The sequence below is a fragment of the Phocoena sinus genome, chromosome 15 (assembly GCF_008692025.1).
Source record: "Phocoena sinus isolate mPhoSin1 chromosome 15, mPhoSin1.pri, whole genome shotgun sequence".
NCBI classification, from domain to species: Eukaryota; Metazoa; Chordata; class Mammalia; order Artiodactyla; family Phocoenidae; genus Phocoena; species Phocoena sinus.
The window spans coordinates 81392890-81505135 of NC_045777.1; the positions used below are offsets into that span (position 1 = coordinate 81392890).

At 49.7% G+C, this 112246-nt stretch overlaps 7 protein-coding genes across 12 annotated transcripts; 4 read left to right on the forward strand and 3 right to left on the reverse strand.

The window, feature by feature from the left end:
- Nucleotides 1-2367: 2367 nt before the first annotated feature.
- Nucleotides 2368-10442, reverse strand: NYAP1 (neuronal tyrosine phosphorylated phosphoinositide-3-kinase adaptor 1). The gene is given in 8 exon segments (XM_032607046.1): nucleotides 2368-2937; nucleotides 3421-3530; nucleotides 3979-4197; nucleotides 5049-6273; nucleotides 6275-6570; nucleotides 7035-7390; nucleotides 8886-9037; nucleotides 10292-10442. Coding segments are annotated over 7 exon segments (2538 nt in total). The 5' UTR covers nucleotides 8954-9037; nucleotides 10292-10442; the 3' UTR covers nucleotides 2368-2673.
- Nucleotides 10443-12877: 2435 nt separating this feature from the next.
- TSC22D4 (TSC22 domain family member 4) lies at nucleotides 12878-23624 on the forward strand. Its single transcript, XM_032605054.1, has 5 exons — nucleotides 12878-13533; nucleotides 13958-14999; nucleotides 17283-17449; nucleotides 22459-22507; nucleotides 22945-23624. The coding sequence occupies exons 2-5, from the start codon at nucleotides 14238-14240 to the stop codon at nucleotides 23152-23154; spliced, it is 1188 nt and encodes a 395-aa protein (XP_032460945.1). The 5' UTR covers nucleotides 12878-13533; nucleotides 13958-14237; the 3' UTR covers nucleotides 23155-23624.
- Nucleotides 23625-23856: 232 nt separating this feature from the next.
- C15H7orf61 (chromosome 15 C7orf61 homolog) lies at nucleotides 23857-27665 on the forward strand. The gene is made up of 3 exons (XM_032605055.1): nucleotides 23857-24882; nucleotides 25146-25472; nucleotides 27200-27665. Exons 1-3 carry the CDS (start codon nucleotides 24829-24831, stop codon nucleotides 27431-27433), a joined length of 615 nt encoding a protein of 204 aa, XP_032460946.1. The 5' UTR covers nucleotides 23857-24828; the 3' UTR covers nucleotides 27434-27665.
- A 26166-nt stretch (nucleotides 27666-53831) lies between these two features.
- On the forward strand, nucleotides 53832-55575 carry PPP1R35 (protein phosphatase 1 regulatory subunit 35). 2 transcript variants are annotated; one of them, XM_032607156.1, is made up of 4 exons: nucleotides 53862-54656; nucleotides 54737-54989; nucleotides 55067-55203; nucleotides 55325-55575. In XM_032607156.1, the coding sequence occupies exons 1-4, from the start codon at nucleotides 54225-54227 to the stop codon at nucleotides 55496-55498; spliced, it is 996 nt and encodes a 331-aa protein (XP_032463047.1). In that variant the 5' UTR covers nucleotides 53862-54224; the 3' UTR covers nucleotides 55499-55575. The 2 variants fall into 2 exon arrangements, with proteins under 2 accessions (XP_032463048.1, XP_032463047.1); XM_032607157.1 differs by lacking the exon at nucleotides 55067-55203 and having other exon boundaries at nucleotides 53832-54656; nucleotides 55325-55514.
- Nucleotides 55576-56044: 469 nt separating this feature from the next.
- MEPCE (methylphosphate capping enzyme) lies at nucleotides 56045-61230 on the reverse strand. 2 transcript variants are annotated; one of them, XM_032606719.1, is made up of 4 exons: nucleotides 58937-61230; nucleotides 57065-57283; nucleotides 56763-56889; nucleotides 56045-56644 (listed from the first exon to the last, which is right to left on the reverse strand). In XM_032606719.1, the coding sequence occupies exons 1-4, from the start codon at nucleotides 60614-60616 to the stop codon at nucleotides 56592-56594; spliced, it is 2079 nt and encodes a 692-aa protein (XP_032462610.1). In that variant the 5' UTR covers nucleotides 60617-61230; the 3' UTR covers nucleotides 56045-56591. The 2 variants fall into 2 exon arrangements, with proteins under 2 accessions (XP_032462610.1, XP_032462609.1); XM_032606718.1 differs by having other exon boundaries at nucleotides 56045-56488; nucleotides 58937-61225.
- Nucleotides 61231-62467: 1237 nt separating this feature from the next.
- ZCWPW1 (zinc finger CW-type and PWWP domain containing 1) lies at nucleotides 62468-111770 on the forward strand. Of its 2 annotated transcripts, XR_004345782.1 has the most exons (19): nucleotides 62468-62584; nucleotides 64917-65026; nucleotides 68731-68790; nucleotides 69591-69844; nucleotides 70331-70409; nucleotides 71531-71621; nucleotides 71918-72075; nucleotides 72396-72518; nucleotides 78230-78346; nucleotides 79081-79201; nucleotides 79825-79900; nucleotides 80308-80412; nucleotides 81342-81425; nucleotides 82030-82096; nucleotides 82509-82606; nucleotides 91107-91167; nucleotides 91863-91997; nucleotides 108340-108483; nucleotides 111739-111770. XR_004345782.1 is itself a non-coding variant. In XM_032605177.1 (18 exons), the coding sequence occupies exons 3-18, from the start codon at nucleotides 68763-68765 to the stop codon at nucleotides 92874-92876; spliced, it is 1917 nt and encodes a 638-aa protein (XP_032461068.1). In that variant the 5' UTR covers nucleotides 62468-62584; nucleotides 64917-65026; nucleotides 68731-68762; the 3' UTR covers nucleotides 92877-92910. The 2 variants fall into 2 exon arrangements, 1 of the variants encoding a protein (XP_032461068.1); XM_032605177.1 differs by lacking the exons at nucleotides 108340-108483; nucleotides 111739-111770 and adding an exon at nucleotides 92557-92910.
- On the reverse strand, nucleotides 92929-104941 carry LOC116740047 (paired immunoglobulin-like type 2 receptor alpha). Of its 3 annotated transcripts, none has more exons than XM_032605185.1 (7): nucleotides 104726-104925; nucleotides 104022-104411; nucleotides 97715-97936; nucleotides 95401-95431; nucleotides 94364-94413; nucleotides 94105-94136; nucleotides 92929-93732 (listed from the first exon to the last, which is right to left on the reverse strand). In XM_032605185.1, exons 1-7 carry the CDS (start codon nucleotides 104778-104780, stop codon nucleotides 93499-93501), a joined length of 1014 nt encoding a protein of 337 aa, XP_032461076.1. In that variant the 5' UTR covers nucleotides 104781-104925; the 3' UTR covers nucleotides 92929-93498. The 3 variants fall into 3 exon arrangements, 2 of the variants coding, with proteins under 2 accessions (XP_032461076.1, XP_032461077.1); XM_032605186.1 differs by having other exon boundaries at nucleotides 93592-93932; nucleotides 104726-104941; XR_004345783.1 differs by lacking the exons at nucleotides 92929-93732; nucleotides 94105-94136 and adding an exon at nucleotides 100026-100206 and having other exon boundaries at nucleotides 104726-104941.
- Nucleotides 111771-112246: the final 476 nt, after the last annotated feature.

The window sequence follows — 112246 nt, forward strand, 5'->3', positions numbered from 1 at the left end:
ATAGAGGTCCTATACGTTCCTTGTTAAAGTACTCTTAGATATTTTATGATTCTTGTTGCTCTTATAAATGAGATATTTCCTTCCATTAACTTCCTAACTAATTATTAAAAAGCTATTGGAAATCCTGCCATTTTCGACAACATGGATGGACCTTGAAGGCATGATGCTAAGTGAAATAAGTCAGACAGAGAAAGGCAAATACTGTATGATCTCATTTCTATGTAGAATCTGAAAAAAAAAAAAGAAAGAAAACCAAACTCATAGATACAGAGAGATTGGGTGCCAGAGCTGGGAGGTGGGAGGTGGGGAAAAATGGGAGGTGGTCAAAAGGTACAAACTTCCAGTTATAAGATAAGTAAGTCCTGGAGAGGTCATGTACAGCATGGTAACTATAATTAACAGTACTATATTCTATGTTTGAAAGTTGCTAAGAGGGTACATCTTAAAAGTTCTCATCACAAGAAAAAAAATTGTAAGTATTTGTGGTGATGGATGTCAACTCAACTTATCAGGGTGATCATTTATATACATATATAGTGAAATTTTTAAAAAACATAAATAATTTAAAAGCTATTCCTTGTTCTTAACTCTTATCTCTGTCCACACCCTCTCTATGGGGCTCAGTCTTGGCCTTGAGTACCATCTCTATGTTGATGACTCCTAACATCCACAGTCTTGTCAGCTCTCCCAAACCATCATCGTCTTATCTCTAACTTGGTATTTCCTAAATTTCAAAAATTCTCACACCACTGTCCTAATTTTTCATATTCTGTATTCCACCTGTACTGTTATTTATTTGCTTAGTTTTTCTTTAAACCAATTCATTAAAAATAAATTTTGCCTTATCTTGTGCAATAATTGCTGTGAAATAACAAGTAGTATTCTGATGTGCTGATTAGAATTTCTCTAATTTGCATGAGTATAAATACAAAACTAAAAGGCATCTCTGGTATCATCCATTGCATTTTTGAATCTCTGGTCTAGCTGGTAACAAACCTGAGTATTCACCATTGCTTCACAGTCAGCATTCTTCTCTCAAAGCCCCTCTCAACCCCACTTTCCATGCTATGTAGGCTGATCATTTCCTCAGTCACCTGAGCGCCAAACTCGGGCTTCGTGGATACCCACTTCGGCCCCTTCAGCCCCGTCAGAGGATGTTTTCTTTCAGTTGCATCTTGCAAACTGTCCCTTTGCCTTCCATTCTCCCAGACACTCTTTTTATCCTCCTCCCTGGATTCCTTCTTGAGGACCAGCCTCTTGCTTTGAGGCCCCTCCTTCTCCACCAGCTTCATCAAGGTTGACTCACTGCCCTCAGCATCATTTAAACACAGTTGCTGTGCCCATCCCACCACGGCCGATAATCATGACACGAGCTTGGGACCTTCCCCCTGCTCATCCAAACCTTACCTGTACTTTTAGGCTCACTGTACCTTGTCGGAGGAGTCCAGCTCTCTCCCTCTCCTACTCCTGGAGCACTGCCTGGTGTCGGCTCAGGTATCTCACCTCCCTGAATAGACTACAAGCTGCTTGAGGGCAGGCTTCAGTCGGAACGTTCCTTCCGCATCGGCGCACGGCCACGCACACATCAGATGCTCAGTTAGGGTTTGCTGAGTCACTGCACGGTGGCGTTCCCAAAGACTTTCCTCCAGCTCCACCTCTCCCTCTCACGTGCCATAGTAACCCGCCCTGCACAACCTCTGGCTCCCACCAACCAGGGGCAAGAGTGAAAACGGGACGGGTATATGAAAGGCGGAGCGCACTGAAACATAAGAAGCCAGTTCTAGGATCGTTAGTCTTTTAATATATTATTCTGAAAAGAAAGGAATTAAAAAAAAGTTCCTGACATCTCTTCTGAGTTTTTTGTTTTGCTTTTTAATTTAAATAAATACCCTGCCCGCCCCCCACCCGCGAAAATTTCCCTCCTTCCCCATCATCCCCCCCATCCCAGGTGCCAGACCCTCACCCCGGAGCTAAGTAAGATGCCTGCTTCAGAGCAGGCCAAGCTCACTACCAAATACTGGCGACTTGTAAATACTGTAAATGAGCCCTCTGGCCCCCGGGGTCCCCGGATCCCCTCCCTTCTCCTGCTCCACTCCCCACTCCAGACCTGTCCCTAGCTTCGGCGGGGCGTGGATAGCGGGGCCTTTAGGCGCTGGGGAGAGTGCCAGCTTGGTTCCCTTTACTTGCCTGCGATTCCCCACTCCCTGTTCAGGAGTAGATCAGAAGGGCCAAGAATTGCCCCCCAGCCCAAAATAAATAACAAAATAAACAGCACCTCCCCCACTCCCCACTCTCTAAAAGAGCCCCTCTACCTCTCACTCTCGGGTCCCTGTCCCTCGCTGACCCGCCCCCCCCTTCTTCCTCCCTGACCCTTCCCTCCTTCCCCATGCTGACCTGGGCTTGGCCTTCGCCCTCTCAAGAGGAGAGGTCTGCTTGGCTCAGTGGGAAGAGCGGTGGAGGGCCTCACTCCCAACCTCAAGCCAACCCTCCCCCAAGTTTCTGGGGGTGCTGCTTGGCGCCCCCAACCCGATGGGCCCGGCCGACTCCCCGTCTCGGGGGCTAGGGTGGAGGGCAGAGGTTCTCCCCGGCTCTCTCTCACCTGGTCCTTCAAGCGTCCCTCTTTCGAGGCCGGTCTCCCCCGCCCCGCTCCCCGGTCCCGGCGCCCCGGCCTCCTCAGATAGCGGTGTCCCAGAGGACCGTGTGCTGCCGACGGCAGGGCGGGGTGCCGGACTTGCGGGGCTCAGGTCCGCGCCGCCAGCTGGGGAGGATGGGCATGCTCTCCTGCTTGCAGAGGCCGCGGTCGGGCCGGTGGCGCGCCTTGATCTCCTTGCACACGCAGCGCTTGCGCTCGATCACCTCCAGCAGCTTGCCGTCGCGCTCGCGGGTGGTCTGGGGCGGCAGGGGCAGCGGCAGCGGCAGCGGCAGCGCAGGCTGGGTCTGTGCCCCTTCCTCCCGCCGCCGGCCCCGACGGGGATGGGGGGGGAGGGAGGAATAAGGGGGTCAAGGACCTCAGAGTCACCCGGCCCTGTCCCCACCGCCGAGCGCCGAGGCCAATGCGTGGCCCAGAAACAAGTCCACTCTTGCCCCCAAGGCCTCCGTCCTCTCTCCCTGCGCCCTGGTGCCAGGCGGTGCGTGTCTCACCCCAGGAAGGGACGCCTTTTCAAAGCCGTCTTCCCAGCAGGATGCATTTTTCCACCCAGAGGGGATGTCTCTTTCTAAATGCAACGCACAAAGGCGCACGTCGGCCAGTGGCGGCCCTGGCTGGCTACCCAGGATCTCCCCCAACCCCTCGCTCTCCAGCCGTCCCCTTTAGTCTGTGGCAGGCCCCAGCCTAAAGTCTTGCCTTTCTTCCCTCACCCGGGTCTTCTTGCCTACCTGTTCCTTCACAAATAAAATGCCCAACCCCGTCTCCCTCCTCACCTGGCTCAGGGCATCCCTGGGCTGGCTGCAGGGCCGAGGGGTGTGGAGCGCGGCCTGCCGGACTCCTGAGGTGGAGGCGGAGCGCCCCAGGCGGTAGCCTCCCGTGAAGTCTGAGGCAGAAGACGGAGGGGTGAGAAGGGAAGGGGCCTCCACGTTCCCCTCCCCCAGTTCCCTGAGGACAGCCCCTGCCAGGCCGCCCCCCCACCCCGCGCCTCATTAGAGGAGGAAAGGGGTTGGAGATGTGGTATTAGAATGTAGGGCCCAGGGGCTTCCCGGGTGGCACAGTGGTTGGGAGTCCGCCTGCCAATGCAGGGGACGCGGGTTCCTGCCCCGGTCAGGGAGGATCCCACATGCCGCGGAGCGGCTGGGCCCGTGAGCCATGGCCGCTGGGCCTGTGCGTCCTGAGCCTGTGCTCCGCAACAGGAGAGGCCACAAGCAGTGAGAGGCCCGCGTACAGCAAAAAAAAAAAAAAAAAAAAAGAGCCCAGGATGAGGACCCTGAGAGATTTCCCCCAGCCCGCCCATCTGTGTGCTGGTGTATGAGGGCTGAGTGTGTCACCTCCGTTGCGGTGGCAGGCGGGGAAGGTCTGGCAGGGTATGGGCAGCGCGGGGCGGCTTCCTCCTCGGTCCCCTCCGTGGTGGATCCTGGCCAGCAGGCCCTCTGCCCCCTGGCTCCTCACTGGGATCCCTGATGCCACAGAGCCTCTGTCCTCACGCTCCACCTTGCCTGCACCCTCGGCACTGCCATTCCAGGCCTGGACACTGTCCTCGACCTCTCCTGGGTGACAAGGAGAGCTCTGAGACTGTACAATGAGAAGGGTCTTGCTGTTCCCCCAGCTGTACACACCGCGGCCTGGGTGGACCAGAAGTAACTTGCCCCGTTGCAGGTCACAGCTGGGAAGGGGGGTGGGGGCCCTGCTTCACACAGAACATACACAGAAGGAGGGACGCCAGTCCTGGCACCACCCCTGGGCTGAGAATCATAGATATTTACTGCTGCCAAACCCTCTTCCCTGTTCAGAGGGGTCTCCCCTACCCCAGTTTAACTTCAGAGCCCCTCCAGCCCCAGACAGTGCCAGAATAAACACCGTCTGAAACAGAGACCAGGGGGGCTGTTCCCTAGGAGGGGGAGAATTCCCAAAGCCGGGAAGTGAGAAGGGGGGCATTGGGGGAAGGGCTGCATGTGAACTAAGCTCATCTCCCAGAGTAAGCCTGGCAGAGCATTGCGTTGCCAGGCAACAGCAGGGGCCTCCCTCTCCTCTCCCTCCTGTCTGGATGGGTTGCCATGGTAACGGCCGGGAGGCAGCTGTGTTTAGCTCCCAGTGTGCGCACACTCACAAACACACACCCCTGCAGCCCAGCGAAGGGAGGGGCAGGGAATAGAGCGGGACAGGGCAGGAGGAGGAGACCAGATTCTACCCCATCCCCATCCCAGGTCTTCCTGCCCCTCCAGAGCACACACGGGGACCCCATCCCTTCAGTCTGCTGCACGCCCCCATCCCTCTTGTCTCCCAGAAAAGTTCCCAGTTCAGGACAATGGGCTGTGGCTTCCAAGTATGCCCTTCAACACCTCCCCCAAATCATCACGGACATCCCCTGTCCCCTCCCTGTCACCCCCTCCTCACTCACTGTCCAGCTCTTTCGCCTTCCTCCCGCCATACAGGACCTTCCTCTGCAGAGCCCAGCCTGCCCCAAACGTCGAGGCGCCCATCTCCTCTTCTTCCTCTTCAGGTGTCCCCGCGCTGGCGATGACGTGGGCACAAGAAAGGCTGGCAAAGGCCCCCCCGTCGGTCCCTTGCTCCTGCAGCTGGATCTTGACCACGGGGGACGGAGCCCCCATTCCACAGCCCTTATTCAGCACCCCCCCAGCCTTGAGGCTCTCATAGGCAGGGGGTCTCTTGAGCCCAGCTGCCGCAGCTGGGTAGGTCCAGAGGGGGGTCAGGGGGCCTGCAGTTGGGTCCGGAAGGCTGTGTGGGGAGGCCAGGCAGGCGCGGTGGTGGAGAACCCCAGCTGCTGCGCCCATAGCCCCGCCATGGGGGCTGGACTTCCCAGGCACGGGGGGCCTCGAGCGGGTGCACAGCATCCCGTGGAGGACTGAGATCTCCTTCTCCGTCTTTGGCTCCCCGGCACCCAGGGGCGGACCGGTGGGCAGGACGGAGTGCGTGGTCACCTTGACGGCTGAGTACACCATGGTGTAAGACACGGCCTTGTCCTTGGGGGGCCCGGGGAGCAAGGCAGCCGGGGCAGGAGGGGCTGCCGGCACCCCTGCCGCCTTGGGGCAGATCATGCTGTGGGAGTTGGGGAGCTCCCTCTCCCCCCGGGGCTGGCCAGAGCCCTGGGGCGGCAACGGTGTCGAGTGGCTCCGGGCTCGGCCCGAGGGTCCCAGCAGCAGCGGGTTGGCAGCGGGAGGCGGAGGCGGTGGGGGAGGCGTCTCCCGCTCCCGGGCAGGCACTTGGGGAGCTGGGGTGGAGCCGGCTGGCTCCTTGGAGTGGCAGAGGACCGGTAGCCTCGAGACCCCATCGCCAGGGGCTCGGGAAGCAGGCTTGGCCTGGGGGAAGGCCAAGAGTGGAGGACGGTGCTGGAGGAGGTTGGGGAAGGGCGGCGGGATTTCACAAGGAGTGGTCTTGGTGGGCGTCCCCTCCCTCCTGCTCGGGAGGGCTGAAGCTGGACGGCGCTGGGTGTGGAGCTGAAGGGCGTGAGGCTGGTGCGGTGTGGAGCTTGCGGTCAACGGAGGGGCCTCATTGGCGCGGCCTTCCCCGGCCTCCTCGGGCAGCGGGTACTTCATCTCCTCGTATATGGCCTCGCTCTCTTCTGAGTCCGAGTCAGCGCCAGCCATTGGAGTCGGCCCCCCCCCCACCCCCAAGAGGGGGCCCAGTCAGTCCCCCTCCGCTCCGCCCTCCTCCCCTGAAGACATCCCCCACCATCTCAATGTACACCGGCTCTTCTTCCTGGGCACCCACCTCAGGGTCCCCAGCTACACAGGACCCCCTACTGAGGCGGTGAAGGGGCGGGTTCCCCCCTCGAGGAGAGGCGGCTGGGGGACAGGACTCATCAAAGGAGACAGAGAGCTGGGTGTTGGGACTTCGCCTGGGCTTCTGTGGAGGAACCTTCCGGCTGGACTCGCGGCCCTCCGGGGTTGGCTTCTGTGAGCCTGGGCAGGAGTGGGAAAGAGAACAAGAAACCGGGCTGTAAGTCGAGGAAGGAAATGGGGAGATCCAGCGTGACCTCTTGACTCACCAGCAAGGACATTTCTGCCTCTACATTTTCCCCACGTCCCTCAACTTACAGCCCCAGTGGGTTCTTTTCCTACCGGTCTGCCTCCTGTCTTTCTAATGAACGCCCCAGAATCTGCAGCTCCCACCCTCAATTCTCCCTGACCCTCAAGGCCCTCCAAGGCCACCCCTTTCCCAAGAATGAACTTTTCAAGGATCTTCCCCTGCCCTTGAATGGTTCATCTCAGGCCCTTCCAAAAAGGACCCCCCCACTCCTTCTGAGAATGGAACCTTCCACTTCCTTGGTTCTTCCCTGAATGAACCCTCCCGGCAGGCCTCCCCTGGCCTGGAATGGATCCTCCCAGCTCCCGGCTCCTACTGGGCAGGGGTGCTGGTGTCTCACCTGCTTTCTTGCTGGGGGGCGTCTCTGCCCCCGGCCCTGCCATGCTGAGCTTGGTGCTGGGGTGTCTCCGGGGCTTGGCCGGGGGTCTTCGGGTGCTGCCGTCCTCTGTGAGGCCCCCCCCGCCCCCCCCAGGCCCGCCCCCCACGCTGTCCATGCTGCCCACCGAGTGGCAGGAGAGGGAGCGTGGGGCCATGGCGCTGCGGCAGGGGTGGGGGGTGTGCTCTTGGGAGGCGGGCATCGTCATGAAGCCCATCCTGAGCGAGCGGCGCAGCGAGGCAACGTCCCGCACGCGGACCCCCGGCCCTGGGCCGGCCCCGGGCCCCGAGGAGCCTGCGGGAGCCCCCTCCTTACTGGAGCTGGGGAGAGAAGGCCCAGATGGAGCTCAGGCCTGGGCCCCCCCACTCCCATACCCCAAGAGGGGTTTTGCAACCCTGTGGCCTCCCAGGTAGGAGGAGGGGGGCCGGGGTGGAGATGGGGGGAGCCTGAGGGTCCAAAGCACTAAAGAAGCTTCAGACTGAATTTCTAGGCTTTGAAAAAGGCAAGGATATGGAGGGCAGGGATGAGAGAAGGGGTGAGCCTGTGTGCAAGGGAGCATTCCTGGAGCTGGCCGACCCCAGCCTGGGCATCTCCGGTGCACACACACGTGTGGACAACTTCGTACATAGAGATGCAAACCCAGGCAGCACAGCCCCGCCTGGCACATGCTTCTGCCACCCTGGCTCTGCTCCTTCTCACCCTCACGCTGGCCCACACCTGGCCTCTGGCCTCCCTTCATGTCTGGCTGCTGCGGCCTCCACTCCCACACCGCCTCCTCTCCCAGACCCGGGCTGTGCCGCCGCATCCTCAGGGCAGCCTCCCCCAGCTGATCCTTCTTCCTTCCTGCCTCTCTCTCTTTCCTTCTTTCCCTCTCTCTCCCTCTCCCTCAGCGCTGTCCTCTCTCTGTCACCCTCCCAGGCTCACCCCCCATTCCCTTTCACTGTCTCTGAGCTTCTGTGTAAGTGAAGAGGGGGTGCGGCTGGCAGGGAAGAGGGGAGAGCTGCAGTGGGGTGGGTTCTCATTAAGGCCCTGTCTACTAACCCTTCATTAGGGAGAGATCAGTGCAGTGATAGCTCTGATTAATCTAATTAACAACAAGAATTAAACTCCACAGTTTTGAGGAGGGAGAAGGGAGCAGGGAGGTGGCTCTGACTCAGGCTCCGAGCGGCTGTGCCATCAATGGGAATGAAGAAGAGAAGGGAGCAAGACAGAAGAGGCCAGGTGCCAGGTCCCCGGGAGGGCAAGGAGAGGGGGCGAGCTGTGTGTGTGTGTGTGTGTGTGTGTGTGGTGGGGTATTGGTTCCCAGCCCTGGCTCCTCTGCAGGGCCAGCCTGCCTGTCCCCTACCACACACACACACACACACAGAGCCCCATCACTGGGAGGGGGCCAAATGGATCGTCTCTGGCGCCCCTCAAATGACCCATCCCTGGACTGTGAGGGCAGCAGGGCCTGCCCCTTCCAAGGTCAGGTGACAGGGGAACCAGGAGCCAGGCCCACACTGACAGAGAGGAGGACATCACAGGCCAGAGGTGAGTCAGGAAGGAGTGTCTTGGGCCTCTGGGGATGGGGAAGAGCCAACAGGGTGTCCCTGGGCTGGAAGCCCCCTGAGAGGCCAGGGCAGGGGCTGGAGCCAGGAGCCAGGAGCCGGGCAGGGACAGGGCGTGTGCAATTCCAGCAATTCTGTAGTGAGCACGGGCTCTGAGATCAGACTGATGACCAGGCTGTTGGAGTCACGAAGGGCAGAGGGATGTGGCCCCGCCACGAGGGAAGCAGAGGTGGGACAGGTGAGGGGGCAATCTGGGATGCGGCCTTACCTCCTCTTGGCCTCCTCTTCCTTGTGCTGCCTCCACTCCAGCTTGGTTTTTCGGTAGAGGAGGTTCATGTCGTGGGGCAGGAGGCAGGTGCTGGGGATTCCTGCTCAGCGCCACCAGGCCCGGGGGGCGACCCTCCCTGGGTCCCGGATCCACTTGGTGGGGGGGAATGGAAAGGACAAAAAAGGAAAGATGTGGGGTGGTCGGGGCCAGGAATGAATGAGAAAGAGAGAGAAAGGAGCAGAGATGTGACTCTGGTCCTCAGAGAGAGGAAAACAGATGGAGGCACAGAAAGCCCAACGCCGCCTCCAGGACCCACACACGTACAGACACAGACGGACATGTATCCAGAGTCACACACCCTGAAAAAGGTGTTCAGAGCCACAGATACACACTCTGGAGAGATCAGACTGACACAGAATCCCATCCTGTAAATACATCCTGATCCACCACACAGACAGGCCCCACCAACCTACAGCAACCCTGCGGCCACACAAACACACATTCAGACCCACAAACCACCGGGCCACAGACCCATATCTACCAACAGAGGACCAGACACGCTGATTGGCACAGGTAAACACAACCTAGGAACAGCCAGACACACAGACATAAACACCCCGACACACCCACAGCACACACAGACCTCCAGACACACACAAATCGGCGCACCGAACTGGACGTACCTATAGACAAGGAGTCATGCCGGGGCCTACTTGCCTACACTGCACCCCGCTGGGGAAGGGGGAGACGGTCAGACTCCCCACCCCCTCTTGGGGTCTGAGGCTGGGGGGTGTCAAGAGGGCGGGGCAGGGATGCTGGAGAAAGGGTGGGGGCATTCTGAGTTGGGCAGCTACAAGACCACCCATCCATGTCTCTCCATTCCCTGCCGACCCCCTCACCAGTCCTTCGCCTGGGCCCGGGCTTCCGTCTACCCCTATTCCTGCACCCTGGCCCCTCAGCGAAGGTCTCCGCCTCCCTCGCTGAGGGCCCAAATCACCTTCCTCCTCAGGGATCTGGGAGGCTCCCGGCTTCCCTCTCGCAGTCCCCGCCCCTCCATCCCACCCGGGGGTCTCCAGTCTGGCCTCATAGCTACCTTCTGAGCTGCGGCCTCCATACCTGCCCTGGTTTCCCTTCCCCCAAACACACTCTCCTTTGCGCTTTCTGCCTCACCTCTCCTTCTAGGCGCCCCTCCTCACTGCCGTCCTCTCCCTTCCCTGTTTGTTCCAAACCTGGCCGGCTTCATCCCCCTCTCCATCCAAAGGCCCCAGGTTCCCGGGCACCCCTCCCCTTCCCCTTGTCCTGCTACCCTGGGTTTCTCCGTCTCTCGCCCCGCCAATCCTCCCTACCCCTTGTCCCCCCATCCCACCTCCCCGCACCAAGCCTCCCCAATTTCTACATCACCGTACCTGGCCTGCCGGGCGCCGGCCCCCCCATGCCGGGCTCCGCCCGGAGCAGGAGGAGGGAGGAGGAGAGACAGAGAGAGGCCGGGGGGGAGCCGAACAGGGCCCTGCCGCAGAGACAGCCCCGCCTCCGGGTCCGCCCCCAGACCCGCCCCCGGCCCCAAACCCACCCTTCCACACCCTCCAAGGACGGAGCGGGAGTGGCCGTGCTGCGCTGCGCCGCTAGGCTGGGGTGGGGGGCACCGGGCCAGCGGAGCCGGCGGGGGGACTCGGAGAAACGTCGTGGGGTGCTGGGGACCCGGCGCCAGCCCGCCCCCGCTTTGGGGCGTCCGCTCCTTGTAGCCCCTCGCCCCTGCCCGGCAGGGCCGTGCTGGGTTTGGTGTCCAAGGCCCCGGTGGAGCGAAGCTGGGCGCAGCGCGCAGCGGCGCCCCCCAGCGGCGACCCGGGGCCTGCACCCACGCGCGTACCCCGTGCAGCTGGCGCTCCCCGGGTGCGCACACCACGTCCCGCCCGGGCGAGGTTGCGGCTGCGGGGCCCGGGGTGCAGTGAGGCGGCGAGGCCGGCAGGGGGGGCCGGTTTCCGGGCTGAGGGGCTCTGAGAGTTGGGAGCTGGACCATCCGCGTCTTTGTCCAGCAGGGGGCGAGCTCCCGGGGCCGCGCCCCGTCTTCCAGCCGCCCCCCCAGGTACAGGGAGGGCACTGGAGCTGGCTCTGTTGGTGCTCCTCGCCAATCCCTGCAGGTTCCCAGGGGTCCAGGCCTGTTTCACTGCCAGGGCTCAAAATCTTTTGCCCGTCCGCCCCCGCGGCCCAAGTCATCCTCCCAGTAACCTTTGACTCCGCAAAATAATGAATATAAAGAATAAGTCGTAAATGGCCCCATATATTAAAGGCTATTACAAATGCCCCTGGGAGAGTTAACACATTAAAATACATAACTATCCTTTCACATTTACACCTTAGTGTGAATAAACTCATTTATTCATTCAACAAACATTTCCACAGAGACCAACAATGTCCCTGGGACTGTAGACACGGAGGAGTCCAAGGTGATGTTGATTGTCTGAGCTGGTGGGAAGAGGAGGATGCAAAGATAAGTTTGAATACTTTGTAGCGAGCTATCGCAGAGGGAAGGAGGATCTGAGGGCGGATCTGGGGGCGGAGCAGCGGGGCTGTGTTCTGAATATTGCCAGAGGGGAGAGGGTCTGGGGGTGGGGGTGGGGCCGTTGTGTGGGAGGCTGCTTCCTGCACCTCACCACTTGGGAGGCCTCAGGATCGAGCTACGTTAGTCATTGTTACCATTTGAAGGGAGAGAGACAGGCAGATGCATTTTAACAAGGAGATAAAGATAAACTGGGGGCAAGGGGGTTTGCATTATTTTGTTTTTGTCTAATCCTAAAGGGTGGTTAAAAATTTCCATGAGCTAAAGCTGAGGAAGGAAGGATGTGTCAGACAGCCCAGAGCCAGTCTCAATGCCATCAAATGCTGGCTCTGAGGCCTTGGGCAAGTAACCCGAGCCTCAGTTTCCTTAGCAGAGACACTGGAGCTCAAAACCCACCCCATTTCTGCCCAGGGCTGTTTTGAGAATCCATGAGATAATTATGTAGAGTGGACAAATATGAAGAATTTTAATATGCTTGAAAAGAGTTCCATATGACCCAAATTAATTAGAATCCATTTCCTTCTGAACCTGGGAGTGAAGGCAGATACGGTCGTTAGACGCTGCTTTTGCTAAAATAATTCTTTTCAGAATGTTGTTGGGGGGCGCAAAAAAGAGAAAATGTAAGTTGGAGGTTTATTCGTTCATGCCAAGCACATAGTAGGCCCTTTATGAGCGTGTGTGGATTCTCCACAGTGAGCAGGGGATGGGATGGAGAGGTGGGAAGGGTGAGAGGTGGGTGTGTGGGGAAGGGTCCAGGCTTGTGGCCAGCCAGGTTCCTCCTCCGGCAGGCACATCTGTACGGGTGCCTGTGTGTGACCCGCGGTTGGAGAGAAAATGCAAGTCAGCACCTTCCTGGTTGTGTCTCTGTCATTTCTCTATCCCGATCTAGGGAGCCAGACAAGGACACACCTGAGTGTGAGAAATGTCCCTGCTCTACCACTGATAGCCTTTCTGAACGTCCTGGGTCTCAATTTCCACATCTAACAAGAGGAACAGTACGATGTTTGGGGTTTGATTCAAATACTCCAGCACACTACAACAAAAGATATTGAAACAAGATTGAGTTTCAATTGTGAGTTGACAACTGTTGAAACCCCCTGCTGGGTCCCTAGGGGTTCATTTTACCATTCTCTCTAGTTTGGAGCGTGTTTGAAAATTGTCATAAGGATCCACTTGAAAAAATAGGACCGGGGAGAAAAACAGTATCTTCCTCGTACGGTTGCTGTGAAAACCAGCGACGATAGGACAATAACAGCTGCAGCAGCCCCGGAACAATTTACTGGGCGCTTTCGGAGCAGCAGGCACCCAGCAGGATCCTGGTAAGTTCCTCCCCACTCTTCCGTGCGTCCGTAGGCCAATGGCAGCAAGCGCCTACAAGTAAGGGAATCCCGGGCCTCCCCGCAAACTCCTCCCCTTTCTCTCCGCCCTCCGCGGCCCCTCCCTCCGAGGAAGAGCTGGGCTGGGGCCCAGCAGGTGTGGGGTTAAGGCATCCTGTTCCGGGCCCCTGGAACAGCAGCGGCAACTGCACCAGCAGTGGCCGGGGCAGACCTGGCCCCGGGCCAGCTGGCTGGGAGCCCCAGGAGCGAGAAAGGGCGGAGGAAGGGGAGGAAGAGGGGAAAGAGGAGGAGGAGGAGGAGAGGAGCAGTCAGCAGGCCCGAGGAGGCAGGACTTCCTGGCGTGGGGGTTGTCAACAGCCCCGAAAGAGAAAGACAGAGAGGAGCGGAGGGAGACCCAGCGGTGCCACGCGGAAGGAGACTTGGGAGAGCCACTCGCCGCGACGACCACCGAGGCGGCTCCACCTGCAGGGTCGGGGGCTAAGCCGCCCCCTCCCGCATCGGTCCGCAGACCCTTGGGGCTTCGGAGGCCGCGCCTGGGCTCCGCCAAGGAGGCGGGGGTTCCTTCTTTTCTGGACAGCAAACTTTCCGCGGAGATGCCTTTCGGGGCGAGGTGCGGCCCCTGAAGAGGACCGGCCAGCCTCTAATTGCCGCCTGCGCCCCCGAGCTGCTGGGGCCACGAGGCCCCGGGGAAGGGACAACCCAACATCTTAGGTGGCCGGGACCCCCGGCCCAGCTCGGTGGCCGCGGCCGAGAGGTAGGGCTCTGGGTTGGGCGGGGCGCCGGGGCGGCGGGGCAGGGCCTGCCTCAGGGATGGGGGAGCTGGAGTGCAGGGGGCCTCGGTGGCCCAGCACAGGCCTCCCGGCGGCCTGGCCGGGCTGAGGAGCGGCTTCACTCCTGTTCACCCAGGCCTTGGAGCCCTTGCTCTTGGGACGACTTGGGTCCCGTGAGTTTGAATCCCAGCGAGAAATGCCCAACTTTGGGTCTGGGCCGCCTCTTCCTGCTCTCTGCGCCCGCCCGGATCTGTCCCCTCTGCTCTGGTCTCTGTCATTTCTGTCTCTTTGTCTCTGGCGGTTTCCCCTTCCTCCCCCCATTCCGCTCCCCAGAGAGGAAGCCCCGGAGGTGGCCTGCCCACTGCTTTCTCACACATTCTCTCTCTGTCTCTCTCTCTCTCTCTCCAGTTTGCAAACTCAGCTCTGGAGTTCGGCGGTGGCAGCGACAGCAGCAGGAAAAACCTGCCCCTGCCCCCCCAGCTCCCGCCACCTCCCCTACCCTGTTCTCCCTTCACCAACCAGGCACCCCCAGTTCCCGTAAGGCCCTCCTGCCATGTCGGACCCAGACATCCCCAGGGGCCCTGATGTCCCCACTATGTGGCCCCCCTGTTCCAGGGGTGCCTGAGCCCCTCGAAGAGCCACCACCGCCCCCCTGCCCACCTTGGCCCAGTCCTGAGCCCCAGGGACCATGAGTGGGGGCAAGAAGAAGAGTAGTTTCCAAATCACCAGCGTCACCACGGACTACGAGGGTCCGGGGAGCCCAGGGGGTCCAGATCCCCCTGCCCTGCCGGCTCCCACTGGGCCCCCGCCCCGCGTGCCCAACGAGGAGCCCAACCCCGAGCCAGGGGGCAAGGGCACCCCCCGGAATGGCTCCCCACCGCCTGGGGCCCCCGCCTCCCGTTTCCGGGTGGTGAAGCTGCCCCAAGGCCTGGGAGAGCCTTATCGCCGAGGCCGTTGGACATGTGTGGATGTTTACGAGAGAGATCTGGAGCCCCCTAGCTTTGGCCGGCTTCTGGAAGGGATTCGAGGGGCCTCAGGGGGCAATGGGGGCAGGTCTTTGGATTCCAGGTTGGAGCTGGCCAGCTTAGGCCTGGCCACCCCTACCCCACAGCCAGGCCTGTCTCAGGGCCCCACCTCCTGGCTCCGCCCGCCCCCCACCTCCCCTGGACCTCAGGCCCGCTCCTTCACCGGGGGCCTGGGCCAGCTGGCAGTGCCCGGCAAGGCCAAGTTGGAGACAACCCCCCTGTCAGCCTCTCCGCCCCAGCAGCGCCCCCCAGAGGCCGGGACGGGGGATAGCGTGGGCACTTCCCGGGCTGCCACGCCCCTGCCCTCTCTGAGGGTAGAAGTGGAGGCAGGGGGCTCAACAGCAGGGACCCCTCCACTGTCGCGTGCGAAGGATGGAGCTCTGCGGCTGAGGATGGAGTTGGTTGCTCCAGAGGAGATGGGGCAGGTAAGAGCTGGGTTCAGGGGTGGGGGAGACACCTGAGGGGGGGTGGTGCTTGTCGATTTTGACCTTGGCCTCCACTTCCATACTGACCTCTCCCCGCTCCATTGTCACCTGTCCGTCACATCAGACAGTCCCGTCTTTTTTCTTCCTGCTCTCTCACTTGGAAGTCCATTCCTGCTCCTTACATGGCCCTTGTTTTCTCTCTTAGGCTCCGTCTTCCCCACGTTCTGCACTTTCTTTCTCTTTGGTCTTTCATTTGTTGCCTTTGGCCCGAGTCTCCAGCTCCAGGTAGCCCAGTCCTGTCTCTCCATCATGGAGATGTGACCTCCTCACTTTGGCCTTCACCTTCTGTCTTGGTCTCGCTTCTTCACGCACTGAGGGTGGAGGCCCCAGGCAGTGCTGGGGTAGTTGGGCCTGCTGGGGTTGGGAGGGAAGGGCAAAAAGTAGGCGTTCCACTGTAAATTTCTCCTTTGCAGTTCCATCTCCCGTTGGGTGTGTGGGGGGGGTCTTCTTTCCACTCACCACCCAGCCCCACCTCCAGCTTTGTCCCAAGACAAACTTCTCCAAGACATTGAAGAATTGGGTGGGGGTGAGGGAACCCATTACAAGGACGGGACGTTGGCTGGTTCGTCTTTTCTACTCCCAGTTGTCAGTCTCAGTTCCCTGCGTCTGGGTCTCTCCAGGATCAATCACTGGGGGTGGCCACCATGTGGTGGGAGAGAGGTGGGGAGCAGCCGAGAAAGAGTTAAATCCTTTGCTCATTCTGCTTCCTGCCTCCAAAAGATGAACAAGTCTGGGCTGGGGGGCAGGATGCCTGGGTCCTTGGGGTGGGGGGTGGGCAGCAAGGGATGTTGCATGTGTCTGTCCTGAAGGAGAAAATAACACGTTGGATGCAGGAGGAAAGGCAGGTAGTGTGAGGATGAGAACTTTTCCCCTTCCTGACCTTGGGCACAAACCACAGTATAAAAATAACCTGAGACTGTGTGTCTGGGCCTTGTCAGGACTGGCTCCCCCCACCCGCTCCTGACCTCAAACTCACGTCTCTCATGCCACCCTCCACTTTTCTTGAGTTCTTTCATTCAGTTCCTACCCCAGGGGAGAAGATGCGTTTCCTTTACTGGTCCCTGTCCACACACTCTTCCAAAGCAAGCTCCCTTTGCCCCCAGCCTCAGCTCTCTCTGTCCTTAAGCCCTGCCTGAGCTTCCTTTGGGCCCACAGACCCTGCCCTTCTCCCCTCTGTGCCCCCAGTTCCCTTTCCTTCCCCCACGTCCTGATTCCTTCTTATGCCCCTGCCTCTGTGCTGCTGTTTCCCTGCCCCAAAGTTTGTCTTCCTCCTACACTCCCCCATGCCTCTTCTCCCCAGGTTGCCTCTAACAGGGGCCTGGAGGAGGGCGGGGGGCACCACCTGGGCCCCCTTCCTCTGTTCTGTCCCGCCAACCACCCTGGACTCTCTGTTCTTGGCTTTTTCCGTGAAGCTGGGGCCTCCTGGGGCCTCACAGAGGCGTCTTGTTTCTGTGGCCCCCGCCCTTTTGCAGCCACCCCCAGCGCCTGTTGGGCTGTGTGGGTCCACACCCAGGCTCCGCCTCTCTCCATCTCTGTAACCGCTCCGGTCCCCAACCCCCAAGAGCCAAGCTCAGGAGCAGAACTTCACCTGAGTCCCTAGAAGTTTGAGAGGAGAGGCTAGGATGGGTAGAGGAGTGGGGAGGGGGGCGGAGGGGGAGGACCAGTTTCTGAGGATTCATTCTACAAATGGCTGTTGAACAAACTACAGGCTCTGCCCTCTGGAGCTTACCTTCCAGCAGCAGGCAAAAATACTTCAATTTCAGATAATATTAGGGGCTATAAAAAAAATAGAACAGTTCAGTGGAATTCACGAGTCACAGGATGGAGAAATGCCTCTCTGAGGAAGTGACATTTGAGTCGCCTTAAGAAGTCAGGTAACAGAAGGCACAGTCTCTGACTGGCCTCTGATTAGGGGTCCTAGTTCAGGTGGTGGAAGGGTACTGGAGTGCAGACCAGAGCCCCTCTCTGATACCCCATGAGCCACTTTTAAGAAGCCACTCACCCAGTCCTCAGGATGGGTGCTGTTTCCCTTGTCTCTAGTACCTCCTTCCCCAGAGCTGGGGGTAAGAGGGGCTGCGGGGGCAGGACGCCTGGGTCCCTTGTCTTCAGAAGACGGGAGTGTGTGGGGAGAGCTGGGGAGGGAGGAACACTACTAGGCAAGTTGTAAGGTGGCTGGATCCTTTCTCTCACTCAATGTGACAGTTCCCACCTGTCTGTCTCCAGGTGCCCCCACTCGACTCTCGCCCCAGCTCCCCAGCCCTCTACTTCTTCCCCGATGCCAGTCTGGTTCACAAGTCTCCAGACCCCTTTGGAACAGCGGCTGCCCAGAGCCTCAGCTTCGCCCGCTCCATGCTGGCCATCAGTGGCCACCTGGACAGTGATGACGATAGGTAGGTGGGCTCCGGTTCCCCACCCAGCACCTGGGAAAGCTGAGTGAAACTGCCTGGTAGGTGTCCTTCCCTCTACTTGAACTTGGGGAGGACCCCTTAAACTGAGAAGCCTGGCCTGGGCATAACACACTGGGCAAAGCTGATTTGAGACCTACTCGCTCCCTGTGGAGAGAGCTGGGTGGGACTCCCTGGCTTAGGACTGTCAAATGGTAGACTTTTTTAGAGTTTGAAGGGAGTCATTGTTGTCAAATTCCAGAGCTCTTGCAGATTTAGCGATCATCTGGCCAACCCGAAGAATTTACTGGCAAATGTTCAGGAGACCAGAATAGGGAGTCGGTCTCCTCCCAGTTCTCCCTCTCCCTACCGAGGGGAATGGGACTCCTGCAGAGTCCACGCAGACTACTTTAGGATCCTGGGACCTCTGGTACCAAGAAAGCATGTCCATAAGGTTCGGTTCTCTGTGCTAGGATCACCATGGGGGCTAAGCACTCCCCGGAGGCCAAGGCCAAGCCAAAGCCGTGGAGAGGCTGGCTGTCTGGAGAGGCTGGCTGTCGGTCACAGGGAAGGCACAGGAGAGCAGGATCTCCTGGGGTTCGCCCTTCAGGGGAGAATGTCCTGTTCATGGCACGGTGGGCAGAACTTCCTGTTTTGAGGGCCAGGTTTCAGCGTAGCAGAGTCAGCAAGCTGAAAGGGGAGGAACAAAATCGCGAGTCAGATGGCCTAGCTGCTCCCTTCTGGCTGTGGACTGATACGAACCCAGGAGAGGGGCCAGGGAGTTGCCACTTTTATTTTGGAGGGAGGAGTGGGACTTCCGGTTCGAAGCCTGGGGGAGGGACTTCCTGTTTGGAAGGCACTAGGGGGCGGGGCTTAGTGGGAAGTGGGGGACTTATTTCAGCGGAGTTTCTCCTTCCTGCCTTCCAGTCACGTGGCGACCCCGCCCCCCCACCCCCCCTTCTCCAGTCAGGGACTGAGGCCTTGGGGGGGCGGCCAGAGAGAAAAGAGAAGGGGGGATAGGGGCCGGTGAGATGGAGGGCGAGGAGCCTGGTGGAGGTACTTGGAGAATGAGGGACAGAGCAGGGCTAGGCAGGGCCGCATCTGAGCTCCCTGCTCTAAGGAATGTGTGAGGTGTGAGGTGTGAGGTCGGCCAGGCCCGGGAGAGTCACCTGCCCCCATCGCTGCTATTCTCAGCGCTTCCCACCCGCTCCCCTCCCACTTGGGAGGTTCCCTGGCACGGAGGGCTCCCTGTCCCTCCCCCACCCCTGTTGATTTGAGAGGCCAGGTTCCAGCTTTCTCTTAGAGAGTTCTGCCTCTAGAAGCCTCCTGAACTCTATTCTTTTGGTTTGTCCCCTCCCTCCCCTCCTCCCTCTGTCCCACCCCCTCAAACACCCCAGTCTGACCGGTCTGCCTCCCAGCCTCCACTTTACTCTGCTGAGCTCCAAGCCTCTGGGGCTCAGGCCCAGCCCCTCGTGCTCCACCCTGCTGGGCCAGCGTGTTTGGGCTGGGCCACCTCCTTGGCCCCCTGGAATGGGGCGTGTAGCCCCCACCTCATCTCTCTGGTGTGCCGGGAGCTGGCAGAACAGGGTCTGAGTGGCATGGGACCTCCCTTTTGAGAGGGAAAGTGGGCTGGGGTATTAAGTGCCTGGACCCCAGATGGGGAGTTGGGGATGCCTGATCAATCCTAAATCTGGGGATGGGAGAACAGAGGGTACGTGGTGAACTCGTGCCCCCAGCAGGGCCTGGCAGTTGGGAGGTACTTGAAGAAGTGGATGGATGGATGCATGAGGGGATGGTTGCATAGGTGGGTAGATGGCCAGCATGGGGGATCCAGGCATTACAGGGAATGAATTCCAGGAACTCAGGAAAGAAAAGGTATGTTTATCCAGTGCTTCCTTGGGGTCAGATGCTACCTCTTATCTCACATAATTCTTAAGAGCAACCCCAGGATCCCCACTATCCAGATGAAGAAACAGAGAGGAGGAAGGTTTTTAGAAACTTGCCCACTGTCACCGGCTAGTAAGTGGCAGGACTGCTGTTGGAGCCTGGGTCGGACCCCAAAGCCACTTTCTCTCCCCTCTCCTACTGGAATGCCTGTGTCCCAAGAGAAGAGGAGGAAGCAAACATCTCTGCGATGCCCTTTCTCTCCAGGACAGAGGCAGGCACAGCTCTCCCAATCTGGGCAAAGAGCCATCCCCCGCCTCCCCCCCCACCCCCAATCCAGGAGGGAGTGTAGACGGGGCAGCCAGGCTCCTGGGGGCTCATCAAAACACAGTGAGGGAGCAGGGCTGGCCCTTGTCCCTGGCATCAGAACCTCCCCACCTCTCCCAGATGTCCTGTTTCTTCATCTGATCCTCATTTTGAGGCTGTTTCATTTGACCTTCAAAAAGGAAGACCAGCCTCTACAGCTGTCCTTGCCCCAGGACCTAAGAGTCCTGCAGGGCCAGAGTCCCCAGGTGTGCATGTCGTGCTCTGCTCAACTCCAGGGGGCGCCACTCACATTTGAAGTCACTGCTGACACTTGAAGTCATGACAGTTTTCGAGAAGATGGCAATAAGTCTTGAAAATTTTATTCTGACTCATACAAAGTTGCTTTGGGGGCTTGTGGTGAAGGCTGATCCATCCAGTCAACCCCAAACTTCCCACTCCTGACCCTGCTCAGAGATCCCAGCACAGCGCCAGGCAGACCTTCTCTCAGGGGTTCTCAAAGGGAGGGCTTGGGTTGCCAGAGTCCTGGTCCCTTGAAGTGTTAATGTTAGAATGTGCCAGTGGAAAATGCCGTCAAAAACTCTCCAGTGCTAGTCAAACAGGAGATAATCATCTATCGGCCGACAAATGTTTACTGTTGTATTATTCCTTTATTTCTGGCAAGAAGGAACAACTTACTTGGCATCTTTACTGAGCGTTCGCCAAGCAAGGCCAGTGTTCCTATATCCTGTGAATCTGCCCCTCTTTGGTCTCTGTGTGTCTGTGCACCGGTGGCTGGGGGGAGAGTTCTGCGGTGGCCCAGTCTCCACCCAGGTGTCTCGGTTTGAAATAGCTTGAAAACTGCTTTGACGCTGCCGCTGGCTGGCCTCCCTCTGCTCTCAAACTTGTTTCTTCTCCCTCTGCTCTCAAACTTGTTTCCTCCCCCCAACCCCAGGAGTCCCAGGTCTCCGTCCCCCACCCCATCCTGTCCTGCTCTCTCAGGCCTGGTCACCCTCTTCGTTACTCCACCTGTCAGCGCCTTCTGCACCCAGAGCTTGGATGGGAAATGGAAAATTCCCAGTGCCCTCGTGCTCCCTTCCTGGCTGCAGGGCCTCATCCAAGGGTCACCTTGGATTGAGCGCTAATTCCCCCCACAGGAAAGCAAGTTGGAACTGACAACCAGGAGAGAGGGCTGGACAAGGGAGCACAAGGGTGAGGGAGGCAGCATGTTGGGGCCATCTTCCCTGAGAGGGGCAAAACTGGGGGTTGGAGGTCAGGGCTGGTGATCCTGCGGTACTGGGAGGCATAGGTGGAGGGCTGGCCCTGGGGCCGAGGCAGCTGAGGCAGAAGCTGGACAGGTGTGGGTGGTGAGCCGCAGGGTGAGGCAGGAACCTGGGGCCTGAGTGGTGGGGAGAGGGAGCTTTGGAGGAAAGGACAGGGTGCAAAGGACGGTGCAGGTTCTGGGACCCAAAGCCTGGGCTTGGGGACTCTTGAGCCAGGCCTGAGTCGGCCTCTGGTGGCCACTTAATAAACTGCAGCCAGACCTGCTCTCCCCTCCCTGTCTTCCGTTCCCAGGACTCTTCAGAGCGCCTGCACCTGTTCCCAGTATCCCACCTCCAGCCTCACCTTCTCACCTCTCCTTATGCCCTCACTGCCTCCAGGATCCCAAACACCAGACTCGGGTCCCAGGTCCATAGGCTGTACTCGTGTTTCAGGCTGTGTTTCTGTTGCCATGGTATCTTTCCCATTCCTCCTCACCCTCACTGTGGGAGGAGGGGAACGCTCTGGCTAGGCCCCAGGGGTCATCCCTGCTGTGGGCTTTGTTTCAGGGAGGTGTTCATAATCCAAGGAAGACCACAAGCATATCAGAAACACCCCCCACCGTATCGCCTTCACTCCCTTTCTCACCTTCCGGCTGAGAGCAGCTGAGGCCTTGAGGGAGGCCAGCGTTTGCCCAGAGGGGGCAGGATGGGGTCAGAGGTGGGAAGAGGCCTCCCGGGGCCAGGCTGTCCCTCACCCTTCACACCCTTCCCTGCCCCAGGCCTCTGGCCCCGCAGCCCCTCCCCCAACTCGGCCCCCCAGCTGACTGTCCTCAGCCGGCCCCCCTCCCCTCCACTCTGGGATTTGTGCCAGGGTGAGAAGGGGACACTGGCACTGACCGTGTCTGGGAATTCCCGCCCACCATGGAGCCGGCGGGAGGGGGTCCCCGTGTCCCTGAGGAGCCAATAGCAGCCAGGCTTTGCCCTGGGGAGTGGTATATAGCTTTCAGGCCAGCACCCCCTAGGCGCTGTCTCCTTTCTGCCTGCCTGGCACCAGCCAGACTCTGCTCTGCCCGGGGGGGCTTTGAGCCCCCCAGGCAGTCCTTATGATACAGCTCTCTCCCTCTGGGGAGGCCCAAGGATCCTTTCCCCTTGGGGATGGCCCAGCCAGGGGTCTCAGTCAAGTCCCTGGTGTCCTCGTATGAGACCCGAGTGGTGGGGATGGCTCCGGGGCCTCCCCGGAAGAGGGGCTGTGTCTCCTCTCCTTGTTCCCCTCGGGGAGCATCCCCCATCCGAGGGGCATCTGGACCCCCACCACACCGGGGCCTGGGGGGGCCCGGGCAGCGGCCCTCACCCCGTCGGGGGATGGACAAAACTCTCCTCTCCCTGATTCTCTGCTGTCACAGGTACAGGCAGGGGTGTGGGTGGGAGGCTGCAGCAAATGGGGCTTGTGGAGGAGGCCAGGGGCTGCTCTGAGAAGCACCTGGAAGGCAGCAGGCTGGGGTGTCCAGACACCTGGCTTGGCACCTGTTCCTCCTCCTTACCTCTCGTCTCCCTGTGTCTCTCCAGTGGCTCCGGAAGCCTGGTTGGCATTGACAACAAGATCGAACAAGCCATGGTAAGAGAAGCCATCTTGGTCCCAGCAGGTCCCGGCTCATGTGCTGATGCCCAGGCCCCTGCCTCTGTTGGCCGGCCCAGTACTCCATCCCTGCTGTCCTCATTATTAGGGAATACTGGCTTCCGCTCCTCGGCCTGCTCCCAGCTGGGTTCCCTGGGGTCCTTCGCCCCCTCCTGAACCCTTGACATAACCTTGCTTCCTAGCCTGCTCCTGGCCCCCGTCTCCGTCTTTGAGCCCTGATCTTGCCTCTGTCCAGCATCCGTGCCCATCCCGATACCCCACCCCCTGCGCCTTCCCTGTTTGACTTCTTCCCCAGTGGTCCCCCATCATCTGGGAGCAGGGCGCTCTCCCACACCTGGCTCCTCAAGGCACTGGGCAGGGGATGAGGTTGGGGTGGCCTGGGACCCCTGACGCTTTGCCTGTCCCTGGACCCCCAGGACTTGGTGAAGTCCCACCTCATGTTTGCGGTCCGGGAGGAGGTGGAGGTGCTGAAGGAGCAGATTCGGGACCTGGCCGAGCGGAATGCCGCGCTGGAGCAGGAGAATGGACTGCTGCGTGCCTTGGCCAGCCCCGAGCAGCTGGCCCAGCTGCCTTCCTCGGGGGTCCCGCGGCTGGGGCCCCCAGCGCCCAATGGGCCCTCAGTCTGAGCCTCCCTTCCTTCACAATGTGCCTTTGGGGGCCGCCACAGCTGCTAGGCCTTGAGCCAGCTGCCTGCCCCCTCTTCCTATGCAGCTTTAATGCCCCCTGATCCCCGGGGATGGGAGTTGAAGGCTCAGAAGTGGCCTGTCCCCCGCCCTTCCTTGATCTCCCCATAGTGCCCAGGGACTGGGCTGGGGCATCCCTAGACCTTGATGGAGGAGGGAGGGCATCAGGACAGGGTGTTAGATGGAGCCCCCCTCCTCCCTCCCTAGGGGTCAGTGTTCTGGGACCGCCCTGGCAATAGATGGCTTGGGGGTGTTGGAGGCTGCCTGGCAGACATCCCCACCTTGTTCCCTGGAGTGCCCCCCTCTCCTCTGCCCAGGGGAGGGAGTACGGAAAGTATCTGGAAGTTCTGGGATTCAGGTTGTTACTAAAATAATAATTATAATTAAAAAATCCGAAGAAACTTGAATCTGGAGGTTGGCATCTCGTTGCTTGTGTTCAGATGCGGGACCTGCACCAACGTTTCCACCTGTGGGAGAGCAACTTGAGGCTGTGGGCTCCCCTGGAGATCTTGTCCAGACTGTGGAGGTTTAACGTGGCTCAGAGTGGAGATGCGGAAGGAAAAGGGAGCCAGCGGCCTGGGTCCTGGGAAGGGGCAGGCGAGGCAAGGTGGGAGGCGGGGGGCGGGTGGGGGGCGTCGGCCCACGTGCTGGTGGGGGACAGGAGAACAATGGAGCCTTTGGTGATTGTGCAGGATCCACCCCCAGCTTCCCAGCGTGTCCCCTCTGCGGGCTGGATCTGGGTGGCTGCTTGGGGGTGGGGCGGGGGGCCCTGAATGGGCCCCTTGTCTCAACTCTGGGTGTGGGCCAGGCTCCCCGGGCACACGGTGCCCTCGCCAGGCCTGGCTGGCCTCCGTGGCCTCCACCCCCAGCTGGCTGAGGATGGGGCCCTGTGGGTGAGCAGGCCCCTCCCTGACAGCCTCGGCTCCGGCCCAGGCGGAAGAGGCAGGTAGGGAGACGGACCCCATCTAGTGGGGAAGCGGGGAAAGCAGCAGCCTCCACTTCAGAAGAACCGTGGCCCCACTAGGGGGGACCTGCTGAGAGTGGGATCCTGGAGGCAGACCTGGTTTGTACTCCTTGCCCTGTGGCTCCCTAGGTTTATGACTTGGGCAGCTTCTTTGGTTTTTCTGAATCGCAGCTTCCTCCTGGGTAAAATGGTACTGACAATAATACCTACCTGAAGGGCAACTGGGAGGGTTACATGACATCAGACATAGGAAATGCCCAAGGAGTACCAGGTGCTCAGTAAATGTTAGTTTTCCTTCCTTGGATTCGGGGGAAGGAGGGCCAAGGGCGCAGGGATTGGCTCCGGGGGTCCTGGAAGGGTCTCGGGGGTTGGGGTCAGGGCCAGGCAGGCTCTCACAATGGGCTAGAACTCTCCCTCCCTCTGGGTTCTCATCAACTTTGACTCCTCTCCCTGTCCCAGGGAGGGGAGGAAGGGCCTAGGATGAGTCACTGGGGGGATTTTTCCTCCTGGATTCTCTATTTCTTTCTTCGCTGCTGTGCTAGAGGCTCCCCAGAGACCCCTTAGGTGGCAGCCACTGGCCTGCAGCCTGTCCTCCTCCCCACTGAACTAAATGCCGGTTCTGCCCCCTACTTGGGGCTTGTGTATCGGAAGAAATGTCTGTGGTCCTGAGGTTCTTCCGATGGATTTGGTGCAAGATTAGTCACTTGGTGAGTTTCAGAGATCGCCCCTTCCTCTTGCCCTGCTGGGGTAGGAAGTGCTGGTCAATGACCTCTAGGTCACAGAAACGCGCACTTCCTCACCTGGCTTCCCTCCTCTCCTGGCCACCTGTGGCCAAACAAGATGGAGAGGGAGGTGGTGAGGGAAGGACAGCTGGGGAGGAGGCTCCTTCTCCTCTGGGCCTTCCCTCCTGACTGTTGTCTCTTGCTCTGCCCCTCACTTCTGTCTGTCCTCTCCCCGTCTCGGTTCTTAGGTCTTCTTCTGGAAACACAAAGCTAAGTCAACCATCGTAGAACGCACTGACTCCAAGAAAAATGAGTTGAAGGTGGAGAAGACTTCCAGGGTGTCTGAGACTTTCAAGTTGGTTGAGTCCCCCAAGGAGGCTAAGGTCTCCAAGATGGATGTGTCCTCCAAGGTGGCTGACCCCTGCGTGTTGGCCAAGACCACCACGGACGGGGCTGCGGTGGAGGCGGGCCATGGGCAGAGATCGCTGTTGCAGCTGCCCCGGACTGCCGTCAAATCTGTCTGCACGCTCATGGTCTCCACCCTGCGGTCTGGCTGGCAGATGTGCAGCTGGAAGGTCAGCACGTTGTCCCCCTTGTCCCCAGCAGCACCCCCTTCCTATCCCCCATGACTCATTCACGCTGGTGGGAATGTAAAATGGTGTGGCCACTCTGGAAAAACAGTGTGGTCAGTTCTTCTAAAACTAAACATGCGGTTATCATATGGCCTAGTGATTGTACTCCTGGACATTTATCCCAGATAAATGAAATTTTATGTTCACACAAAAATCTGTACGTGAACATTCATAGCAGCTTTATTCATAAGAGCCCAAACCAACCCAAATGTCCTTCAATGGGTGAGTGGTTAAACTGTGATATATCATGGAATGATACTGCTCAGCCATAAAAAGGAACAAACTATTGATATATGCAACAACTTGGATGGATCTCAAGGGAATTATGCTGCGTGAAAACAACCAATCCCAAAAGATTGTATATCGTATGATTCCATTTATACTATATACCATTCCAGAAATAACCAAATTAGAGAAGTGGGGATTTAGTGGTTGCCAGGGGCTGCGCATGGAGGGAGAGACGGGGGAGATGGGTTGGTTATAAAAGGGCAACATGAGGAATCCTTGCGACGATGGAAATCTCCTGTATCTTGACTATGGTAGTTGAATTCATGAACCTGCACGTATCATGTAAAATTGGGAAGAATTCAACACACACACACACACACACACACGAATACAAGTAAAACTGGAGAAATATGAATAAATTCAGATCAGTGGATTGTATTGATGTCAGTATTCTATGATACTACTAGAGTTTTGAAAGATTTTACTATAGGGGGAAAATAGGTAAAGAGTATAAGTATTATTTCTCACAAGTGCACGTGAACCTACAATTATCTCAGTCAAAATTTTAATTTAAAAATGGAAGTGTCTAGGTTACTACCAAGTCAATTTATTTTGGTTTTGAATTAGGTATTACTGCATTAATAATAATTTTTGAAAGTTCACCTGGGGAATTCCTTGGCGGTTCAGTGGTTAGGACTTGGCGCTCTCACTGCCGAGGCCCAGGTTCACTCCCTGGTCGGGGAACTGAGATCCCACAAGCCGCGCGGTGTGGTCAAAAATAAAATAAAATAAAATATTCTGGGCCGGGAGAGAGGCATCAGGTAGAACAAGTTAATGGATTGGAGTGATATTTAAGAGGTAGAATTGTTGTCCCACGTGGTTGATTGCATGACGGTGAGGAGCGAGGGAGAGACAGACATGAAAACAGGCTGGAGCCATTCACTGGAAGGAGAGCCGACTTAGGGGAGAAAGTAACGACTTTAGGGCGTTGGGACAGGATGTGTTGAAGTGTCAGAGGGACATCTACAGGGAGACGTCTAGGAGGCAGTGGGATATACAGGCCTGGAGGTCAGGCGAGAGCTTTGGTTTGGAGACAGAGTTGGGGGTGTCATTCTGGCCTTCATTTTAATGCACTCTCCATGGAACCCTAGTGGGGACTCAAAGGTGGGTCGGACAGGGTCCCTGTCTTCCAGGAGCTTGCATGGTGGTATTGAAAACAGATGAGTCCGCAGAACAAATAGTGCATAAAATGTGTTATGACAGGGTGAACACCAGAGTAGAGACAGGCCGAGAAGGCTTCCTGGAGGAGGCGTTGCCCAAGCTGAGGCTTGACAGGGCAGGTGGAATTAGACAAGCCTTTGCCGTTTATCTGCAGGTGGTTCCACCAGTGGTTTCCCCCTAGACCAAGCTGTTCATCTGTGCTCATCTTCTCTCTTTCACAGTCATCTGTGAGTTCTACCTCAGTCACCTCCCAAATGAAGACCGGGTCCCCTTTGGAGTCGAGAGGGACTGAGATGCTGCAGGAAGTGTACCTGGTGCTGTGGGCCATTCGGAAACAACTGCAGCAGCTGTCCCGCAGGCAGGAGAGGCGGCGAGGGCGCCACATCCGGGCCCACATCTGTCCCCAACCTGACCCAGTTCAGGGCTTGAGACAGGATTCCCAGAGTCCCCTCTAGGGGGGAACCCCACATCCTCAGAAAGCCCCCACCTCACTCTTAGGTAAGGTTGATAGGAGAGGTTAGGGCAGCAGGCCAGGAGTTGTGGGTGAGGAGAAGTTTTCAAACCGTCACCTCTCATCGGGACCCCAAGGCTTGGCCTGGGGTCCCACGTACTCTCCTTCATTCCTTTTATTCAATTTGTAAAAAATTATCAAAATGTTGGGAAATAAATATCGGAAATTTCTGAGTAGAGGTAGAGTGTGTTTGTGGATGGCCCGAGGCACTGAGGGGAACTTGGGTGGGATAGGGAGGGGCACCTGGGGCGCTGGCCCAAATACGTGTGGGAGTAACGGGGGTGGGGGTGGCGGGCAGCCCCCCACACACTTTTTGGGGCTGAATTGCCTTTGGCAACTGTGCCGGGCCAGTAACGATAGTCTCAGAGGCACCGGTTCATTGAGGACATGCTGGGTACCAGGTGCTGAGCCTGGGCTCTCGCTGGAAATCCTACAAGACAGACTGTTGCTGTTGTTACGGGACTTGTCCAGGGCCCTACGGAGAACGAGACCTCGCTGGAAATTCCGCCTCCTCAGCTGGTCCACTGCCCTGCCTCTCTGGCGCTCTTGGGCCCGGCCATGGCGAGGGTCAGGGTCCCTCACTTGGCGGACGCGCACACGCATCAGGCTCTGTGGGCCCCGCGCCTGCCGAGGGCGGCCGAAAACTACAGCTCCCAGGGTTCCCGGCGGTGAGGCTGGGCCGCCGGGCGCAGAGGGCCCGGGCCGGGGGCCAGCAGTGTCGCGGTCGGAGAGCGCGGGAGGGTGTCTGCCTGGCGCCGCGGGAGCAGAGGTTGGAGACCGTGGCGATCTGGTGCGAGGTTGGGGGGCGGGGGCAACACGAGGGGAGACCGTGGAGCCTCAAGTCCCCTCTCCGCCTTAGCCTGCCCTCTTGACGGGCCACGCGAGGGCGCAGAGGTGGCTCCCCAAGGAAAAGCAGGGATATTTCACGAGACGATAAAATTCGGGGATGTCAGAATTCACAGGGCTTGGAGGTGGGGGAAGGTGCAAGGGCTGGCAGCCGCGCCCGAGCCTAGGGGGCAGCAGAGGCCCTGGGGGCGGGGGAGGGACGGCTGTGCTACTGGGTCTTGCTCACCAAGAAATTAGGTGTGAGCAGGAGGCGTGAGCAAAGCTGGGAGCCGGTGAGCAGCAGGGATGGTTTGCTGGAAGCGCCCAGTTCACTAGAAAAGTCAGCAAACTCTCCTCCTGGCCCCCAACCCCACCCCCCGCAGCTCTGGCAAAGTTGGACACCATTGCTGGGAATTTGAGTGGCCTTTCCCAGAAGTCCGGAGCAGCCCCCGGCTGCCGTGCCCGATGCCCTACAGCTCTGCTACCCTGAGCCTGTTAGCTGTGCACCGCACCCCAACATTTACAGCCCTCGTAATACCACCCACCACTTATTAAACACCTACTGTGACTATTTTTATGTCTTGTTCTAAGTACTGTAATTCTCACAGTGGCTTTATGATGAAGTATTATCACTTCCATGTTTTAGAGAGGAAAACTGAGGGACAGAAAGGTCATATTTAAGGTCGTGCAGCTTTCATTCATCCAACGAATGTCTAGCTCACACAGGACATGTTACATACATGTTACATAGCAGGTGTTCAATACATGAACGTGGTGGCTTCTCCAGGAATCAGTTCTGAGGTTAGCCTGAAGCCAGTCAGGCCCTCAAAACATTCTAATACACAGGGGCTCAATTGTGGGGCTTTCAATCACCAATTATTCACCACATCTCCATTGTGTGCCAGGAACTGTTCTGGGGCCGAACAGGCCATGGTGGGTCTGTCCCAGGAAGCCTGGAGGACTAATGGGTCCCAGGGTTTTGGAGTAGTGCCTCACTGTCTAAGGTCCAGAATCAGCCCCTCCAAATCCTTAGAGATATGCTCCTCTTCCTATTGGGGACCTAATAGGAAATTTCAGTGAGAGGAGGGTAGGGAGGCTGGGCGCCCCTGAGGGTCACTAGTAAATAGCCTTGCAAGTAGCTACAGGCCCAGGAGCCAATGGGCTTGAGGCTGTGGGCTTGTGGGAAGGAATACACCTCCCATTTTTCTCTGGCTTCTTCAGCGTCGTTAGGATGTAAGGGGAGGAAAGGAAGGTGAGTTCAGCCAGCAGCCACGGGAGCTGCTGGCACCTCCCACCGTCTCTCCCTCCCCAGACATGATGGAGTCCTGTCTGGGCTTGGCCAAGCGGGGGCAGGAAACTCATAAACTCATGGGAGAGAAAGGGATGGGACGGAGGGGGAAAGTCCATAGAACTTGCTTTTCCTAGATGTCCCAGTGCACCCAGGCAGCCTCCTTCCTCCCCATCCCAAGTAATCTAGTCCAGAGCCCTGGAGAAGGCCCGTGTTGGGATGTGAGGACGATATTCCCAACGGGGGGTAAAGCATATAGGATCTCCTGGGGTGGAGATTTGTGTGGGGGGTGGGATTCTTACCCACCCAGCCCTTTCCTGGTAGAGAGCAGTGGGGGGACAGTGTGAGCCCTGGGGAAATCCTCCTGATGAGCCTTTTTTTTTCTTTTTGGCCGCGCTGGGCCTTCATTGCTGCATGTGGGCTTTCTCTAGTTGCGGAGAGGGGGGACCACTCTTCGTCGTGGTGCGCGGGCTTCTCATTGTGGTGGCTTTTCTTGTTACGGAGCATGGGCTCTAGGCGCAAGGGTTTCAGTAGTTGTGACATGCGGGCTCAGTAGTTGTGCCACATGGGTTGCTCCACAGCATGTGGGAAATTCCTGGACCAGGGCTCGAACCTGTGTCCTCTGCAGTGGCAGACGGATTCTTAACCACTGCGCCACCAGGGAAGTCCCCTGATGAGAGTTTTGAGCAAAAATCCCACCTTGGCCAAAAAAAAAGAAAAAGACAAAAAAGGAAAAAAAGGGACTTCCCTGGTGGTCCAGTGGTTAAGAATCCGAGTTTCCATTGCTGGGGGTGCAGAACTACTGGTTGGGGAACTAAGATCCCGCATGCCATGTGGCACAGCCAAAAGAAAAAAAAATCTCGCCTTGGAAACTCGGTGCTTTATGTCCACCTAGAGGGGTGGGATAGGGAGGGTGGGAGGGTGATGCAAGAGGGAGGAGATATGGGGATATATGTATATGTATAGCTGATTCACTTTGTTATACAGCAGAAACTAACACACCATTGTAAAGCGATTATACTCCAATAAAGATGTTAATTAAAAAAAAAAAAGCTCGCCTTGGACACCTTGCCCTCCTGTCCCCATCAGACCCCAAGCACTTCCCCTCCCCCAAGGCTGCTGGCCTCCATGAGGCAGAAGTGGTAGGGCTATAGGTGGGCCCAGCTGGGACCAGGGGTCTTGATTTTCAAATCCCACCCATCCTAATGGGGCGGGGGCTCCTGGAAGTGTGGGAAGCAAAGGAGAGTGCTGGTCCCAGCTGCCCCTGCTCTATTCTCAGTCCTGCCTCATCTCCCCTCCACCCCTTCATCATCAGATTTCCTGAAAATGTCAGATCTCTTCTTTTTCCCTGGGATCCCTCTACAATCTATTCATCACACAGCAAAACATGTCACTGCCTTGCTTAAACCTTCCAATGGCTTTCCATCGCCCTTGGAACAAAACCCAAACTGTCCCCTTTGTTTAAAATGCCCTTCTCTCAGATCTTGTCATGGTGGGCTCCTTGCCCCTCGGGCTTCTGTACAGACGTCGCTATGTCTTTGTGGACTCTTGCCCTGACCACCGGACCTACAGATTGGGAGAGAGCCACTGTCAAGGTCATCCTCTATCTCTCACCATGTTTTATTTTTTCATAGTACTTAACAGTATCTGAAATTATCATATTGATTTGTTTACCAGTATACTTGGGTGGCAGCAGTGGAATGCAGTAGTTAAGAGCATGGGAAGTGGTTTAAGCGAACACTTCCTTGATGTGTAATCTTGGGTAAATTGGTTAACCTCTCTGAGCCTCGGTTTCCTCGTTTGTGAAGTGGGGCGTGGTAGTAGTACTGGTGTCATAGGTCTGTCATGAGGGTCAGGGAGATGATGACTGGCACACCGTAAGGGCTCAGTAAATGTTATGTGCTATTATGATGCTAATGGTTATGATCTATGGTTTATGATTATTATCTCCGTGGCCTAAAACAGCGCTGAGTGAACCAGAAAGTAAACCTTCACCTAGTGTGTGGGAAGCACTTTCCAAACAGCTCTCTGGTGGAGGGAACGCCAGTTTTGGAAGTGACAAAGAATGGCATGTGCCGTGAGTAACAGGAAGAGTACTTGAGAGAGAGTCAGGAGATCCTGGTCCTGGTCTCAGTATTGCTGCCACTTTGCTGTGGGACTCTGGTGAATCCCTCTCCTTCTTTGGGCCTCAAGCTCTTCAGATAAAATGATGGGTTGAAACGGCTGGTTGATCTGTCCCCAGCCAGCTTCCAGGGGGTTCCAGTCGGGTCCTGTGCTCCCTTTATCCACTGCATGCTTTTCAGTTGGGGACACATGGTGCCTTTAGCTCCCTCAGCTCTGCTTGCTAACAGTTCAAAGCTGCCACAGAGGGAGTTGACCCAGGGTAAAATATTCTTGGTTTAAGCCTTTGAACCCAGAGACAAAGTCCCAGCCCTGGACACTGGATCATCTTTCTACCCCTGTCCTTCCCTCCCCTTCAGCCTCATCCACATTCGTATTTGAGCCCTGGGGGAGGAGAGCGAGTCCTGAGCCCCGCTGTGGGCTGGGCACAGGCATGAAGGTCTTGGCCTCAGACACGCAGGCAGGGTGTGTGTACAGCTGGAAGTACACACATGGATGTGCCTGTGTGCACTTGTGGGTCTCTGTAATATTTTAACTTGTTCCTGTTTTCCTCTCAGGAGTGGCAGGACTGCGATTAATTAGAGGAAAAGGTTGTAGGATGGCAGGGCTGGCATTCTCTACCCTCTACCTAAGGGAAGATGTCACCTGTCAAATGAGATATTAGTCTCTAGGACTGTTGTAGGGCTAGCTTCCTTTGTCTACCCCCTCCTCCCAAAATAGGCACATGGTCCCCCAGGACTTGAGGGAGGAGGGGGATGAGAGGGGAGCACCTTTGGGTTTCAGAGGGCTGGAGCTCTTCCAAGGGGCCAGGAGGGCTGCAGGCCTGGGAGCAGGTGTTTCTGGTGGTGGCCTCATGCTGAGTCCTTTGTCCCCTGGGTCATTGCTGCCCAATTTGCCAGCGCTGTCTACTCCTTACTGGAGCTGCCTATCTGCTCACTGGGTCAGTCTGCGGGGACAGGGTAGACTGGCTGGTAAGACCTCCAAGGGAGGGGCTCTTTTCTTCCCTTTTCTGTCCTCTTTGTTTCAAAAGCTGAGCCTACCTGCCCCACACCTGTCTCCCAGCTCACCTGGGATGCTGTGTCTGTCTCCCTGCTAAAGCTGAGTCCTGGCCTGCCAGTCTCCCTTTCCCTCAGTTCCTCCTGGAGCAGGTGGCTGCAGAGGGGCAGGTTTTGGAAGGCGGGGATCGGTCTTTTTGTGTTGAAGGAGGAGTCTGTGCCTTGTGTAATGAGGTGTGACGTGGGTTGGGCTTGCCCAAGCTGGGGCAGATGGGGCCCTTAAGAAGGTTGGTTCCCAGGGTGCAGGGAGGTCTGCACCACCCTTCTCTGGATTTCTCTCCTCTCCTGTAAGACCCAGTTGTTTTTCTTTTACCGTTTATATGCTCTGACAATTTTTCTAGTCTTTTCTAGAGACCCACAGAGTTTAAGCGTTTGCATTCTGGAGCCAGACTGCTGGGTTTTGAATCCTGGCGCTACCACTTACTAGCTCTGTGGCCTTGGGCAAGGTGCTTAACCTCTCTGTGCCTTAGTCACCTCACCTATAAAATGGAGATGATATGGGAATGATGTGAGAATTTAATGAATGAATGCATTGAAGAAACTTAGAAGAGTACTTGCTACATATTATGTGCTGTATACATGTTTAGTTTTGTTATTATTTCTTTGTCGAGAAACTCTTTAAATGTGAGCGGCATCGGCCCTTTATGATATGAGTTGCAAGTATTTTAACATCCGGCGCGGCCGGATAGCCGTTACGCATGCACTAAGTATGCCGCTAGGGCGTATGCACCTAATATGCTAATCAGGTTTTGAAGCAGTGGCCTATCCAAAGTCCGGCTTGCGAAATGCGATAAACCATACGGACGAATCAGGGACTTACACGAGTCCTTAAGCCCTTATATAAGCAGACAGGCTCGAGCGTACGGGGTCTTCCTTCCATCCGCCCGAAACCAAGCTGTACTCCAATAAAGTGTGATGCGAGAAGAATCTAGCGTGTGGTGATTCGTCATTCTGCTGGTCAGAAGCGGCTCGCCGCAATAGTCCTCTGTTTTCTTTTTTTTAAACTTTTATTTAGAAATAACGTGGATTCATATGCAATCGTCAGAAATAATAGAGCTCTTGTATACCCTTCATCCGGACGTTACTCAGTGATAGCATCTTGCGTAACTGCAGTACAATATCACCGCCAGGAAATTGACATTAATGCACTCCACTGACCTTATCCAGATTGCACCCATTTTACATGTACTTATTTGTGTATATGTGTGTGTGTGTATTTAGTTCCGTGTAATTTTATGACATGTAGATTCCTGTGACCACCACCACCACAGTCAAGATACAGAACAGTTCCATCAAAGGATATCTTTCCCTCTCCCCTCCGTAACCTTTGGCAACTACTAACCTGTTCTCCCTCTGTATAATTTTGTCATTTCAAGAATATAATATAAATGGAATTCTGTAGTACATAGCCTTTTGGGATTGGCTTTTTTTCATGCAACATAATTCCCTTGAGATTCATCCAAGTTGTGCATGTATCAATAACACGTTCTTTTTTTTTTTTTTTTTTGCGGTACGCGGGCCTCTCACTGTTGTGGCCTCTCCCGTTGCGGAGCACAGGCTCCGGACGCGCAGGCTCAGCTGCCATGGCTCACGGGCCTAGCCGCTCCGGGGCATATGGGATCATCCCGGAGCAGGGCACGAACCCGTGTCCCCTGCATCGACAGGCGGACTCTCAACCACTGCGCCACCAGGGAAGCCCCAACACGTTCTTTTTTATTGCTGACTAGCATTCCATGGTATAGTTGTTCCACAGTTTGTTTAACCAGCCAATGAAAGACATTTGGGTTTTTCCAGTTGGGAGCTCTTCCAAATAAAGCTTCTATGAACATTTGTATGCAGATTTTTGTGTAAGTTTTCACTTCATGCACAAGTGTGCAATTGCTGGGTCACAAGTTAAGTGTGTGTTTCATTTTCTTAGAAACTGCCAGGCACTTCCCTGGTGGTGCAATGGTTAAGAATCTGCCTGCCAATGCAGGGGACACGGGTTCGAGCCCTGGCCAGGGAAGATCCCACATGCCGCGGAGCAACTGAGCATGTGTGCCACAACTGCTGAGCCTGTGCTCTAGAGTCCACGAGCCACAACTGCTGAACCCGCGTGCCACAACTACTGAAGCCCGTGTGCCTAGAGCCCATGCTCCGCAACAAGGGAAGCCATTGCAATGAGAAGCCCGCTCACCGCAACTAGAGAAAGCCTGCGCACAGCAACGAAGACCCAACGCAGCCAAAAATAAATAAATACATTATAAAAAAGAAAAAAAAGAAACTGCCATACTCTTTTCCAGAGTGGCTGTTTCATTTTACATTCCCATCAGCAACGTGTGAGTAATCCAGTTACTCCGCATCCTTACCAGCATTTGCTCTTATCACTATTTTTAATTTTAGCCATTCTGACAGGTGTGTAGTAATATCTCATTCTGGTTTTAATTTTCATTTTCCTAGTGGCTAATGCTGTTGAACATCTTTTCATTTATGTTCAAATAATTACCATCCATTTAGCCTCTTTTTTTTTTTTTTTTTGGCTGTGGCACGCAGCATGCAGGATCTTAGTTCCCCGACCAGGGATTGAACCTGTGCCCCCTGCAGTGGAAGCGTGGAGTCTTAACCACTGGACCACCAGGGAAGTCCCCATATAGCCTCTTTAGTGAAATGTCTGTTCATGTGTTTTGCCCATTTTCTGATTGGATTGTTTGTTTGTTTTTTACAGTGTTGAGAGTTTAAAAAAATATTCTTTATATATATATATATATATATATATATGTACTTTGTTGGAGATGTTATTTGCAAATATATTCTCCCAGTCTGTAGCTGCCATTTCATCCTCTTAGCAGGGTCTTTCACAAAGTAAAAAATTTTAATTTTGATGAGGTCCAATTTATCAAGTTTTCCTTTTATGGACTGTGCCTTTGGTATCAAGTCTAAGAACTCTTCCCCTAGGTCTAGGTTCTGAAGATTTTCATCTATTTTTTTCCCTATATTTTATAGTTTTGTATTGAAGTCTGTGATACATTTTGAGTTAATTTTTGTATAAGGTGTGAGGTTTAGGGCAAAGTTCATTTTTTTGCTTATGGATGTGCAACTGTTCCAGCACCATTTTTTGAAAAGGTCATCCTTTCTCCACTGAATTCCTTTCACCCCTTTGTCAAAAATCAGTTGGGTTGGGTCTTCCCTGGTGGCGCAGTGGTTGAGAATCTGCCTGCCAATGCAGGGGACACGGGTTCGAGCCCTGGTCTGGGAAGATCCCACATGCCGCGGAGCAACTAGGCCCGTGAGCCACAACTACTGAGCCTGCGCGTCTCGAGCTTGCGCTCCGCAACAAGAGAGGCTGCGACAGTGAGAGACCCGCGCACTGCAATGAAGAGTGGCCCCCGCTCACCGCAACCAGAGGAAGCCCTCGCACAGAAACGAAGACCCAACACAGCCATAAATAAATAAATAAATAAATAAAATAAAAATTTAAAAAGTTGGATCATATATTCACTTTTCTCTTTAAAACAAAAAATCAGTTGAATCTAATTCTGAGTTCTCTATTCTGTTCCATAGATCTATATGTCTGTCCCTTGCCAATACCTCACTGCCTTGATTACTGAAGTAAGCCCTAACTTCAGGTAGTGATTCCCCCCACTTTATTCATTTTAGCTGTTATTTTATTTTTCAAATATACAATACAGTATTATTAACTATAGGCACCATGCTGTACATTATATCCCCAGGACTTATTTTATAACTTGAAGTTTGTGCCTTTGGACCCCCTTCACTCAGTTTGCCCACCCCCTACCCCTCTGCCTCTGGCAACCCCAATCTGTTTTCTGTATCTATGAGTTTGGTGTTTTTTAATTTCACATATAGGTGAGATCATACAGTATTTGTCTTTCTCTGTCTGACATTTCGCTTAGCATAATGTCCTCAAGGTCCATCCATGTTGTTGCAAATGTCAGGATTTCCTTCTTTTTTATGACTGAATAATATATACACATTTTCATTATCCATTCATCCATCAATGGACACACTTAGGTTGCTTCCATGTCTTGGCTATTGTAAATAATGCTGCAATTTATTTATTTATTTTTATTTATTTATTTTTGGCTGCATTGGGTCTTCATTGCTGCACACGGGCTTTCTCTAGTTGGGCGAGCGGGGACTACTCTTCTTGCGGTGCACAGGCTCCTCACTGCGGTGGCTTCCCTTGTTGCTGAGCATGGGCTCTAGGCGCGCGGCCTCAGTAATTGTGGCTCGCGGGCTCTAAAGCGCAGGCTCAGTAGTTGTGGCACACGGGCTTAGTTGCTCCACGGCATGGGATCTTCCCGGATCAGGGCTCGAACCCATGGCCCCTGCACTGGCAGGTGGATTACTAACCACTGCGCCACCAGGGAAGCCCAGTGTTTTTATTTCTTTTGGACAAATCTCCAGAAGTGGGATTGTTGGATCATATGGTAGTTTTTTGTTTTTTTTTTAATTTTATTTCTTTGGCCACGCCACGAAGCTTGTGGGATCTTAGTTTCCAGACCAGGGATCGAATCCAGGCCCACGGCAGTGAAAGCACCAAGTCTTAACCACTGGACTGCCAGGGAATTCCCTGGTAGATCTATTTTTAATTTTTTGAGGAACCTCTCTACTCTTTTCTATAATGACTGCATCAATTTACATTCTCATCAGTGCACAAGGGTTCCGTTTTCTCCATGTCCTTGCCAACACTTGTTATTTCTTGTCTTTTTGCTGATAGCCATTCCAACAGGGGTGAGGCTATTTTACATTATTTTATTTTATTTTTTACCACACAGATATATTTTTGAAAATTTTTATGGGGTTAGGTAGAGATTTCAGTGTAACTTGGAGCATGTCATCTCTCCACTTAAGATCTTTTCAGGGCATCCTGTAGCATTTAGGATGAAATCCAAACTCCTTGCCTCAGTGCCTGGCTGTGGCCCCTGCCCACCTGCCTGGCCTCATCTCTCCAGGTGTCCCTTTGCAGTCACTTCTGTGCTTGGCTAGTCTCAGTTCATTTCCTCTTGCAAATGCTGATTGTTCTGTTTTGAAAGTGGTTCCCCCACGTTTTTCACTTGGCTTGCTCTCATTCCTCCTTCGGATTTAGTCTCTAGCTACCTCAGAGAGAGGTGCCTTCCCTGAATTCCCGTCCCCCTGTGCCCTGGGCTTTGTTCAGGGCTGTGTCCCAGAGCTCACCTCAGCACGGTGCCTGGCATGCACAGGGCAATAGGGTTTGGGGTAAGGAAGGATGACTCAGGTAGGTAGTATGTACCCCTGGGTCCTAGTCTGCCCACCCGATGGGGTCAGACTCCTTCCGTTTGGCGTCCTGTCTCTGGCCCCCCAACTGTGCTCCCTTTCCAGGCTGTGCTCCCCTCCCCAAGGGAACCTTTAAGACCCAGGAGCCAGTGAGGAGAGGCAGAAAGCTGGGGGCTGCGAGGAAGAGGCAGAGGAGAATGAGCACAGTCCCGAAGGGCTGCTGACCCCTGTCTCAGGCCCGCTCCACAGAAGGAGGGGTTAGGGGGTGACGAAGGAGAAACCCGGCTCTGAAGTAGACAGGAGTAGGAAGTCACAGGTGGGACTCCTCATCCGTAACAGCCCACCTAGATTTGTTGTCTTCCTCACCACCCTGTCCTTCACCTGAGGGCCCCCTGAGATGTGCTATGCAACTCTCCACCCCGTCAGCAGCTGTGGCTTGACCTGTGTGTCCCTGCCCCCAAGGAAAGGCTTCCCCTGGGGCCTGTCGGGGCAAAACCTCCAGGCAGGAGTGACCAGGTGCCCGGGCACCTGTGTGGCACCCCTTCCCCCCTTTTCCTCTCAGGACCCCATGGTCCTGCCTCCCTCCTGCTCTTCCTGTAACAGCCAAGTGTCCTTCCTTCTCCTAGTCCCCGCGATCTAACCAGGAGACTCTGGAGCCGATCAGAGAGAAGTCAGGGCAACTTTCACTCCAATGTGAGTGGGAGCGAAGGAACGAGGGGTCAGGACCACGTGAGGAATAGGCTTCTCTGTCTTCTCTTCATGAACTCTCTGGGCAGAAAAACTGGTACCCAGCAAAGACAGTTCCCTGAACCTAAGGCAATGCGGGAGGGGGGCTTCAGAGCCCCATCCTGCACTTCTCAGCAGTGCATGGGAGGCTGAGCCAGCCCAGCCTTTGGATTCAGAAAGACCTGGTTCAAATCCTGCCCTTCCTGGCTGTGTGCCCTTGAGCAAGTGAGTTAACTTGTCTGAATCTCACTTTCCTTATCCGAGAAAAACGGTAAATATTTATTTCACATGGCTGTATGAATGTGAAGCGCTTTGCACAGGGCTTGGTACCCAGTGAATTGACAACAGGTGAAAACTCTTCTCCAAAATGTATCATTAAAGAAGTGGTTCTCCCAGTGTGGTCCTGGACCAGCAACATCAGCGTCCCCGGAGACAGGTAGAAATGCAGACTCTCAGACCCCACACCTCCTGAATCAGAAACTCTGAGGATGGGGCCCAACAGCCCATTTTAACAAGCCCACTGAAGTTTGAGAACTGCTGCCGCTTCGAATGAGAATGTGGACGAGATTCTGAGGCTTAGGAGACATCAGAACCACCTGGAAGCTTGTTAAAAATACAGATTCCTGGCCTCAAAGCCAGAGACTGAGGTGGGACCTGGGAATCTATATTTTAACCTGCGGTTAGTTTGATGGGGGACCCTGCACCAGAGGCTGCCCTGGGGGAAGGTCATGGAAGCCGCTTCGAGTCATAGAAGGCTCCAGCCTGGGGAGCTGAGGGCTTCCCGTGGGTGAAGAAGGGGATTTCAAGCTGGAGAAAGAAGGAATTTGGACTTTACCCTAAACTCCCTGTGGAACGGGGAGGAGTAGTGCCCAATGAGGGAAGGGCGTGCCCTCCGTGGACACCTGCCCAACCCCGTGACGTCACCCCACGAGCCGGGACCCCTTGCGCTCCGAAGGGGCGTGGCCTCTGGGAAGGGGGGGGTTTCTCCCGCCTCCGCCCTTGGTCTAGTCGGACCTCCCTTCACTACAGGTGGGTGCGGGTGGGGAGAGGCCTGGCCCGAGGGCACCGAGCGCAGGGTGGGACCTGTGGGGGCGGAGGGGTCAGCGGGGCTGCCGCCGAGCTGGGGCACCTGGAAGACCGGTTGCCTCGCGGTCCTGAGCTCCGGGGGCGCTGCGGTGCGCGGACGCCGTTACTGCCGCGTCGTCTCCATGGCCGTCTCGCCGAGCCTCCCTGGGCCTCGGGTTTGGGAGCTCGCAGCAGCCTTGCGGGGACGGCGGCGGAGCTGCGGGTGGCCTCGTGTTGGTGTCCGCGAACAGGGAGAAGTACCATCGTGAGCCCTTGAGCCCCGATCGAGGGGCCGGCTCCCCCCGCAGCCCCGACGGCGTTAGCCGATGGAGGATTATGGAGGAGCTCCTACCCCGTATCCTTAAACACTCAGGGTCACCCGTGGTGACACGGGCCATTGGAGACACTGGTTTCACGGGACAGCTAATCTCTAGTTAAAACAACTCCTCAACAAGCTAGTGAAACCATGTCCTTTGGCCTGGAACAGCCGGCCTCTCTCTCCCTCTTTCCTTCTCTCTGTGTCCTGCTCTTGTTGCCAAGTCCACCACCAGCGGGGCACTTACTTCATGTCGAGCGAGATTTGCATCAGCTTCTCATTTAATCCTAAGGGCAGGCCGTCCCTTAGGCCCTAAAGGCATCACCCCCATTTTCCAAATCGGTAAATTGTGGTTTAGAGGGGTTCAGTAACTTCGGCAAGTTTCCAGTTAGTGCTATGAGAGTGAAAAAATGTATGCCAGGCCGGTGCCCTTGTCACGGACCACTGCTTTCCCCACCTCTCTGATTGGACCCAGGGGTCCCTCCTTCTCTCTCCCGGAGGCCCCCTCCTCCATCCCTCTGCTTGCCATTGTGCAGGTTGTACACTGCACAACTCCACAGTCGACAGATGTATAGAACCATTAGGGCAATTTTCCATCAGATGGCAGTAAAGAGCTTTGAGGAAGGGGCACACTTTTCTCATGTGCACAAAGTCTCCTTCTAGGCTGCCCTGCTGTCCCTGCAACCATCTCCTCACGTTTCTTTTTCCTCTCCCTGGCACAGAACTTGTTCCTGGTGGGGGATCTGACCTCATCCACCCCTTTAGCTCTCATTGCACCCACTTCATGCTTCTAGGGTTTTCTCTCCTGCCATGGAGCAGCTGATCTTCAGCATCCAGCACCCCCCAAACCTGCCACTTCTGAGCTGTATCAGGAGACCTGCTGCTTCCTGCTCTGTCTGGTAGGCCTGGCTGTTGTGGGCATGCTCTCTCTACGCAGTCATCCTGAGCTGCGGCTGCTGCTGGGAGTGAGGCTGGTGGAGGCTGGATGGGGAGGCTGCTTCGGCCGATGGGGAGTGGGGGATGCTGGAGTCCTGGGGAGAAGTGGAAGTCCTGGATAGGAGAGAGGAAGGGGCTGGCTGCAGGAGATGCCAAGGAGAGGGGACTAGCCCCTGGTAGTGGCAAATGACTGAAATAAGTGTGTGTGTGTGTGTGTGTGTGTGTGTGTGTGTGTGTGTGTGTGCTGTTGGGGAAAGGGATGTATTGTCTGAAACAGAAGGTGCTCAGAGATCAACTAGTATAGCTCCCCTCCCCCCATTTTACAGATGAGAAGACTGAGGCCCAATGAGGAAAAAGATGGTGTTGCTGGGGGTCTGGGGATCCTCTGATTTCTGGTCCTAGGCCCAGTCCTCTGTCTAATGTGAGTCCCTCCTACTCCTCTCCCTGTCCCCCAGGGGCAGACTTTGGACCTGGGACTGTAGATGTGGTCTCAGTGCTGTGGTCACAGCACACTGCTGATTGGTGTCAAAAGGCCTCTTTCTCTACCGATTTCACTTCCTGCTAGACTACCCAGTCCCCGCCTGCAGCCTCCTCTGTCCCTCCAGCCCAGAATCAACCCAGCCTCAACCCTTTTTTGCCCAAGTAGCAGCCTTTCTTCGGCCTGGGATGCCAGCAGGAAATGTACTGGGCATTTGGGGGTTCTCTCAGGTTGAAGGACTGACACCATGTGTGTGGGGAGTAACTTGCAGAAAGGGGGCTGGTTCCTGATTCCTAGGTCTCTGCTAGCAGCCTACGCTTCCTAAAACTTAGTGTCTAAGGCTTCAGTTTCTTGAGTGCCCTTCCTGGTTGCCACGGCAGCCTGACACTTGCTGAGTATGACGGGTGACCAGCTGGGTGGCCACCCCCAGAAGCTTAAGATCTTGGGGGCCCCTGGGTGGGCATGGCTGGATGTAGACCTACCCCCATCAACTTCTCCACACAACAGGCCGCCCCATGGCCACCCCTCCCCCCTGTGCTGTCATGGCTCCCGCTTCCTTCTCCCCACACAGAGGGACTCACAGGGAGGCCAGTCATTCCTCTGTAATCTCCACACCAGGCTCCCCTCTCCAGCGCCCCCAACACTCCACCTGTCTCCCACCACCCACCCTTTCTCCTCCTGCCTTTGCCCTGGTTTCCCTTGGCAACTCTCTGGAGCCTGGAGAAGCCCTCAAAGGAAAGATGGTCCTTGATGGCCAAATCCTTCCCACCACAGGGCCTCCAATCCCAGCCCTCCAAGGATGGGGATGCTGCCAAGGTGAAGGTGTGGGTGAGATCCTGGGGGACATGGTGGCCTGAGCCTGAGGGGCAGCCCAGACCTTCCCTTCAGCTATATTAGTTTTCTGAGGCTGCAGTAACACATCGCCACCAACTTGGTGGCCTAAAACGACAGAAATTCATTCTTTCAGGGTTCTGGGGGCCAGAAGTTGAAAATCAGTTTCACTGAGTTGAAATCAAGCTGTGAGCAGAGCTGTGCTCCCTCCAGAGGTTCTAAAGGAGAATCCATTCCTTGTTTCATCCAGCCTCCGGTGGGTGCTGTCACTCCAATCTCTGCCTTTGTCACATTGTCTCTTTTTCTTCTGTATCAAGTGTCCTGCTGCCTCCCTCTTTTAAGGGTAATTGGGATTGAACCTGACATCTTTGAGAGGTCAGTTATTACACCAGCCTTCCGCCAAATACACACGTAAGTGTTGATCGCTTAGTCCAGCGGTCCCCAACCTTTTTGGCCCCAGAGACCGGTTTCGTGGAAGACGATTTTTCCACCAGCGGGGGGGTGGGACGGTTCAGGAGGTAATCTGAGCGATGGGGAGCGATGGGGGCCACAGATGAAGCTTCGCTCGCTCGCCTGCTGCACACTTCCTGCTGGGCGGCCCTGTTCCATTACCGGTCTGCGGCCCAGGAGTTAGGGAGCCCTGGCTTAGTCTACAAGTTGTGGGAAACAGCCAGGAAAGGATTTGAGAAGTAGGGAAGAGAGGTCCCATGACCAGCTCTAGGCCAGACTCTCAGCAGCTTCCAGGTAGGCTCACCTGGGGGTGGGGATGAGGGGCGTGAAAGACCAGAAGGGCGATTGCGTTTCTCCCCAAGTTGCGCAAACAGAACTTGCCTAAAGGCCTCCTTCATGCCACCTGCCCTGCTCTCAGGTTAGGAAGCACTAGGGATTGTGGGTAAGAGCCTGGGCAGTCACACAGACCTGGGTGTAGACCAACACCTCACCCATTACCAGCTGTGGTTCTTAAAGTGTGGACCAGGGGCCAGCAGCATCAGCATCTCCTGGGAGTTTATTAGAAACACAATTTCTAGGGCCCCACTCCAGACGTACTGAATTAGAGACTCTGTGGTGGAGCCCAGCACTGTGTTCATCAAGATCTCCAGGAGATTCTGATGCGTGCTGGAGTTTGAGAGCCACTGTCTTAGACTCCTCAAAAATGTGCATGAGAGCACCCACAGCAAACGCACAGTGATCGGTAGGGTTAAACAAAGCTGTGTCCACAGAGGACTTAACTGCAGCCCCAGATTTTCAGAGTAGGTGCTCAGTACATATTTGTGGGATGAATGAAAGAGCTTTACGATGAGTAATGGAATACAAGTGGTGTGGTTTTCATTCACTCAGCAAACATTTACTGAGTGCTAGGTCCTCCCTGGGGCAGTTTTGAAGGTGATTCACTCCAGCCCAGTACACAGCTGAGAGAAGGTAAATTGATAGTCTCAATGCCGGGTGAGAAATGCCCCAGCTGAGGGATGGTCAGATGTGCTGAGGGAGCCCAAAGATGGAAGGAAGGAAACCATTGTTGACTTAGGTGCTTTCACACATGCATTATCTTTTTAGATGTACGAAAAGAGCCTTAGAGTGTAGTCCCATTTCCTGTACCTACTTGCTGTGTGACTTTGAGCAAATCACTTGGCCTCTTTGTATGCGGATGTATTTCCCCATCTGCAAAATGGGGATGATAATACCACACAGGGTTTTGTTTCAAGCAGTTAGCATTACCCCTAGCATATAGTGGGTTCTGAAAGATGTTAAATGTCTTCTTGTAATCCTCCCAGCAATCCTGTGATGTAGGTGTTACATTTACTTTTTAAAGTCTCAAAGGAGCTAAATGTGCTAGAAACCTAGGCCAATGTCAGTTACTGCAATCTGGCCCAACTTTAGCATTGAGCTCCCTGGCAGCCACAGAAAAGGAGGAAAAGTGATGGTTACCTGGAGAGCTGCTTAATTTACATAACAAAAGGAGACCACCTGGCTCCTTGGGGGACCCTCAGCAGGGCTACTACCCCCAGGCTGGCTGTCTTACCTGCCCTCCCTCCTGCTCCAGTTCCCAGCTAGTGTGGTGGTTGGCTTGTGGGGAGCAGAGTTGTTTCAGTGAAGGCGCATGTGAGTCAGATTCAAGGGGAGGGAACGTACACTGCGCCTCTCAATGGAAGGAATGTCAAAGAATTTTGGGCCAATTAAAAAAAAAGTCATCATATTAGTCAAATCCTAAATTGTCAGAATCAGGGATAGTGTTTAAAACCTGAAAAGAATACTTTTTTCTCATTTGGCAAATATTTATCTTCTCTCTGTGTGGTGGGCCTGTGCTGGGCTCTGGGGGACATGGCCACCCTCTTGCCTGAGCATAAATGGTGGGTGGGGAGAGGAAGGCTGGGCACCACACAGAGGAGGGTGCCTTGGGCTCAGGCCCTGGCTCTGCACCTACCAGCTGCTGGCCCTGGGTCAGTTTTTTCATAGACTCTAAAATCCCCTCTGCATTGCAGGTCCTGGGAGAGGGCTCAGTCTGGGCCTGGGCACCTCTTGCGGGCAGCTTAGGGGAGGTAGGGAGAGTGTGGAGGCAGAGACACAGGTTGAGATAAAGGGGAAGAGTTTGGGGAGCTGGGTCAGACTTTGACAAGGGAGGGTGGTGGTCTGCGGAGGCTGGGACCCCCCGTCCCAGTAGTTTTTGGGGAGGAGAGTCCTATTGCCCCACCCAAGCTTCCCATAGCCTCAGCAGCGGTGGACACCAGTGGACTCTGGGCCAGGGTTCCTTCTCCGCCATCTTGGAACCTCCTGCAGACTCAGGACCAAGGCAGGACTTCAGAGCTTCAGTTCCCTCTCAGGCCTTCTCCCTTTTACCCCCGGCCCTGGTCCCTCCTCAAGTTTCTGCACAGCTGCCCAAGCTGAGGTTATTGCTGGGGAACGTGGCCCCCGCCTCTTAGTCACTTAATGATGTCCCAGCCCCCAATACCTTGTCTCTGCCCCCCTTGACCCCCCCCCATCTCTCCTCTTCGCCTAGAGCACCTCTCACCCCTACCTGGAAACTTTATGTTTCCCATCCCTCCCAGCATTCCCCCTCCTCTCCTTCCCCCGCCCCCCACCCTGTCTTTTCCTGTTGGGTTGACATTTGGCAGATGGTCCTGGGACCACGGCAGAGAGTGGAGTCAGAGGGACTCTGATCCTTCTCTTCCACCAGCCAGCCTCGGGCTGTGCAAAGACCTCACAGCAGCATCTCCCTGTTTGACCTAGAGGTTTCCGCGGAATCACCCTTCACCCTAGGGATCCCCCAGCATATCCTGTGTGCCCTCCCTCATTGAGTAGCAGACTGCCCCCATCCCATTTTTTTGAGGTGCCGACTCTCAGCCAGGCGGAGATCTGTTAGGACCTGTATCCTAGGTTAAGGCCAGCAGTTTACCATGTGTCCCTCTGCATAGTTAAATTTCCCCTACCCATGGCCCCATCTTCCTGGTTTATGGCCATATGTTTTGTGGCTCTAACCTCACCCACCTTGCTCATGGCCTCTATCCCCTTTCTTGTAGCTCCAGTGGTTTTTGACCAGCCTCTCCCCAGGCTCTTTTAGACCCTAACCAATGGGCATCAACTTCTGTTCCCTATGTTGACATCAAGGACATCCCCTCCCCAGCAAGCCCAGGCTCGCAATCCAGTACTCTCCCCTTTGCCAAGCCCAACTCCACTGAATTCTCCATACCTCCAACCCTGAGAATCTGTTTCTCTCTGTTTTCCTAGTGTCATCCAATTTCCCCTTCTTCATTCTCTACCCGCCCCCCCAGACTGTGGACACCTTCTTCCGAATGAGACCTTATTCCCTACCCTCAACTCTCCATCCCAGAAGCTGGTCTCATCCCATATCCCTGGAGACTCAGACATAAGGGGTGTCATCCTGGCCCTCCTGTTCCTTTCCCTGCTTCTGGAGGGGCCAGGCCGTGGGGCTCAGAGTCAGTGCGTTGGCTGGCAGCCGGACCTCTGCCCTCGCCTCCAGGTGTCGGTCTGTTCCTTCTGGGTTGGGAGAAAGGAGTGGAGGGCTCAGGCCCTCTGCTGGGGGGTGGTTTACCCTGCCAACCCCTGAGATTAGGTAGGATGGGAAAGTACACTGGGGTTGGGAGCCTGGACGTGTGTGTGGCTGAGGGGTGGGTTACAGCTGTTGAAGTGCAAGGTCAGCCACTCCCATCCTCCAGCATCCCCTGTGTGACAGGGACACAGTGAGGAGGTGTCTCTGGGTTGACCCCTCGGCAGCAGCCAGTTTGGGAGTGGGAGACGGGAAGTGAGGGGTCCCTGCACATGGGGTTTGCAGAGGGTGATGGTGGAGGGTTGCTGCCTCATCTCTTTGACGTGTCTGGGCCCTATTGGAGGGCGCTTTCCTGGATGGAACCATGGCTCTTCCCCTGCCTTCTCAGCTGGGGCGGGTCTTCCTAGCTGCCTGCTGCCATGGTCCCAGTCACACCACTGTGCTGGATGCATGCTGGTACTACTCAACAGCATGGTCCCTTGAAGGACCTCTGGCCCTGTCCTGTCTGCTGTCCCACCTTAGCCCACCTATAGTGTCTGGCCCAGCCGAACCTCAGGGATGACCCTGAATGACCCCTTCCAGCACCTAGCCTTGTCTGTCCCAAGCCAGGATCCGTGTCTGGGATTGCCTGTCCTAGATGACTAAAGGGAGCACCACTACCTGGTGAGTGTAACCCATCAAGACAAAACCCAAGAGCCCGAAGCATGACCTCTTCCTGGGGGTCTTCTTGTGCTCCTTTCCCTCTTCCTTCAGCACTGTTTCTTCTCTCCTCTCCCACCCTCCCCAGGATGGGAAGTGATGCAGAGGTGGGACCTCCCCAGCCTGGAGAGTGGAGGGAGGGGCTAGTTGATGAGGGCTCGGGCAGGGCCCCCTCACTTGGCAATCTCAGTTAACGGGGTTCGGGGAAGCTTCTCTGTTTCTCCTCCCCTTTGCTTTGAGTTGGTGGGGTGTGTGTGTCAATTCCTGGACCACATTTACAATCTCTCTCCTCACTCCCTCCTCCTGGGTTCCCCCTTCACACTTTCTACTGCGCCTAGTCAGGGCTTGGTTTTTCTGTGGTGTGTAACTGGAATCCATCTTTGCAGAAGAGGGTCCAGCTCTAGAACATGCCGCCACGAGGGGACTCTGAAGTTCAGGATAGAGAAGGAATCTTCCTTGCTTACCAGTTCCGTCTTAAAGGGGGGACTTTTTTTTTTTAGAGAGGAAGAGCGACATCAAATTGTATTAACGTAAATATGTACATGATAATTAAAAAAAAAAAAAGAGCACAATTCCAGCCAAAAAAATCCTAGGCAGAGTGGAGGTTGGACTGAGACCCCTCATTCCCTCACCTCCACTTACCCATCCTCATATTCATATTGTTTCTTTGAAGTTGTTCGGTGAAATTTACACTTCTTGGAGGCCCATAACATAAGCTAGCAAACAGAATGGCTTGGGGTTTTTTTGGCCCGTGCTGCATAGCTCGCAGGATTTTAGTTCCCCAACTAGGGATCAAACCCAGGACCCCGGCAATGAAAGCGCCAAGTCCTAACCACTGGACCGTCAGGGAATTCCCGGGAATGGCTTGTTTTAATCTCTGTATCTAGGCCTAAGAAGAGGTAGTGGCCAGATTTCTAAAAAATGTTCTATAGTTATTCTTTTTGCTTAAAAATGAATTATTTAATTAATTATTTTTAACGAAATACAGTTGATTTACAATGTTGTGTTAGTTTCAGGTATACAGAAAAGTGATTCGCTTATACGTACATTCATTCTCTTTACATCCTCTTCAATTATAGGTTATTATAAGATACTGAGTATAGTTCCCTGTGCTATATAGGCTATATAGTAGGTCCTTATTGGTTACCTATTTTATACATAGTAGTGTGTATATTTTAATCCCAAACTCTTAATTTATCCACCTCCCTTTCACCTTTGGTAACCATAGTTTGTTTCCTATGTCTGTGAGTCTATTTCTGTTTTGTGAATAAGTTTATTTGTACCATTTTTATAGATTTCACATATAAGGGATATCATATGATATTTGTCTTTCTCTGTCTAGCTTATTTCACTTAGTATGATAATCTCTAGGTCCATCCATGTTGCTGCAGATGGCATTATTTCATTCTTTTTTATGGCTGAGTAATATTCCATTGTGTGTGTGTGTGTGTGTGTGTGTGTGTATACCACATCTTCTTTATCCATTCATCTGTTGATGGACACTTAGGTTGTTTCCATGTCTTGGCTGTTGTAAATATTACTGCTATGAACATTGGGGTGCATGAATCTTTTCGAATTATGGTTTTCTCCAGGTACATGCCCAGGAGTGGGATTGCTGGATTATATGGTAGCTCCATTTTTATTTTTCTAAGGAACCTCCATACTGTTCTCCATAGTGGCTGTATCAATTTACATTCCCACCAACAGTGTAGGAGGGTTCCTTTTTCTCCACACCCTCTCCAGCATTTACTGTTTGTAGACTTTTTTTTTTTTTTTTTTTGCGGTACGCGGACCTCTCACTGTTGTGGCCTCTCTCGTTGCGGAGCACAGGCTCCGGATGCGCAGGCTCAGCGGCCATGTCTCACGGGCCCAGCCGCTCCGTGGCATGTGGGATCTTCCCGGACCGGGGCACAAACCCGTGTCCCCTGCATCGGCAGGCGGACTCTCAACCACTGTGCCACCAGGGAAGCCCTATTTGTAGACTTTTTGATGATGGCCATTCTGATTGATGTGAGGTGAAGTGGCTGGATTTTAAGACTGAGGAATTGAGTTTACTGAATTCATGGCTAGGGTTCCTGTAGGGCATTTATATCCATCGTCACAGCCCAGGCCTGAGGGTTGGGGGATAGGGTGCAGTTTCAAGTTTCAGCTCCAACACTTTCTGGGTGCCAAAGCTATCTCAGCCTCCTTTAAAAAAAAAACACCCAATTTTTTTTTCTAAATCGTAGAAATGTTCTAATATATACAAAAGTAAAGAAAAATATTATGATAAACCCCCATGTACCCATCACCCAGCTTCAACAATCACCCATATTTGGCTAATCTTGTTTCCTCTATACAGCCACCCTCACACACTGCCCTTCTTCCCAGCCCCAGCATTACTTTTAATTAAAATTTTTATTGAGATCACTGTAGATTCACTTGCAGTTGTAAGAAATAATACAGAAACATCCCTCGTACACTTTCCACAGTTTTCCCCCATGGTAACTGCTATAGACTGAATATTTGTGTCCCCTGAAAGTTCCTATAATGAAACCTAATCCCCAAAGTGTTGGTATTTGGAGGTAGGGTCTTTGGGAGGTGATTAGTGCCCTTACAAACATTTCCCGGTTTTGTACTCGTGTGTATGTGTATGTGTGTGTGTATGTATTAAGTTCTAAATAGTTTTTAAAAATTTTTTTTAATTTAATTTTTTTTATATTGGCGTATAGTTGATTTACAATGTTGTCTTAGTTTCAGGTGTACAGCAAAGTGGTTCAGTTATCCATATACACATTCTTTTTCAGATTCTTTTCCCATATAGGTTATTACAGAATATTGAGTAGAGTTCCCTGCGCTATACAGTAGGTCCTTGTTGGTTATCTACCTTATATATAGTAGTGTGTATATGTTAATCCCAAGCTCCTAATTTATGCCCCCCTCACCTTTCCCCTTTGATAACCATACGTTTGTTTTTGAAGTCTGTGAGTCTGTTTCTGTTTTGTAAATAAGTTCATTTGTATTATCTTTTTAGATTCCACATTATAAGTGACATCATATGTTGTCTTTCTCTGTCTGACTGACTTCACTTAATGTGATAATCTCTAGGTCCATCCATGTTGCTGTCAATGGCATTATTTCATTCTTTTTTTTATGGCTGAGTAGTATCCCATTGTATATATGTACCACCTCTTCTTTATCCATTCCTCTGTCGATGGATATTTAGGTTGCTTCCATGTCTTGGCTATTGTAAATAGTGCTGCTATGAACATTGGGGTGCATGTATATTTTCAAACTATGGTTTTCTCCAGATATATGCCCAGGGGTAGGATTGCTGGATTATATGGTAGTTCTATTTTTATTATTTTTATTTTTTTATTTTATTTTATTTTTTCTATACGCGGGCCTCTCACTGTTGTGGCCTCTCCCGTTGCAGAGCACAGGCTCTGGACGCGCAGGCTCAGCGGCCATGGCTCACGGGCCCAGCCGCTCCGTGGCATGTGGGATCTTCCCGGACCGGGGCACGAACCCGCGTCCCCTGCATCGGCAGGCGGACTCTCAACCACTGCGCCACCAGGGAAGCCCCTCTATTTTTATTTTTTTAAGGAACCTCCATACTGTTCTCCATAGTGGTTTTACCAATTTTCATTCCCATCAAGAGTGCAGGAGGGTTCTCTTTTCTCCACACCCTCTCCAGCGTTTATTGTTTGTAAACTTTTTGATGATGGCCATTCTGAGTAGTGTGAGGTGATACCTCATTGTAGTTTTGGTTTGAATTTCTCTAATAATTAGCGATGTTGAGCATCTTTTCATGTGCTTTTGGAGCACTGTATATCTTCTTTGGAGAAATGTCTATTTAGATCTTCTGCCCTTTTTTTGATTGGGTTTTTTTTTGATATTGAGCTGCACAAGCTGTTTGTATATTTTGGAGATTAATCCCTTGTCGGTAGCATCGTTTGCAAATATTTTCTCCCATTCTGTGCATTGTCTTTTCATTTTGTTTATGGTTTCCTTTGCTGTGCAAAAGGTTTTAAATTTAATTAGGTCCCATTTGTTTATTTTTGTTTTTATTTTCATTACTCTAGGAGGTGGATCCAAAAAGATATTGCTGTGATTTATGTCAAAGAGTGTTCTGCCTATGTTTTCCTCTAAGCGTTTTATAGTATCTGGTCTTACATTTAGGTCTTTAATCCATTTTGAGTTTATTTTTTTGTATGGTGTTAGGGAATGTTCTAATTTCATTCTTTTACATGTAGCTGCACAGTTTTCCCAGCACCCCTTATTGAAGAAACTGTCTTTTCTCCGTTGTATATTCTTGCCTCCTTTGTCGCAGATTAATTCTATCCTGTTCCATTGATCTATATTTCTGTTCTTGTGCCAGTACCATACTGTTTTGATTACTGTAGTATAGTTTATAGTATATTTTGAAGTCAGGGAGCCTGATTCCTCCAGCTCCATTTTTCTTTCTCAGGATTGCTTTGGCTATTCAGGGTCTTTTTTGTTTCTATACAAATTAAATTTTTTTTTTGTTCCAGTTCTGTGAAAAATGCCATTGGTAATTTGATAGGGATTGCATTGAATCTGTGGTTGCCTTGGGTAGTATAGTCATTTTGACAATATTGATTCTTCCAATCCAAGAACATGGTATATCTTTCCATCTGTTTGTGTCATCTTTGATTTCTTTCATCAGCATCTTATAGTTTTCAGAGTACAGGTCTCTTGCCTCCTCAGGTAGGTGTATTCCTAGGTATGTTATTCTTTTTGATGTGATGGTAAATGGGCTTGTTTCCTTAATTTCTGTTTCAGATCTTTCATTGAAGTTCTGTGTAGTTTTATCACCTGTGTAGGTTCCTGTATCCACCACAGTAAAGGAAATGAACAGTTCCAACACCAAAGAAAAACTCTGGGGTTACACCTTTTATGACCACACCCACCTCCTTCCCACCACCTGCATCTCTTCCACTTCGTCCCTAACACTTGGCAACCACGAAATCTGTCTTCCATTCCTAAATTTTTGTCATTTCCAAAATGTCATATAAATGGAACCATATAGCATCTAATTTTTTTGAGTTGACTTTTTTTGCTCAGCATAATAACCTGGCAATTTATCCAAGTTGTTGCATGTTATCAATAGTATGCACCTTTTGATTACTGATTAGTAAGTACTCTATGGCATTAAGTGAACCATAGTTTAAGTCTTTACCTGTTGGAGGGCACTGAGTTGTTTTCAGTTTTTGTCTATTATGAATAAAGCTGCTATGAACATTGGCGTGTAGGTTTTGAAATGCCCAAGGATATGAAATTAGCTACCACATTCTGGAGGCCAAGGGTGCTTACTGGGTCCATCATTGCTTCTAAGGGCTTTTCAGTAGACAGAATTAGTATATGCTTTTAAATTTAAACTAAAATATTCCATGGGTTCATAAGATACTTCCTAAATTCAAGAGTATAGGGAATTTGCATAACATCATTGATTTTATATTTGTATGTCTTTTCTCCTATGCCAAAATTCCAGTTCTGATAACATCAACATAATTATGTTCTATCCTACCCATTTTCACTTATTCCCAACAATATGACTACTGAATATAATTTAAGATTTTATGGCAGTTAAAAATTTTTTTAAACAGCAGTTAATTTTGTCTTTAGGGTAGATTTTTTGGATGTATAGCTAAATTACTGTGTTTTTCAAGTCATTCAGAAGAGTTCCCATCTGTGTAGTTAGTTAGTTCCCATCTGTGTAGTAAATATACATTTAGGTTCATTTGTTTCATCTTGCTTTCAACTTTTAGGGACTGATTTTTAAAAATTAATTTGTATCATATAATCATGTAAAACATATAAGTTTCCAAAGTCAAATATACAAAACAAAGTATACAGATGGTCCCTGACCTGTGATGGTTTGATTTACGATTTTTCAACTTTATGATGGTGTGAAAGCAATAAGCATTCAGTAGAAACCGTACTTCAAATTTTGAATTTTGATCTTTTTCCCGGGCTTGCAATGTATGGTACCATACTGTCTTGTGATGCTGGGCAGAGGCAGTGAGTTGCAGCTTCCAGTCAACCTCGTGGTCATGAGGGTAAGCAACGTGATACACTTAAAACCATTCTGTACCCACTTTCAGCACAGTATTCAATACATTACATGAGATATTCAACACTTTATTTTAAAATAGGCTTTGTGTTACATGATTCTGTCCAACTATATGCTAAATTAAGTGTTCTGAGCACATTTAAGGTAGGCTAGGCTAAGCTATGATGGTCAGTAGGTTAGGTGTATTAAATGCATTTTTGACTTAACGATATATTTCTCTCAACATAACCCCATCATAAGTGGAGGAAGATCTGCAGTAGAGGAAATGGGCATACTTATTCCTGACTTTAGCAGGAAAGCCTCTAGTTTCACCATTGAGATTCTCGAAAACTTTTTTTGTAAAATATGGGTAACGCCATCCATTCTATCTGATCTTCCACAGCATTTCTTGGAAGATAAAGTATGTGAAAAACTGAAAAGTGACACAAAAACATGCCTGTTGACTGTTAACGCATTTTGGGAGAGCCTCAAAAGTCTTGAACCCAACTTAGTACATTTTACAGAAGAAGAAACAGAGGCTCACAGAACTGAGAGGGCCTACCCCAAGGAACATTAGGGAATGAGGCGAGAGCTCCCGTTTCCTGCCCTGCAGTCCGGGATAAATCCACGGAGCCTTTTTTTTTTTTTTAAAAAAACTGTACTTATATGCAGATATTTATTTTTTATATAGATGAATATTTTAGTGGATCTTCGAAGGGGAAAAAGTCACAAAAGGCCGCAAACTGAATGAGGCTGCTGTCGCCCGGGCAACCACGGTCACCTAGGAGGGAGCCCGGGGCTGGAGTCAGCGAGCCACGCCCTCACTCAAACTGGGGAGCTTCGGTCAGAGTTTGGGGCCGACGGAACACCTGGAGATGCTGTGGAGGCACGGAGTAGGGAGGTCCAGTATGGGGACGCTGGACCGTTAATAGGGAGGACTGACACACTCTGGATTCCAGCGGGGGCCAGGTGGTGACGATAGGATATGGCAACGACGCTGTAGCGCAAGTTTCTAGATGAAAATGGTCCTAATGAGGACCCGTAGAGCTTCCAAGGGCTTCAGCTCTAAAACCCCGGCCTGGGGGCGGGGCAAGGCTTTATGGGCGGAAGCCTTCCGGGAGGCGGGGAGGAGGCAACGGAAATGACGCTTAGGCGCACCAATAGGGCGGGGCGGGCGCTAACGGTTTTCGGTAGCGCTGTCTTAGAGGGGCGGGGGAGAGGAGGTGGCGAGTCCGTGTTCCCTGACCCTTGGGCCCCAGCGACCCCGCACCCCTGCAGACACCCCAAGATGATGGGCTGTGAAGAGTCAGAGCTGGAGTCGGTGGAAGAGGGAGAGGCCGTGGCTGACCCAGGGCCACCCCCAGAACCCCGAGCCCCCGTGCCCGGAGCCCCCGTGCCGGAGCCCGGCCTGGACCTGAGCCTAAGCCTGAGCCCTCTGTCCGAGAGCCCCGGGCGCCGTTGGTCCAACCTCAGCCCGGGCCGGCGGAAGGGGCGGGCGGACCGGCGGGGCGGGGCCCGCAAGGGGCGGCAGGTGAGCTGGGGGAAGGCCTGGCCGCCAGCCCGCCGACGACCCCGCGCCTACCTCTTCACCGCCCCGCTGTCTGCTTCCAGGTCCGCTTCCGCCTGGCGCCGCCCTCCCCGGTACGGTGCGAGCCGCCGCCGGCCGCCGCCGCCCCGAGCGAGAAGCTCGCGGCGCCGCAGGACCTGGGGACGCCCGCGCAGCAGAGCAGCCTGGCCCTGAGCTTCGAGCTGCAGGCCGCGCGGGCCGCAGCCGGGGGCCAGTTCGATGCCGCGAAGGCCGTGGAAGAACAGCTGAGAAAGTCGTTCCAGACCCGCTGCAGCCTGGAAGAGAGCGTGGCCGAGGGTGAGGGGGGCAGGCGGCCGGCCGGGCGCGGGAGCGGGGGTGCGAGGCGCCGCTCACTTCCGCTCCTGCGGTCTCAGGGCTGAACGTGCCGCGCTCCAAGCGGCTCTTCCGAGACCTGGTGAGCCTGCAGGTGCCCGAGGAACAGGTTCTGAACGCCGCGCTGAGGGAGAAACTGGCGCTCCTGCCGCCGCAGGCCCGAGCCCCGCCTCCAAGGGTGAGGGACCTGGGCTTGAGTCTCCCCTACCCCACCCCCCCTCCTCCCCAACTGCCAGGGGTTCTGGCAGTTGGGGAGGGGCCCCCGAGGGTAACCTTGCTTTGTGCTCCAACTCCAACAGGAGCCACCTGGGCCAGGGCCAGACATGACCATTTTGTGTGATCCAGAAACATTATTTTATGAATCTCCACACCTGACCCTGGAAGGTCTGCCCCCTCTCCGGCTTCAACTCCGGCCCCGCCCTTCAGAGGATACCTTCCTTATGCATCGGACACTGAGGCGATGGGAAGCGTAGACTTGGAGGCTCCCTGGATTGCTAGTTCATATCTTTTTGTTTTTAAACTATGAGAATAAAGTGGTTTTGCTAACAAATGGGACTCTTCTTGGGAGCCTTGAGATGGGGTCAAGCCTCAGGTTGGAAGCTGCCAGAAAGTCAAGGTTTTGGCCCTCCTTTAAAGGAACTTGGTAGTGATGAGAAATAGAGCAGGCAGGTGGTCTGGTCCTAAAAGTGCCTTTTTCTAGTTCCACTTCGACTCCACGGTTAACTCTTCCAAAGTTAGCTTTGTGTCCAAAGCTTACGTAAAAAAGTTTTGTCAGTGTTTCTTTGGGGGAGGAGAGATTCTTCAGGTTTCACATCAAAGTTCACATACCCCTTTTTCCTGGCCTAGGGTTCTGTACACTTGTGTGTGGGTCTCGTTAGCATTCAACAGTCTTCCCAACCATTGAAAAACCTGCCCTCTTCCTTAAGACTATAGTTTGGGCAGAGAGGAAGCACAGGTTCTACCAGGAGGCACCGTGTCCCCCCCCACCCCCCGCCCCCAACTAGAATGTGCCAGACAGGTGTGTGGGCCACTGCCCTAAACATCAAGTTTATTGTGCTGTTCTCACATTCCAAACCCAACCCCCTCTCCCAGTGAGGGACAGCAGAGGGAAGGATTTTCACAGTACCTGCATGCCTCCCCAGCAACGTCCCCCTTTTAACCCTCAGTCCATCTATCCGTGGTCCACTGAAACGCAGCTAGGGACAAGGGCTGAGGAGAAATGGGAACCTCTCCTTGGGAGAACAGGAGGAAGAGGCTAGAGAACTTGATACCCCCCACCTCCCATGCCCTCGGAGAACAGAGGGCAGCAAACAGTCCATGCCATCCAGCCCAGTGGGCTAGGGGAGAGGAAGATGATGGTGACTCCAGCACAGCTGGGCTTGCTGCTTAGGTGCCAGAGGTGTAGGGAAGAGGCTGGGGCAGCAACACAGGAAAAGCTTTCTCTGCAGATCCAGGAGAGGAAACTATTTTTGGAGGCAGAAAGAAAAGACCTTGGGATACTTTCCTCTCCCACCCCAGGTCCTCTGGAGCAGCGGGCAGCTTCACACTTTCTGTTCAGGGGGCCACTTAGTGGCTGGGGGAATGGGCCTTGTGGAACAGGTACACAGGACGCTGGAAGCCTGAGGGAAGAGTGTGTAATCAGGAGGGGTTTTGGCAGGACCTTAAGACTCCACAGGGTCTGCACCCTGCACCAGGACTGGCCTCCCTTCCTCCCCCCACAAAATAAGCCAGCCTTACCTCTGGAGGTGTTGTGGGGTGTGGCCACAAGCTCATAGCTGGAGAAGCCCACCTCTGGGGATGTCAGGTAGGAACTGAACTGCTCTGGCTTCAACTGAATTCGATAGTAGTTCTTGTAGATTGCTTCCTAGGGAGGACGGCAAGGGATCACTTTAGCTCGTTGCCTTCTCTGCTGGTGGAGGATGATGCCCACCCAGGGGGCCTTTTCACCTTGTTCAGAAAGTCCTCTTTCTGCTTCTTTGAGGCCTTCCTTGCCTCAACTAAAGGAAGGATAGGCCCAACTTCCAGAAACCCCAACTCACCGTGAGAGTCTTTCTCCTGCCGTAGGATGACCAAGGCTGGGGCTCCAGGACCAGGATGCCCCCAGGATGTAGGTGCCGGTAGATTCGACGAAACATGCGCTTCAGCCCCTCGTCTCCCCAGTTGAGATGCACCCACTTGGTGAGGCTGAGGCAGAGCACCACATCATACTCAGGTTTTTGGGCCTCCACCAGCTCATCTCGATCCAGCACATAGTTACCCTGAGAGCAAGAATTGGGGGTGAGGTCAACAGAGGCATAAAAGAACCACTGCCCCCTCACAACTCACTCTGCAGCCTCACTTTAGTCCTTGGCCACAATCTGCTTTGACACTTCTCAAAATAACTCCCAAATGGTACCCTGTTTGAGTCTCATTTTCTTGCTTTCTATTGGTGGTAAGCCAGTCAAACATAAAAAGGGAGCTTGGGGGGCTTCCCTGGTGGCGCAGTGGTTGGGAGTCTGCCTGCCGATGCAGGGGACACGGGTTCGTGCCCCGGTCCGGGAAGATCCCACATGCCGCGGAGCGGCTGGGCCCGTGAGCCATGGCCGCTGAGCCTGCGCGTCCGGAGCCTGTCCTCCGCAACGGGAGAGGCCACAACAGTGAGAGGCCCGCGTAACGCATAAAAAAAAAAAAAAAAAGGGAGCTTGGGTAACTTTATTTTTTTGCGGTACACGAGCCTCTCACTGTTGTGGTCTCTCCCGTTGCGGAGCACAGGCTCCGGACGCGCAGGCTCAGCGGCCATGGCTCATGGGCCCAGCCGCTCCGCGGCATGTGGGATCTTCCCGGACCGGGGCACAAACCCGTGTCCCCTGCATCGGCAGGCGGACTCTCAACCACTGCGCCACCAGGGAAGCCCGGTAACTTTAAATTGAGCAAATTATCCACGAGATCACCAAAGCTGGGAAATTGCAGAGAAAGAATGGTGGGGTTCTCCCAAGACCCTGTCCACTACTTATTCCCACCCCACAGTCATTAAGCTGAGAGATTCAATGTTATGCAAAGGGCCCCAACCCAGGTTTGAAAGGGAGACCTGCGGGTTCCTTCCCTGTAGTTGGGACTGGCAAAGTTTCAGGCCTATTCTTTTTCTCCCAGAGAAATGAAGAACCCCATCCCGCAGGAAACCTTTTCTAGATGATAAGCTCATTACCACCCTCTGCAAAGTCCATTCTTCTAGGTTGTAACCCAACACACTGCCAACTATTCCTGTAGCTGGCCTAACTGGAGCATTTTACGGGAATCCACCTGCAGTCAGGGGACAGACACTGAAGACATGGTACTCTCTCCTGCTTCCCCAAGGTACTCTTTCTGACACTTCCCCATCCCACCATCTTGGGTCAGTGTGGAGATGACCTTAGGCCAAGCCGCTTAGGTTCCTGGCCACTGACAATCAATTCTGCATCTAATGCAAACAAGGTCCCTATCAAAGGACAGAAACTGTAATTAGTCAGCCACTACCCTAATCCTCCCCCCCATCCCAAGACATTGCATGTCTGAAACCCATCCCTTCATGCACCTTCAGTAAGTTGGAGGACAAGTTTTCATCTGGACCACATCCTCTAACAGGGAAGGTGGACAGGTCTGGATTACAGTACTGGCCAAGAGCAGGGCAAGAGGAGTCTGCACCAATTCTGGGGCTTGCAGTCATGAGAAAGGATTCCAAGTAGAGCCACCGCCCCCACGACCCAGGTTATAGGGGGGGAGACACACCCAGTGGAGTCAATCGCAGATTCAGACCCTTCTCTGGAGGATTTGGTTTTCCTAGGGAGGGGTGCATGCACAGACATCCTCTGGGTCGTAACCTTTCCCTGCCATGTTCCCATTTTACCTCATCTTCACTCCTGGTCCCTATCCCAAGAGTCTGTGAACCCTCTTACCGTGACGAAGACAACATTGTTGGGGAAGACGGATGTGTCTGCTCCATCCAAGGGCACTTGGGGTGCAGCAATGGGACCCCGGCTGGCTGTCAGTGAGGCCGGGAAGTAGCTTCTCTTTCGGACGGTTGTGGTCCCTTCCTCACTCTCTGCTCCTGGGGCCCCGTCAGAAGTCTGGGGTGGCAGACGCAGCTCTTCGGACAGGTAGTGTCGGATGTTTTGGCGGGCGGAATGGATGAGCTGGGCATCAATATCCAGGCCCACCATGCGGGACGGGCCCCACTTACAGGCAATGCTCAGGGTCAAATGGCCCACATTGCAGCCCAGATCTAGGACGTCCCGACCCCTAAACCACTCAGGCTTCAACACCCGAAGGCGCCCGTCCTCACAGGAAGGATTGCGGTACCCATAGTACTTGCAAAAATTCCCATACTGGAACTTGCACTGTTGCTTTTTGAAGCCCGCAGCAGGTAGTGGGTGGAGGTGGTGGCGGCCTCCCCCACTCCCTCGGCCCTTTTCCTTGGGACCCTGGCCCCCACCCCTAGCCCCTGCCTCTGACTTGCTGGAAGTCCTGCGACGTTTGCGATGTCGTGAGGAGGAAGACGAGGATGCAGAGGTAACTGAGGCAGCTGGAGGGGCTGAAAGGGAGCCTGAGGGACCCTGTAGGGCAGATGGAAGGGGAGACACGACCTCATCCCTGCAGTTGATGGCTGTGTTGAGTTCATAGGGTTCGGGGGCGTCCCGGTTCTGGCCTCTATGCTGCTGCTGCTGCTGCTGCTGCGGGGTGCCCTCCCCATGGAGTGAGGAAGTGAGTGGGGCTGTGGGCAGCACGGAGTGGCTATCATTCCCTCCAGCTGCCTGCTGCTGCTGCTGCTGGTGGTGCTGTCCCCGGTGTCTATGCCGCTTCCGACCAGTCTTGAGTGGCGAAGCAAGGACTACTTGGGCCTCATCAGTGCAAGTATTGAGACTGAGAGGGTCTGTAATATCTTTGGGGATGAGGATCTCCACTGGATCTCGCCCCTTGGCCGGAAGTGGGGATGACTTAGGGGTCTCCGCATTGAGTGCGCGGCTCACTTCCTCATCCAGGAGACTATTCAGGTTCAATGGATCAAAGATATTGCCCCCCAGGAGGAAGTTGGAGGGTAAGACAGAGTCACAGTCCGAATTGACCCGCCTGCGCCTCTTGAAGGCCGGATGTTTGAAGCCTCCACCACCTCCCCCTACATTACAGCTATTTCTCCTCTTGCCCCCACCTCCCCCAGGGGGCCGGTGGGGCTGATAGCCATTACGGGGTCGAGGAGGAGCAGGGGGGCCCAGTTCTGTTCCGCCCCCTCCCCGTCGCTCCTCCCCCACGTCCGGGGGAGCAGCTCTCCCGGGGGGATCCGACAAGCGGGCCTCCCCGTGCGACTGCGCCTGGGGGCCGCCCCCTCGTTGTTGCTGCGACTGACCCCCCCGAGGGGTGGATGCAGCCCCGGGGCTCTCCTTGCCGGCCCCAGAAGCCGGGGATCCCGCCGAGTGTGCGCGCGGGCCCGGCCCACGCTGTGTTCCGCCGCGGAGCTCCCCGGAGGCTGCCTCTCGGTGCGGTTGCACAGTGGGGCCGCCCCCTCCGCCCGACTCATCTTTAAGCGACGGCGGCGGGGCCGGCACCAGAAACGGCTCCTTCTCCGCCGCCATCTCGATCATTTCCTCCCCTTATTCCGTCCCAGTCGAGGGCAACCGGGGGGACAGGGAGCTTAACCCCCCTTCCTAAACCCCGCTCGCTTCCCCCCCTTTCGCGAGTGCGCGCGCAGTTCTGCTCTTCTCCCCTAGTCTCGCGCCCAAGCGCCTCCCCCGAAGCGCGCCCTACTCGCCCGCGAGACCAAAACAAGATGCCCGCGAGACCCGAACAACTCGAGGAATCAACCGCGCGTGCGCCGACCCCTTTCTCCACTACCACTACCGCTTCGCCGCGAGCGCGCACTGCTGGGGCGCGTTCCTCTCTCCCTGGAATCACGCATGCGCACTCCGCCACCACCCTGGTTGCGCGCGCATCGGAGTACGAACCAACTTAACGGCTCCGGGAGTTTAAATATAGCCCCCTCAGCCCCCCCAAAAGCCCACCACCCCAAACTGACACCCTACTTCCCTTCGCAGCTATGTCCGTCCCTACAGATATCCTTTGTCTCTGCCGCGCGATCCCACCCACCGTAGGCGGGGGACGGGGAGCTGGTGTGAAAAGGTCTCCTTGACACCCGACCCTTGTTCCTGAGGAATGAGTCTCAGCGGTCTCCGCCCGGCTCTAAACCCAGCAACCTCCCTACCCCGCCTCCTTCCTCCCCCTAGTGGGCAGCGCCTGCGCACACCCTTTTGGGCTTGCGCGGGTAGATGCAGCACGTGCTGGAGATGACGCCCCGCCCTCCGCCCTAGGGGCGGGGACTGTTACGTTGCTTCCTCAGGTTTGGTACACGCATCATGCGTCAGCACGACTCGGAGGGGCGTGTCTAAGGAACGGGGCGGCCTTCATGAATTATTCATGACCTGGTTGCCCCCTGTGTCCACCTATTTAGAAAGGCTTCCGAGGGAGTGGAGGGGTGAACGTAGAAGTAGGGGAGGGGAAGGAGCGGAGCGTACTGCCCGTCTTCCTACTAACTGTTCTCAGTATAATACGACAGTTCATTTTAACTCACCCCCTGGAAAATATTCTCTGCTGAACTGGAAAAAAAAAAAAAACTAAAACAGGCAATGTTGTCCAACTTCCTCGTCCCCCGAAATGGCCGAGTAGTTCTTTCGCTCCTCCGCCTTCCCCCAATCGCAATCACCTGAGGACACCACGCCCTCCTCTCCACCTCCCCACCCACCGCCCGGACACCAACGCCTCCGCCCACCACCCGACGTCTGCGCTCGAGCCCCCCAGCCCGCGGAGAGCGACCCCGACGCCCACCACAGCCACCAATAGCAGTACACCCACCACCACCGCCCCCTCGTACGCAGGCCTTCCCGAGCACATGTTGCGGCTTCGCGCCGCCTTATATAAAAACGAATGTGGGCGGAGAAGAGGCTTTGGCCTGCTTTGGGGACCCCCTGCCTCAGTCAATGGGGAAGAAGCTACTCGACGGCCTTTCCAGAGGGTGCTTTGTGGCTCGTTCTCCTTGCCAACAGCGCTTGGGGTGCGGGTCCTGTGGCTGAGAAGAGGGAGGAAGAGGCGAGAATGGGGTTAAGGGTAGTCTCAAAATAAAGTATCAAAATAAGGGCATGAAGGAGACTAAGAGGAAGAATGGGAATCAGGGCACGATTCCCAGAGGAAGGAAAAGGCAGTCTGGGGCACAGAGTAAAGTTAGTAAAAGGAAGATGTGCATCTTGAACGATCAGGCGCTATTGCTGCCACCTAAAAAAAAGTGAGGGTACCGAGGGTTATGGGATTTGTAGTTTTACAGGGCGTTCTGTTGGAAGATGTCGGCAATAACTCAGCTGCGCAGACGCAGAAGCCGATTCCAGTTGCGCATGCGCCTTACCTCTGCGAGCAGGCCGCCAGTGGGGGTGGAGGTGGAGCTTGTGCGCTGCCTCGCGCCTTTCCCTGGTGGCGGGAAAACTGGCCCGAGGTTCGAGGGGCTTGGAGAATCTCTGCATTAGCCCACACTGCTCCTCGCCCTTAGGTTCTCGTCTCTCCAGAAGGTAGCTCCGCTTGCAGCTGAAGGTGCTAGGCGTGGCCAGTCCTGGCACCTGTCGCCTGAGAAGTTTTCTCTTCAGGGTGCCGTCTGACTCTTAACCCCTGTCCTCAGAATCTCTAACCGCAAACTTACTCCCAACAAACAAACAAAAGTAACTCAATATCACGGCGGGCGACGACGGACCTGAGCGAGAATGCGGATCCTGGTGCCTCCGCGGGTTGCGGGTGGGAGCTGAGGGGAAATTCTCTCATGGCGGGGGAGTTGTTGATAGGGAAGAGACGCTAGCAAGCCACTCTTTTACCCTTTGAGGGGAGTCAAGGACTTTTGGCTCTGTGGTACCTCCGGTCTTAAATGTTGTGCTTAAGACAGAATTGGTGAGGGAAGAGAGAGGGAAAAATGTGGGTCCGTCAGAGTTCTTCCCTCTGGTTTATAAGGTGGAATCAGGCCTTTTATTGTTCCAAAACGTCACCTTGGTGCTCTGTGAGTCAAAATGCTGCCGGAGTCTGGGAGTCCATGGGCATGACCCCTTTAAGCGAAAACAACACAAAAAGACTAGTTTGAGGTCGGCAATAGTTTGGGGCAAGTATGCAAGCTTTTCGGGAGTTTAAGATAGCAAGGGTCTGAACCAGGATCAGGGTCCTAAAGAAAGAGTCTGCTTTGGTGATAAGTGCCCGTATCTCTGTGCTTCCTTGCACTCTCTGAACCGAGAAGCTTTAGTCACCATTAATTTATTTATAAGATTATGTAAAAGGTTTAGTTCAGGTAGTTATGACAGTAAATGTCTTGTTAGGTAGTCTGTTATGGGCAGTAAGCGTAGCGGGGATCATTTTTTCCTTCTGTCTTGTTAAAAGTTTTAAATCATGCTTGCTGAGTGCACATGAGAGGAAGAAGGAAGAAAGAGACAGGAAGGAAGGAAGAGAGAAAGAGAAAAAGAACTCTTACTGACGGAGGAATGATAATGAGCAGGGATCTACATACCGTTAGACATTAAGACAAAAGGAAATCAAACTCCAGCTTAAAGGATATTTAAAATATAGTCTTTATTTATTTATTTAAGAGTTATGTTTTATCTGGTGGCCATAGTGAGGACTTCAAGCCTGGGAGGCAGCATCTCAAGTAACCCTGAGAAAACTGCTCCCAAAATATAGTCTTTATTTATTTATTTTACAATATATATTTGCTTATTTTTGTATGTGTCTATCTACTCCCACTAGAATGTCAGCTCAGTGAGAACAGAAACTCGATCTTTCTTGTTCTTTGCTCAAAATATAGTCTTTTTTTTTTTTCCAAAATACAGTCTTTAAATACAGTTTTTTGAGGCTCATGGAGTCTGTGTTAGAGGACAATTCTAAAGGGTTTCTTTTGTTCTTTTAGACCACGGATTCCAGGAACAATATAAAGAGGGAATAATTGGATACTTAAGAGGGGAGAAATTTGTGAACATATTCTAAATGGGGGGAAGGGAGAGGAGGATTAATGCTTTTTGAAAAATATTGACAAGACTGAATTTATTTAGCTAGATCAATTCTCAAACATTTTGGTCTCAGAATCCTTTTATACTCTTAAAAATTATGAAGGATTCCAAACATTGGTTTATATCTATGGATCTATTGATACTAGTATATTAGAAATTAAACTGAGAAAAAAATTAAACATTTATTTATTAATTTTAAAATAACGATAATAAACCTGTTACATAATGTTAACGTAGATAATATTTTAATGAAAATATATTTTCCTAAATGAAAGAAAATTTAGTATGAAGAATGGTGTTTTACATTTCTGCGAATCTCTTTCATGTCTGGCTGGATTTTCATCTGTTTCTGAATTCAATCTGTTATGATATCTTGTTTTGGTTGAAGAGTATGAGAAAACCCAGCCTAACACAGATAAGTAGTTGAAAAAGGGAGGGGACCCTCAGGGGTCTTTAGATCACACTTTGAGATCTGCTGAGCTAGGTGATTTCATTCTATAATCAGTGTCATGATTTTTAGTGTTCTAAATGAAAGAAAACTATTTTTTGGAATAGCTCATTCACCTTCCCTTGGTTCCCTTTATTATTTCTAAGTTATTTTCCCCTCCTTATTCACCCTTCTTTCTTATGTCAGTTCAGTAGTTAGGATCTGGTTATGGAACTTTCTGTTACTTTCACACTTAAAGCTTTATTGGATTTTTTTGTCTCTCTTTTTTCATCTAAGGTCAGAAAAAAGAAATTAAAACCTCAAATGTTATTCCTGGGTCTAGAGCCCCCAGTCATTTTGTAGCTGGCCAGGTAAAAGTTGGTGGTATTTTGTATATTTATTAACTTCCTTAAAATTGTTTTTCTCTCTCTGAAGTAGATTTCAACATTCGTTATTGTGGAAGAAAATACTTCGCCTGAAACAGAGGAGCAGAGACTTGACTTGTCAGACGGTGACCTCCAGATTTTCCCTTCTCTATTGATCAGGTTAGAGATTTTATTTAAAAGTAATGTTCTTCATCACACCCTCACTGTAGGTTAAGGAAAACCAGTATTCATTGCTGCTTGTATATTTACTACATCTTATTAACTCAACAATGATCCACAATTTTATCTAGTTGCTTGGGGCTCCAGTAACACACTTTTGCCTAGAGAGGTCAGTATAGGTTTAGATAATGATTTGAAACTAAATATTGGAAAAATTTTGCCTTTTTAGGTTGATTAAAATACTCTTTTTATTTTAAAAAATCACTTTGAAATGGTGGTATATGTATAAAATGCTAGAGTTACACAAGAGGGTACAGTAGAGAGCTCATTTCCACCCCCAGCCACCCTTTTCCAGTCTGCTGAGACACTTTTGTCAGTTTCTTGTGTATTCTTCCAGAGATAGTTTACGGATACACAAGGATCTTATATAGATGAACATTTAAAAAAATCAAATTTTGTCATCTCAGGTACACTAATTTTCATTTTGTTTTTCTCATTTAGTATAGTTTTATAATTCTGATTGTCTTCATAGGGACTTCTCAGGATCGTTTTTGGAATTCTAGAGTCTGGGAGAAGATATGTTTGTCATTTATTATTATTATTCCTTTTGCAGCCGAATTTTATCCAGTTTCTAGCTTCTATTTCGGATTATCGTAAAGAAGGGACCAGTTTGCTGCAGTGATTCTCCCCCAGTGTCCCACTTGCTTTTTTTCCAGTGTCAAATAAGTTTGGGAGTTGGTGGTGAAAAGTTAAGATGGAAACAATGATAAAATGTGCTCCTTAATATATAGGAAAAGTAGTTACTGCAGAATAGCGCATATCAATTATTCGCATTTATGGGATGAAGAAAAGGAACAGAAAAATACCAAAAAAAAATTAAAAATACTTTATATTCAGCCATGCTGTGGCCACACTAAGTCAAGTCTCCAGTACCTTTTGAATTCATCTTGGGATCTGGAGGGAGGAATTCTACACCCTGAACAACTGAGTGTTTAGCTTGGCCATTTGAGGGTCATAAAATTTTCAGCCCCTTTAGAGGGAAGACTGTATGAACCCAAAGATCCATTTTATGCTGCTTTTGGACCTCTTTATAGTGGGAGATGGCAGAGTAGGAAGATTGAGTTTCAGGTCCAGGGCCTTCAAAGCACTCAAAACCAACAGCCAGAAATAAGATCACTGAGAAGAACAGACATGTTATTAGAATTTAGAAGCCAAAACCTGGGTTCATCTTGACTCTACCATGTATTAACACTGAGGTTTTGGGCAAACCACAGCTGGGGAGAAATAATATTAATGGTGGAAAGTGAAAACTGGAAAAATGTACAAGTTCTTGGAACATCACAAGATGAGTCTTGGCACTGTGCTGGGTCACAAATGACTTATAGCTGTGTAGAGATGTTAACCTCTTCAGCCTTTAGTGTGGCTGGAGGCCCCCCACTCCCATCCCTCAGTTGTATATGGATGTGGGCAGCCTGGTCCTTTTACCCTAGAGTACCTAGAAATATTTTCTGTGTTTCAATGTGTACTTTTAATGTATGCTTTACATGTGTGCTGTGATGTTCAAGTTATTGTGAAGCACTGAACTACTGAGCTAGACGATTGGGATGTAGTGTAGCACAATGCATAGCGCAAACTTATAAATCAGACAGATTCGAATCCTGATTTTTACCACTTTATCGATTACTTAATGTCTCTAAATCCCTCTAAGCCTCAATTTCCCCAAATGTAAAATGGTATCAATCTCATAGATTTATTGGGAGAATTAAATGAGATGGCATATTCAAAGATTATAGTGAGTGCTCAATAAGTGTTATTCATTATTATTAGTCACAACTTTGGTAGAAATAATGAAGCATGCTGATATAGAACATTTGTGTTCTACATCTGTAGAACATCTGTGAGTAGATAGCTACAGATAAACTATGGATATAGAGTGAATATGCTAGATTCTTATTACTAGCTTCTCTGGGGACCTCTGCTGATTACTAAATATTTCTGAGCCATGAATAGAAATTGCGAGAATCCAGCACATTCGGAAATTTATTAGACTAGAAGATCTAGGTAAAGGGAAGATATACATTATAGTGATGTTAATAAAGGGGGTTCTCTATGCATAGGGATGTCTGAATTAGGTAGGAGAATTTATAGGTTATTTGTCTTTTAAGTATTCAGGAGAACCTTGTGAAATGAGGTTATCCCTCTGAAGAAAACTCTCACTGTTTAACTCCCAGGACTGTCCACACCCTACTACCACTACTCTGCTACTATTTATACTTCTGGCTGTTAAAAACGTGTCTTGCTTTAACAAGAGGCACCAAATGGGGTTGCTTATGCTAAGCCCCAAGTCACTAAACCAAGACAACTTAATTACAGTGTTAGGTCTCCCAGAAATGGAATCTTAAACCAGTCAGTCAGGAATTGCCTGATCATCACTAGTTGGGTAATCTGCCTGATAGACTCCAGTAGTCCCTTAAAGGAAAGTAACCTTGTATGACCAACCTGCTTTTTTTTTTTTTTTTTTTTTTTGCCTAGTATTACTTCCTTGTTCCTGCTCCCTTCTGCCTGTAAAAGTCTTTAATTTTGTATAGCTCCTTGGAGCTCCTGTCTATCTGGTAGATTGGATGCTGCCCAATTCGTGAATTGTTGAATAAAGCCAATAAGATCCTCAAAATTTACTCAGTTGAATTTTTTTTAATTTATTTTTTTTGGTTGCGTTGGGTCTTTATCACTGCACGCGGGCTTTCTCTAGTTGTGGTGAGCAGGGGCTACTCTTCGTTGCGGTGTGCGGGCTTCTCACTGCGGTGGCTTCTCTTGTTGCCAAGCACGGGCTCTAGGTGGGCGGGCTCAGTAGTTGTGGCATGCAGGCTCTAGAGCACAGGCTCAGTAGTTGTGGTGCACGGGCTTAGTTGCTCCGCAGCATGTGGGATCTTCCCTCACCAGGGCTCGAACCCATTTCCCCTGCATTAGCAGGCAGGTTCTTAACCACTGTACCACCAGGGAAGCCCCTGAATTTTGTTTTTTAACACATCACTACCACTATCATTTCTACCTACTTACAAGTGCCTACCTCATGTTGCACATGGTTCTAGGCACTTAAAACACTAAGGATTGTTGCTGATCTTTAAAACAGCAACTTTTATTATCCTCCAGCATGTAATTGGCACTGCTGAGGAGTAGAATTGTAATCAAGAAGGCAGAAAATGTAGTTCAATTGTCCCAGGCAAAGAGACCCTGAACCCAAGAAGACAGGTAGAGGAGAAAGTTTAAAATCATGTTCGATCAGGGCTTCCCTGGTGGCGCACTGGTTGAGAGTCCGCCTGCCGATGCAGGGGACACGGGTTCGTGCCCCGGTCCGGGAGGATCCCACATGCCATGGAGCGGCTGGGCCCGTGAGCCATGGCCGCTGAGCCTGCGCGTCCGGAGCCTGTGCTCCGCAACGGGAGAGGCCACAATGGTGAGAGGCCCGCGTACCGCAAAAAAAAAAAAAATCATGTTCGATCAGCACTGTATAGCACAGGGAACTATATTCAGTATCCCGTGATAAACCATAATGATGAAGAATATGAAAAAGAATATATATAAGTTTAACTGAATCACTTTGCTGTGCAGCAGAAATGAACAAAACATTGTAAATCAACTAGGCTTCAATAAAATTTGAAAAATCGCGTTCAGAGTAGTAGCAGTTCATTTCTTTTTTCTAACAGAGGCATAAAGAAAAGTGTAGCTTCTGAGCTGAATGATGACAACCTTGCAGAGTAAAGAAGGTGAGTCAAGAGTCACTTTCCTCTTCTTTCTCAGCCGTTGGTCATCTGGACACCTTTCCCCCCAAAGGGAAGCTCAATTCACATGTACTTCATGTCCACTTTGTTAAAGTTACTACTTTTCTAGACACTTTGAGTGAAATACATTTGACTTAGAAACAGTCTTGTTCAAGAAATGTATGAACTCGTAGGGAGAGAAGAGACATTTAGATATTTAAAACATAAATTTGAATGTGGTAAATGCCACAGGACAGGTACAAAGTATTATGGAAGCTCAGAAGAAAGTTACATTACTTATACCTGGGAGGATCAGTACAATTTTCATTGCATCGTTTGTAGATTTTGACTAGGTTTTTAAAAATCTAATTTCCCCTAAAATTTTGTACAAAGTTAAAACAAGCAAATTAAAAAAAAATTCACATTTGAATAATTCAGCTTCCTGCATCCTTATATTTATCACCTTTGACTTACTCAGTGGTTCTTAAACCTGGTAGTGCATTAGAATCATCTAGATAGCCTCGTAAAATTACGGATTCTTGGGCCTCACTTCAAACTACTTCATCAGAATCTTAGGGCAGGGATGAGAGGGTGGGGGGCTGGGAGGGTTGGGGAAGGAAGGCCTAGGAATCTGAATTTGTTAAATAATAATTTATTATTTTTTCATATTATAATATTTCATTATAATATTATTAATATTTCATATCCTGATAATTCTGATATGGTCAGTCAGTGGCAGTGTTTGGCAATTTCTGTGTTAGATTCTATATTTCATAAATTCCATTTGATGATCAAATTTCTTTCAGAATTCGGGAAGGGACCAAAGAAAACCTTTGCCCCACCTGCACAAAAACTGCATAGCCTGATGCCCTATAACCTTAACTCATCGAAGGAGGAGATCCTGGGAATCAGTTCCCCAGAGGCAGAGACCAGGCCACGCCTGCTAAAGGCCAGGTTAGAGAAGAAGAAGGAGAAAACAACCAAAGAGAATGGTACAGGCAGTGGCCAGGAGATAAAAGGAAAGGCTCAAGACAACAAGAAAGCAGAGAAGAAAGAAAAGGTAAAAATCACAATGATGGGCTCTAGTGGGACAGTTTCTTCTAGTCACCCAGCCTGGGCAAACAGGATCTTTTCATTTCAGAAGACACTTAAATATTTATAACATAAATTTGAATGTAGTAAATCCCACAGGGAAAGTTCATCCTGTAGTTTCAGTTTTTGATTTCTTTTTGGGGCTTCTATTTTCTTCTCTAAGAGGTAAAAAGTGTTTTGATGAAAGCGTTTAGCAGGGCATACTGGGCAGGGAGGGGCTGAGGTGGGATGGAGGTGAGAGTAGAAGTAGACAGAAATTTTTTAAACTTTTTCCTTTTCTTTGACTCCTTTACTCCCAGGAGATCTGGGATAGAATTTATGGAATCCTTAGGTTGACTTTATGCTCTCAGTCTTTTGAACTTACTGCCTCATCTAAAGGAGGCTTCCTTGACGAGTCACAGAGGAGGACTGGGGAAAGATGAGCAGTTTTTCTCCCCTACCCTTCTCTCTGCAGGGAAAATCAACTCTTACAAATGCAGAATTTGAGGAGATTGTCCAGATTGTGCTACAGAAGTCCCTCCAGGAGTGCTTGGGTATGGCTTATAGTGAGAGTAAAAGAGTTTCAGTTTGGCAAAGAAATTGTTATCTGAGGGGTAGAATAAGTCGATAGCTTCTCTCCTTTCCTCCATCTTTCTAAGTAAGGAAATATTAGATGAGACTTTGAAATAGTTTTAAATACATCTTCTATCAACAGGACTATAGCTAAACCACCTTAGACAGAGGGTACGACTTTTAGAAAAGTAGATTACATTGACTTCAGAATATAAAAGTAGTCTCATCTAGATTTTTAAAATGTAATTTAAATTTATTTCTATATGTTTACAGTCTTCATAGAAAAGATAAATTATTTTTCCCAGATTTGAAGAACTTAGTCTCCATCTCCATCTACCCTTGTATATTTCTGTTTCTAATACTGCTTTAACATATGCTCAGGAATTTGATTTTAGAATAAGGAACTCTATAGCATAGGTCGTGAGGCCTTCTCCATAAGGTCATGAGGCTAAGGACAGTGGTTTGACATTTTCAGCTATTCTTAGGTATACTGCCATTCCTAGAGAAAGTTTGAGGAGCTAATGATATAAAACATGGTACATAAAATTTCTGTTATGTACACAAAATAAAATTAACATTACCTGGCTATCCTAGAATAGGCAAATCAATCTGGAAAGGCTTGCAGAAGGATATAGATTTGTAGTTTTTCCTGAGAATTAAAAAACTTGAAAGTTGGAACTTCCCTGGTAGCACAGTGGTTGAGACTCCACGCTCCCAATGCAGGGGGCCCGGGTTCAATCCCTGGTTGGGGAACTAAATCCCACATGCATGCCGCAACTAAGAGTTTGCATGCCACAACTAAGGAGCCAGTGAGCTGCAACTAAGTAGACTGTGAGCCACAGCTGAGGACCCTGCCTGCTGCAACTGAGACCTGGCACAACTAACTAACTAAATAAATAAATATTAAAAAAAGAAAAAAAAAAAACTTGAAAGTTCTATGGTGTGGCAAAAGTCCAAAGGTAAGCTCTTCCAGGCAACTGATGGGAGATATTTTAATGAAAATTTACAGTTTGGAAATAATGGAGTAGCTGTTTTCTTTAATTGCTTCTCTGCTTATAGTATTTTGTTTTGGGAGGGATGGCATCTAGCCTCAATTTTGCAGAGACTTCCTGTGCCCAGCCTACAAGATGTACCCAGTTAGACAAGGAACCAGGAATTGCTTCTTCTACTACTGATAATAATAATGCTGATGGGTAAGTTTATCCCAGTGAGGCGAGTTGATCACAGGGTAGACTTAATATTGATAAATGGTTATCCATCTATCTATCTATATAGTCATTTTTCATATCTCTATAGCTTTCTCTCATCTCAGGAAAGATACTTGAGTTGAGTTGGGAAAAATAGGCCAGTAGATGGATAAAATGACTTCAGGAGGCCATAGAGAGCTTACAATTCTTCTGTCCTCCTAACTTTTATCCTTGGGTTTTTTCAAAAGAGGGGTACTACAAATTGCCCCTTTATACCTTTTAATTAAAAATCTTTTTTGCAGAGAGAGGGTAGTGGTACCACATATTCTAGAGATTTCAGCCTCTCAGGAAGGTGGAGTAATCCCTGAGATAAAGACATCTAAGCCAGGCCAGCCAGATCCTGCACCCTCTGAGAAGAAATTCAATAAACTCTCCTTAAGCAAAAGAAAGAAGGCCGCTCGTAAGTATAGTCAGATACGTTTTGACACCTGGCTCAAGTACTTACTCCATGAAATTAGGGAATTGGACAGTGGGCATACTGAGAATTTTCAGCCCAAGACTTGAAACTATTGAGCTATGATTCTTCTTCCTTCTTTAACTGACCTCTACTATCTACAAAGGTTCTCTTCTTCATCTCCCTACCCTACAATTTTTTTTTTTTTTTTTTTTTTTTTGCGGTACGCGGGCCTCTCACTGTTGTGGCCTCTCCTGTTGCGGAGCACAGGCTCCGGACGCGCAGGCTCAGCGGCATGGCTCATATGTTTTCTTTTATCTTCCCAGAAAATGAGAAAATGGAGAAAGCCCAAAGTGGACATGAGCACAGGCAGAAAGACCAACTGAAGAAAACAGTTCAGGATCATTCTCAGATCAGGGACCAACAAAAAGGAGAGGGAAGTGGTTTTGGTGAGTTGAGCCATGGTTTGAAAAACCTACCTTGGGCTTGAAAATTGGAGGTGGAGGAGAGAGGTAAGGGTTAGGATGTTAGAGGAAATTCTGCAAAGACTATAATTTATCCCTCACAGCTGCTTGTTAGAGGATATGGTGCTGAGGAAGAGAGAGAACTATTTCATTCATTCAGTTATTAAGTCATATAATCCACAGGTGTTTGGTGCTTGCTAAATTCTAGGCATTTTAAGAGGTACTGAGTAAATGCAGAGGAAACAAATATAAGCCTGTCCCGCGCGAGAGAAGCTTGTGAGGAAGGCCAATAAAGAAAGCTACAAATTGGGAATAGTCCTGGAAAAGTTTCCAAGAAAAAGATATCACTTGAGCCAGATCTTGAAGTATAATTTAGTCAGACAAACTAAGGTGGGAATGGGGGTCAGAGTGATAATTATTGGCAGAGTAATGGAGGAGGGCTAATGTTTGTAGCTTTTGGGTATTTTGGGGAGTAGGAGGTTGTAGGGATGGGGGAGATAAGGTTAGAGGCAAGTAAGCCCCAGATCTTAAAGGACCTTACAAGTCAGGCTAAGGAAGTTGGATTTTATTTTAAAAGTAAAGAGGAACGATTGACATTAAGTAGGCAAAACTTGATAAGATTTGCATTTTAGAAAGCTTGCTCTGACACTAGCATGGAAGATGGATTGGCAGGAGAAAGACTAGATCCATAGAAATAATTATCCAGGCAAGGAAGACAGACAATAGTAGTGAAGAGGAAGAGATAAAATTGAGATCTTTAGGACGCAAGATCAATATGATACGATTGCTGCTGGGTATGAGAGCTGAAGAAGAGTGAGGCCTCTAGGATGGTCCTGTTTTCCGGCATGAGTGACTGAGTGGATGAAGAATCATGATCTGAAGTGGAAAATATAGAAGAAAGAGCAAGTTGAAGATGATGGATTGAGCTTTGCCTGAGTTAGGGGGTCTGTGATGAGATTTAGAGCTCAAGAAAGGGGTCTGGGCTCTCGGAGATACAGATTCAGGAGTCATCTGAATCAATAGGAATAGCTGAAATTTTCCAAGAAGAGGGTATAGAGTGAAAAGGGAACATGGATAAAAACCCTGGGGGAGCTTAATGTTTAGGGTTGAGCAGAGGAAGAGGTACCCAGGGAGAAAGCTAAGAAGAACTAAGAGCTCAGAAAGGTAGGAGGAAAACTAGGAGAGTGTGGTATCACAGATTCCAGGGGAGGAGAGAATGTCAAGAAAGAGGGAGTGTTTAACCATGTTAAATGCTACTACAGAGATAACAAAAAGAATAAAGATTTGAAAATCAACAGATATCACAATTAGGAAATCATTAGGGTTGATTAGAGCAACCATAGGGGTTGGTGACGGTGAATGGCAAGTTATTGTTGGTTGAAGAATAGATACTTTTTTCAATTAGTTTAAATGTGAAAACTAGGAGGGAAAAAATAGTAAATAAAGGGGAGTGGGTATAAACTAGATGGAAGATTTTTCTTTCTTTTTTTTTTTTAGCTTTCTTTTAAAAGAAAGACACTTGCCCTCTTTATTGTCAGCATATTTATATGCTGAGGGAAAATTGTTTATAGAGAGGGAGAGATTAAGGAAGAGAATGAGAAGAGAACCAGAGGGTTTATTTTGAGTCCGAAAGGACCCAGCCTTTCAGATTGGATGGAGGGAAATAAGGATGCATATAGATTTATTTATTCTTTTAACAATAGTTTTTAATGCCTTATATTATATGCCAGGCATTGTGCTGGGTACTAGAAATATATTAGTGAACAAAATAGATAATCCTTGCTGTCATAGAATTTACAGTTTTAGTATGCTAGATAGATAACAAACAAATACATTGTGTGAAATAACCTTGGTAATACTGGAAAATTTTAGTATGGTAAATAAAATAGATCATACAATATATTAGTATGTTTAAAATTTTGAAAATAAGTAGACTTAATCTGGGAGAAAACAGGCTTGCACCAAAAAAGAAAAAAACCCAAAAACCAGAACCCTAAGATTAAGGAACAGTGGACTAAACAGTCAGCTGGTGTCTAATAGGCATGCGTGTATATATATATATATAATTTGGATTATAGAAGAATAATATGGTTTGTACATACTGGAAAGAAAACTCTAGGAAGACTATGCAGGTACGAAACAAGGTAGTCTAGGGCAGTAAACCACTCCTCGTGTTGTAATGACATGGCAATCAGTATAAAGAGCTGGAGGTATAAGTCTAATTTGGGCAGTCGGGTGTGGCCTGGGTAGTAGTGTTCCATCTGTAACTCTCAGTATTAAGACGAGGGATAGATTTTAGACTGGGAGATGGAATTTCACTCCTTTGGCAGTGCTCGTGAGTTGAATTGTGGTTGTAGTGACTGTGTAAGCCTCTTCCTATTAATGAACCACTCTTCCTGTTTTTCACAGTTGCCATGGAGAGGTGGGTGCTCCTGGAGCAGGAAGTAGAAAGGGAGTATCCAGTAAATAAAATTTGCATTAAGTTCTGTGAAGGGAAGGAAAAGAATGTCATGAGAGGAAATGGTGGAGACCGAATTAAGATTGGGTCAGCTAGAGAAAGCATTTGTAAGGAAATAACATTTAAGCTGAAACCTGGAGCAAGACTAGAAGTTAGCGAAGTGAAGCGTAGGAGACAGTTTTAGGTAAGGTGGATATTGTCTTACTCCAGGTACTAAAAGAAAGCTGGTATAATTGGGATTCAGAGAGCAAGGGAAGCAAGGCTGGAAAGTGGCTCTGGATAAATGTAAGGAGGTAGGCAGTGGCTAGATCAAAGACCATGTTACAAAGTGAGAATTTTATCTTAAGTGTAGTGGGAAGCCCCTGGTGGCTTTTAACCAGGGAAGTGACATCATCAAATTGATGTTTTAAAAGTACCCCTTTGGTGATTAATTGGAGAATGGAGTATGGGGAGACAAGAGTAGACCAGCTAGGAAGTTAGTGCTAGGATTAGATATTTTGGTGGCTTGGATTAGGATGATGAAGGAGACAAGAAGTGAATGGTTTTAAGATATATTTTAGAGGTAAAATTATCAGAACTTGGTAATGAGCTGGATATTGGGAGGTGAGAGAGAGGAGAGGGTTTGTCAAAGATGATTGGCTTCTGGCTTGAGCAGTTATGTGAAAGGAGGTGGGAAAAGACAGTTCTGTAGGATAAGATCAAGCATTTGGGTTTGGGCCCATTAGGTTTGAGATCGTTGTGAGACATCCAGATAGAGATACCAAAGAGCAAGATGGCTATAGGAACCGGGAGCTCAGAACAGAGGCTGTTAACTTACTTCTGTGTGTTGTCAGGTGTGAAAGTGGATTTCAAAGCTGAGGGAATGGATGAGCCGGCCTCAGGAGAAAGTGCAGCATGGGGAGTGAAGACCCATGATTAGGCTTTGGAACTCCAACTCAGGGATTTAGAGATTGGACAGAGAGCGAGGAGAATTCAGAAAAAGAGACTGAGGAGGGAGTTACCAGAAAGATGGGATGGGGAAACGGGAGAATGAGGGATCACAGAACCCAAGAAAGCTAGTGTTTCAGGAAGGAGCAGTCAACTGAAATGCTCTTGACCTGTGTCTGTGACATCAGCCTTCATTATCACAGAGCCACATCGTGAGCCTCAAACACTGTTTCCAAACACCTCTTCTTTCTAAGTTGCTTGAGAGGAAACTTTAAGGAACTGTATGTCTTTAAAAACTGTCATTGGAAAGTTCATCCTAAACCATAAATATCTAGTTTTATAGCATTAGGATGATTTTCCCCCACTCATTTCCTCTTTAATATTCATTATTTTTACAACCACCATTTATTTGATTGATCTCTGTTCACTTTTATGGTCTCTGGCCCTTTCCCCTACTCTTTTTCTAGTCTTTCCAGGTCACCTCTGTAAACATCCAAAACTATCATTGGAAACTGTCTTTCAGACTAATATATCATTCTCAACCAGTACTTTATTCTTCAAAATAAAGTAATTGAGAAGGTGATCCATAATATGAGATATTGTGAAGGGACCCAAATGTAAGCCAACTGCTTTTCTGAGGGATGATTTTGGTGGGATGGAGGGCATCCCTTATGTTTCGGCATTCAAGGTAAAATTTGACAGTGGGCGAGTGAACTAACTAGAGAAACATATTGGTTGATATTGTTAGCTGTGAATGTAATACCTAGGTGGCTGGTCAGTGATTTTTCTCTAGCAATGCTCAGTCAAATGAGTATAGGCACAGAAAAAGGAGAATGGGTTCATTCAGAATTGTGTTTGCTAGCTGGGCGGGAGGAAGGACAGAGGGAAAGGGAGTTGTTGATGTCTGCAAGAGAATCTAAGGAAATCAAACCTGCGTAAGTACAGAGTGAAGAAAAATAATTAATCTTAATTGCTACTAGATTGAGAGAAAGGTAGGGGCCAGTGGATTAGAGATCTAGATAAACTGAAAGTTGCCACAGGGGTCTTGGAGCAAGTAAGGTGGAAGAATGGGGCATTTTTATCAGAGAGGGGTTTAGATAAGTGGTTCAGAGGAGTATGCGGTCCCTGCAGATGACTGGGTGTGGCATGCAGGGTGGGAGTGGGTTCCTGAGATGAGGGGGTGACTGAGGTGGCATGGAGGAGAACATACGGGGTGCCTTGTGAGTTTACTCCTGTGGCTGTAGTGGTCATCTACGAGGGCAGGAGGTGGAGAGGAGAAGACTGAACCAGATGCCAGCATCGTGACAAGGGTGATGAGAGGGCAGTGTAGTCCCATGGCATAGACCTCGAGGGAGGAAGGGTTTTATAGGAGGGAGGATAGTAATGGTCTGCAAGTGTCAATGGGGAGTAAGGATGATGCTGACCCCACTTTCTGGCGTGGGGTATGTGAGAAGGACAGGCTCTTCTTAGAGGGCTTCAGCGGTGGGGTGGGGTCGGGTTGGGGCAGTGTCATTAGCACATCACCAGATTTCAGAAAGGAGGCAGAATTTCAGAGAAGAGATTGAAGACATGTGGACTTTTGTTGCTTTTGTTTGGAATCCCAAAGACTATAGTGGAAGAGTTTGGGAGGGAGAGAGGAGAGGCTGTGTGGGACGTTGGGTCAACTTAGAAGATGTGGGGGTAGAGAAAGGTGGGGATGAGAGTTTGGAAGGTAATGGATAAAAGGAGTGTTTGGCCATTGAGCACAGCCTGAAGTAAACAGTTTGAGAAACGATAGGCTTAAACCTGTCTTTTGGAGAGGGGTGAACTCAGGGCTGTTGGTCCCAAAGGCTGCAACTTGGTGATTTGGTGTCAGGTTAATTTGTTGAGGTTGAAACAGGAACTCCAGATGCTGTGCACAAAAGAGGTGCTGATTAGTTCTTCAGAAGAACTTTTTAGTAGTGACATGCCCTCAGAGAAATGAGGCACTAGCCAGAAATATGCCAGACAACCTTTTTAAGAACTGTCAATACAGGAAACACTCCTTTCTGCCTTGGGGGAGGAGAGATGATAGCATGGTATAGGAGAAAGATTGAGATGTGAGACCTGGGCTCTAAGTTCAGCTTTACCACCAATTTAGACTGATCTTTAGCAGTCAGTTATCTCCTCTGAGCTTTTGGTTTTACCATTTATAAATTAGGGATTGGATGAGCTGATCTCTAAGGCTTTGTGATTCTGGCAGAGGTGGTGGTGGCAGCCACCACCTTTAATTAAATTGAAGAAGGAAGAACATATTTTTGTGTCTCTTATATCAGGCTTTTTCCTGTGACAGGTCAATGTCTAGTCTGGGTCCAGTGTTCCTCCCCAAACTGTGAGAAATGGAGGCGGCTACGTGGGAACATTGACCCCTCAGTCCTCCCAGATAATTGGTCCTGTGACCAGAATACAGGTAGAATGGAGTGGAAATTTTTTTTTTCAGTTTTTATTGTTCGTCCCTTTCTTTCCCTGCTTCCATCCTTTAGATTAAATATGACAAAAGTATAGTTAGGACTCCAGGGGTCCTTGTAGTTAGCGTTTGGGGAGAGAGAGGGATCTTGCTGTCATGACAAGATGAATCTGGCATAAAGGGCTAGAGGAAGACACCCTGAAAAGCTGTGTTGTGAGGAGAGTCCTGGAATCTAAACATATGTTCTGAGTGAATTCCATCTTCTTCAGCATTGGTTTGAGCCTGTCAATCTGATTAGATTGTTGGTATTGGGTTGGCAGATAGGAAGGGACATGGGATGTATGGGGAAAAGCCAGTGAGAGAGATTCAGTGTCTTAGAATTCTAGAATGTTTGAAACTCCTTGAAAGAGATTATGAAGCTCTAGTCTAGCCCAACTATTTTACAGATGAGAAAACAGAATATCAGAGAAATTACCTTCATGATGTTACACTGATGGAAGCAGGGTCAGACTCGTGGGATGTAGGTAGAAGTTTGGAGTCTCTTTCTACAGAGCATAACGAGGCAATTCTCCTACTTCTCCAGGCTCTGGCTGCATTTCCTTCATGGGTCTCCCAGGTGTCCTTTTGGTCCTACCTGCTGCATATACCAATTTCTTCTTGTCCTCTCCTCTGCCCTCATCCAGATTTTCACCTTATGAGGCTCTTTCCGTCCCTTCATTCCTCCTCTCTTTTGGCAGATTTGGAGTATAATCACTGTGATATCCCTGAGGAGACCTGGACAGGGCAAGAGAATGAAGTGGCCTATGCCTCCTACATCCCAGGATCCATCATCTGGGCCAAGCAATACGGTTACCCCTGGTAGGGCGCTATGGCAGAGTCAGAGCATCCTTCATGAACTTGGGAGTGGTAGATTCAAGCAGGGAGGGAAGGAAATGGAAGGAATTTATAATGGAGATGATACCTGCCTTAGAAAGAGCATGGGTGAGGGAGAATATAAAGTGCTAAGTTGGAGGCTTTGAAAGAACCTGTTTTCTAGAGGTTTCACGATGGAGGCGGTATCTCCCTGGAAAAAAGGGTTGGACAGTTCTACCCTGGATGGGTAGAAAGAGAAGAGTGGCTCTAAGATATTTTTTTAGACATTGGGAAATGAGAGATATACGAAGTAAAGAGAACAAGGAAGGGTGGAATAGCTTCTTTTTTGGAGATGTCCCTAGTCAAAAGATTTTGTTCTCAGGGTTGCCAGAAGGCCTAGAAGAATAAGGTATTTTTACTAGGAAGATTCTGAGCTTCTTTGTACATTGATGGAAGTCACTTCAATCATTTGGTAGTGACCACTGTGGAGGGTTGACAGAGGGGTCTATTTTGGGGGTCCTTTATTTGCAAAACATATTGCCCTTTTATGTACATGTATATTGATGAGTTTGTGTTCTGTTCACCTAACCCCTTCTCTTCCATCCCCTACACCCATCTGTCTTCTCCAGGTGGCCAGGCATGGTAGAATCTGATCCTGACCTGGGGGAATATTTTCTTTTTGCATCTCATCTTGATTCCCTGCCGGTGAGTTCTCCTGATTCAGGGTGGGTAGGTGCTCAGGCCAAAGTAATGAACAAATCCATCCTAACAGATGTACAGAGTTAGAAATATAGACATAGCCAGCAGACACAAGCAGAAACAGATTCTTAGCTAGAGTGACAAAAAGATATAGAAACACATTTGTATCTAATTAAAATTTATTCATTACTAGGACATTCATGTTTTGATAAATATGCTTTGGTTAGGACTCCTGAGGTCAGGATGGAAGAACAATGGAATGAGGTGGGATATGTGGGTCCGGTTTAAAGGAACAGAGAAGGCCCCGCCCCTCCTTCCTTGTAAATCCTCGGTTCTTCTCCTGCCTTTTCTGGCTAGAGGGCCAAAGCAAGAAGAAGGACAAGAGTCTATAACAGAACCATCTTTTATTACAGTCCAAGTACCATGTGACATTTTTTGGAGAAACAGTCTCTCGTGCTTGGATCCCAGTCAACATGCTAAAGAACTTCCAGGAGCTATCCCTGGAGTTAGCTGCACTGGTGAGTAACCCTCAGGGGTCAGTTGTGATATAGGGAACTTGAAAAACTAAATCTTCTCTTTATTAAACCTGATTTCTCCCAGGGGAAGCTGTGTGAGGAGAAAGTACATATCTGACCAAGTATGCAAGGGTGAGGTTATTCATGAGGTACACGTCTTTCTACCAGGATTGCAGCAGGATAATGATTTTTCTTAGTCTCTTTCCCTGTCTGCAGATAGAGGGCCTTCCTAAAGACCATGGTTTTCTACAGTTTAGCCAAAGCAGGTGTGATAGAAATGAAGGCACAGATTAACTTGGGATTTCTCAGCCTCGACACTTGACATTTTGGGCCAGATAATTTTTTGTTGTGAGGGGATTCCTAGGCATTGTAGGAGGTTTAGCAGCATCCTTGGCATCCTACTGGCATCTAGCCAGTAGGACCCCTAACCCTAGCTGTGACAACCAAAAAATTGTCTCTAGACATTGCCAAATATATTCTGGGGGGGGAAAATCTTCCCTGGTTGAGAACCACTGAATTAACTAAATAATATTTCTTCCCTATAATCAGTTTGGGCTTGATGAGCCTTGCAAATGAGCAGAGGTTTAGGAGCTCAGGGACCTTAGAAAATCAGGCAGTGAGTACTAAATCAAGCAGCTGGATCTAAAGAAACTTGTGAGGAGCTTAGAAGTACAGTCATCTGAACTCCTTTAATTTTGCCTTTACAAATTTCCATGGGCTTTACTTTGGAGAGGACACCAAAATGTTGGTTGAAAATTTTACTAGGAATTGATGAAAGGTTTGTTTGGGTATAAGACGGGATTGTGTCTCTGAGCTCAAAAGATTAAGAATAGGAGTATCATATCAATACCAGAAACTGGAAATAAATGTAAAGATAATGTCTGGTGAGTAGCAGTTTGTTGGAGTTACCTTTCTGAAATCTTTCATTTCAGAAAAAGTGCAGGAATAAGGACTTCAGCCAGAAACTGGGGGCAGCCCTGATGATGGCTCAAGAGGCAGAGCAGATCAGTATTCAGGTGAGCAAGTTTAGATCACATACCTGCTTCTCTTTGGGACTTGGGACACAAAGCAAGTTATGCATTTCCTACTGAAGAAAACCGGCTGTCCTTCCCCATTACACAGTCTTAGTCCTAGAACTAGTCTTTTCTTCCCAGGCCAGCTTCCCTTGATGCCTTAAATCATCCATTCTTTTCCCTACCCTTGGACAAATGGGATCTTTTCTCAGTCCAAACAGGGACTGTTAGTAGGGGGAATCCCACCAACCTATTTAACTTCGAGTCTCAGATGTATGTACCTTATCTTCTCTCTTATATGGAGTCAGTTTTTACCCTCAGATTCTGCTTTTGGGTGGGGTAGAGAATGACAGTGAATTTCCCCTTCCCAGTTATTAACTGAATTATAAACAAACTGGAAAAAGAAGTTATAATAATATTGTATATTATAATATTATAACATTATAATAGTTAAGCTCTACAAAATCTAGATAGAAAGTATGAAATTTCAAGTGAAAATGGTATGGAATATTAATACAAATTCTATAACTAAAAACCTTGAAGACAGAGGACAAAAATAGCCCCTAGGAGAGTAGTAGATGATGCTTTTGTTTCTTGGTTCCCTCAGGAGCGGGTTAACCTGTTTGGTTTCTGGAGCCGATACAGTGGATCTGACTACAGTGGGGAAGGAAAAGGTAGGATAAGTAGGAGGTTAAAGACTAGAGAGAGAGGGAAGGGATTCCTTCATGAGGGCAGCAACTGAAGCTTTTATTTTATATCCAATATCATCAACCTAGTTCTGGATTCTATAATAGGAGGCTCTTCATGAATGCCATTGACCAAGTGTCCAGGATGGATGGATGCACAGATGGGTAGAGAGAGGAATGGAGAAAAAAAGGGAGTAGGGAGGGAGGGTGCATGTTGAATAGTGACAGGACTTTGAAAAGGGTGGAACCATGATAATCTAGGATCAGATTTCGTGGAGAAAATGTGACTTGGACCTGAAAGGCAGAATTAGAAGACTGATTCTCTGGGATCAGCTCCACTAACTCATCACCTATTTTATCGGATAAATTATTTAGCCTTTCCTTCCTATTCCTGTTCTAGACGTAATGCTCTCTGGGGCTAACAGCTTAGATTCCTGCTTGGAGAAAGAAGAGGAAGAGTCAGAGTTGGAGGAAGAGGAGGAAGAGCAACAAAAAAAAGTAAGATTGATCTTGGGGATTCCTTTTAGGAGATTGCTGTAGGCCATCTGGTTAGCATGGATTTATATTTTCTAAGGAACCGTCCTGTCCCTGCATCAGAGTAGCCCTGACTGGCTGGCTGGTTTTATCTCTTAGAGGGTCTTCAGGGAAGGAGAGTCTCCTCTTTCCTCAGTTATTCTCTCTAATATCTCATATCTCTAGGAACTTATCTTTTGATTACAATCTCAATTCCTACTGTAGTTCTTTGGTTCCTACTGGAGCAATTTCAGGGAATAGCAGGTTGCCTCTCTTCACTGTCCTTTCTTCCCTTTGTGAACACTTAGGATATTCATTATTTTATTTCCTTAGTCTGTTTTCAGGCATATGAAATACATATATTTTTCATATTTAAAGACTTTTTAAGAGCAGTTTTTTGTTCACAGGAAAACTGAGAAGAAGTTACAGAGAGTCCCTGTGTACCTCCTGCCCTCACACATGTATAGCCTCCTCTGTTATCAACATCCCACCAGAGTGGTGCATTTGTTTACAGTTGCTGAACCTACATTGACACATCATAATCACACAAAGTCCATAGTTTACATTAGGACTCACTCTTGGTGTTGTACATTCTATGGGCCTGGACAAATATATAATGATACATATCCATCATTATGGTATCATACAGAGTATTTTTACCACCCTAAAAATTTTGTGTGTTCCATTTACTCATCCCTTTTCTCCCATACCCCTTAACCACTGATTTTTTTTTTACTGTCTCCATAGTTTTGCCTTCTCTGAAATACCACATAGTGGGAATCATACAGTATGTGTAACCTTCTCAGACTAGCTTCTTTTGCTTACAGCTATGCATTTATGATTCCTCCATGTATTCTCATGGCTTGATAGCTCATTTATTAATTTTTTTTGGCTGAATAATACTGTATTTTTCTGGATATACCACAGTTTATTTATACATTCACCTACAGAAGGACATCTTGGTTGCTTCCAAGTTTGAGCAATTATGGGTAAAGCCACTATAACTATGGTTTTGTGGGAACATAAGTTTTTAACTCCTTTGGAGTAAATATTAGGGAGCTTAATTGCTGGATTGTATGGTAAGAGTATGTTTTGTTTTGTAAGAAACCATCAAACTGTCTTCCAAAGTGGCTGTACCATTTTGCATTCCCACCAACAATGAATGAGAGTTCCTATTGCTCCACATCCTTGCTGGCATTTGGTATTGTCAGTGTTCTGGATTTTGGCCATTTTAATAGGTGTGTAGTGGTATCTTGTTGTTTTAATTTGCATTTTCCTGATGACATATGATGTGGAGCATCTTTTTATATTCTTATTGGCCATTTGTATATCTCCTTTGGGTGAGATATCCATTAAGGTGTGTGGCCCATTTTTAAATTGAGTTGTTTATTTTCTTATTGTTGAGTTTTATGAGTTCTTTGTATGTTTTATTTTATTTTTTATTTTATTGAAGTATAGTTGATTTATAATATGTTAGTTTCATATGTGTACAGTGATTCAGTGCCATATATATATATTCTTTTTCAGATTCTTTTCCCTTATAGGTTATTACAAAATATTGTGATATATAGTAGGTCCTTGTTGGTTATCTATTTTATATATAGTAGTGTATATATGTTAATCTCAACCTCCTAATTTATTCCTCCCCTCTTTCCCCTTTGGTAACCATAACTTTGTTTTCTATGTCTGTGGGTCTGTTTCTGTTTTGTAAATAAGTTCATTTGTCTTTGTTTATTTTAGATAATAGTCCTCTATCGTGAGTCTTTTTTTTTTCGGTACGCGGGCCTCTCACTGTTGTGGCCTCTCCTGTTGCGGAGCACAGGCTCCGCACGTGCAGGCTCCGGACACGTAGGCTGAGCAGCCACAGCCCATGGGCCCAGCTGCCCCGCGGCATGTGGGATCCTCCCGGACCGGGGCACGAACCCGTGTCCCCTGCATCGGCAGGCAGACTCCCAACCACTGCGCCACCAGGGAAGCCCCTCAATTATTTCTTTTATGGATTGTGCCTTCAGTGTTGTACATAAAAACTCATTGCCATACCCAAGGTTATCCAGATTTTCTCCTGTGTTATCGTCTAGCAGTTTTATAGCTTTACATTTTACACTGGGATCTATAATACATTTTGAGTTAATTTTTGTGAGGGGTATAAGGTTTGTGCCTAGATTAATTTTTTTGTGGTTCCACCACTATTTGTTGAAAAGACTATCTTTGCTTCATTGTATTGCCTTTGCTTCGTTGTTAAAGATCAGCTGACTATATTTATCTGGGTCTGTTTCTGGGCTCTCTAGTCTGTTCCATTGACCTATTTGTCTGTTCTTTTACCAATACACACTGTCTTGATTACGGTAGCTTTACACTAAGTCTTGAAGTTAGATGGGGTCAATCCCCCAACTTTGTCCTTCTCTTTCAATATTGTATTGGCTATTCTAGATCTATTGTTTTTCCATATAACTTTAGAATCAGTTTGTTGATATCCACAGAATAACTTGCTGGGATTTTGATTTAAGTTACATTGATTCTATAGATCAAGCTGGGAAAAACTAACATCTTGACCATATTGAATCTTCTTATCTACAAACATGGACTCTTTCTCCATTTACTTAGTTTTTCATTGATCTCATTCACTGGAGTTTTATAGTTTTCCTCATATAGACCTTGTTTATATTTTGCTAGATTTATACCTAATTATTTAATTTTTTTGGTGCTAATATGAATGGTATATAAATGTATTTTTAAATATCAAATTCCATTTTATATTGCTGGTATGTAGAAAAGTGATGAACTTTTGTATATTAACCTTGTGTCCTGCAACCTTGCTATAATCACTTATTAGTTCCTAGAGTTTTTAGTTGATACTTTTGGATTTTCTACATAGATAATCATGTCACCTGCAAACACAATTTCATTTCTTCCTTCTCAGTCTCTATACCTTTTATTTCCTTTGTCTTATTGCATTAGCTGGAACTTCCACTATGATGTTGAAAAGGAGTGGTGAGAGGGGACATCCTTGCCTTATTCTTGATCTTAGTGGGAAAGCTTCTAGTTTCTCACCATTAAGTGTGATGTTAGTTGTAGGTTTTGTGTATATATTCTTTATGAAGTTGAGGAAGTTCCTCTCTATTCCTTATTTACTGAGAGTTTTTATTATGAATGGGTGTTGGATTTTGTCAAATGCTTTTTCTGCATCTATTGATAGGATCACATGATTTTTCTTTCTTAGCTGTTGATGTGATGGATTACATGAATTGACTTTCGAATGTTGAACTAGCCTTGCATGCCTTGGATAAATCTCACTTGTTCATGGTGTATAATTCTTCTTATACATTGTTGGATTTGATTTGCCTAATACGTTGTTGAGGATTTTTACATCTCTTCATCAGACATATTGATCTATAGTTTTCTTTTCTTGTAATGTCTTTGTCTGGTTTCGGTATTAGGGTAATGCTGGCCTCATAGAATCAGTTAGGAAATACTCTCTGCTTCTATCCTCTGAAGGAGATTATAGAGAATTGGTATAATCTGTTCACTAAATGTTTAGTAAAATTCACTGTGAACCCATCTGGGCCTGGTGCTTTCTGTTCTAGAAGGATATTAATTACTGATTCAATTTATTTATTAGATATAGGCCTATTCAAGTTGTCTATTTCTTCTTGTGTGAGTTTTGGCAGATTGTGTCTTTTAAGGAAGTGGTCCGTTTCATCTTGGTTATCAAATTTGTGGGCATAACATTCTTTGTTGTATTCCTTTATTAGTCTTTTAATATCCTTGGGATCTATAGTGATGTCGCCTCTTTAATTTCTGATATTAATTTGTTTCCTCTCTCTTTTTTCTTAGTTAGTCTACCTAGAGGCTTATCAATTTTATTGATCGTTTCAACGAACCAACTTTTAGTTTTGTTGATTTTTTCCTATGGATTTCCTGTTTTCAATTTCATTGATTTATGCTCTAATTATATATTTTCTTCTGCTTGCTTTGGATTTAACTTGCTCTTTTTCTAATTTTTCTGGTTTCCTAAGGTTGAAACCTACATCATTGATTTTAGATCTTTCTTTTTTTCTAATATATCATTCAATGCTATAAATTTCCCACTAAGCACTGCTTTCACTGCATCCCACAAATTTTGATAAGTTGTATTTTCATTTTATTTAGTTCAATACATTAAAAAATTTCTCTTAAGATTTCTTCTTTGACCTATGTTATTTAGAAGTGTGTTGTTTAATATCCACGTGTTTTGGGATTTTTCCAGTTATCTCTCTGTTAATTCCATTGTGGTATAAAAGCAGACATAGTATGATTTCTATTCTTTTTTTTTTTTGCCGGCTCTGGGTCTTCATTGCTGTGCATGGGCTTTCTCTAGTTGTGGCGAGTGGAGGCTTCTCATTGCAGTGGCTTCTCTTGTTGCAGAGCACAAGCTCTAGGCACACAGGCTTCAGTAGTTGTGGCGAGTGGGCTGTAGAGCGCAGGTGCAGTAGTTGTGGCGCACGGGCTCAGTTGCTCCATGGTATGTAGGATCTTCCCGGACCAGGGCTCGAACCTGTGTCCCCTGCACTGGCAGGTGAGTTCTTAACCACTGCACCACCAGGGAAGCCCCTGGTTTCTATTCTTTTAAAGTTGTTAATTTGTATTTTATGGCCCAGTGGTCAGTCTTGGTGAGTGCTCCGTGTGAGCTTGAGAAGAATGTGTATTCTGCTGTTGTTGGATAAAGTAGTCTATAGATGCCAGTTATATCTAGTTGATTGATGGTGTCGTTGAGTTCAACTGTGTCCTCACTGATTTTCTGCCTGCTGAACCTGTCGATTTATGATAGAGGGTTGTTGAAATTTCCAGCTATGATTGTGGAATCAACTATTTCTCTTTGCAGTTCTGTCAGTTTTTGCCTCATGTAGTTTGGTGTTCTCTTGTTAGGTGCATACACTTTAAGGATTGTTATGTGTTCTTGGAGAATTAACCCCTTTATCATTATGTAATGCCCTTTTTTATCCCTGATAACTTTACTTGCTTTGAAGTCTGCTCTGTCTGAAATTAACATATAGCTACTCCTGCTTCCTTTTTTTTTTGTTTGTTTGGTTTTTTTTTTGCAGTACGCGGGCCTCTCACTGTTGTGTCCTCTCCCGTTGCGGAGCACAGGCTCTGGACACGCAGGCTCAGCGGCCATGGCTCATGGGCCCAGCCGCTCCGCGGCATGTGGGATCTTCCCGGACCAGGGCACAAACCCGTGTCCCCTGCATTGGCAGGTGGACTCTCAACCACTGCTCCACCAGGGAAGCCCACTCCTGCTTTCTTTTTTTTTTTTTTTTTTTTTTTTTTTTTTTATTCATAATACAATTATATTTATTGATTTATTAAATTCCAATAACAATCTCAAGGATGGGTTATTGCGGTCTCATTTTATACTTCAGAAGAGTAAGGTTCTTGGAAGTTAAGTAGCTCATCTAAGTGCAGGTGAGCTAAAGTATCTCTGTCTCAAAACCCCATATCTTCCCACTACTCAAAACCTGCTTTCTTTTGATTAGTGTTAGCGTGGTATATTTTTCTGCATCCATTTACTTTTACAATGTATATGTGTCTTTATATTTAAAGTGGGGTTCTTGTAGACAATATATAGTTGGGTCTTGTTTTTTGATCCATTCAGACAATCTGTGTCTTTTAATTGGTCATTTTAGACAGTCATTTAGACTGTTGATGTTCAAAGTAATTATTAATACAGTTGTATTATTATCTACAATATTTGTTACTGTTTTCTATTTGTTGCCCTTGTTCTTTCTTCCTACTTTTGTCTTCCATTCTTTTTTTGCCTTTTGTGGTTTTGATTGAGCTTTTATATGATTCCATTTTCTCCCCTTCCTTAGCATATCAGGTAAGATTTTTTTTTTCCCCTTTGGCTTCTTTCAGGACTTTAATTTTCTGTAGTTTGAAAATAATATGCCTTGGTGTGACTGTTTGGCATTTATCCTTCTTGGTATTCTCTGAGCTTCCTGGATCTGTGGTTTGGTGTCTGACATTAATTTGGGAAATTCTCAGTCATTATTGTTTTCAATATTTCTCTTTTTCTTGTCCTTCTGGTATTCTCATTACACATATCTATACATTCTGTAGTCACCCTACAATCTTTGGATATTGCATTCTTTTTTCCAGTCTTTGTTCTCTTTGATTTTCAGTTTTGAAGGTTTCTTTTGAGATATCCTCAAGTTCAGAGATTCTTTCCTCAGCTGTGACCAGTCTACCAATAAGCTCATCAAAAGCATTCTTCATTTTAGTTACAGTGTTTTTGATCCTCAGCATTTCTTTTTGATTCTTTCTTAGGATTTCCATCTCTTTGCTGACATTGCTCATCTGTTCTTGAATGCTGTCTACTTTAGCCTTCAGAGCCCTGTGCATATTAATCATATTTGCTTTAAATTTCCAATCTGATCATTCTCTAGCATGTTTGGTTTTGATACTTTTTTTTTTTGATACTTTTTAAAAATTAATTTATTTATTTTTGGCTGCGTTGAGTCTTCATTGCTGCACGTGGGCTTTTTCTAGTTGCAGGGAGCGGGGGCTACTCTTTGTTGCAGTGCGCAGGCTTCTCATTGCAGTGGCTTCTCTTGTTGTGGAGCACGGGCTTCAGTATTTGTGGCACGCGGGCTCAGTAGTTGTGGCTCATGGGCTGTAGAGCGGAGGCTCAGTAGTTGTGGCTCACGGGCTTAGTTGCTCCGTAGCATGTGGGATCTTCCCGGACCAGGGCTCGAACCCGTGTCCCCCGCATTGACAGGCGGATTCTTAACCACTGTGCCACCAAGGAAGTCCCTGGTTTTGATACTTGCTCTGTCTCTTCAGGTTGTGTTTTTGCCATTTGATATGCCTTGTAGTTTTTTTCTTGATTGCCAAACATGATGTGCTGTAAGTATATCTTTAGTAATGTGGTGGTAAGGTGTCAAGGGAGGGGAAGTGTTCTATATCCTGTGATTGGGTCTAAGTCTATTAATGAACTTATGCCCCTGGACTGTAAACTTCACAGTGTTTCTTAGTTTTTTCCCACCCGCTTAGGTGGGGCGGGGTGATTAGAGTGGGCTGAAGTTGGGTGTTTCCCTATCCCCAGGACAGTTAGGCTCTGTTAACACCCTAGTAGGTTAGGCTCTGGTTAACTGGTTTCTCCTGAGGGTAGGTTTTGTTAAGAAGAACAGAATGCTCTGGTATATTTCAAAATGGTTCTTTCCCCCTCTCCCTGCTGGAAGCATGAAGGAGTTTTTCTCTGATATTTTCTGTGAGAATCTGGTTGAGCTCCTGGAAGGAAAACTCACAAAAAGTCTGGAAGTCCCCCATGACTGGGTATCCCTGGAGTTTTTAACTCTCAGACTTGTCCACACTGAGCAATTCCTTTATTACTGTTGAGGTTTTCCTATCCTGACACTAGTTCTCTTGGTGGTTTCTGCTTGTGAGTGTATGTTCTGATAAGCGTGACTCCCTGTATTTGCCTGTGTATCTTCAGTTTTTTTTTTTTTTTTTTTTTTGCGGTACGCAGACCTCTCACTGTTGTGGCCTCTCCCGTTGCGGAGCACAGGCTCTGGATGCGCAGGCTCGTGGCATGGCTCACGGGCCCAGCCGCTCCACGGCACGTGGGATCCTCCCAGACCGGGGCACGAACCCGTGTCCTCTGCATCGGCAGGCGGATTCTCAACCACTGCGCCACCAGGGAAACCCGTATCTTCAGTTTTGAGGGCAGAGGTTTTCCCTGTGTCCTCACTGTTCTTATGGATCTAAGAAGAGTTATTGGTATTTCAGTCTGTTCAGCTTTTTAGTTGTTGTTAGAACACAGTTACAGCTTCCAAGCTCCTTGTGTGTAGATCTGGAAACTAGAAGCTCTGAAGTGTATATTTTTCACTTTCTCTTTTAATTTTTAATTTACCAGTTTTTATCATGTTTGTGGCCTAACTTTATTTCCTTCTGTTGTGCATAAAGCCTTGCATTGACTAATAACAAATAGAATGGGAAGGATGAACATTTTTATCTTTGTTGTCATTTACTTATTTATTTTTAAACATTAAAAAAAATTATTTATATATTTTTGGCTGCGTTGGGTCTCTGTTGCTGTGTGGGGGCTTCTCTAGTTGCAGTGAGGGGGGCTACTCTTCATTGCGGTGCATGGGCTTCTCATTGCAGTGGCTTCTCTTGTTTCGGAGCACGGGCTCTAGGCGCATGGGCTTCAGTAGTGGGTTTTAGAGCACAGGCTCAGTAGTTGTGGCACACGGGCTTAGCTGCTCCGCAGCATGTGGGATCTTCCTGGACCAGGGCTTGAACCCGTGACCCCTGCATTGGCAGGTGGATTCTTAACCACTGCACCACCAGGGAAGTGCTGTCATTGATTTAAATTGTATCAGACTCACAGAACCTAATTTGAACTCCCTTAAGTGCACTCATCATTTCTGTAGTGTCCCACTCTATTAAATCACAATTATGTGACTTCATTTATATTTTCTTATTTTTCTCTCCTTACTTTTCTCAGGATCCAACTTTGCCTGGTCCCAAGCCAGCCAAAATTCAGACAAAAAAACCCAAGGCAAGAGGTAAGCAAGTCAGCTGGAAATCAGACATGTGCTACAGTTAAGGCAAGGCAGAAGCAGAGAGTGGGAGGGTCTGCATGTGGCTGGGCCTTACTGATGTCTCAGCTCCAGAACCTGAGAAAATGAGCAAGACTCATGCTAGGGGCTTCCCTGGTGGTGCAGTGGTTGAGGGTCCGCCTGCCGATGCAGGGGACACGGGTTTGTGCCCTGGTCCGGGAAGATCCCACATGCTGTGGAGCGGCTGGGCCTGTGAGCCATGGCCGCTGAGCCTGCGCGTCCGGAGCCTGTGCTCCACAACGGGAGAGGTCACAACAGTGAGAGGCCCGCATACTGAGAAAAAAAAAAAAGAAAAAAAAAGACTCATGCTAATGTTGTCAGGGAAGCTGTAGCCTTCTCAATTCTGTGAGTTGAATTATAAAACCTTAGGTTAAAGGTGGAATGAATGTTTTAAATTCTTAGCCAAGAAGGATGACTTCTTGGAGGAGGCAGGTTCTGAGATGAACTATAAAGAGAAGACCTGGGGGGAAAAAAAAGGAAATATTTGGGGAAAAGAAAGGAACCAAGAGGACTCACTAGATTGAAAATGAGCAGAAGATGCAAGGCGGAGGACAAATGTGGGGAGTCTATGGACCCTAGCCATGCTGTCACTCAGTGAGAAATAAACCAGTGTCCACGGTTGGGGGTTGGGGGTGATGCAGGTGGAGCACATGGACGAGATGGAACCCCGCAAAGGAAGACAATGAAGAGATCTCTGGGAAATGAATCTGCAGCTCCATCTTTACCCATCATGGGAAGGAAAAAAGGGCATGGGAATTCAGAACCTGAGCAGCCAGGTAAGGCTCAAGACTTGGGGAAAACTGTGGGGAAATGAGGTTCATGTCTGCATTTTCCCTCCTTTGATCATTTTTTAATAATTTCACAGCTTTTCATTACTTAAAAAAAAAAAGTTTGGCCAAAAGGGTGTCATCCAAATTGTAGAACACAGCACACACTGTAGAAACATTTGGTGGTTATTATTTGATTTGATTCAGGGACATTCAGGGATAGGAGAATGGTAAGGAGGTGGGAATTAACATTTATGGTTATTTCCATGGGCCGGCTAGATAGATACTTCTATACTTGTTCCCTTTAATTCTTTCAGTATCTCTATGGCTGGATATTTGCCATTTTACAGATAAGGAGACTGAGGTTTAAAGTGTTTAAAGTTTGCTCAAGACCCATGTCTAGCCTGTGGATCCAAGTCTTTTTGACTCCAAACCCCATTTTCTTTCTTTTAAGAAAGGTCATCTTTTCCAGAGATTGTTTTGGTAATAGAAATTTAGGAGTTTGACTTGTAAAAGGTGAGGACAGATGACCCAATAAGTCTTTCAGTTTTATCACTTTTTCATTTAGGCCCTAAGAAAAAATTTAAAGCTCCCCAAAGCAAGGCCCCAGTAAGCAGCTCATCTGAGGAAAAAGAAGCTAGAATAGTGCCAGAGGTCCTGACCCCACCAGCTCCTCCCGGGGCCTGTCCCGTGGTGGGGAAAAAAGGGCCTGCACCCCAGGAGCCACAGCCTCAGGAAGCTGGAAGTATCCTCTCTGATGATGGAGCCTCCAGTGACCTGGACCTGGACCAACTCATGGAGGATGTTGGAGAAGAGCTGGAGCAGAGGGAGGAGCCACAGCACAGAGACGACGCAGGGGAGCTCGCCGTGGCCTTCTGGGAGGAATAGCTGTGGGCTCGCACCTCCTTCCTGCTCTCTCATCCCTTCTGTGGGAGCAGGAGGCAGAGCCTCTCAGAGGATCCCCAAGAAGCTGATAAATGTTGGGGTTGTTCATTGGCTGTGAGGTTGGTTGGCTAAGGTCAGAGTTGTGCAGTTTATGTTAATAAACCAGGTTACTGGTTTAGTTGGTTTGGTTCGTCTCAACCACTTGCTTTCTTTTGGCTTCTCTCCCTCCTCCTCCGTGTCACTGTGGCACGTCATGCTTTCTGGTTGGAGGCCTGTCAGTATAGGGATCTGGGAAGGAGATGACACCCGAGTCCTAGGAGAAGGACACTGAGAAGGGCAGGTCTGGGTTCAAATCCTGCCTCAGCCACTTACTAGCTACATGGCCTTAGGAAAAACACTGTAACCATTCTGGGTCTTGTTATCCTGCCTCAGATGGTACATCCAGTGCCATATAGGGTTGTTGATGATGCTGAAATGAAGTAAACCACTAACACAATGCATGCTAATTATTATCATGAGGGAAGTAGAATGGTTAAATTAGGAGACAGACCTTGGGTTCCAGACTGACTACCAGTGTTTGGGGATTTACTGGTCCCTGGCCTGAGGCAGTCACTGAACAAAAGTACTAGGGGAGGGATCTTGGGTGTGAGCTATCTATTATGGTTCCTTTATGGCAAGAAGGACAGAAGTTGAAGGTGATGTCAGCTTTCTCCTTAGATACATTCAGGCAAATTGTACAGGGACTTTTATTTTTGTGGTCAAGGGCTAGGAAGTTGAAGAGGGAACTGGAGCGGGTGGCTGTGTGTCTCTCAGGTCCTTGGTGGCCTTCAACACCTGCTGGCTTCTGAGTTGTCTGTGTCTGTCCAGGGAGATTATGAGAAACTGAGATCCCTGTGTGCAGCTGACTCTAAGCAGGTCCTCACTCAGTCTCACTCCTTAGGCCTTTATGACAGAGTATAGGGTCTCTTCCTGGGGGCCCTCTTGGGGAGGCGGGTGGGGAGGCGCTGCTGGTGAGGTCAAGCTGGAGAGGGTGAGGGAGGCATACAAGATGCCATCATCCTGGGGGAGAATGGAAAGGGGAAGGGGTTAGGCAGCAGAGGGGGAGCTGTCCCATTTTAGAGCCGCAATCCCACAGCTGATGCCCTGCCGAAACCACAGTCCCTCTGTTCTTCCACCCCACCTTCTCCAAACGTTCCTTTAATTCTTTCAGGCCCTAATCTGAGCTGCTTACCTTGGTGTCCAGCTTGGGACCTGTATGTTGTCCTAGAAAAAAATCAAGAAGTGCCAGGGTTAGGTGGCCTGGCAGCAAGGGTAGAGAAATGGGTGGGGGCTCCAGTAGTGAGGTCATCTTTAGGTCAGGAACAGGGTCTGGGGGAGGGTGGGTGAGGCGGGGGAGAGAGGAGGATGCTGAGGGCACATGTGTAGGGAGGGGGTGTGTGGGGGGAAGGACGGCCCAGGTGGAGAGCAGGGATGATGGCGGCAGGACCTACCTTTATTCCCAATGTTCTCGTATTTCTCCTCTGGGTTTTGGAAGGATCCCCTGTGTGGGAACAGGAAGGGGGCGATGTGTCAGAGGCTGGGCAGAAAAGAGTTACCACCTGCATCGGGCTGGTTCTCTTGGTGGGGGCTCTGTGACCTGCCTGGACACACTCGGAAGATGAAGGCAGAGGTCTGAGGCTCTCCGAAGGAGGCCGCCTGGACGGGGTTGAGGAGTCATTTGCGTTGTAGCCCTGTCCCTGAGTGCTGACTGAGGTGGATTGTTCTGGAGAAGCGGCTTTACTGCAGGGGCACAGGGAGCAGAAGCAGGAGGGGGAGTTTCTGTTCTCTCTGCCGCAGCACCTCAGTTAAAACCAGGAAGCTAATCTCAGGTCCCCTGGCCATCGCCATGGGGAGGGGTCCGAGGAGCGCAGCTGTCAAGAGTCAGGAGGGAGAGAAAAGAGGGAGGGGCTGAGAGAAGGAAAAGCCTGGAAGTGGAAGGAAAGATGGAGAAAGGAAAGAGGTGGGCCATGAGGAGGGTAAGAGCTCAGGAAAGGACGAGGAGCTGGGGCCCAAGGAGAGGGAGCCAGGCTGGAAGCCAGGAGGGAAGTTGATCTGAGAAAAGACAGAGGGCAGAGCAGCTAGAGGTCCCGCGTCACAGGGGAAAAGGACAGATTGGATGAGGGGCAAGAAAGAGGACAGAACGTGGAGGTGGTAGGTGTGTTCAGGAAGGATGAGGTGGAGAGAAACCAGGATGAACAGAGGAAAAGGCTGAGAACTGGGGATGAAGGAGGAAAGGGGCAGCCAGAGAAAGACAAAGGGAGATGTTCTGGGAAAGAATCAGAGAAAGTGCTGGTCCACTGTTCTCGATTTTTTAAAGAGCTGGAGCCTCCGGAAGTGAAGAGCCTGGCCTGTTAGGGGACTTGGGAGGGTGTGGATGGAGAGTCCAGGAGGGGAGGGGCTGTGAAAGGCTCCCTAGTGCTGTTCTCAGAAAGAAACTTCCTGCTTCACAAAACAGCATCCCCTCCCCCCTTGGAGGAGAAGCGCTCACCTGGCTGGAGTTCTGGCTTTAGTCTGCAGACCTGTAGGGGGACCAACAGTGTGTCAATGTGTCATCCATGGAGGCCTGTCTCCTGCCTGCCTTCTCTGCCCTGCCCCACTCTGAGCTAATCCTTGGAGAGACCAGAGCAGCGAAGCAGCTCGGCTGAAACCTGCCTGGGAGGGGCCTGGGACTCTGAGCCTGCACCCAGCAGGCACCCTGAGGCTGCCCACACCTGTCCTGCCTTGTCCTCAACACCCATCAGGAGAGCAGCTCTTCCCTGCACCCTGCGCCCCTTCACCTTCTGAACACATTGGACTTGCCCACTTCCCCCAACTCCAGTGACCTCTGCTCCACTCAGCCACACCCTGGGCCTTTTTTTTTTTAATCACTCGAGCTGAGACCTCTGACCTAGTAAATGCTAGTATCATAGTTATGCTACTACTGTCTTTCCTTCCAGCTCTCTTTTGTCATCATCCCTCTGTACCTGTGCTTAACCTCACTAACTCTTGTCTCTTGATGATCCACTTTCTTTCAGGTTATCCAGGCTCCCTGCTGAGTCCTCTACTCTCCATCTGTGCCCTCTTACTCGCTCCTTGACCTCCTGTGTTCCCCTGTCCTTCTGCCACACTTGCTGACACATCTTCAATCCTGGATGTGTCCTAAAGCAGGGAATGCTATTTGCTTATCCCAATATCCATTTGATTCTTCTTATTCAGTTACAGAACCTTGATTTTATTTGGAGTGGCAGTGTGCCCCCCTACAGATAGATGTGGGACCTATGACTAAGGGGAAGTTGTAGGTAGGACTTTCAGGAAAGCTCTTTAAAAGGAGGACAGAAAGCTGGGTCATAGTCTTTTTGTCCTTTCCTCCTACATCCTGTTTCCTGTTTAGATTCACAAATCATGCCTGGAGTCCTAGCAGCCATCTTGCACCATAAAGCACCCTTCAGGATAGAAGTCAGTATCCAGGACAGTGAGCAGAAAGTTAGGAGCCTGAGTGCTTAAGGACGGTGTCCTCTGCTTTCTGGCTCCAGATCCTTTTAGATGAGGAAAAAAGAAACCCTCTGTGTTACTTAACCCACTGTTACTTCTGTTCTCTGATGCTAGCAGCTGAACACAACTTTTTTTCTTTGGCTGTGGCACGGCTTGCGGGATCTTAGTTCCCCAACCAGGGATCGAACCCAGGCCCTCGGCAGTGAAAGTACAGGGTCCAACCACTGGACCGCCAGGGAATTCCCTGAACACAACTTTTAATCAGCAATTCCTAAAGGTTTCTAAACCTGCATGGTTGAATACTGCTGAAAAAAAACAGTCATGTGCAATGATGCTTTATGGCTTCTCATCTGAGTTGATCCTCAAATACCATCTTGCATTTCCTCAGTGACTATGTCACATTTTCTCTACATCTTGAACGTTCATCCTCACTCTCAGGACACAACCACTGTGGTTTTTGCTCTGCAGAGCTAAAATAACAATTTTAGACTGACCCCAGCCTGGCCCACCTCTGGCCCTTCCACTGCAGACTCTGTTATCTGCAAGGCCAAGCTGAGGTTGCCACTTTGCTTTATCACATTGCTGCTGGGATCAGAGGCTCTGGGGTGTGATTTCCAAGGTCTTCTTCTCTCATCTCCTGCCTCCTCCACAGCTGTGAGCTGCTTAGAGTTCCCAGCATGGTTTCCTTCCCCTGGAATGACAGTGACCTCTACAGCACCCTCACCACCTGGCTAATTCTTTTTCATTCTTTGAGACATTTTGCAGGTGTCACTTCTTCTGGGAAGTCCTCCTTGATTACCCCTCCTTCCTCCCAACCTACCATAGCTATTTGCAAATGAGGCCATTAGCCCTTGAGGCAACTGTCTTCCCCATATCCTCCTATCCCCCAGTTCCTTGAAAGCAGGGCCTGTGCTTTATTTACTTTTGCACCTCCAATTATAACCCAGACCCTGAAAAATGGGTGTCCAACCAGTGCTTGCTGAGTGGAGCCACCTTCCTGTCCCTTCTGTTCTCTCACATTTCCCAGGGCAGACCCTCCCTACCCTTGCACTAAAAGGTGAGGACAAATGAGAAATGATTAAGTCAAATGAAAAGAACTGGAAACGATCAGATTTGTGGAGAGGGATTGGTTTTGAGCAGTGGTTCCCAAACTTGACACACAAATACCACCTGAGGAGACCATTAAAAATGCAGAGTCCCAAGCTCAGATCTCAAGCCCAGCAGGGATCTGCATTTTTAATGGGCATCTATGGTCATTCAGATGCAGGAGTGTTCTGAGAAACACCCAGCTGGGAATCTTGGGGAGAGATTGGGGGTCCCAGACTACTTACCTTTGCTTCTCTTCCACCTGAGGTACACAGTCAGCCCCACAATTGCAGTTATGAGCGCAGCGCTGGCCAGTGCCAACCCGACTGTAGCTTCATTACTCAAGGGCCAAGACCATGAACTCCTTTTGCCCTCTGGGACCCTGAGGCCAGCTGTGGTGGTGATGGTGGTGGTGGGACCTTGAGTGGTTGTCTTGGTGGTGGTGGGGACTTGAATTGTGTTGGTGGCTGGGAAGACATGAGAAATATGCAAATTCTTCACTAAAGGGCTGGAGGCATCTGGGTGAAGCTGTCACATCTTGTTCCCTAGTTTGGGGAATGTGGGGGGGTGGGGAGCAAGTCTCTGAAGCTCTCCCACAGGGAGGGGAGTAACAAGGGCAGATGCTGGAAGCCCTGAATCCTCATCACTCTGTTTAAATCCTGACCCTACCGCTGATCAGTGCAGTGATCTCAGAACCTCATTTCATCACCTACAAATAGGGACAACTAAGTCACAGGATCAAAAAAATTAATGTGGTAAAATATACGTAACACAGATTTACCATTTTAACCATATTTAAGTGTATAGTTCAGTGACATCAAGTGTATTCACATTATCGTGCAACCATCACCACCATCCATCTTCCGAAATTTTTCATCTTTCCAAACTGAAACTGTCCCTATTAAACATCAACTCCCCATTCCCCCTTTCCCCAGCCCCTGGCGCTCACCATTCTACTTTCTGACCCTAAGCATTTGACTACTCTAGGTACCTCATAGAAGTGGATTCAAACAGTATTTGTCATTTTACATGATTGTCTTAATAAGTGAGAAAACATCTGTAAAGCACCTAGTGTATATTGGAAATATATTATTATGGTTAAGTTAATATGTATTGAACTTTAGTTCCTACACACAGATTGTATCTTTGTAGATGTTTAAGGCACCATTAAAAAATTGACATAGGGCTTCCCTGGTGGCACAGTGGTTGAGAGTCCGCCTGCCGATGCAGGGGGACACGGGTTCGTGCCCCGGTCCGGGAGGATCCCTCAGGCCGTGGAGCGGCTGGGCCTGTGAGCCATGGCCGCTGAGCCTGCACATCCAGAGACTGTGCTTTGCAACGGGAGAGGCCACGACAGTGAGAGGCCGCATACCGCAAAAAAAAAAAAAAAAAAAAAAATTGACATAATACTAAGCTACATACAGAAAATCCAACTCCAATAAAATCTTCAGGTTAGTGTGGACTGAATTTTCTGTCCACTTGTAGAAATTAATAATAAAAGTGTGAATCCCATCACTCAGTTGAGACAAAAAATTTTAAGTTCTTAGTCAAATAAATATATATAATGGCATGCTATTTAGAAAATAAAAACAAGAGCAGGATGTATTTTTTAAAAACTCCTGGAATATGACTAAACCACACTCTAAGCTAAATTCATAGTATTAAATGCTGTAATTATTTAAAATGGGAAGAAATTTTTAAAATGAATGAAAAGTCAATTTCCAAAGAAAAAAATTACCAAACAGAGAGGAGCCAGCTCTAAGGAAACTCATAGTTTGAAAGTAATGAAAACCTATGTTGGAATAAATGCTTTTATGAAACAGAACAGCAGAAGGAATAACAAATACAGGAAGTGGTTAGAGAAAAAACAAACAAGAAGACAGATAAGACTCCTGCAGATCTAACAACCACAAAGAGTCTGTTGAAATCATGAGTGAGTGTGTGCTCAATCATAGGTTGATAATTCTAAAAAATTTCTGTGAAATTGATGATTTTCTGAGACAAATAATACTTTTTTTTTTTTGTCTTAACTCCTTTATCCCAGTGCCCAGATTAGGACCTGACATATAATAGTCACTCAGTCAGTGCTTGTTATTTCATTTGTTAAATGAATAAATGAAATAATTTTCCCTTGGAATTTCACAACATTCAACCACTGTCTTCCAGCTTCCTCTATTGCTATTGAGAGAGTCAAGCCACTCTGATTCCTGAATCTCTTTATGTGGCCAATTTATTTCCTCCTTGGAAATGTATTGGATCTTCCTTTATCCCTGGTGTTTTGAAATTTCATGTTGCAGTGCCCCAGGGTTGGTCTCTATTTTTATCCATTCTGCTGGGTTCTTTCATTCTGGAAAATTTCTAGAGTAATTTTGTTGATAATTTCTTCCCCCATGGGCTTCTTTTTTCTGTTTTTAAAACTAGAATTCAGGGGTTGGAACTCTTGGACCAATTCTCAATTTTTCTTATCCTTCCTTATAATTCCTATATTACATTTCTATGGCTGCTATGACAAATTGCCACAAGCTGGGTGACTCTAAACAACAGAAGTTTACTCACAGATCTGGAGGCCAGAAGTCAGAAATCGAGGTGTCAGCCACGCTGCGCTCACTCAGGAGGCTCTGAAGTGGAATCTCTTCCTTGCTTCTTCCAGCTTCTGGTGGCTGCTTCATTACAGTCTCTGCCTCTGTGGTCACACTGCCTTCTCTTCCATCTGTGTCAAACCTCCCACTGCCCCTCTCTTATAAGGACACTTTTACTAGTATTTAGAGCCCACTCAGATAATCCCAGATAATCTCATCTCAAATTCCTCAACTGAATCACATCTCCAACAGTATAAGGCAGTATTCACATTATTCAGTATAAAGTTCTGGGGATTAGGATGTAGACATGACCTTTGGGGGGGCTGCTTTTCACCCACTACAATATCCAAATCTTTGAATTTTTTTCTACCTTCTGAGATATTTCCCCAAACTTCATCTTTCAATCATTTATTGAGTTTTCCATCTTTGCTAGTATACCTATAATTTCCAAGACCTTTTTTTGTTTCAGAAGCTCCTTTGTAAAGCACCCTTTTGTGTTATATACATGAAATTCCTTAACTCTCTGAGGATGATAGTTATTTGAAAATTTTAATCTCCTTTCATAATTTTGGATTCTTCCAGATGCCCTTTCCCCCCAGATTGTTCTGTTCTCTGCATTTCATGGGAAAAGCATTCTTTAAATGTTTAGTTCAGTCATTTTTAAAACAGCTTCTGTAGCCTCAAGCAACCTGGGCACAGCTGAGGTGAGGGTACAATCCTTAGTGCAGAGGATCTGGCGCAAGGCCGAGACCCCAATCACCTTACCCCCTTGGCTCCCAGCATACAGGAAGCTGTGTGTGTTATAGCAGAAAAGGCATGTCAGTTAGTGGGCTGTAGAGTGATCTGTTAGATTTCTAGATCTTTTCAGGCCCATCAGATAGATATCCCAGAGAAGAGTCTCCTAATATTCTGCCCTTGGTGGGTGGGTTTTGGGTACCAGCCTGGCTACCTGCATCCTGGGAGGCTCCCACAGGGGTCAAGTTGTTTAAGGTCTCATCAGTTCACCAAATCTCCAGATTTAAGAACTAAATCCTTGTTGCCAGTTAGGCCCCAGGGTACTCCCCCCAGGCTCCTTGTGGATTATCGTTTCTAGAAAGCAAATATCCACTCTTTGGCTGGGGTTGTGGGTGGGGGTACGGAGGTGTCTCTGCTTCTTAAATACATTTCAACTAGTCCTCTAGTTTTCAGACCCCCTTCCACCCCCAGTTTCACAAGTACTAGGAGCTGCCATTCCTGACCCTTTAAAGGGTTTTGCAGTGTAAATCGCCTTCCTTCTGGGTGTCCCTGCTGGTGGCTTAGGGTTTAACTCCTCTGGTCTCCTGAGCCAGTTACATTAGTCTATCTGTTTCCAGTGTCCCCAATTTTGTTTTTGTTCACCTGGATTGCAAATACTTTGTCCTTGTGGGTTTTTGTCTTAAAAAATTCCCTTTGCTGTCATTTTAGTAGATTTTGGGAGGGAGTGGAGGTAAACATGTGCGTATAACCCAGCATCTTGGCCAGAATTTATGCATTGCTTTTAAAATGAAAATTATAACAAGTATACATTTTTAAATGTTGCACATTAATAATAAAAGTAGAGAATAGGAAAAAGTCTTGTGAGGCATTTACATGATCTTTGGAAGAACATTACAAGGGTTTACTGAGGGATATAAAATAGGACCCTTTCCTCAGTGAGAAGATTGCACATCATACTGATTTCAGTTTCTGTCAATTGCTTTATACGTTTAATGCAATTCTTATTTAAAAAATCAACATAAGCATTTTTCTAGGTACTTGGCAAACTTATTCTAACATTTATGTGGAAGAATAGGCGGGCAACAAAGTTTCTGAGGAAGAAATATGTGGTTGTGATGGAAAAAGTCTTAACAGTCATTGAAACATGATAAAGTTATAATAACTAAAACAGTGTCATACTAATATAAGAAAACACAGACTAGTGAAACAGAATAGACAGACCAGAAATGGATGCTATTCTACAAAAGAACTTAAAAGCTAGGCCTATGAATCAATGGAAAAAAGAAAAAATATTCAGTAAATGAAGTAAGGACAACTGATTTGTTTCTTGGTATAAAGATCAACTTAGTTCTTTATCTCACACTATATACCAAAATAAATTCTCACTATGTTGAAGAATTTTATTATGAAAAGTAATCAAATCTTACAAAATTTAGGAAAAAATATTTTCACCCCTAGTGGGATGTGGGGTTTTCAGCTTAGAAATAAAAGAGAAAAACTACAAATGAGAATATAATTAGATTTGGCTACAAAAGTAAACCGTTTGTAAAAAAAAATTAATAAGCCAATCTCAAACTTATGAGATATGTTTGCTACAGATATCCCTTTGGTGTGATGTTTTTGCATGGTGGTACTTCACTGGGATTAAAAACATTTCTTTTTATTACTTTCTTGTATCTTTCAAAAAGTAATGAGCATGACCACCCAATTAATTGAATTAATTGAAAAAAATTAACTTATTGATGAAAAAACTCACAGTAAGCGTGACTGAAACACAGAAATGAGAAAAAGAAGGAAGAATTAGGAAAGGAAGAAGAGGGATTTAAGGAGAGACGAAGTCCCTCAAAAAAGGCCATTTAAGGAAATATGGAGGAGGTGCAGGAAATACTAATCCAAGGCTGTCTTGCTTAATTCAGGTTGTGAGTCACTATCTATTTGCTTTAAAACCAGCATAGTGGTCAAGAAGGGGCAATGGTTTTCCGAGGGGGAGACACGGGGAGTGTCCATCCCAGCCGGGAGCAGAAATTCATCACTGATACTGCTTAGAATTGCCAGCACAAGTGATTATAAAAAGCAAACAAACGTAGACGATTTTCAAAAAAATAATCTACAGACAACACACTCCTTTATTGCCTGTGCCTGGGAGAGAACCCCTCACCTCTGCCCTGGAGTCAGATACACTGAGGTTCAAGTTCCAACGCCCCACTGAATGACAGAGGGAGATCCGTTGATGCTACACGGCCATTATTAGGTGAAAAATAGTCAAAACAAGATGATCAGGTCAGTACCTGAGGCCAAGCGGCTCATGGTTAAGAGAAGAGGCTCTGGGGTTAAACTGGGGTCAAACCCCACCTGCACCAGGAGTGACTTCGGGCAGGTGTTTGCTGTGTGAGCCTCGGTCTCCCTTCCTGTAACAGGAGGATGGCAGAAGGGCCGACTGTTACCGGGGTCGTGGGGAAGGTTAGCTGGGGTTTAGCTGGGGTGATGCTGCCAAGGTGTCCAGCCGGGAGGCAGGGCACAGTCAGCGGGAGCTGCCTTTACCGCTGCTGCTGCCTCGTCATGACCAGGACAGAGGAGCAAAATCAGGGTGGACAACGGGGACAGTGTGACTAGAGCCACACAGGGAGAGGTGCGGGGGAGGCAAGGAGGTAAAGAGGGTGGAAGCGGGGGAAGAGGAGATGGGAAAGAGGTGGGATGGGGGTGGGAGCGTTGAGGGCCATGTTCTGGGGAACAGAGCAGCAGAAGGAAGGGGGAGATGGGAAACAGGTGATGGGGACACGGGACGCCTCGGGCCACCATTGGTGGCCACCACATACCTACTGTGTGTGTGGGCTGAGCTCACGGCCGTGGGGAGACAGACACGGGGTAGCTGAGTCTCCATACATGGACACATGACAAAGGGGAGGCAGCCACATCCCAAAGATGTCAAGTCACCTGGAGGACATGGGATGAGGGCAGGGGAGGGGCAGCCCCAGCTTGGAGCAAGAGAGGAGAATAGCTGGGAGCCCAGAGGGCGGAGGCCTGAGGATGAGGGAGGGGGCAGAGAGGAGGATGGGCAAGGGAGGCAGCGCAGGGCTGGGGAAGATTAAGGTGAAAAGGGGTTGATAGAGGCCTGGGGAGGAGTAGAGGGGGCAGGGAGAGGAGTTTGAGAGAATAAAGGAAGAGGGGGCCTGGGCCAGGCCTGGGAGACAAGACCCCAGTGGGCTCCAAGAGCCTCAGGCAGGACAGCTGGACTCACTGGGGTTGATGGTGAGTGTGGTTCCCTCGATGGACTGCCACATCTGCTTGCCGTTTCCCTGTGTGTCCATCTCCACCCGGCAGAAGTAGCTAGACGCATCCTCCCGCCGCAGTTTCGAGATCTGGAGGGAGCCGTTCTTCCCACCCTTTGTCCAGTTCAGGAGGAGCCTGTCCTTGAAATCATTATGGATGAACATCGGGGTCGTGTTGTAGATGAACTTCCCATGGAAGTGTTTCCATCTCCAGAATATATTCACGTTGGGAACCTTGTGTAATTCCCAGGGGTAATAGAAGAAGAAGGGGATGTGGATGGAGTCACCCTCGAGGGCTGAGAGTTTCTTTGGTTGGTTCATCCCAAAGGCAGTGTTTGGATTGGGTTCTGCCCGGTGACCTAGAGGAGGGAGGGAGAGGGAGAGACTCTGAAGGTGACCCCAGACCGTCAGCCACCCTCACCTACAGTGGGATGTGTGACAGGTGGTAGGACTGGCCCTCTGGCCTTGGTGAGCCCCTCTCCAGGCTTGGGGCGGGGAGGAGGGTGCGGGGTTGGGGGGACCCGGCACTGTGGGACCAGCTCTTTGTTTGTTGGGGGTGGGAGGCCTGGCCGGCTACCCCAGGGGACACTTCTACAGACACCCAGCCATAGCCCCTCCCCGGGGGGGTGGTCGCTGTGACCCTGGGCAGAGCAGGACAGTCCCGGCCTCTCACCTGCCTGCAGAGATGCCAGGGGCAGCAGCAGGGTCAGCAGCAGGGGCAGACCCATGGCCTTGCCCTCCTCCCGGGATGAGAAGACAAGCAGAGCCTTCAAGGCCAGAGGGGAGTCCTGTGGAGGGGCCGCCTGCGGGGAGTCTCAGCACCAGGAGAGCGAGGACCAGGCTCCTTCGGAGGACTGAGGAGGGTAGGGGCCTTCCCCAAGCCCGCCCACCCCTGCTGTGACTGGAACTTCCTTTATCAATCTGGCTTCTTTTCCTATATTGCAAAAGGGCCTCTCTGTGGTCAGTGCAAAGGGAACAATGATCTAGGGCTCCCTGCCCCGCTCTGCACACTGAGGGGCTGGTCCTGACCTGGGCCAGCTGGGGCCTCTCCTCTCTCCCTCAGCTCCCTGCCTCTGCCACCTGCTTGGCATCTCCTTAGGAGTCAGTCTGTGTCTCTGTGTGTCTCTCTCTCCTTTTCTCTGCTTCTCTGAGTGTCTCTCTCCTCCCAGGGAAAGGGGTGACAGCAGAACCAGTTCAGGCTCCTTCAGGGAGAGGTCCACGGCCCTGAGTCCCTGCCCAGCTACAGCCCCTTAGAGAGGAGGAGGAGGGAGATGCTGGTGGTCAAGCCTCAGCCCCCAGCCCAGGCACCAGGGGCACCCAGCATGCTGGTGGTCTCTCTCTCTGCAGGTAGGGGACACTGCAGTGCCCCTCTTCATCCCCAGGCAGAACCAAGGCCCACCAGGCCCCTCCCGCCCTGCTCTGCTCCCTGTGTGCAGTCTCACACCCTCCCTGAGGTGAGGTGAGGGTGGGTGCAGGTTCCCACCTACCCAGAGGGTGGGCCTTCTGGAGGCCACGCCTCCACCCAGAGATGCGGGACTGGATCTGCAGGGCCCTCTGTCCTCACACTCTACAAGGAGGACACCGGGGCTCAGACACGCCCTGCCCCACATCCAGGACTCTGAGGTGGCGGGTCCAGGACTTGAACTCCAGTCTTGCTGAGCCCACAGAGCCTTCTGCTTCTTCTGGATGCTTCCTGCTGGCTGCACCACAGAATCTCTGGGCCTCACCCTGTGAGTGCAGAGCCCTGCGGGGTGAGCCCGGAGGCTGTATTTAATAACGCTTCTCAGGGGGTTCCATCTGCAGCTGTGCAACCCTGGCTCATCCAGAGCCTTCCCTGGACAGAGGGGATGAAGGTCAGAGCAGTCATGAGGCATCCAGCTGACAGTCCCTGGGACCCTCTCTGATGGAGGCCCTGCCCGCCTGTGACTGGTGGTGGGCGGGGTGAGAGATTGGGGGCTGGGAACTTTGGTGGCCCCCCAGGGCTGGCTGGGATGGAGGCTCTGCTCACCCGCTCTCCAGGATGACGTTGGCATTGGTTCACAGAATGGACCATGGGGGTGGGAGGACATGATTTGAACTTCCTTTTTCCTTTTCTCAGTTTTTTTCCCAATCCTAATAGATGTTTTCCACAGTTCTCTCATGGCCAGCCAGGTAGTCCTGGCTTTCTCTATGTGCCTGCACTTATAGGCCTCAGAGGACAGATTCTGCACTTTCATGGAACCCTCTTATCTGAGTCAAGCCCTAAACCTACGTTTTCTCATTTTCAGCTTTATAACATTCTGTGGTGATGTATCCTTACGTTAATTTTCCCAGGAAGAAACTGAGGCCCAGAGCCTTAATGTCATGGAGAGTCCCAAACTCTCCCATTCCTGTTGGGGGAAGGGAGGATGAACTCCTGTCACCAATTCAGCCCAAGCATCTTTCAAAGTTCACAGGGAGGTGACCTCACTTACTCTGGTTCCCTCCAGGTCTGGATTTGGACCGCACTCAGGTCTGTCTGCCTCGTGAGCTTGGCGCTTACCCAAGATTTCCCCTCCCCCACCAACCACCCCCGTTAACCTCCCTCACTTCCCCTTCCTTCCACAGTCCATCCTGGGGGGTCATTCATTGTGCTTCATTCAGCTGGCCCCTTCTCAGGGTCTGGGGAAACAAAGGCAGGAGGGATGTGAGTGTGGCCCCTGAGGTGAGGCAGGACACATGAGGCAAAGAAAGAGCACAGGGAAGGGGGAGGGACGAAGGGCAAGGTCTTGGTCTCTGCTCTTTCCCATGGGTTGTCCACGGGCCTCTGTTGACATCAGCACTCTGTTTACTTCCTCTTGTTTTGCAGGCAGGGAGGGGCCCAGAGAAGGCTTCTCCTGCCCTGGTTGGGTGCAGGCGTGCAGTGAGCCCTCCAGGAACTAGAGTCCAGCTGGGAAGGGAAGACTCTCAGCTTGCTTCACTATGTGAGGCAAGTAGAGGGAGACCCAGGCCCCACAAAGTTGAAACAGGCAGGGATGACATCTCCCGCTTCTTGTGTGTCGGGTGCTTTGCACTCGTGTTGGCCATGTTTTCTTATTTGCTGTATTCTTGATGCTCTGACATCTGGGGCCTCACTGACCGGGGAGAGACTGTCCCTCCCAGGGCTGCCAGTTCTTAGAAGAGCAATGGACGTGCCCAGGAGCTCACCTGTCATATGCAAACCAGCCAGTCCAGAGCCCACACTCCCCACCACCTCCTCCATCTGGCTCTTATGCTCCAGGAGGCCCATGTTCTTCTGCCATATTCATCCCAGGGCCAGGTACCAGGCAACTAGGGACAGCCCCTAATCCCCAGAGCCCGCAGACATTATTCATACCAGCTGATCCTAAACCTGCCTGCTCTCCCTTGCCTTGTCTTTCTCACAGAACCTACAACAAAGGCTCCTGCCCATGTTTCCCCCTCCCTCCCTCTGCCTCCTGACTGACCCTGGTGCCTCCCTGCATGGCCCTGCGTGGAGTGCTGGGCATCTTGTTTTGTGAACATAAACTGCTTCCTTCATAACAGTCATTTGCATGTGTGTCTTACCATACCTGATTAAAACACATCCAGGTTATGTTTTAAAATAGCTCTTAACTCTCCCAGCAGCCCCAGGAGGTAAGCAGGGTCTATTTTGATCCTCATTTTTATGCAGGAAGAAACTCAGGTCCCGAGTGAGATGATGAGATTTAACTGAGGTCACATCACATGTAAATGTCCGCTGTGGCGTTGGGTCTGAGCCCAGAGCCCGTGCTCCCTACCACTTCCCCATGCAGTGACGAAGGTCAACAGCCCTCTGGCCCCGTTAACAGCCAACGCTTCCCTTTTCTGTGTTGTCTTCCTTCTGCACAGGGAGAAGCTTGAGGACTGATTGGGACACTGGCTCAGGGGGTCCTTGTCACGTGGCACAGTGAGTGGGACAGTCAGTGCTGACTGAATGTTTATGGAAGAAGGAGAGATCTTTAAAGGATAGGTATCTGTGTGATGATCCATGTAGCTTTCCAGGCCGTGTGCAGGGTCCTCTGTGTTACCTCATCCTGTCCTCACTGGGACCCTCCAAGGGAGGTACTGTTACTACCCCCACTTTACAGATGAGAAACCCAAGGCTCAGGGAAGGGAAGTCATCCGTCCCACAGTCAACTCCAGAGGCTGTGTCTGTAGTTCCTGCTTCTGTCATATTCACAAGTTTCATCTTTTGGGACCGAGACTTCCTCTCTTGTCAGCCTCCTTTTCATGCCACCAGGATGCATTTCAGCTCCTGGTCAATCTGACAAATGCTGATTGCGCTTCTAGGAGATGAGAGCAGAGGGCTGAGAACTGGGGATCAAAGGCTGACCCCTGACCTTGCTGAGCTCCCAGGCTGGGAGAAGTGAAGGATACTCAGAAGAATGGGACCAGGAGATCATTGTCTGCACTTCCCCTCAGAGCAGTGTGCTGGTAAGTGTTCACCAAACCATCTCTAGAAAAGGAGTCCTGATTTATAGGCTTTTCCAATTTCCATGTGTCAACTTAACTATTGTATGGACCGACTGTTTGTGTGCCCCCCTCACTCCAAATCCATATGTTGAAGCCCTAACTCCCAGTGTGGCTGTATTTGGAGATGCGTCCCTAAGGAAATGCTTAAGGTTGAATGAGGTCATGAGGAGGGGGCCCTGGCCCAATAGGAGTAATGTCCTCATGAGAAGTGACCCCAGAGTGCCCCCTTTGCCTCCTCCACAAGTCTATACTCAGAGGCCATTGTGAACACAGGGCAAGAAGGCGGCCGCCTACAAGCCAAGGGAAAGAGGCCTTAGAGTAAAACCTACCTTGTCAGCACCTGGATCTTGGGCTTCCCACCCTCCAGAACTGAGAAATAAATTTCTGTTTTTTAGCCACCCTGTCTGTGCTATTTTGGTCTGACAGCCTGAGCAGATAATACAACTACCAATGTGAAATCACTGAATGTGGGTCAGGAGGAAATGTACAGCATGTGTCATTGTACAGCCTTCCCACCGTGAGAATACAATAGCACAGTAACCTAGAGAGCATATGTAGTAGTGAAATATGGTGAAAGAAGTAGGAAATGATGAGCTTCCCTCATTTTTAATATAATTTAATTGTAAGTTTATATTATTTTATTTTTTCTTGATTTTTTTTTTGTTGTGTAAAATATACATAACATAAAATTTACCATTTTAACCATTTAAGTGTACAGTTCACTGGCATTAAGTGCACTCACACTGTTGTGCACATATTATTTAATTTTTAATAATGGCTGTGTTTAACAACTGGCTTGCAACATTCCCCCAAATTTAACAGTCAGCTCCAGCACATCCCTGTCTGTGGGGTCTCCCCAGCGATCCTCAGGTTGCTTGGCAAATTTAGAATAAAAAGCCACAAAATTATCTTATTTATGTGTATTTCACAGAATTCAAATTTATGATGAATTATGATTGATATAAAAATCCTCCTTTTTCTTTCTCTTTCCCCTCACTCCCTTCCTTCCTCCCTCCCTCCCTCTCTCTCTCTCTCTCTCTCTCTGTAATATCTTTTTAGTAATCTCTCACTCTGAAAGGCTGATAATTTGCTTGCAAGTCCTGAATTGGCAAATGGATCTCAGTTAAGGTCCTGAACACTGGATACAGTTCATCACAGCCCACAAAACTTCACGTCATTGCATGTCACTGGTCCCTGGTATTTATCTGTTTTCAGTTTAAGACATTAGAAATTTATTGTCACAATTCTGGAGGCCAGAATCCACCATCACGATGTCATCAGGGTCATATGCCCTTTGAAGCCTCTCAGAGAGGACGCTGCCCTGCCTCTTCCAGCTGCAGTGCTCCTGGCAATCCTCGCATCCCTTGGCTTGTAGACACATCGCTTCAATCTCTACCTCCCCTGTCAATTTTTTAGTGTTACTATTGGGCTTCATTACATTCCTGATTCACAAAACTGGACCAATGGCTCTAGAGTGATCCACTGAAGGACAAAGCAAAATTGTGATGAAAAGAGTTAACGCTGAAATGAACACAAGCATGTGAGGGCAGATGAGACCCCAGGGGAGCAGGGAGGGAGTTTGTATCTGCAGAGATGAGTGAGTGAGGGTGGCGACACCAAGGACCGAAGGAGAGAAAGGCATCTCCAAAATCCGGGGATGATATCTGAAAACTGGGAGTGGCCCACACCCCCAGTGCTTGCCCCCGGGACACAATCTGTCATGGGACTTTATTAAACTGTGATCTCTGTAGAAAATTAATTAGGTACAAACAAAAAGCAATGTTCCTCAGTACAAATTGGTGAATTTTGTTTCTAAAAGTGAAGAAGGTGGGACTTCCCTGGTGGCACAGTGGTTAAGAATCTGCCTGCCAATGCAGGGGACACGGGTTTGATCCCTGGTCCGGGAAGATCCCACATGCCACGGAACAACTAAGCCCGTGCACCACAACTACTGAGCCTGTGCTCTAGAGCCCACGAGCCACAACTACTGAGCCCACGTGCCACAACTACTGAAGCCCACATGCCTAGAGCCCGTGTTCCACAACAATGAGAAGCCCGCGCAATGCAACTAAGAGTAGCCCCTGCTTGCCGCAACTAGAGAAAGCCCGTGCACAGCAACGAAGACCCAACGTAGCCAAAAAATAAATTAATTAATTAAAATATTTATTTATTTATTTGGCGGCACCAGGTCTTAGTTGTGGCATGTGGGATCTAGTTCCCTGACCAGGGATCGAACCCTGGTCCCCTGCACTGGGAGCTCGGAGTCTTAACTACTGGACCACCAGGGAAGTCCCTCGCTCGTGTGTTTATGTTCAAGGCTTTCCAGAGCCTGGGGCCAGGGTAGGATCCCTCTTGCCTGAATGAAGCAGCCTTCCCCCGACAGCACACACTCTCCCCCTCCCCTCCCCCTCCCCTCCCCCTCCCCAGGACTGCAGGTATAAAAGCAGACTTGCTGGACTGGCCTGAGGCCACCACCCTGTCTCTTAGCGTGCTTCTATACCCTGCCCACCCCTTCCTATCTAAGCATCCCTTTCTTCAGCTCTCTTCCAACTGCCTTCATCTGAGAGAGCCACCTGTTTCCAGCCAAGACCCACCCGCTTCATATCCGAGTCTGAATTCACTGTTGGCAAATGTGTGGTAGATAGGGAGACATGATCAGCAGATTTTTAAAAAGTATATATATATTTATTTATTTTGATTTTTGGCTGTGTTGGGTCTTCGTTGCTGCACATGGGCCTTCTCCAGTTGCCGCGAGCGGGGGCTACTCTTCATTGTGGTGCATGGGCTTCTCATTGTGGTGGCTTCTCCTGTTGCGGAGCATGGGCTCTAGGTGCGTGGGCTTCAGCAGTTGTGGCTCGTGGGCTCTAGAGCGCAGGCTCAGTAGTTGTGGCCCACGGGCTTAGTCGCTCCACGGCATGTGGGATCTTCCCGGACCAGGGCTCGAACCTTTGTCCCCTGCATTGGCAGGCGGATTCTTAACCACTGCACCACCAGGGAGGCCCTGATCAGCAGATTTTTGTCCTAATTTTTGCTGAAAAACGCCCGCTGCACGATAGCAGAGCCGCAATGTAGACTGGAAAATGTAGACAGGAAGGAAAGGGGTCTACAGTCAACCAAAGAAATGGCAACTGTATTTCTTTCTTTTTCTTCTTTTTTTTTCTTTTTTGCGGTACGCTGGCCTCTCATTGCTGCGGCCCCTCCCGCTGCGGAGCACAGGCTCCGGACGCGCAGGCTCAGCAGCCATGGCTCACAGGCCCAGCCACTCCGCGGCATTGTGGGATCTTCCCGGACCGGGGCACGAACCCGTGTCCCCTGCATCGGCAGGCGGACTCCCAACCACTGCGCCACCAGGGAAGCCTGCAACTGTATTTCTTCATTCTTGGATCTGAAGTGTACCGGGTAAAGTAAATCCTTACGACTGTGTAACAAACAGCCCAAAATGCCAGTGGTTGAGCACAATGGAAGTTCCGTCCTGGATCCTATAACATTCCAGTGTGGATGTTCCTGGTCAAAGGCTTCCTGGGCATCTCTCCTTCCATCAGTGATTCTGGGACCCAGGCTCCTTCTGTCTCACAGCTTCACCTCCTCTGGTTCCTTAGGGTCCTCTCCATTCACCTGGCAAATGGGAGACAGAGCTTGGAGGATTGCACAAGAGGTTTTTACAGCACTTCTCGTGGAGGTTACATACTTCACTTCCTTTTACACTTCATCAGCCAGAAGTCAA

What these genes read in the sequence shown, in the direction of transcription:
- TSC22D4 (XM_032605054.1), top strand. Translation starts at nt 14,238, where the DNA reads ATGAGTGGGGGCAAGAAGAAGAGTAGTTTCCAAATCACCAGCGTCACC. An exon ending in CTCCAGAGGAGATGGGGCAG is followed by an intron (nt 15,000 to 17,282) that starts GTAAGAGCTGGG and finishes GTCTGTCTCCAG; the next exon opens with GTGCCCCCACTCGACTCTCG. An exon ending in ACAAGATCGAACAAGCCATG is followed by an intron (nt 22,508 to 22,944) that starts GTAAGAGAAGCC and finishes CTGGACCCCCAG; the next exon opens with GACTTGGTGAAGTCCCACCT.
- C15H7orf61 (XM_032605055.1), top strand. Translation starts at nt 24,829, where the DNA reads ATGTCTGTGGTCCTGAGGTTCTTCCGATGGATTTGGTGCAAGATTAGT. An exon ending in GGTGCAAGATTAGTCACTTG is followed by an intron (nt 24,883 to 25,145) that starts GTGAGTTTCAGA and finishes CTCGGTTCTTAG; the next exon opens with GTCTTCTTCTGGAAACACAA. An exon ending in GGCAGATGTGCAGCTGGAAG is followed by an intron (nt 25,473 to 27,199) that starts GTCAGCACGTTG and finishes TCTCTTTCACAG; the next exon opens with TCATCTGTGAGTTCTACCTC.
- PPP1R35 (XM_032607156.1), top strand. Translation starts at nt 54,225, where the DNA reads ATGGGCGGAAGCCTTCCGGGAGGCGGGGAGGAGGCAACGGAAATGACG. An exon ending in GGGCCCGCAAGGGGCGGCAG is followed by an intron (nt 54,657 to 54,736) that starts GTGAGCTGGGGG and finishes GTCTGCTTCCAG; the next exon opens with GTCCGCTTCCGCCTGGCGCC. An exon ending in CCCGAGCCCCGCCTCCAAGG is followed by an intron (nt 55,204 to 55,324) that starts GTGAGGGACCTG and finishes CAACTCCAACAG; the next exon opens with GAGCCACCTGGGCCAGGGCC.
- MEPCE (XM_032606718.1), bottom strand. Translation starts at nt 60,616, where the DNA reads ATGATCGAGATGGCGGCGGAGAAGGAGCCGTTTCTGGTGCCGGCCCCG. An exon ending in GCAGGAGAAAGACTCTCACG is followed by an intron (nt 56,890 to 57,064) that starts GTGAGTTGGGGT and finishes CGTCCTCCCTAG; the next exon opens with GAAGCAATCTACAAGAACTA. An exon ending in ACCCCACAACACCTCCAGAG is followed by an intron (nt 56,489 to 56,762) that starts GTAAGGCTGGCT and finishes CTCCAAAAATAG; the next exon opens with TTTCCTCTCCTGGATCTGCA.
- ZCWPW1 (XM_032605177.1), top strand. Translation starts at nt 68,763, where the DNA reads ATGATGACAACCTTGCAGAGTAAAGAAG. An exon ending in CCCTGGAGTTAGCTGCACTG is followed by an intron (nt 80,413 to 81,341) that starts GTGAGTAACCCT and finishes CTTTCATTTCAG; the next exon opens with AAAAAGTGCAGGAATAAGGA. An exon ending in AGGAAGAGCAACAAAAAAAA is followed by an intron (nt 82,607 to 91,106) that starts GTAAGATTGATC and finishes TACTTTTCTCAG; the next exon opens with GATCCAACTTTGCCTGGTCC.
- LOC116740047 (XM_032605185.1), bottom strand. Translation starts at nt 104,780, where the DNA reads ATGGGTCTGCCCCTGCTGCTGACCCTGCTGCTGCCCCTGGCATCTCTG. An exon ending in AAAGCCAGAACTCCAGCCAG is followed by an intron (nt 94,414 to 95,400) that starts GTGAGCGCTTCT and finishes GTTCCCACACAG; the next exon opens with GGGATCCTTCCAAAACCCAG. An exon ending in CGAGAACATTGGGAATAAAG is followed by an intron (nt 94,137 to 94,363) that starts GTAGGTCCTGCC and finishes ATTTTTTTCTAG; the next exon opens with GACAACATACAGGTCCCAAG.